The sequence below is a fragment of the Oncorhynchus mykiss genome, chromosome 22 (assembly GCF_057628025.1).
Source record: "Oncorhynchus mykiss isolate SJ-2025 chromosome 22, ASM5762802v1, whole genome shotgun sequence".
NCBI classification, from domain to species: Eukaryota; Metazoa; Chordata; class Actinopteri; order Salmoniformes; family Salmonidae; genus Oncorhynchus; species Oncorhynchus mykiss.
The window spans coordinates 12,258,523-12,402,701 of record NC_143043.1 but is presented as its reverse complement, the minus strand read 5'-3'; the positions used below and the strand labels follow the sequence as shown (position 1 = coordinate 12,402,701).

Below are 144,179 nucleotides of genomic sequence, written 5' to 3'. Positions count from 1 at the left end.
AGTGGTTCACTGTTTCTACCTCCGCCTCGCTCCCTCTCTTCTTTCCCCAGGCTGAAGGAGATAGACATGAGTGAATATGATGCATCGACATACGAGCGTTTCTCTGGAAACGTCAGAAGACAGGTCCAGTCCCTGCGCATCATTCTGGACAGCTTACAGGTAACAACACACAGGATATGTCCCAGAATACTGTTCTCATGTTGGTAATACCAGTCCTCAGTGGGTTAGAACTAGTGCAAACTGTGCGCACCTTGGGTGGGAAATAGGTAGAGAATCAGACTGTATTAACGTTTTTGGTGACATTAAGATAGCCACCATGTGACATGAGCACAGTCACCCCATACTGTATGTGTGAAAATAATAGGAAGGAGTGGGCACTGGCCCTAACGAGCACTCTGATTGGTTGTCCAGCTGAGGGCCCCTGGACAAGGGGTGTGGCCAAATCTCAGGAATGTGATTCTGTCTTTTTATCTTTTCCTGGGAGAGGTGAGTAGCTGTACGTGTGTAATTGTGTTCGTGTGTATGGGTGTGAGAAGAGTGGGATTTTTTTTTTTGGTACTTGACAATGATTACAGAGTATGAGGCCAAGCTCTATGATGCTCCAGGGTTGTGTGTGTGTGTGTGTGTGTGTGTGTGTGTGTGTGTGTGTGTGTGTGTGTGTGTGTGTGTGTGTGTGTGTGTGTGTGTGTGTGTGTGTGTGTGTGTGTGTGTGTGTGTGTGTGTGTGTGTGTGTGTGTGTGTGTGTGTGTGTGTGTGTGTGTATGTATGTAAACGTTTTACTATACTTGTGAGTACCAAAAGTCCTCACAAGAATAGTAAAGCAACAAAAAAAACTGAGGACATTTTTCCAGTCCGCACTTGTAAAAAGGCTATTTTAGGTGTTTGGGTTAGAATTAGGGTTAAGGTTAGGGAAAATCTCATTTTGAGTTGTTGGTCACCAAAAAGTCCTCGCAAGTATATATAGTGCATGCGTGCACTCCACGCCAGGTGGAGCTGGACTGGGCTGGGCTGGACTAGGATGTTGTGGGCTTGGGGTGTGCATAGGCTACATACTGTGTATTATGTGATATCTTATAATGTATCTCTTATCGCTCTCTCTCTGTGTGTGTGTTGTGTGTGTGTGTGTGTGTGGTAGCATTAGCTGATAACATCCTCTACTGTGTCTGCTTGAGCTTGTCAGGTCTGTGTAGAATCTAAAGCACGTGTGTGAACAGTGACCCGTCATGCTGTTACATGTTATGGACCGTTTAGGAAGCTATCTACCCGTATTCAATATCACCTTTTTCTGACTATCATATTTAATCAGTCTTTCTTTGTTTGCGCTGTCAAATGCACAGAGAAATATTTCCATTTGTGGTTCCACGAAAATATTGGAGTAATCTCCTAAACAGTAGTGATGAAACACCCTGAGCCTTCTGATCACTGAGGGTCAGTTTCCCAAACCCAGACTAAGCCTCTTCCTGGACTAAAAACAAGTTGATAGATCCTCCATGCTTTTCAAGAGTAGGCTTAATATGAGTTCAGGATACTGGCCCCTAGATTGTTCTGATTGTTTGGGAATTAATCTAGCCCTATCAGAGTTGATTAGTGGGTGATATGTTGACAGTGTTTCTCTGTCTGTGTCCCCAGGCCAAAGGGAAGGAGCGTCAGTGGTTGAAGAATCAGTCACTGGGAGAGCTGGATGATGCTAAGATCATAGATGGACTGACGGGAGAGAAGGCTATCTACAAACGCAGAGGAGAGCTGGATCCAGAGGTGTGTGTGTGTGTGTGTGTGCGTGCGTGGGTGGGCGTAGTTGGACTCCTGTGGTGTGTGTGATTATTATAATTGCAAATCTATGGTCTCGATCACACACATTCTCGCACACAACTAGCCATTAACCACACACACAATGTTCCCACGCTAAGACATCCCACCCATACGCACGTGCACCCAAACAAACACATACTCACGAAACAAAATGCACATGTTTTAATCTCATTTAGCTCCAAGTGTTGAATATTTTTGGTCGGTCTAGAAAGGACAGCCGTCTATGGTAACATAACGAACACCCACTTAAGAGATATGAAAGAGAAACAAAAGAAAATGTTTCTCCCACTATTAAATCAGTTATTTCTAGGTAATGTAATTGAGCAGTGCCATTTTCCATGGATGTCCACTTGAAGTGATGACCAGTTTTCTGAATGAATGAGTTTCCCCTAGCGTTTATTTGCTGATGTTAAGAAGAATGATTAAGATAATGTGCTTCAGCTTATCTCTGTGAAGTTGTTTTCCAGAATATTGTAGTAGGGATTCTGACTTAAAACATCGTTTTTTGTTTATAATATTATTCTGTTCCAGTTCTATACAGTAGCAATTCCCCTGTAATATTCCATCCTATAGGGAAGTGTGTGTATAATTAAGCAATAAGGCACCCTGGGGGTTTATGGTATATGGCCAATATACCACGGCTAAGGGTAGTTCTTAAGCACGACGCAACACGGAGTGCCTGGATACAGCGCTTAGCCGTGGTATATTGGCCATATACCACAAATCGCAGAGGTGCCTTATTGCTGTTATAAACTGGTTACCAACGTAATTAGAGCAATAAAAATAAAATTTTGTCATAACCGTGGTATACGTTTTGATATACCACGGCTTTTGGCCAATCAGCGTTCAGTCCTCGAACCACCCAGTTTATAATATCTGTTTAACCCTCTGTGTTCTGTTTCGTGTGTTCGTCTGTGTGTGTGTGTGTATAGCTGGGCAGCCCGCAGCAGAAGCCAAAGCGTCTGCGTGTGTTAGCTGACGTGTCAGGGAGCATGTACCGTTTCAACGGGGTGGACGGCAGGCTGGAGAGATCCATGGAAGCTGTGTGTATGGTGATGGAAGCCCTGGAGAGCTACGAACAGAAGATCAAGGTGAGATACACACACACCCACACACATGCAGTAGTTGCCCGTCGGTACAAAACTAGGATCAGCTTTGATAACATCTTCGAGTGGCTATTTTTTTTTTTGTTGAATTTTTACCCCTTTTTCTCCCCAATTTCGTGGTATCCAATTGTTGTAGTAGCTACTATCTTGTCTCATCGCTACAACTCCCGTACGGACTCGGGAGAGACGAAGGTTGAATGTCATGCGTCCTCCGATACACAACCCAACCAGCCGCACTGCTTCTTAACACAGCGCGCATCCAACCCGGAAGCCAGCCGCACCAATGTGTCGGAGGCTACACCGTGCACCTGGCAACCTTGGTTAGCGCGCACTGCGCCCGGCCCGCCACAGGAGTCGCTGGTGCGCGATGAGACAAGGACATCCCTACCGACCAAGCCCTCCCTAACCTGGACGACGCTAGGCCAATTGTGCGTCGCCCCACGGACCTCCCGGTCACGGCCGTTTACGACAGAGCCTGGGCGCGAACCCAGGGACTCTGATGGCACAGCTGGCGCTGCAGTACAGCGCCCTTAACCACTGCGCCACCCGGGAGGCTCGAGTGGCTATTTTGATGACACATTGACAGACAGGATATGTGTTGGTTTGTCCAGATTACAATATCAGTGAAGTATAGTCACCTTTCACAGGGGAGGGAGGGAGGGAGGGATGGTCAAATAGAGGAGAGGAGAGAGGGAAAGGGGGAGGGAAATGGGTAGAGAGAGGGAGGAAGCGATAGTGTCCGTGTCAGACGTGTGTGAGGAGGGGTGGAGTGGCAGACTTCATGGCCCCACAGCGTTCTCCTCTACACCACCTGACCTACTGCTCACATATCAGTGTTACACACGCGTGCGTAACCCGCCTGCATCTGAAAACACACACACACCTGTGCTCTACACTCTGACAGGTGCCACCTGCTCATACACATCTAGGATAAGATGTGCGGATGCGCGTACACAGACACACGCACACACATACTAACACACACACACACACGCCAGCCTGTATGCAAGTTCTAAAAGAGAGGACACTCGATGACTTCAGTGTTGTATTCCAGAGCGTCATAAGGTCATGTTTAGAAGAAGCTAATGCCATGTTTAGTCAACACACATACATACATACACACACACACACACACACACACACACACACATACATACATACATAAACACACACATACACACACAGGGCCATGCACAGACCTTTCAGGGGGCAGGTGCTCAGAAGGGCACCCACTTGACTGCCTCTGTAGAGAAAATTGTAACATTTTTGACCATAGGCCTATTTATTTCTGCAACAACACACTCATCACAAATGTGAAGCAAGCTAGTTACAGTGCCTCCTAAAGACACGATTGACATCAGGAAAAGAGGGTAGGCTGTCAGCTGATTTTTAGTAGCCTAGGGTCTGGGAAAAATGTGGCCTTTGATAAAGGCATTTCATCCAATTCCACGTCATTTTACATGACTGTAGACTTTGACAGAATTTTTTTTTAATACCACACAAATATCAAAATGACAGACTACTTTGACACCGACAAACTGAGAATCTGAGATCAATAAAAATACCTTGTCTTGAACCCATCACTACCCTAGGCCTAGGTATGTGGAGACCCACATACTGTACGAGGAGGAAATGATGCTCAGCTCACTCTCCGGCGATGGTCGATGCGCTCGTGCCAAAGCCTACATCTCGCTCTTGTTTTACTTTTATAAAACAATGTTCGCTCAATAGGCCTATTTAGAAGTTGATCAAATATTTTGGTTGCCTACAGCAACGACAGATTAGAGTATTTCAAATGACAAGTCTACTCATAGTGTAGTAGGCTATTCTGAATTGTTTCATTTCTTTCTGAACAGGCAGCAGTAGTTCTGTAACTTTGACAAATGTATTTACATTCATCAGTGGTGCTGCGGTACCTCTTTGGGGGTGGTGCTGCGGTTCTTTGGGGTGGTGCTGCGGCACCTCTTTGGGGTGGTGCTGCGGTACCTCTTTGTGGGTGGTGCTGCGGTACCTCTTTGGGGGTGGTGCTGCGGCACCTCTTTGGGGTGGTGCTGCGGTACCTCTTTGTGGGTGGTGCTGCGGTACCTCTTTGGGGGTGGTGCTGCGGCACCTCTTTGGGGGTGGTGCTGCGGTTCTTTGGGGTGGTGCTGCGGCACCTCTTTGGGGTGGTGCTGCGGTACCTCTTTGTGGGTGGTGCTGCGGTACCTCTTTGGGGGTGGTGCTGCGGCACCTCTTTGGGGTGGTGCTGCGGTACCTCTTTGTGGGTGGTGCTGCGGTACCTCTTTGGGGGTGGTGCTGCGGCACCTCTTTGGGGGTGGTGCTGCGGCACCTCTTTGGGGTGGTGCTGCGGCACCTCTTTGGGGGTGGTGCTGCGGTACCTCTTTGGGGGTGGTGCTGCGGCACCTCTTTGGGGGTGGTGCTGCGGCACCTCTTTGGGGTGGTGCTGCGGCACCTCTTTGGGGTGGTGCTGCGGTACCTCTTTGGGGGTGGTGCTGCGGCACCTCTTTGGGGGTGGTGCTGCGGCACCTCTTTGGGGTGGTGCTGCGGCACCTCTTTGGGGGTGGTGCTGCGGCACCTCTTTGGGGGTGGTGCTGCGGCACCTCTTTGGGGGTGGTGCTGCGGCACCTCTTTGGGGTGGTGCTGCGGCACCTCTTTGGGGGTGGTGCTGCGGCACCTCTTTGGGGGTGGTGCTGCGGCACCTCTTTGGGGGTGGTGCTGCGGCACCTCTTTGGGGTGGTGCTGCGGCACCTCTTTGGGGTGGTGCTGTGGCACCTCTTTGGGGGTGGTGCTGCGGCACCTCTTTGGGGTGGTGCTGCGGCACCTCTTTGGGGGTGGTGCTGTGGCACCTCTTTGGGGGTGGTGCTGCGGCACCTCTTTGGGGGTGGTGCTGCGGCACCTCTTTGGGGGTGGTGCTGCGGCACCTCTTTGGGGTGGTGCTGTGGCACCTCTTTGGGGTGGTGCTACGGCACCTCTTTGGGGTGGTGCTGCGGCACCTCTTTGGGGGTGGTGCTGCGGCACCTCTTTGGGGTGGTGCTGCGGCACCTCTTTGGGGGTGGTGCTGTGGCACCTCTTTGGGGGTGGTGCTGCGGCACCTCTTTGGGGGTGGTGCTGCGGCACCTCTTTGGGGGTGGTGCTGCGGCACCTCTTTGGGGTGGTGCTGCGGCACCTCTTTGGGGGTGGTGCTGCGGCACCTCTTTGGGGGTGGTGCTGCGGCACCTCTTTGGGGGTGGTGCTGCGGTACCTCTTTGGGGGTGGTGCTGCGGTACCTCTTTGAAAACTCTCAAGTTTTCAGTTTTCTTGTTTGTTTCACAATCAAAAAATATTTTGCATCTTCAAAGCATGTTGTGTAAATCAAATGATACAAACTCCCCATAAATCTATTTTAATTCCAGGTTGTAAGGCAAAATAGGACAAATGCCAAGGGGGTGAATACTTTCACAAGCCACTGTACCTCAGTCGGCAGCCGCACGTGCCCTTATCAGGAGTGATGCCATGTGACACTAGATATGGGGAGTTCCACTGTAGGACACTTTATCTGACCCTGGGTTATGTGACAACTAGTTTATAGAAGAGTATTGATGGCACAAGTCTGTGACCAGGCGGACATACTGGGCTCTGGCAGAGACAGGATACCCTTGACCCTTCATAATGATCCCTAACATCACTGGCTCATCAGGGCCATCCACAGCTATAGCAGTGGACCAACATAGCAGCAGGGGGAATGCTTGTCTTACGAGTCCTTTCTCAACATGAGTTAAAAAGTGAGAAAAATTAGCAAAGAATGTAATAGTAACACGCAAAGAATAACAATAACGAGACTATTATACAAGGAAAGTTGTCAGTTGTCCAACTGAATGTATTCAACTGAAATGTGTCTTCCGTATTTAACCCAACCCCTCTGAATCAGAGAGGTGCGGGGAGTACCAGAACCAAGTCAATGTGAAGGGGTACAATGTAGTTGAAGTAATTGACATAATTGAGGTAATATGTACATGTAGGTTTGGGGTAAAGTGACTAAGCAATCATGATAGAAAATGAACAGAGTACCAGCAGCGTGTGAAGGAGTGTGTGTGTGGCGTCAATGTGTGTGTGTGTGTGTGTGTGTGTGTGTGTGTGTGTGTGTGTGTGTTGGAGTGTCAGTGTAGTATGTGTGAGTGTGTGGGTAGAGTCCAGCGAGTGTGCATTGAGCTGGTGCAAGAGGGTCAATGCAAATAGTCAGGGTGGCCATTTGATTAACTGTTCAGCAGTTTTATGGCTTGGGGGTAGAAGCTGTTCAGGAGCCTTTTGGTCCGCTGTGCGGTAGCAGAGACAACAGTCTTTGACTTGGGTGGCTGGAGTCTTTGACCATTTTTAGGGCCCTACTCTGACACCGGCTGGTATAGTGGTCCTGGATGGTGCTGTACGCACTACCCTCTGTAGAGCCTTGCGGTCAGATGCCAACCAGGTGTCATACCAAGTGGAGATGCAGCCCCACTTGGTATGCTGTCAAATGCTGTCAATGGTGCAGCTGTAGAACTTGCTAATTATAAGTCGTAAGTTATTTTACCTCAGCTTGAGTGATGATGACCTCCTCTCTTCCGTTTTCCTCCCCCTTTCTCTCTTTTCTCCAGTATGACATTGTGGGTCATTCTGGTGATGGTTATGACATAGAGCTGGTCAGAACAGACAAGGTCCCCAAGAACAACAAACAGAGACTGAAGGTCCTCAAGGTATGGACCCAACTCCACTTCACTCAACCTCACATTAGCCTCCTCAACCCCACTGGCTCTACCTCATTCTGCCTCTACCCCAATCAACCTCACACTATCACACTCAACCTCACTCTACCTCACACTACACCACTCTACACCACACTACCCCACTCTGCCTCACACTACCCTACTCAACCTCACACTATCCCACTCAACCTCACACTACCCAAGCTCACTCTACCCCACATTACCCTACTCTGTCTTACACTACCCCACTCAAACTCACACTACCTAAATTAACGTCACTCTACCCTACTCAACCTCACTCTACCCCACTCAACCTCACATTACCCCACTCAACCTCACTCTACCCTACTCAACCTCACTCTACCCTACTCAACCTCACTCTACCCTACTCAACCTCACTCTACCCCACTCAACCTCACACTACCCCACTCAACCTCACTCTACCCTACTCAACCTCACTCTACCCTACTCAACCTCACTCTACCCCACTCAACCTCACACTGCCCCACTCAACCTCACTCTACCCTACTCTATATCTCACTCTACCCCACTCAACCTCACACTGCCCCACTCAACCTCACACTGCCCCACTCAACCTCACACTACCCCACTCAACCTCACACTGCCCCACTCAACCTCACTCTAACCCACTCAACCTCACTCTACCCTACTCTATATCTCACTCTACCCCACTCAACCTCACACTGCCCCACTCAACCTCACTCTACCCAATTCAACCTTACACTACCCCACTCAACCTCACACTACCCCACTCAACCTCACTCTACCCTACTCTATATCTCACTCTACCCCACTCAACCTCACACTGCCCCACTCAACCTCACTCTACCCAATTCAACCTTACACTACCCCACTCAACCTCACACTACCCCACTCAAACTCACACTGCCCCACTCAACCTCACATTATCCCACTCAACCTCACTCTACCCTACTCAACTTCACTCTACCCCACTCAACCTCACATTACCCCACTCAACCTCACTCTACCCTACTCTATGTCTCACTCTACCCCACTCAATCTCATTCTATCTATTTTACCCATTCTACCCTACCCTCTTCTCGTCCTCTCTTCCCCTGTGTGTGTCCTCACCTTTCTCTCTCTGCCCCCTCCAGAACATGCATGCCCACTCTCAGTTTTGTATGAGTGGAGACTACACCCTGGAGAGCACTGAGGCTGGCATCAGGGAGCTGGCACGCGAGGATGCTGACGAGCGCTTCGTGGTGGTGCTGAGCGACGCCAACCTGGAGCGCTACGGCATCACGCCCGAACGCTTTGCCCGTGCCCTGACCTCCGACCCCCAGGTCAACGCCTTTGCCATCTTCATCGGCTCGCTGGGCGACCAGGCCGACAGGTGAGAAGATAGAGGTGGAGGGTAGTGTGCATGTCAAGACGTGATCATTGTTTATCGTAACAGGTGGCTCAAGTAAGTAGGTTCCTACATCAAGCACTTCCTGGAGGAGAGAACAGTATAGTTTGACCAGTACTTTATCCTACCCATACAGTGTGCTGCCTGCTGCTCAGTAGTCCTTTGTAGTGTTTGTTCTCAATGAAATCCCAGTTTAAAGAGATTCTAAATGCAGGACCAAGAAGGATGTGCTCTCTTAAACCTAATTATCCTTCTCTCTCTGTCCCAGACACATACACACGCCCAGTGTTGTCTGGCCTGTGTTATGGCTTGTATGGTTGGCGTTGCGTGTCCTTTGAAGTCTGAATGGTGTAGGCCATATTGTTTGTCGTTCTGTCCCGGCCTCTGGCTGGAGAATGTCAATGAGTGGCTTTAACCTCCGTCTCAGTCTCTCTGTGGTCTCTATAGCTTAGGACCCAGAGCAAGGGGGAGAGAAGACAGAGAGTTATATGTGGCAGTATATTCCTCCCTGTTTCTGTGGCTGTGGTGTCTCTAAGCTGGTCACTGCCATGGCCTAAAAAGCAGTGATCATCATGACACAATGACCGGAATAAAATGGAAAAGAAAGAGAGAAGGGGGGGATTTAGGGACACAGCTAACTATGGGAAGAGAGCGAGAGAGAGAGAGAGCGAAAGAAAGGGGTAAAGTCAGTGAAAGTATCTTACTGACTTTGCCCACCACATCTCCCTCTTCCCAGTTCTGCCTGTCAATGACAGCTATTGTCTCGCGTTCATTCATTGGCTCATGGGAACATCTGGAACATTTGTCCTCGGAAAGCGGGGTCTCTTTCTCAATGGAGTGTCCACATTCAGCTACTGAACACACTGTGGGTTGAATCTTGCCATCTATTTCTGTTCAGACATTTGACAGTAGAAGGTCACTATCGCTCTCTTTCTCTTTCGCTCTTCTCTCTCTCTGGCTTTTTGTCATTTTTCTCCTCTCTCTCTCTCTCTCTCTCTCTCTCTCTCTCTCTCTCTCTGTCTCTCTCTCTCTGTCTCTCTCTCCAGGCTCCAGAGAACGTTGCCGGCTGGGCGGTCCTTCGTTGCCATGGACACCAAGCACATCCCTCAGATCCTGCAACAGATCTTCACCTCCACCATGCTGTCCAGTGCCTGAGAGTGAGACATACACACACAGGCTTTAGCGCCAACTCAGTGACACCACATCATTTCTGGCTTATCAGGACAGTGTGTGAAGTATAATGACAATGGCCTTCAGATGACTGTGTTGTGTGAATGGGCTGTCAGTACTATCCATTAGAATGTCCTACTGACATAAATTTGTATGTTGTTTTTTTATGTACGATTTTATGAATGTCTGATATGTAGGGCGGCACGTAGCCTAGCGGTTAAGAGCGTTGGGCCAGTAACCGAAAGGTCGTCGAACCAACGAAAAATATGCCCATGTGCCCTTGAGCAAGGCACTTAACCCTAATTACTTGTGTAAATTGCTCTGGATGAGAGCGTCTGTTAAATGACTAAAATGTTGAGTTGTGTTTTGCCACAGCTCATAACCCTGCGTTATAACTTTACATTGAAGTGACATTGCTGCTTATTAACATTTCTTAGGCCCCTAGACTAAGGTCAAGACAGTTAGGTCCAGGATGTTGTTTTAGGGTGTGTTGGGCAGATGCTGGTGCCCTGGTACACACAAACACACACACGGTTGTGTTTGTCCAATGTCGGTCGGAAGTGAACTTGAGAAAGCATCTTTGTTTTTGGACTTCCTTTGTCTTGTGCCCTTTGACCTGACACACACACACACACACACACACACACAGAGACACACACGGGGTGTCCAGCACTAACTTGGCTCCTGTAGAATGCCGGGACTGTGAGGGGGGGATTTCCCGTCTGACTGCACACGCTCAGTTAAATGTTGAGCAACACCTTCATCACTGTGTGTGTGTGTGTGGTGGGGGGGGGGGGGTTCCCGTGCTCTATCTAGATCAACAAGCACTGCTCATTCCCTTCCTGACCACCAGACCTTGTGACGCTCACTGCTCTTCTCAGCCCCCCCAGGAATCTGAGCATTCATTACAGGACCCCCACCCTCACAAACACTGGCACACACACACACACACACAGTGATGTGTGTTGCTGGGGAAAGTGTGTGATTAATAGAAGCTCTTGGAGGATGCAGAGAGATTCTATAGAGGGGATGGAGGAACAGGAGGGAGGGAAGGGGGAAAACAACTACTGAGAAAGAGAGAGGTATCATCTGTCATTTCTCCGAAGCTTGCCTCGCCAGTGTTGGGCAGCACAGTGCACACGTGCAAACTCCTTATCTCTTCACTCAGTAGCTTGACCTCTTTCTCTTTCCCTGGCGTGATGGAGGAATATAGTGCCCTGTTTCCACTCTGACTCTGTTGCTCTCTCTCTCGTAGGGTTGGTTGTTGGTGCGTGTGTTCTGCTATCTGTGTGTTGGACGTGTCTAACTAGATTGACTACAGACCTGAAGTGGCATGATTGATCTGTGGCCTGTCTAAACACTTCTGTATATCAGATCTCTTCCATTATGATTCTAGTCATTCCTGACATCGCTGCTGTGTTTGATCCATCTGTTTCATGCTGTTTGTTGATTTGTTTGTCATTGATTATAATGGAATAAAATGGTGTAAATATGTACAAAGTTGGAATAAACTCATAAATGATCAGTCATGTCCTGTGTTTGTTTTTGGCTTTGGTGGGTAATGTGTCATGGTTGAACCCAATTGTGCTAGCGAAGACCATTAGCCCTGTTCTGAGAATCTGAGGGAGTTCCTGGAATGCCTCCACGACAGGTTGTGTGTGTGTGTGTGTGTGTGTGTGTGTGTGTGTGTGTGTGTGTGTGTGCGTGTGCTTCCTTTACAAGCTGTTTGATTGATCCACTGTTTATCACCCTCGCTGTTGGAACAATGACAAATTGACTAGGACACACACACGCTACGATAATAATTCCCCTGGGCCTGCTGTTTTTACCCCTCTCCCAGACTGTAATGGAGAGAGAAGTCGTCTAGACGTGTGGGATGTTCTGTGAGTCAATCGCTGATAGCTGTGTTAGTTTGTGTATGAGATGCCATTCAGACAACTGTTTAGGTTCTGGGCTTCCCCAGAACACACGTCACAGGGCTCCGTGTCTGAGGGTCATCTAGTCCATAGAGATACACTATGTCATTTTCTATTCAGACTCTCAGAGCCATAGACACAACAGTAATCACACTGGAATACAGCCAGTTCCAATGACAGAACAACTAGGATCACTTAACACTCGCAAGTTGTAGTGGAGTTGCTCTTCGATAGTGTGACTATTTGACCTGAATCTGTTCTAGAACTGGAGCAGTTGGTTAGTTACATAGTCTGACCTCTTGTTGTTGTGAGCTTTCTATGCTCCAGGGCTCAAATGACATTAACGAGTACAGTCCCGGAACACACACACACAATGTGACCTGTCTTCTATGGACTATACACTGCTGTGAACGTGCAGTGCCATTGAACATGAATCAGGATTGTTTGGTCGGGGGTTAATTGATTGATCACTGGTTACCATAGAATAGGAGAGCTAGATTGACAGTTAATTGTTTGTTCGCCATAGTGGAAAAATGTCTCACATATTTCCTGATGGTAATGAGGCTCCCGAGTGGCGCAGCTGTCCAAGGCACCGTGTCTCAGTGCAAGAGGCGTCACTACAGTTCCTGGTTTGAATCCAGGCTGTATCACATCCGGCCATGATTGGGGGTCCCATAGGGCGGCCAAGCGTCGTCCGGTTTTGGCCGTCATTGTAAATAAGAATTTGTTCTTAACTGACTTGCCTAGTTAAATAAAAGTTAAACACCCCCAGAAAATGTGTAAACCAGGGGAACAGGAAGCTCGTAATGGAGAGGAAGTGATGATGTCAAACAATAACACATGCCAGGGCACAAGAGGTGCAGGCACGGGATTCTGGGAAACCTTTGTAAAAACACTTCTAATGCAGATACACACACACAACACACACACGCAGAGACCCATAAAGGCTTTCCCTGCAGTTGTGAACACAGACAAGAGACAGGGCAACTTTATTACTGATCATTGCACACACACACACACGCACACACACACACACACACACACACGCACAGGCTGTGTAGACAGGAGGCAGCAGCCCCAGTGTTTTATGGCTGCTCATTAGGCAGTAATTACAGCTCTGCTATAGCTGCCCTCACTAATCACCACAGGTGTTTGCTGCTGGGACCCCACCATGCAGACTGATGGATGGAAGGGGGGGCTATACACACACAACCTGCTGACACCTGGCACTGGCTGATGATCTCACATGTAGGTGGCTTGATGTCTGAAAGACTCATTGAGATGTACAGTATACTTAATTGTGAGAATGCACACGCACTTACACACACACACCAAGCCAGGTATGACACACAACCCACCTGACACCTGCCTCTGACAGGCTCTCTTTGAGATCTTCACCTCACTGTGAAGTCACACACACAGATTGACAGAGAGAGACAGAGACCTTACAGTGCAGTCTGAGGAGAATCTAATGAACCACACTGTTGACAGACAGACTGGCCTAAAGACAGACAGACAGACTATTACTGACAGACTGCTGACAGACTGACCGCCTTAGTAAGCAGATTATCAGATCAGGTTTCAGCACATCCCTCAGATCCCCTAACCTACCAAGCATGTAGCCTACTGATGATATAACCCTATACCACCGATATAACAGGGAGCCAGATGTTACACTGGATGTATAAATCTGAATCTGGTTGGAATTTCCACTCCCCACCAAATATGGTAATGAGAGGAAGCCCAGTAGCCGGCAGTGGGAGAAGATGGAGCGAGTTGGAACTGGGCCGACATTCTGCTGATTTTCTCATCAAAGAAAAGCCCGATCTCAATACAGCTTTCTGTTCCCTAAACTAGAATCTGTTCCAAACATAGTGCACAACGTTTTGTAGACGTGACCATTTGCCAAGGTTTCTAAAAATCGCATTGTTTACAAGGAGTGCAAGGGCGAATTGAGTTATTGCACACGCACATCACAGCGAAGGCATTCACTAGGACGCGGCAATAGGATCTTGCTAGCTCGTACTTGGCTCTGCCCACTTCCTTGCTTGTTCTGCCCACTATGCTTCATTATCTCCTGTTGAAAAAGACACAGATGGACTATCTTTGGGTAGTTATAAATATCTTTGTCTATACTCTACTCAAATCTTTACCCTAACAACCATGTAGCCTACTGATGATGTAGCTCTATAATAAGCAGTCCTTCCTCCCAATAAGGAATCATGTTTTGAATAGTTTAAACGTCCTTCCCTCTCAACAGGACCTGAGTCCACCATGCAGTTATAGGTTCAGCAACGTGATTAACATACAGTATATATCACCCTATTGAAAAGTCATTGTTTGACCTGCTGTGGTTACTCAGTAACCTTGTTGGTTAGCAGACCTGGAACATACAAACCATTAGCGAGGAGTGGAGAAGGCATACACGCAGTGAAACAGGACACATATCAGCACCCCCTATTTGACCTTTGAAGTGCCTCTAGAAGTGTAGCTTATTGTTCCTGTTGCCGTACTGTCGATGACATCATCAAGAGGATGTGGTTTGCCCCTCTGTTTCTGGGGTTCCTCCACCGTGTGAATTAAATAGGGCCGTTGTCCCTGACAACATCAACACAACCTTATATCTCTGTGCAAAACTGTCCAGTTGTCATATACAGTTTCGTAATAACCCAAAGTGACAATCTTAAAGTTGCAGATGGTAATATAGAGAAGTCCCTGACAATATGACAACTGTTATTTTAACAAACAGTGTTACTATGTGTTGATAATACTTTGTCCTTGACAACATCAACATAGCTTGACATCTCTGCATGCTCGCATAGATGAATCTGTCATCACTAAGCGTGCTGTTTTTGTAACACGTAGAAACCTACTCATCACATGGAAAAAATAGTTTCTCTTGATGGAATAGATAAGTCTCTCACTCAGAAACTAAATATGAGAAGATTTCTATATTCAATGGTTTTCGGTCCTGTTGCCTTCACCAAGTACCTAAGTTAATATTTTATCATACAAATGTCATTATGTATGACAATACATCACTTTTTTGGGGACAATATCATACTTTGACCGCCTACTTTTAACCTAACACAGTGGTCTGAAACTCACATTGCCACATCAGCAAGTCACATTATTCTGGCTTGCAAAGTGTTATATAGTTCCAATTGGAATCCAGCCGGAGTTAGGATAGCTAACAATTGGAACTTTTAGTCACCAGCAACTGCAGTTAGAATGACTGACAAGGAAGGGAAGATTGATAAATGAGGCTACTTAAACCATCTAAACTGGAACAACCATGTCAATAACTGGTGAAATAAGTCCAACCACTTACAGATTTAATTACTTTAGAAAAATGTATGTTATTTATCTTTGTGTATCATAAGATCAATTAATCAAGGTGCATGCAGAAACAGATATTAAAACAAGCTATACTAATACGCAACCTGCAACAAAGCATGCTGGGTAATATGATAATGAGGCCCCTCCAATGCCTTATTTACTCTGAGAGAGTTCATGGAAATTAGCTCAACACGGTCGAGTAGCAACACCACCATGCAGTGGTGATTGCACTGTGATTCAAATAACGCTTCATTTATTACTGCAGGTTTCACTTTCAATCCCACTGGTTTTAACCCCAATAAAATCAAAACTCAGATATAAACACTCACAACACTTTTTCCTCAACACAGATTTTAACACCCGCAAATTTGCTGTGTGCTGTAGCAAACTGTCTCAAATTGCGTGAGTATTATGTGTGCCAAACAGGTGCTGTTAAATTAAAATATGATTATATTTCCAACAGCTTTATGGTGGTTATACAAGGTTATTACTATACGAAGCCTACTAATGATAAGAATGTTTGGATATCAGATCGGCGGTAACTCACCAGTGTTCACCAGCATTACGATTTTCCTGAATTGGATCCTTTGTTCGTACCCCCCCAAGGCAATTGAACTTATCCCAGAGGCTGCTCCAAGACTCTCCGGTGGAGAAGAAGTATTTTGAGTGGACTTCTATTCCGACTCAGGGGGCGTGCACACAATCCACCGCTTCCGAGTATATTACTCGCTAATCTTCAGTACCTGGACAATAAAGTAGACAAGCTCAGGGTGAAGATCTCCTTCCAGAGAGACATCGGGGACTGTAACATACTAGGTTTCATGGAAACAGGGCTCTCTCCGGATATACTGTCCCGGCCCATACAGCAGGCTGGGTTCACAGTTCATCGCACAGACAGGAATAAAGAACTCTCCCGGAAGAAGAAAGGCGGTGGTATATGTTTCATGATTAACTACTCATGGTGTGATTGTTATAAAGTACAGGAACTCGACCTAGAGTACCTCACAATCAAATGCCGACCGTATTGCATCCCAAGATAATTCTCTTCGGTTATAGTCACAGCCGTGTATATTCCCCCTCAAGCCAAAATAACAATGGCCCTCTTGATATCTTGAGGCCGCATTTATTGTAACTGGGGATTTTAACAAAGTACATTTTAGGAAAACGCTACCGAAGTTCTATTAACACATTGCCTGTAAAACTCTCAACCATTGTTACTCCCCCTTCCGGGATGGCTACAAGGCCCACCCCAGCCCTCCGTTCGGCAAATCAGATCACGACTCCATTCTGCCCCTCCCTTCCTAAAGGCAGAAACTCAACAGGAAGTATCTGTGCTAAGGTCAATTCAGCGCTAGTCTAACCAATCGGAATCCATGCTTCAAGATTGTTTTGATCACACGGACTGGAATATTTTCTTGGTATCCTCTGAGAATAACATTGACGTATACACGGACACAGTGATTGAGTTTGTCAGGAAGTGTATATTGGGAATGTTGTTCCCATTGTGAACTTCTTATGAACATTGTATTTTTTATGGACAAGTCTTATGAATGCATATATTCTTTCTACAGCTTATACACCCAATATGTTCCCCCTGTTGATGATGCTTATTACTGACTGGGAATATGGTAGACCCGGAACAAACAGTGTAGTTATTCCCTCCGTACGGCAATCAAACAGGCAAAACATCAGTACAGAGACAACGTGGAGTCACAATTCAACGGCTCAGACATGAGGCGTATGTGGCAGAGTCTACGGGAAATCACAGATTACAAAAGGAAAACCAGCCATGTCGCGGACACAGACATCTTGCTCCCGGACAAGCTAAACACAATCTTCGTCCGCTTTGAGGATAACACAGTGCCACCAACACGGCCCGTTCCCAAGGACTGTGGGCTCACGTTCTCCATGGCCGTCGTGAGTAAGCCTCACAAGGCTGCCGGCCCAGACAGCATCCCTAGCCGCGTCCTCAGAGCATGCGCAGACCAGCTGGCTGGAGTGTTTACGTACATATTCAATCTCTCCCTATCCCAGTCTGCTGTCCCCACTTGCTTCAAGATGTCCACCATTGTTCCTGTACCCAAGAAAGCGAAGGTAACTGAACTAAATGACAAGAGCCCCATAGCACTCATTTCTGACATCATGAAGTGCTTTGAGAGGCTAGTTAAGGATCATGTCACCTCCGCCTTACCTGACATCCTAGACCCACTTCAATTTACATACCGCCCCAATAGATCCACAGATGTTGCAATCACCATTGCACTGCACACTGCCCTATCCCATCTGGATAAGAGGAATATCTATGTAAGACAGGTGTTCATTGACTACAGCTCAGCCTTCAACACCATAGTACCCTTCAAGCTTATCATTAAGCTTAAGGCCCTGGGTCTGAACCCCACCCTGTGCAACTAGGTCCTTGACTTCCTGACGGGCCGCCCCCAGGTGGTGAAGGTAGGAAGCAAGAACTTCACTATGTTGATCCTCAACACAGGTGCCCCACAAGGGGGCGCGCTCAACCCCCTCCTGTACTCCCTGTTTACCAATGACTGCGTGGCCATGCACGCCTCCAACTCAATCATCAAGTTTGCAGACGACACAATAGTAGTAGGCCTGATTAGCAACAATGATGAGACAACCTACAAGGAGGAGCTGAGGAACCTGGCGGAGGGGTGCCAGGAAAATAACCTCTCCCTCAAAGGAGCTGATCGTGGACTTCAGGAGACAGTAGAGGAAGCACCCCCCTATCCACATCGACGGGACCGCAGTAGAGAAGGTGAAAAGCTTCAAGTTCCTTGGCATACACATCACTGACAATCTGAAATGGTCCACCCACACAGACAGTGTGGTGAAGAAGGCTCAAAAGCACCTCCTCAACCTCAGGAGGCTGAAGAAATTTGGCTTGGCCCCTAAGACCAAAACTTTTACAGATTCACAATTGAGAGCATCCTGTCACCGCCTGGTATGGCAACTTCACCACCCGCAACCGCAGGGCTCTCCAGAGGGTGGTGCGGTCTGCCGAACGTATCACTGGGAGCACACTGCCAGCCCTCCAGGACACCTACAGTACCCAATGTCACAGGAAGGCCAAAAAGAACAAAGGACATCAACCACCCGAGCCATGGCCTGTTCACCCCGCTATCATCCAGAAGGCGAGGTCAGAACAGGTGCCTCAAAGCTGGGACCAAGAGACTGAAAAACAGCTTCTTCTAAGGCCATCAGACTGTTAAATAGCAATCACTAGCCGGCTACCACCCGGTTACTCAACACTGCACCTTAGAGGCTCCTGCCCTATGTACATAGACATGGAATCACTGGTCACTTTAATAATGGAACACTAGTCACTTTAATCATGTTTTCATACTGCTTTACTCATTTTCATATGTACAGTACAGTTATTCAGACCCCTTCCCTTTTTCTACATTTTGTTACGTTACAGCCTTGTTCTGAAATGGATTCAATAATTTTTTCCCCTCATCAATCTACACACGATACAAAGCGAAAACAGGTTTTTATAAATTTGAGCAAATGTATAACACATAAAAATAGAAATAGCTTATTTACATAAGTATTCAGACCTTTTGCTATGAGACTCAAAATTGAGCTTATGTGCATCCTGCTTCCATTGATCATCCTTGAGATGTTTCTACAACTTGATTGGAGTCCACCTGTGATAAATTAAATTGATTGGACATGATTTGGAAAGCAATCACCTGAGGTCCCACAGTTGACTGTGTATGTCAGAGCAAAAACCAAGCCATGGGGTCGAAGGAATTGTCCGAGCCACAGATCTGGGGAAGGGTACCAAAACATTTCTGAAACATTGAAGGTCCCCAAGAACACAGTGGCCTCCATCATTCTTAAATGGTATAAGTTTGGAACCACCAAGACTCTTCCTAGAGCTGGCTGCCCGGCCAAACTGAGCATTCGGGGGGAGAATCGCCTTGGTCAAGGAAAGGACCAAGAACCTGATGGTCATTCTGACAAAGCTCCAGAGTTCCTCTGTGGAGAAGGGGGAACCTTCCAGAAGGACAACCATCTCTGCAGCACTCCACCAATCAGGCCTTTATGGTAGTGTAGCCAGACGTAAGCCACTCCTCAGTAAAAGGCACATGACAGTCCGCTTGGAGTTTGCCGAAAGACACTAAAGGACTCTCAGACTATGAGAAAAAATATTCTCTGGTCTGATGAAAGTAAGATTGAACTCTTTGGCCTGAATGCCAAGTGTCACGCTGAAGCATGGTGGTGGCAGCATCATGCTGTGGGGATGTTTTTCAGTGGCAGGGACTGGGAGACTAGTCAGGATCGAGGGAAAGATGAACGGAGCAAAGTACAGAGAGATACTTGATGAAAACCTGCTCAAGAGCCCTCAGACTGGGGCGATGGTTCACCTTCTAACAGGACAACGACCCTAAGCACACAGCCAAGACAATGCAGGAGTGCTTTCGTGGACAAGTCTCTAAATGTCCTTGAGTGGCACAGCCAGAGACCAGACTTGAACCCGATTGAACATCTCTGGAGAGATCTGAATATAGCTGTGCAGCAAAGTTCCCCATCCAACCTGACAGAGCTTGAGAGGATCTGCAGAGAAGAATGGGAGAAACTCCCCAAATACAGGTGTGCCAAGCTTGTAGCGTCATACCCAAGAAGACTCGAGGCTGTAATCGCTGCCAAAGGTGCTTCAACAAAGTACTGAGTAAAAGGTCTGAATACTTAATTTATTTGTATTTAAATTATATTTAACTTTTATTTAACTTGTCAAGTCAGTTAAGAAAAAAGTCTTATTTACAATGATGGCCTACCCCGGCCAAACCCGGACGACGCTAGGATTGACTTATGTAAATCTTATATTACATTTTTTATAAATTAGCAAACATTTCTGAAACGTATTTTTGCTTTGTCGTTATGAGGTATTGTGTGTAGACTGACGAGGGGTTAAAACGGTTTAATCCACTTTAGAACAAGGCTGTAACAAAGCAAAAAGTTGGGACAATTCAAGGGTTCTGAATACTTTCCAAATACACTGTATACTGTATTCTACTGTATTTTAGTCAATGCGACATTGCTCGTCCTAATATTTATATATTCCTCAATTCCATTCTTTTAGTTTTAGATGTGTGTGTATTGTTGTGAATGGTTTGACACTGCTGCACTGTTGGAGCTAGGAACACAGGCATTTCGCTACACCCACAATAACATCTTTTGAATATGTGTATGTGACCAATACAATTTGATTTGATAATGACATTATAATGATGATATGAATAATAATTGTACTAATAACAATAAGAAAGAGATCAATAACAAGAAGGTTATGGGAGTGAGAGCTACGTGCATATTATGGCAAACAAGTGCTGTTAGATTGCAATATCCTTTTTCTACCCATTTGGAACAGTGTAAACAACACTCAGTAAATTATAAGTCATAGCAGAGAGGCTGTTTTAACAAGAAACAATTGTAAAGCCATTGTTACAGCATAGCAAAGATTAAAACAGACGAATTTGTGGAATTGCTTTATCCAACATTTTGTGGGTGCATGAGGCTTGGTGCTCACAGAATCAGTATTATTAAACAAACAAACAAACAGGCAACAGAAGAAGGATCTGTCTTTATTCTGTAGATACAGTATATATGGATGATTTATAAAGCAATGCATATTAACTGTTAGGCTATTGATTATAGACCTAGTTGTTCCGGACGACTGTGTGATCTCGCGCTCCATAGACGATGTGAGTAAGACCTATAAACAGGTTCAAATTCACATGGCCGTGGGGCCCGATGGATTACCAGGACGTGCACTCAGAGCATGTGCTGACCAGCTGGCAAGTGTCTTCACTGACATTTTCAACCTCTCACTGACCCAGTCTGTAATACCAACACATTTCAAGCAGGCCACCACAGTCCCTGTGCCCGAGAACGCCAAGGTAACCTGTCTAAATGACTATCTCCACATAGCACTCACATCTGTAGCCATGAAATGCTTTGAAAGGCTGGTCATGACTCACATCAACACCATCATCCCAGACCCCTTGGACCCACTCAAATTTGCATACCGCCCAAAGGGCCTCCCAGGTGGCGCAGTGGTCTAGGGCACTGCGTCGCAGCGCTAGCTGTGCCACCAGAGACTGGGTTCGCGCCCAGGCTCTGTCGCAGCCGGCCGCGACTCGGGGGTCCGTGGGGCCACTCACAATTGGCATAGCGTCGTCCGGGTTAGGGAGGGTTTGGCCGGTAGGGATATCCTTGTCTCAACGCGCACCAGTGACTCCTGTGGCGGGCCGGGCGCAGTGCACGCTAACCAAGGTAGCCAGGTGCACAGTGTTTCCTCCGACACTTTGGTGCGGCTGGCTTCCTGGTTGGAGGCGCGCTGTGTTAAGAACCAGTGCGGCTTGGTTGGGTTGTGTTTCGGAGAACGCATGTCTTTCGACCTTCGTCTCTCCCGAGCCCGTACAGGAGTTGTAGTGATGAGACAAAATAGTAATTACTAACAATTGGATACCACGAAATTGGGGAGTAAAATTTAAAATATAAATATATATATTTTTTTTTAAACTGCCCCAACAGATCCACAGATTACGTAATCTCTATTGCACTCCACACTGCCCTCTCCCACCTTGACAAGAGGAACACATATGTGAGAATGCTGTTCAGTGACTACAGCTCAGCATTAAACACCATAGGGCCCTCCAAGCTCATCACTAAGCTCAGGACCCTGGGACTGAACACCTCCCTCTGCAACTGGATCCTGGACTTCCTGACGGGCCACCCCCAGGTGGTGACTGCATGGTTGCCATGACTCAAACACAATAATTAAGTTTGCTGATGACCCAACGGTGGTAGGACTGATCATCGACGACGATGAGACAGCCTATAGGGAGAAGGTCAGTGACCTGGCAGTGTGGTGCCTCTCTCCCTCAATGTCAGCAAGACAAAGGAGCTGATTGTGGACTACAGGGAATGGAGGGCCTAGCATGCCCCCATCCACATCAACAGGGCTGTAGTGGTGTCCACATCACTAAGGAATTAACATGGCCCACATACACCAACACAGTCGTGAAGATAACACAACAACGCCTCTTCCCCCTCAGGAGTCTGAAAAGATTTGGCATGGGCCCTCAGATACTCAAAAAATTCTACAGCTGCACCATTGAGAGCATCTTGACTGGCTGCATCACCGCTTGGTATGGCAACTGCAAGGTGCTGCAGAGGGTAGTGTGTACGGTCTAGTACATCACTGGGGTCGAGCTCCCTGCCATCCAGGACCTCTGTATCAGGCACTGTCACAGGAAGGCCCTAAAAAAAGACTCCAGGCACCCAAGTCATAGACTGTTGTCCTCTGTTGCTGCACTGCACGCAGTACCAATGGACCAAGTCTGGAACCAACAACTCCCTGAACAGCTTCTACCCCTAAGCCCTGAGACTGATAAACCAAATAGCACCCGGACTGTCTGTATTGACACTCTTTTGCACAAACTCCTTTGACTCATCAGATATGCTGCTGCTACTGCTTATTATCTTTCCTGTTGCCTGATCACTTAACCCCTACCTATATGTACATATCTACCTCACTTACCTGGTACCCCTGCACATCAACTCAGTGCTGCAACCCCATGTAAATAGCAAATTGTTACACATTGTATTTATCCTTGTGTTATTATGTTTCTATTATTTTCAATGTTTCTCTCTGCATTGGGAAGGGCCCGTAGGTAAGCATCACACTGTTAGTCTACACCTGTTGTTTACAAATCGTGTGACAAATAAGATTTGATTTGATTTTGAACATTGCTGTTTCTCTTGCTTGGATAGACAAGTATTTCCGTTACAAAAGAATAGAAGATTTCTATTTTAGTCCTCAACGACATCAAAACCGCATTACATGATAACCCACTTCTCATTTTACCTAGGGCTCGGCATAGCACTCTGGTCAAAGGTAGTGCACTATACAGGGAATAGGGTATCATTTAAGGGTGGATGCTTGTGTGTCTCTGTGTGCCATACTGCAGGTTTATGAATGAAACATCCTTACAGTATGTGTGATTTACGCAACCTTATCGGTGTGTATTGACTTATCATACGCTGAACTTTAGTATAAGAATTAAGCCAACAGTATAAGTGAAGTGCCTGTTGAAGTGTAGCTTATTGTTCCTGTTGTCGTACTGTCGATTACATCAACCAGAGGATGTGGTTTGCCCCCGTGTTTCTGGGGTTCCTCCACTGTGTGGATTAGATAGGATCGTTGTCCTTGACAACATCAAAACAACCTTATATCTCTGTGGACCTATAGCTCTCAGTTGTCAGTTTCGTAATAGCGCAAAGTGACAATCTTAAAGTGGCAGATGATGTAATGGTTCGACAATAGAGAAGTCCCTGACAACATGACAACTGTTATTTTAAACATCAGAACAAACAGTGTTACTATGTGTTGATAATACTTTGTCCTTGACAACATCAACATAGCTTGACATCTCTGCATGCTCGCATAGATGAATCTGTCATCACTAAGCGTGCTGTTTTTGTAACACGTAACTACTCATCACATGGAGAAAAAAAAATCCAATATTAGTTTTGCAACAGGTCTTCACAACAGATCTCTCTGAAATGTGACAATAATTATCCTAGACAACACCATAACATTGTTATTTCTCAGCATGCTTGTATAGTGGTCTTTCTATAAACACGGTACCAGTGAGAATTTGCTATGCTGGACAACTTGTTACAACTTGTACAAACTATGGCATAAGGGGACGACGAGCAGATGAGGTAATCTGTCATTTTGATGAAGACATTAATGAGCGAGCTAGGACTAACTCAATAATAAACAGTTACTAATAAACAGTTATATTGACCTCTTACAGAATTCCACACCCGAATATGGAGTCAGCAGGTGCAGGTGCCCCTGGTATAGGGGTCGAGGAGCACATCCGGGAGCATACAGCGATGCTCCACCATCTCGGCGCCGCCATGGACCGCGTCGTCCAAACCATGGATCGCTGGGAGAGACTGGGAGTTCCTCCACCAGCACAACCGGGGCCTCCACTACTCGCCCCCCCTGCACCCGGTCCCAGTGGGTTTCGTCTCGCTCTTCCCCGGGAGTACGATGGGACGGCTGCACGCTGCCAGGGTTTCCTGTTGCAGCTGGATCTATACCTGACAACCATCCACCAGGCTCCTTCGGGCCGCGAGAGGGTGTCCGCCCTCGTCTCGTGCCTCTCGGGGAAAAGCCCTGGAGTGCGCCAACGGCGTGTGGAGAGAAGTGGTTGCAGCTCTGGACCATTTCAAGGATTCCAGGGTAGAGGGTAGAGGGTAGAGGGTAGAGGGTATAGGGTAGAGGGTAGAGGGTAGAGGGTAGTGGGTAGAGGGTAGTGGGTAGAGGGTAGAGGGTAGAGGGGCAGGTGAATGTCTCTTCCATCTGAGGCAGGGGACAAGGAGCGCCCAGGACTTTCGGACACCTGGCCGCCGGCACGGGATGGAACGACAAAGCTCTGATCGACCACTACTGCTGCAGTTTGCGCAAGGACGTCCGTCGGGAATTGGCCTGCAAGGGGGCCCAGTACGTTTGCAGTGGTCGGCTGAGGCGGACAGGGATTTTGGTCACCTGAGGGCTCTGTTTACCTCGGCTCCCATGCTGGCCCATCCGGATCCCTCTTTGGAGTTCACAGTGGAGGTGGACGCGTCCGAGGCTAGGATTGGAGCCGTGCTCTTTCAGCGCTTGGGTACGCCACCGAAGCTCCGACCCTGTGCCTTCTTCTCAAGGAAGTTCAGCCCGGCGGAGCGAAACTATGACGTGAGGGACCGGGAGCTGTTGGCTGTCATCAAGGCTTTGATGAAGTGGAGACATTGGCTGGAGGGGGCTAAACACCCTTTTCTCATCTGGACTGACCACCGCAATCTGGAGTACATTCAGATCCTTGTTCGGGCGGCGTTCAGCGTTCGGCGGTCGAAGTCACTGGTCTTCTAGCAATCTCCAATCCACCTTTCATTTTCCATTTGTTTTGTCTTGTTTTCCCACACACCTGGTTTACATTCCCTCATTACTTGACGTGTATATAACCCTCTGTTCCCCCCCATGTCTGTGTGTGGAATTGTTTTTTGTAAAGTGCAAATGCACTTTGCCTCATTAAACTGCTTCGGTTATTACCCAGTTCTGCTCTCCTGCGTCTGACTTCCCTGCAGCCAGTTACTCACCTATTACAATTGAGAGGAAGGGGAGAAAGAAGGAGGGGAAAACAGAACGGAAGAACCTGCTAAACAGATGAGTGTTTAACAGCATTTTCCCAACAAAACAACAGGGCCCCCCGAGCGGTAATTTGACCATGATTACTGCAAGTTTAGATAGCTGGCCTATTACCAATCAACAACAAAAAATGTCAGTGACTGACATAACAAGAGAAATACTGATGATGCGCTACCAACTTGCACCTTGTGTATTCTATTATTCTGACTGGTAACAGTAGGTTGAGAACTCAACTGAGTTTTTTTTTTATTGATCCGCGGGCCTATAAAAGGGGGGCTGCTTTCGACCGACAATTGGACATCCCTGCTGTACAGAGTTAAAGACACCCATCTGTTTAGCAGGTTCTTCCGTTCTGTTTTCCCCTCCTCCTTTCTCCCCTTCCTCCCAATTTCTTTCCTCCCTCTCTTTCTCTCTCACACCCCCATGTCCAGCTGGCCTGACCAAACCTCCCTCCCACCCTCCCTCGCTCACAGCCAGCCTTGAGCTCCAGGACAGCCAGCTGTATTCCAGTTGTTCAATCAAGGATAGTGCTGACTGTGCTGTCTAATAGAAATCACTGTTCACCCTTAATGCATTTCTCTGATGTGATAACACAGGACTACTCAGTCCTGTTCAGCCAGAAAGCCACGCAAACATGCTCCTCTGTCGGTCTGTCTGTCTGCATGCTTCCCTGTCTGTCTGTCTGTCTGCATGCTTCTCTGTCTGTCTGTCTGTCTGCATGCTTCCCTGTCTGTCTGTCTGTCTGTCTGCATGCTTCTCTGTCTGTCTGTCTGTCTGTCTGTCTGTCTGTCTGTCTGTCTGTCTGTCTGTCTGTCTGTCTGTCTGTCTGTCTGTCTGTCTGTCTGTCTGTCTGTCTGTAATTCTTTGTCTCCCCCAGGTGTGTGTGCAGCTTCTCAAATGGTTGAACATTGTTAGACAGTAGACAGAAACATATTTCACCCACTATGACATACCAACATCTACCTAAACCCCATAGAACACCTGTGGGATGAGCTGAAGAGGAGAGTGCACAAGCGTGAATCTGAAGGATCTGGCGAGATTATCTATGGAAGAATGGTCTCAGATCCCTTGCCATGTGTTCTCGAACCTCATTACGTACTATAGGAGAAGACTGCTATCTTGGCAAAGGGAAGTTGCACAAAGTATTGAATGAAGGGGTGCCAATAATTGTGGCACACATATATTTGAGAAAAATATATTACTGCATAATTGTAGCGGGTTTACTATGCTGACTATGACTATGGTGTTTGAAGGACATATTGGCACGGTTTGCCGGCCCATAACTTCATCTAGAGCCTAACATCACCCGTGCCAATATATCCTCCAAACACCGGCTTAGCGGGCATTATCACTTAAATTAGCTAAAGTAAAGCCATAGCCAGTTAAATAATATTATCAGTTGTGATTAGAGGAGAGGAAGCCACGTGGCTTCTATAGATCTGATTATAGCCATAGAAACATTTCCAGGGAATGAAGGAAGGAGGAGGAAAGGAAAAACATCTTCCCTTGTTTTTCCAAAACAGGTTCAGTTCAGCTCACTAAGCCTCAAGTCCACTTCCTGGTCACATGTGTGTGAAAGTTCATGACAAGCACACCCTCTAGCACACAAATACACACTCCGCATTTTCCAGTCCCGTGGTGTTTCTCTGGGAGGCAGAGTTTGGAGGAATGTGAACAGTGGGTATGACAAATGGAGATCAAAACACCACCATGCTTCTACCTCTGCTGTGGTTGCTATAGTCCAGATTTTGGACTGAAATTAGGATCTGCACTTATATTTCAAAATATGGCGAGGGCAGCTTTTACTTTTAGTTTTTAGACCAATTTGGACCTTTAGCTTCTTTTAGAAGATCTAGGTATTATGAGAAAATAAGAGCAAACTGTATTATTCTAACACACGACACTGTCAGTGGCCTTAATTCTTTTAGACCTGTAATACAGATCGATAGATCTTCTTAATCTGTCTATTCTGAGGGCTCTCCCGATGCAGCTTTCAGTATTGTGTTGTGTTCAGGTGAGCTATAGATCTCTAACATCAACTCTATAGGATCATTTGCTTTCCATGACAAAAGCTGAGGATCCGTCATGGTCCTGGAACCTGCAGAGACTTGTTTGGGTCCACAGAGGAGGAGGGAGGAAGGATGATGTTTCTGACAGTGACAGGACTTTTCTTTTTTCTCTCTGTGTGTTCATATCACGGAGGAGGAGAGGACAATCTATCAAGTTTTATTTGAGTTGCATTTTACACCAGGGGGAAAACACATAAACAAAATAAGGGGGTAAGAATGTTTAACATGCACATTAGATTGAGCATACTTGATAAAGTGCAAACAACACATAGTAAAAGGGGGATAGTAAAGTGTTCATTAGGCACCAAATGCAAGACAACGGACTGAAACAGTGAGGGACTACCTAGGCTTGTCCAATAAGAAACTTTGAATTTCTCTCTCTGTTGCAAAGCTCTTTATAAAGTTTTCCGCTACATGCCCTAATGACAGTGGTGGGAAAAGTACTCAATTGTCATACTTGAGTAAAAGTTTAGATACCTTAATAGAAAGTAAAAGTGACACATACATATACTTAAGTATCAAAGCAGATGGCACCATTTTCTTGTTTTTAAAATGTATGGACAGCCAGGGGCACACTCCAACACTCAGACATAATTTATAAAGAATGCATTTGTGTTTAGTGAGACTGCCAGATCAGAGGCAGTAGGGATGACCATGTGTTATCTTGATAAGTGCGTGAATTGGATCCTTTTCCTGTCCTGCAAAACATTCCAAATGTAATGAGTACTGTTGGGTTAAAAGGAAGATGTATGGAGTAAAAAGTACATCATTTTCTTTAGGAATGTAGTGAAGTAAAAGTAAACGTTTTCACATTTAGAAATGGTAAAGTAAAGTACAGATACCCCAAAAAACCACTTACCTAGTACTTTAAAGTATTTTTTACTTAATTACTTAATATGACCCAGGGGCAAGGAGATGCTTCAAATCATATTTTCTTCGTGCCCAACAACACGCACACAGAACTCTTGTCGTTGTATGTTTTAATCACAGCAGGTTCACACACCCATGTCTCCTCTCTCCCTCCCTGTATTCATTTTTGTTTGCGAAATCACTTCACTGAACAACCATAAATCTGGTTTTATGGACGTGGTCACGCAGGAAACTACAGCTTCTTGAACAACACAAACACACACACACACACATCAACGACAAAGGACCCTAAACTCTCCCTCCTTTGTCTGAAAGAGAGACACCACTTGGCCTGTTTTCACTGACTGTGTTTGAGCAGCAATTAGACACGGTCATTTACACCCGTACTGCAGCTCTGTCAGGATGAAAGAGATGAAAGAGGCTCCTTGGGATGCTCAGAGGGTTCGGAGGGGGGTGAACTAGTGCCCATTCTCCAAACTTGAACAGACACGTTTTGGCATTGGGACATTAAATGGAGGGAGAACGGAGTGGAATGGAGTTCCATAACCTTGTGTTTTGGCTCAGTATTAGTAGTCATTACATGATGCTGCAAGACACATTGTTGCATGGAGTATTTCTCTTCCACTACTTCCCTGACGCTAACATGGTGGACATCACAATTCTAAAATCTCGGCTCCATATGGCCAAACTCTGCCTATCTTTGGCTCTGGTTATTGCTATTGACAGGTAGCAATTATCAGGGTTGGGCTCGTCTGTGAGCCATAAGGGATATGAATGTGAGCAAAATGGACGAGTGGGACAGGGGGGCAGGGGTGTGATTGGTAGAAGGGTGAGTGAAGGGTTAGGGGTTTATGGGGGAGAGTGTGGATAGGATTGGCAAGGGTTGCATGCTGGTTCTATCTGCCAGCTTCATCAGTCAGTCACAACCCCCCCACCCTAATCTTGTAGTGATTACAGTGAATTAACAGCTTTAGAGACATTAGAGACACACCAGCAGACAGCAGTGCCAGCCATGCCAAAGCAAGACACAGTGTGTGTGTGTGTGTGTGTGTGTGTGTGTGTGTGTGCGTGCGTGCGTGCGTGCGTGCGTGCGTGCTTGGACGTGTTTAACTATACTTCTGGGGACATTTTGTTAGTCCCCACAAGGTCAAATGCTATTTCTAGGGGGTTTAGGGTTAAGGTTAGAATTAGTATTAGGGTTAGGAGCTAGGGTTAGTTTTAGGGTTAGGAGCTAGGGTTAGGATAAGGTTAGGTTTTTGGGTTAGAGTTAGGCTTAAGGTTAGGGTTAGGGTAAGGGTACAGTTTAAGGTTAGGGGTTATGGAAAATTTGAATTGGACTGAATTGTATGTTCCCACAAGGTTAGCTGCGCAAGACTGTGTGTGTGTGTGTGTGTGTGTGTGTGTGTGTGTGTGTGTGTGTGTGTGCACTAAACTGAGACCTTCCTTGCTTCTAGGGTCCAGGAGTTACAGAGACTCCAGTCACGCCTGAACCAGGACTAAATGAAAGGGGCTTGATGCCAAAGTAAACAACGGCCAACACACCTCTTGATCTTGATGCCACAGGGATGGGGGGGAAAGATGTGGGGGAGGGAGGGAGACCCACCTCCCTAACCTAGCCAGGGGGATGGTTGTTGGGGAAGATGGATAGACAGAAGAGGAAAGGGTAAAGAGATCCAATTAGTGAGAGGATCGGGAAGATGGGAGAGAAAGGGATGGTGCATGGAGTTGAAAGGATTGGAGAGAAGGGACCAAGCTGTTGTCCTTTTTATCTTGACATCTGTTAGAACCTCAGAATTAGTAGTGTTAGTAATTAATAGTGCCCTGTGCTTCGAGAAATGTAATTAGTAACCTAAAATATGCTTTTAAATTGACAGGAAATGTCAAACTCGCAAACAGAATTCACTTTAAAGCATGTTCATGTTCACGTATGGTGTTTCCTCCGACACAAAATGTTTTTTTGTGGATGGGTATCATTTGTATGTATACAATGTATAATAGTAGTATTTAAAATGACTAAATCGGGTAATTTTGTGTGCGTTTATAAAAATTTGCATCGGGCTGCTTCTGTGGAGGATTCTTGTAGACGGAAACAGCCTGATGTAGTTGGGCCGATTTTGGCAGTCATTCATTTTGATTCCGGGCTGAGTCCGACACCCGATTCCGGGACGATCCAATCAGTTCCGGCCCCCCAGAAGAGGGCCGCTTCTGGGCCGATTCCTCACCGCTAGCTGGGTAGTGAACAAAAGCTGTTAGCTGAATTAGTCTAGCAAAATTTTTCACATCTCATTCGCATTACACACACATTTATCTGCCCTTGAAGAGATTACACAGCAATTTTACACTCACCAACGCTATTAACTCAATTACTGGGCTACATATTTCCCATTCTGTTGGGGGTTTTAATGTGGGGAACAGTTTGCTTTGACTTGTTTTTCCACATCTCTCTCGCCTTCTTTTTCTCACTCGTTCTCTCTCTTTCTCTCAATCTCTCACACTCTCTCTCACCCACACCCTTGTCATTGTGTGAGTTGTAGACTTGGTTCTTTACCAGAAATGAAAGAGGCTGTCTTGTTCTGCCGTAAGTGGAGTGAGGCTCGGAGCTGAGACTGTGGCGGTAAATACAGAGATAAAAACACATGTGCAGAGGACAGCTTCTCTTTCTGTGGCGGCAGGCCAATGGGCTGCTACGTTTAGATGTAAACCAAGACGCCCTTCATGTCACAGACTCTGGTCACGGATGTAAAAATGCAAAAACATGAGACGCCGACGAACGCTTAAAAGCAGTGGGTGGCCGTGGTGTGTTCGCGATCACCTGCTGGGTGTCGGCGAACGGTGCTGATTCAACATGTATAGTTGTCTCTTTCTGCCTCTCTTTGTCTCAATCTCTATCTCTCCCTCTTTCTCCCAGGTAAGCATCGGCTAAAGGGGCTTATCTCTAGTCTCATTTCTCTGGACTCACATTTGCATCCCTTCTTTCACTGTTATAGAGCTCGGCTCCTGTAACCCATCTAAACAATGCATTAAAACAATGCAACCTCACTCATCCAATCTATTCTAACTCCCATAGCCCAAGTTTGTGGCACTAGTGTTAAGGAGACAGGGCAGCACCAGGCCTATCTCCGAGTCAAGGCACTGAGAAAGCGAATGATGCAGAGAGAGATCGATTGTTGAAAAGGTGGACATCCTCTATACAGCAGGCAGCAGAAGCAACAGATGGAATCCAGACAGACAGTCTTAGCTGACAATAGGAGAGGAGTGGTCACCACAGCATAGACCCATCTGGGATAATGATGTGATGCTTACAGTCTTCATAACTGGCTTTCTCCCAGGCCTGAGAAGTTGGAGATAGATTAAAGCTGTACATACTGTATGAATATAGATAGTGAGGATACACTATTGCCATACATTTGGCTGTGAAACTAGTCTGAAGATTTGGCCCATTCTTAGCCCTGTCCCCCTGTGCTGGCCTGGCCTTTTTGTGTGAGAGGTCATTAATGACACTGGGGCTCAGAGGGGAGGGGGATACAATCACAATGGCAGAACTGAAGGAAGAGGAAAGGCCGAAGTCTCGGTGTCCCATCACTTTAAATCACTGTGCCCAAGCTGAGGGAAGCATTCTGGCCTGAGGGAAGCATTCGATACCAACACACGCGCACGGTACGCTCACCCACACACACATGCAGGCAAACAGGCACGCACAGACTTATCACCGTAATTGAGAGTCAGACATGTGGAGATAATTATTTTCACATCAGTGTCTTACACATCAGAACGGTGAATATGTCCGAATGTCACGTTCGTCGCATGAATCTTTATTATATTAAGAATGAACACTGAACAAACTAACCAAAATAACAAAATGACGCGTGAAGCTATACAAATGAGTGCTGACAAGCAACTACACATAGACAAAAACCCACCAACACAAAAAGGAAAATGGCTACCTAAATATGATCCCCAATCAAAGACAACGATAATCAGCTGCCTCTGATTGGGAACCATATCAGGCCACCATAGACATACAAATACCTAGACAAACAAAAACCCTAGACAATACAGGAGGGTCCGGGTGGGCATCTATCCTCTGTGGCGGCTCCGGTTCTGGATGCAGCCCCCCCTCCTTACGCTGATCCCTCCGCCTTTGTAGAACCGGACCTTGGATCATCGCCCGGAGGCTCTGGACTGCGGATCATCGCCGGAGGCCCCGGACTGGGAACCGTCGCCGGAGACCCCGGGCTGGGGACCGTCGCCGGAAACCCCGGGCTGGGAACCGTCGCCGGAGGCCCCGGACTGGGAACCGTCGCCGGAAACCCCGGGCTGGGAACTGTCGCCCGGAAGCTCTGGACTGGGAACTGTCACCAGGAAGCTCTGGACTGGGAACTGTCGCCGGAAGCTCTGGACTCTGGAGGCGCACTGGAGATCTGATGCGTGGGGCCGGCACTGGTGGTACCGGGCTGAAGACACGCACCTCAGGGCGAGTGCGGGGAGCAGGCACAGGACGTACTGGACTGTGGAGGCGCACTTGGACGCCTGGTGTGTGGGACCGGTACAGGTGGCACCAGGCTGAAGACACGCACCTCAGGGCGAGTGCGGTGAGGAGGCACAGGACGTACTGGACTGTGGAGGCGCACTGGAGATCTGGTGCGTGGTGCCGGCACTGGTGGTACCGGGCTGATGACACGCACCTCAGGGCGAGTGCGGGGAGCAGGCACAGGAGGCAGTCCGATTTTGATTTAATATCTGCTGGTATTTGATGGAGTCCATGAAACCATGTATCCTAACAAGTTGTCCAGGGCCTTTGGATGAAAAACAGCCCCACAACATGAAAGATCCACCCCCATACTTCACAGTGGGGATGAGGTACTTTTCTGCATGGCTATCTTTCTGTCTACGACAAACCCACCTCTGGTGTTTGTTTCCAAAAAGCTCTATTTTGGTCTCATCTGACCATAGAATCCAGTCCCATTGAAAGTTCCAGTAACGTTTGGCAAACTGCAGGCACTTGAGTTTGTTGTTTGATGACAGCAAAGGCTTTTTTTATGGCAACCCTCCCAAACAACTTGTGGTTATGTATGTGGCGTCTGATTGTAGTCTTGGAGACCTTCTGACCCCAAGACCCAACTAACATTTGCAATTCTCCATTTGTCCACTCAAACCATCCTCCTCACTGTGCGTGGGGTCAATATAGACACACGTCCTCTTCCAGGCCGATTGTTAACATCTCCAGTTGCTTTAGACTTCTTAATTATTGCCCTGATAGTGGAAATGGGCATTTTCAACCGTAGAGCTATTTTCTTATAAACATTTTCTGATGTGTGCTGCTCAACAACCTTTTGCCGCACATCATTACTGTATTCTCGGGTCTTTCCCATAGTGATGGAAGACTATGTGAACTTGGCCTGTGTGTGACCTCATATTTATACCCCAGTGAAACAGGAAGTAATGGCTTACCACTTAAGTGTTCCTAATCACTCAGGTGAACTTAAAAACATAAAAATATGAATGGGAATATACTTAAGTAAGATTTTACTCATAAGAATTTCTAGGGGTGCCACATATATTTTTTGGAGAAAAATATTTATTTCATTTTTTCTTCAATTAAATGTTTGATTTTTGTGAATATTTTGAATGAAAGACCAAGAGGATAAACAGCAAAGACATTGTTTTTGCCAAGGGTGCCAATATTAGTGGAGGGCACTGTAGCTGCGTTTGCTAGCTAAGTAAGTGAAAGTGAAAAAAATGCTAATCTCTATCTCCCTATTTCTGTGTGCCAGATGTGTTGTTACCTACCCTTACCACCTGGGGGGCGGCCCGTCAGGAAGTCCAGGATCCAGTTGCAGAGGGAGGTGTTTAGTCCCAGGGTCCTTAGCTTAGTGATGAGCTTTGAGGGCACTATGGTGTTGAACACTGAGCTGAAGTCAATGAATAGCATTCTCATGTAGGTGTTCCTTTTGTCCAGGGAAAGGGCAGTGTGGAGTACAATAGAAATTGCGTCATCTGTGGATCTGTTGGGTTGGACATTCAACATGCTGCAATAGAAATAAGGCCATGCTCATAAAAATGTCATGCTCATACATTTTTATCAAATAATCCTCCCACATCTTAAATGGCACTGAGTACCAAAAGTCCTCACAAGAATAGTAAACCAACTAAAATTCAGAAAAGTGAGGACATTTTGCAGGTTATTAAAAAGGCCATTTTAGGCTTAGGGGATAGGTTAGGATTAGAATGAGGGTTAGGGATCAGTGGGTAAGAGTTGGGTTTAGTTTCAAGGGTTAGGTTTAGAGTTAGAATTAGGGTTAGGGGTTAGTGGGTAAGAATTGGGGTTAGGGTTAGATTTAGGGTTAGAGGTTAAGGAAAATAGGATTTTGAATGAAAATAAATTGTTGGTCCCCAAACATTCCTCACAAGTATAGTAAGACGTGTGTGTGTTTTTTTGTGTGTGTATGTGTGTGTGTGTCCGTGCGTGTGGGAGGTCATGGGAGTCTTGGGATTGTGTGAAATCAGATTGGAGATGTGGGTGGGTTCCCTTCATTGGAGTATTCTCCATCTCTTGCCATGCTGACTAATATCCATTCGTAGACAAATATGAGGTGAATCTTTGGCTAATTGTCCATTTTAGACCAAACATAGCAGTAGTTGTCTGCATCATCATTTCCTCATAGCAGAGTGAGTCATGATAGTCACACAGATGTCTTGTTAGGTCATAGGTCTGTCAAATTGACTTAAAAGAACATGTCTTCATCATAATGAATGGGAAACTTGAGAAACTACACAGCAGGACACGGTAACTGAATAACTGTAGAAAGAACTGCTTTGCATTTGTAGAAATCTTGTTGCAGTTTTTTTTGATCGCATACAAGCACTACTTTGAGCAATGTTGTCGATTTTCAAAACAGTGTTCTCGAGACACAGAACTCTGTGGCCTTTTGCAAAACAGTAAATGCATTTTCAAAATGTAGTTGCCATTTCAAAACATAAATACATTCATCAACACTGTATGATACGTTAATCACAAGAACACGGCTATCTGCAAAAAGATTAACACAAACATACATTTCTCTTGAATCCAAGCAGGCAAAACAGAAAGTTCGATTTAACATTTTTTTTCCCAGTAGATCAATAGATTTTCTTTGCAGTCATAAATCATGGTGATCAAAATTGGAAGTACAACTATCAAAAGGTGCAGAATTATGTGAAATTACTCTCATTTTATGCATTTTTCACCAAACAATTTCCTACAACAAATCAAATATAATTCCTGGTCAATAAGAAAATGGAAAATAAACACATTGTGTGCAGGAATCATTCATCGGTATCATCACACTCCAATTCCATGTATTCATTACAAAGACTGGTCTTATAGGTTAGTAGAGATCACTCTGTCATGTTGATTGAGTTCGAGTAACAGACTGGAAGCTTCAAACGGAGGGTGGTGCTTGGAATCATTGTTCTTCCTTTGTCAACCATGGTTACCTGCAAGGAAACACGTGCCCGTCGTCATTGTGTTGCACAAAAAGGGCTTCACAGGCAAGAATATTGCCAGTAAGATTGCACCGAAATCAACCATTTATCAGATCATCAAGAACTTCAAGGAGAGCAGTTCAATTGTTGTGAAGAAGGCTTCAGGGCGCCCAAGAAAGTCCAGCAAGTGCCAGGACCGTCTCCTAAAGTTGATTCAGCTGCGGGATCGGGGCACCACCAGTACAGAGCTTGCTCAGGAATGGCAGCAGGCAGGTGTGAGTGCATCTGCACGCACAGAGAGGTGAAGACTTTTGGAGGATGCCCTGGTTTCAAGAAGGGCAGCAAAGAAGCCACTTCTCTCCAGGAAAAACATCAGGGACAGACTGATATTCTGCAAAAGGTACAAGGATTGGACTGCTGAGGACAGGGGTAAAGTCATTTCCTCTGATGAATCCCCTTTCCGATTGTTTGGGGCACCCGGAAAAAAGCTTGTCCGGAGAAGACAAGGTGAGCGCTACCATCAGTCCTGTGTCATGCCAACAGTAAAGCATCCTGAGACCCTTCATGTGTGGGGTTACTTCTCAGCCAAGGGCTCACTCACAATTTTACCTAAGAACACAGCCATGAATAAAGAATGGTACCAACACATCCTCCGAGAGCAACTTCTCCCAACCATCCAGGAACAGTTTGGTGACGAACAACGCCTTTTCCAGCATGATGGTGCATCTTGCTATAAGGCAAAAGTGATAACTAAGTGGCTCGGGGAACAAAATATTGATATTTTGGGTCCATAGCCAGGAAACCATGGCCAGACCTTAATCCCATTGTGCACTTGTGGTCAATCCTCAAGAGGCGGGTGGACAAACAAAAACCCACAAAATCTGACAAACTCCAAGCATTGATTATTCAAGAATGGGCTGCCATCAGTCAGGATGTGGCCCAGAAGTTAATTGACAGCATGCCAGGGCGGATTGCAGAGGTCTTGAAAAAGGAAGGGTCAACACTGCAAATATTGACTATTTGCATCAACTTCATGTAATTGTCAATAAAAGCCTTCGACACTTATGAAATGCTTGTAATTATACTTCAGTATTCCATAGTAACAGCTGACAAAATTATCTAAAGACACTGAAGCGGCAAACTTTGTGAAAATTAATAGTTGTGTCATTCTCAAATCTTTTGGCCACGATTGTATACACCTCAATCCACACCAAAGGAAAGCTCTATAATGGAAGGTCACAATGTTGGATATGATGACTTAGAAGTAACCCAACTTCATTCTCTGCATCTCTGCATGCCCAAATGTTGTCAAAAATCATAAAGATTTGCCAGTCTCTGTTGCCTAGATCTTTCCCTATATTGTCCCTGATTGACTACAGATAAAGCTACTATATACAATTTTGAGTAGTATTATGTACTGATTACCGGAAGCATTGAACACATTTGCAACCTTTTCTCTTCTGATGAAAACAACGTGTGTGTGTGTGTATGTGCATATTCATAGTGAAACATCTATGACCAAACTGGCTTTGACAGGTGCATTGAAAACACTTTACCATTGCATGATCATAAGGTGAATGGTTTAGACTTCTCAGTTCAGTCCAAACCAGCTGACGCTTCCCCATGCATCATTGTAGAGAACTGTAAGAGTCCAAATATTGCCATCTGCTCCTCCTACCTATTTCACCACCATCCCCCATTGAATAACCCTCCGAGACCTCTACCCAACTAATACACCTGCTTGCCCAACGTCCACACCCTGCCATCTACCCCACTGCCCCCTTACCTGATCCATGTCCCTCGTCTTTCCCACACTTCCAGCCCAGTGCCCCTGGATGCGGCTGGCATCTCTCTGGGATCTAGAGGCCGGGTCCACTGCCAACTGCCAAGCCCATGCAGCGCCATTCCCAACATGCTAGCAGTGCCAAAAAGACGCCCGGCGCTGCCGGCAGGGTGCATTGTTTTAGAAGCCAAGAGACCATCGGGCCCCGAGGGATCATGTGTTGTGTCAACATGTCTACCCGGACCCAGTTTCTCCCTGGCACAGGACAATGCCAACAGGTGGACTGCGGCTGGGCTGTAGTGGGCTCTGCTTTGCCCTGTGCCAACTGTACTAAAGAAACAAAATGGAGGGTGGGTCTCTGCCAGCTTCCTGCTCCCATGGTTGCATTAACACAGACTGGCAGATATCTGGCTGCTTCAGTCACATGCAGATAGGGATGGCAGTCAGAGGAGAGTCTCCAAACTCTTTAACTCTGGTCTTTCGTGAGTCATTTGAAATGAAAACAAAATTAGCCAAAAGATCCCAGTAGAAAAAGGTGAACTCCTCATCATCGCTAGCTGTAATGTTACTGTGGAGCCGCTGGGGGGAAGTCTGTCTTTTCTCAACGACCTGTGACCCTGACCAATAGGACATCCCTTATAGACACCTCCTAACCCCACCTGCCATTCACCAACCTCAGTCTATAAATAGCCATAGTTTCATAACCACTGGCTTTGCTGAAGGGTTGAGTAATGATCACAAGAGCCCTGGGAATTGGAATGTCTATTTCAGTATGTCTGTCTACGCCCCACAGAGCTGTGTACAGAGCTGCACAGACACCAACAGCAGGTCACTGACTACCACTCATAGAAGTCATAGAGACAGGGACACAGAGGGACACAGTCCTTCAGTGCCAAGGCGTGGCCAGTGACCAGCTGTCACTCAAACTCCCCCCAATATAGCCCTGTTAAAAGGGAGACCAATAAAGCAAGCAGGAGGTAAAAACGAGAAGAGATATTTTAAAACAATATTTCATTTTAATATTCTCTGGTAGGCAATTGATATTAGCTGTATTCAATACATTTTGTTGCATTCCAGTTTTTCAGAGCTAATCCAGATTTTAGTTTGCATTCGTTAGAAATATCAAACATCTCAACTTCAGTCAACGTGTGCCAAACCTTAAACTTATCATACGCTTTTTAATACCAAGGTAATAGAATTTGAAACAATTATTATTTACACATAGATACAAAAATATATTTCACAAAAAAAGTAGTATTGATACATTTACAATGACCATCTCTATACAATTACAAATATACTTATACTGTAAAAAGACATTTCTTAAATACTCTTCCAGCTCAAGTTATGTATAAAGGACGCACAGCCTGTCCCGTGTATGTGAGATGGTGTTTGTCTGTCTAACAGTGTCCCAATACTTTTACAAAGCTTCCTTTCCTTGTCTCCTTCTTAATCTCCTCCCCTAGTCTCTTCTCTTCCATGACTGCTAATAGTTTATAAACTGGGGCTGCGTACGAAATATCACTCTATGCCATATAGTGCAATAGAACATGAGGTTCCATTTCAGATTAGCCCATTCTTACCGTGCAAACCTAGAAAAAACAATCCAGTCCAATCAGCTCAGATCATGAGGGAAATGAGACGATGAGAAGGAAAGGAGACAAGGAGATGACGCTGTCTTATAATATTGGGACACAGACTTTAGATGAAGTTGCTCAGCAAGCCTGACGGTCACTGTGACTCTCCCTGTGCTATGTTCACAGCACTCCTGGTGTGTGTGTGTGTGTGTATGTGTGTGTGTGTGTGTGTGTGTTCTGGGGTGCTGGACAGGGTGTCCCTTCCTCGCGATGGCTACTCTCCAAAAAAGGGTCTCTGCCACTTCTCTTCGGCTCCGTGTCACATGCCTAAGGAGAGACAGACAGACGTTTGATTAGTAATGGACTGTAGACTCCTCTTCGTACCTCAGGACAGATGGATAGACAAATTCACACACACACACACAGTGCTTAGCAATAGCCTCTCTGGCTCCTTGGCAGTCCAACACTATTCTTAGTTTGGAGGTGTGGGGCAGTTTTACTTGGCAGCCATCATTAACACTGTAGACCCTAATAAAAATGCCAGGCTCTGCTTAACCTGAATGACAAATAACTGACTGTCCCTTTACTTTACGTGACTTGCTGTCCCATCGCGTGGTGTGACTGAATGACTAACCGCCCCATTGGTTTGAATGAGGAACATTCAGTACTCTAACCGCCTGGCCTTCTCTGTTAAGAAAAGCATCATAACACTTCCATTGGTAATTCCAATTCCGAAGCTGACATTTACAGTTGATATTCCACCCCAGGTTTTACGCTGGCACATTCCAATGTAACCGCCCTGATGCAAGTTCCAACACCCTGGACTACTGTAGTAAAGGATTGGTCCAAAACAAATAAACTGAGCTATGTTGGTCTGTACCCGCCACATAAACTAGGCTCTCTCTCTGGTTACATTCGTACATAGGCTGCTGTGTGTGTGTGTGTGTGTGTGTGTGTGTGTGTGTGTGTGTGTGTGTGTGTGTGAGTGTGTGTATGTGTGTGAGTGTGTGTATGTGTGTGAGTGTGTGTATGTGTGTGAGTGTGTGTGTGTGTGTGAGTGTGTGTATGTGTGTGAGTGTGTGTGTGTGACAAGACATAATGACATGAGTGACAGCTGAAAGGGATATCTTCCCTTTCCCTCGAGGCCTTACATGGGTCTATCCATACATCCTCATACATCCCCATACCTCAACCCTGTTTAGAGCTGACAGCTAAGAGCTTATTGTTTCAGAAAAACAGCAAGGCGTAACAATCATGTGGTGGTTAGCATATCTAACATAGTTAGCATAGAGAACACACACCCTTGACTGAGTAAATTGTAAAAAAATAAATAATAATCATTTGTTCTAACATTTTGGTTTTGTGGAAACCCGTTTTGTGGAAACCCGTCAGTGTTCAATACTTAACGTAATAAAATCACATCATCACCGCCCATATTGTTATCTTTTTAAGTTGTAAATACTTAACTGTTTTGTGTTTTATGAGCTTGTTGGCATTAAATGGTGTTATGTAGTCTGAACTAGAATGCTTGCAGTTACTTGAACATGAGTATTTGTTGTAGTCAACATTCAAATGTAGGGTCTCTTTTACTTCAATGATTAACCTTCATTCCAATCATATTCAAGGTTAAGTCGTAAGTAGTTCTGATTAGTCATTTTCAGTGATCGTGTCTTAATGTTTAACATTTAGCTTTATGTATCTGACGATTTGTCATTTTAACCCACCTTAGCGAGCATTGTTGAGCACAAGTACTCAGAGCAGTAACTGGATATAGAGCTGTAAGCATTACAGGATGATGCATTCGCCTCTGTCATTAAGACCGGCGCACATGACCTCGTTAATGGTGGGAATGGCTTGTCTCATTATTGAACCTCAATTTGTCCGACGGCTTTGATATCTGTTCATCATGATCAATTACATCTCGTAGCACAAAAAAAACGACTTAATACTATATACTAGAAATATATTTTTCTTTCTTCAAACGTGCCTACAGCATTGTCTACAAGTATCATAAATCCTCTAAAGACAAAGCCGAGTGGCACTATGAAGTATTCATAACTTGCAAAAACGTAGTCATTCTATATCAGCACAACACAGATAAATCATGTTTTTTACGCAAATATCAATGTGTCTGACTATTACTTTATTATTTGAAGTAAAGACGTAAAACATAATAGAATCAAGTAAGAACAACTTACAGTTTTGAATAAATGTTATATTGACTTTAAAATATTAAATCACAATAACTTCTAGAAATGGAATAACTAGATTAGCAGAACATAAATAAATACAGTTATATTTTCTCAATCCCCTAATATTTGTTAACAATTCTCAAAAACATGAAGTGATAACAAATCTTTTTGAGATCTGAGTTTGTACTACTTTTATGATTTGAGTTCTACTGACCATTGGAGATGTTTGAGTTGCCACTACCTAATGTCTCTAATGAGTTAGGCAGTTACTTTTTACAGTGTACTGTGAATGGTGTAAGCTATTAGCGCTTACTTGCTAACGTCTTGTCAAGGTCAGCAATGAAGTCCTCCAGTTCTTTAGTGTCTCCCAGTTTGGCTGTAAACAACATAGAAAGAGGGTCAGATGATAGAATAGAACAGAGTAGAACTGTATTGTCCGCCTGCAATTGTATAACCTCAAATGAACATGCATCCTGCATTATGTGAATCGAACATTACATGGCATTATCTACTACAAATATATACATACCTACTACAATACTAAACAAGAAGAGTGAGTCACTTGAACGCTAATTAGTTAATAGGTGACGCATTGGAATAGCTGAGGATAGCTGAAGTGCTCTAAGCCTAAGGTAATAGGCCTGCCTATTGTAACATTCTCCTAAAACACACATCATGTTTAATCCTGCATCTATCCTTCTGTCTAAACAGGAGTGATACTGAGCTGCATTTTGGCAAATGTCTCCTGTTGTCCAACTGGGACAAGACTTTGCATTCAGTATAGAAAAGTTGTAGGCAGAATGACGTGTGTGTGTAAAGGTGAGAATGCTGACGGTTGTGTGTGTGCACGCTTGCATTTTTGTGTGTGCGAGTGTGTGTGCATGCATTCGTGTGTGTGTCGAGGCTCACCTTTGGGTGATGTGAGAGGTGGGGGGGAGGTGGGAGAGGGGGAAAAGACATTGGGAGAGTTCAGTCTCTCATCACTGAAACTGAAGCTGTTCCTGTTGAGCGACCCAGCGCCTGAGAGAGAGAAAGAGAGGAAGAGAGAGGAGGAGAGAGGAGGAGAGAGCGAGAGAGAAAGGGAGAGATTAAAAGACTGATCACCTTTCTGTATGCCCGAAGCAGCTGTAGGGCCTATTGCCACATCCATATGTTTTGCACACTCACACACACTTGCACACACTTGCACACACACACACACACACACACACACACACACACACACACACACACACACACACACACACACACACACACACACACACACACACACACACACACACACACACACACAAGCAGACTGGGCTCCCTAACTCATAAGTTGACAGAAGTCATCTGGTTAGCGTGAAAGGGTCAGAGCAGGGACATGAGTAGAGGGTGGTGGGAAGTCAATGAGGGCCCCTCAAACAGGGACAAAACAAAATATCACTGTTTAACAGCTGGGCTCTCTCTCTCTCTCTCTCTTTCTCTGGCTCTCTCTATAACTATTGAGATGTAGCCCTAACCCTAACTCAGAGAGGGACATATTTCTCCTGTGTGATAAATAGTGTGTGCTTGATTTAACTCTGCCACGTCTAGTACACACACACACACACACACACACACACACACACACACACACACGTTACCACCCTCACTCCTGCATTCCCCCACAGTGGTAAAACTGGGTAAGTCAGGCTCTATGTGGTCAAAGCGTTGGCTGTGTGATTGCATAAGTGACATAATGAACACTTTGATTCCGCCAGTAGATATTTCAGCCGGCCACAGAACACGACAGATCTGTATCACTGTTTGTTTTTTTCCAGGAAAGGAATGGTGCTGGGAGAAGGAGAGAGTAAGAGAACAGTTGTTTCTCCTCCGTACAGTATAGAAATGGGCAGTACCGTGGAATTCATTTAAATTCTACACAGCTGAGTTTTGTCCGACTATAAAGTATGTTATAAAGTCTGGGTGGGTACTGGAGATGGATGGACGTCCCAAAAACGAGTTGTTTTACTGTGGTCATTTTCAACAGAAATGAATCCACTTCTCTGTGCTGTCTCCAATTCAAAGGTAATGGAACCCCTTTCTCAACTCCTGCTTAGATTGAGGTCTGCTGGTCTGCTACTTAATCCTTGTATTAACACTCTTGACAGGTCTGACTAGGAGTATGAGGCTAACTACTATAGCATAAGCAGCTTAACCTGCAAACCTCAAAATATATTTCTCTCTCTCTCTCTCTTTCTCTCCTCACTCAAGAGTTCCACTGGACCCTGACAGAGTGGCTCTGATGTACAGCACATACCTAGAGTAACCCCTGACCTCCACCTCTCAGCACCACATTCAAGTACGCACACACACACACACACAAAACCTTGATCTAGGTCCAGAGATCTTGGATTTAGATTGAGCTACTGCTGCATATTTGGCACACAAGCCCCCATATTCCAAGCCAGCCATGTCTCTGTGATAGCCTGTACGCGCTTAGATTTCATTGTCATAAGCAGCTATGAAGTCTCCCAGACGTCAAGCTGTGCATTAGCATACGGGGTGTTTGTGTGTGTGTGTGTCTGTGCTATGCCTCGGGCCCTAACCCAAATGTGATAACCTCACACAGTTACACATAGACAGAAATATGCTCCCGCTCCCCAAGTGAACATTGATTTAATTTCCCAACCACGTGTGAGTGGGTTGGGATTTCTGTGGGACGAGGTGAAAGGATAACTTCATGGTGCTCTGTAGTGTGTTCGACAAACTTCACGTCCTCAGGACGAGTTAGGAAGGGTAGTGTCCAGTTTTGCGTGTTTAAGACCGGGGCCTGGCATTCACAGAGAGAGTTCCTATTTCATTTCTCTGTTTTAGTAACAACTAAAAAACGACGTAATAATAGGTCCATTTAACGTTTTTACTTGAGTAATTACAGAATAACTATAGCATAACTACTGTACACAGATTTTGAGAGGAACCTAATGTGAAGGGTTACCAGAACATGTTATCTACAGACGAGTGTAAAAACGTTAGGTCCAGGATTCCTGTGTGGGTCCTGTCCTCTCCATGGTAGTCCATTGACGAGTGACCTGTCTCATGCAGGGGAGAGCTATTGTGTGTAAGGACTGATGGATGGATGCATGGCTGAAAGAGAGCTGCACCCCAGAGTGGGCAACAATAGCAGAACTGTCAGTCTGTGATGTAGGTTAGTGAGAAGGCATTCTGAACATGAGGAGAGGCTGGCAGATACTCTGATCTGGGAAGAGAGAGAGCGAGAGAGCGAGAGAGAGAGAGAGCGAAAGAGCGAGAGTGAGAGAGAAAGAGAGAGAGCGAGACCACTCATTCAGTTGCACTGAGTGAGGATGGTTAGGGTTCAAATCAAATCAAATTTGATTTGATTTGGGGTTAGGGTTAGAGAAAGCATTTCCAAAGACAGAGGCATCCACGAGGCATGGTCTGTTTCAGAAATTGAAGGTTTCCAGTTCCAAGTCAAACATTGATGCTTATCAGGGAGTGTGTGGCTGTAGGGAGTGTGTGTTTGTGTGTCCCCGCCTGCTATAGGTTTTCAGCAGACCTGGAAGAGCACTTGTGGGACACATGACAATGTATAATCTAGCACGAATGGCAATTCTGTCAGGCACTATACGGAGTAAAAGGAATTGTGAGCCTCAAAGTGCAAACAGTAACATATCTAGGCTACTGATAGGTACTGTCACTACTTGAGAATGTGTGTACTGCTACTGTTGCCGCCCTGTAGGCTATGTAATTGTAGCCTCTGTTGGCCTTGTAGCTGCGAGGTCGTTGGTTCAAACCCTGTTGCAGGCATTCCAGCACAATTGCTCGACTGTCTTTCGGGTATTAGGACAACTGTGTGCGTATGTTGGTGTGTGTCTGTGCGTGCAAGGTTCACTTACTTTCTGAGTCGCTGATGCCACTGTCACTGACGCTGGCACTGCTCCGTCTCTTCACGGTCTTCAGGTGCTCGTCATACTGGAAGTGTCTCTTCTCCATCGGGGAAGTGAAATCCTCGATCACCGCGTCGAACTCACACAGCACGTCAGACAGATCATCCTCCTCAAGGAATTGAGCTGAAATAACGGAGGGAATAAGCATGTGTTACTATACTGGCTGGACTGGTATGCCTATCCCACAACCATTCTCAATCAAAATATATTTTTCTTTACTTCATTTCAGTTAATAAAATAAATAGCTCTCTATTAATTTAGCCTATCCCATGCAACCGATGTTTTTGTGTCATTGAAATATGTGCAACACACATGTTACATTGGAACAATGTTACATTGTAACAGCTGGTGAATAAGAATCACACTTGCACGACTTCACATAACCTCACGGCTCCCTTTCTGAAAGGTCCAATAACGCCGTGCCTGGTCAGTGTTCAGTGCATTGTCCAGTGGAAGTCGACAGAACAACAGATGAGATGGTCTAACTTACATTTGCCTTGAGACTTCAACTTTGGAGACTTCATTTTTCGTGTCTTGTGAATCTCAAAAGTATCCAGTATAATGAACTTGTTCGGGACGAAGTAAACTCCGCGGGTATCTCCAATAACAACGTGTTTGCACTCTGCGCGCTCTGTCCGCTACTAGTCCGCTAAAGCAAAGCGCTGTCCCTCTGACAAAGTGTCCGGCGTCTCAAGACTGGTTTTAAAGTCTCCCCGTCCCACAGGCGGGGCGGTGACTCGGAGGAGGCGGGAGAGATAGGGAAAGGGAGAGAGAAATTCTTATTATTTAGTAATTTCTGTGAGTGTAATGTTTACTGTTCATTTTTATTGTTTATTTCACTTTTGTATATTATCTACTTCACTTGCTTTGGCAATATTAACATATGTTTCCCATGTCAATAAAGCACCTTGAATTGAATTGAGAAAACGCACTGTGCATGATTTTACGGTAAAGGCCTATCATTGACCGTTTTCTATTCCTAGGATGATACTCCGCTGGTTGGCGTCATCCCCGGTAGCTATGTGTTTGTAAACAACTTGTGTGTGTCTCTAAGCGGTCAGAGATGTAATGCTTACCGGGCATACACTACGTGTAATTCTTTTACGTTTTATTTATATCCCTGACCCTGATATTTCCGTCTTCTATCACTGGGCAGTTTTTGAACAGAATGTGGTAAAACGTTGTTAACTAATTAAACTAATTAACAATTTATTTAACTATGTATTATTTGAAATGTGGACAATGCCGATCTTCTTCAATAATTGTTAATAGTCTCATTCATAAATTAACAAAATAAGTTTAATCTTGTAGCCTATCATAGCATGAAATGTATTCATAAAATAGACTACTGTCTCTGTGCGATATCCCCTTTCAATATCTTTGTTAGTCTATGTCAGAATGGGCTGGAACTGGAATTACACATAAATCCGGCAACCTAATTGAGTTTCTGGTAGTAGGCTAATTCTAATTTGGAGCGACACCATGTGGTGTGAAGTAGAGTTGCAGCCCCTGGAGCTGGCTGATGTCTGCTGCCCCTCTAATAAAATACAGTACATCAAGAATCTGACCGAATATTCATATCCTATGGTATCTGATGTGAAATACGGTGTGATAAGCAGGATAAACAATATTTCTGATATTCTGTTTTTGTTCTAGGGTAAGATTTCTTGCTCCTCATTTGTACTTAACCAAACTCCAATGATCTTTTTGTGTCATGATGATTTATTTACGGATCTCTAATGCAGTACAAAACACTTTTGTTACATATCAAATCAATACATACGTCATAGCACTCACTGTCAGTACACATTTTCAGATTGCTTATACACCACTGCGTCATAAAAATACGTGTCTTTACTAGGCTATATACTGTATAATTTAGATCACCCTTCATTGTATTGGCTTTTCACTTTGAAGTCTTTGCATGAGTGGCAGCAGCAAATATATCAGGTCTCAGAATGTGAAGATAGGCTCATTTGCTCGGCCACTTGGGCATCATTAGCATTGGAGAGCTGTGACAATGTCTGGGAGCCAGCCGCATTTCTCCTCCTTACACAAACGAAAATACTGAGTAGAATAATTATGGCCACCATGCCCAGTGGACCTGACTTGACATAAAGACCCACTCTGTCGATCCCAGACTCAGGTATCCAGCTGACATCCAGCTTGTTGTCCAGACTGAGGTGGGAGGTGGTGCAGGTGTAGTTGTGTCTCTCTCGCAGCTCCTCTGTGTTGACCTCCAGACTCTTTCTCAGCTGGTAGGTCCCGTCTCCATTGGGCAGCAACTGGCCCCCAGTCATGTCCTGTTCTAATATTGGCTGGCCGTCTCTCAGCAGGGTCAGATTGATGTGGCGGGGGTAAAAACCATACGCCAGACAGCTCACACGGGCTCCTCCAGACATGGCTTTCTGTATGAGCCTGACTCTGGGACGCACTTTACGCATCACAAAGTTCTTCAATCTCTCCAGAAATTTCTTCAATGTTTTTATGCAAATGGGTAGGTAAATGGTCTGATAACGCCATTTTGCATATGTTTGATGCACCTCACTCCATGGCGACAGTAGGTTTCCGGAATTGTATGAATAATGTGTCATGTTGTAATATATTAAATCAGCTAAAATTGCATTGAAAGCATCTGTGGACAGAATAAGGCCTGGTTCACCAGTATCCAACATCTCACAGCCAGCCATTCTCTGCTGAACATCTATATTCCCTGTGGAATTAAAGCGAAACCTCAGGTCTGACAGTCGCCTTTTCATGCTGAGGAACATGTGTCCAAACACATTAGCTGCATCTTGGGCTACGTCAACCTCTGTTTCGTCTGGGGCGTAAGGTCCCTTGTGAATAAACTGCTCCGTGTTGGAGTCAAAGTAGCCAACTTGAATGTCATCCTGCATCAACACAACACTACACTCAGGGAAAGTTGCTTCTCCTGAGATACAAGTTGCGAATGCCAACAGAGAATGAGATCCTGAATGTGAGTGAAGGTGAAAACAAGATCAGTGAATATTTTTTACAATGTCTGAAAAGCTCCTAGAATCAATACTAAATGACATATGACAGAGAATAAAAAGTTCATCTTACCTGCGTTTATGATGGTGTATAATGAAAGAAAAAGCCAAAAGAAACACAGTTTTACCATGGTTCTGAATGTGTTCAATATTTTTCTGTACGCTCATATGCTTCTAGGGCAGCTCTCAAATAATAAGGCACACTTTCACTTTCACTAAGCCTTACAGACTTTCACTTTCTTGGCAAACGCCTAGTATATGCTGTCCTTGGAAAAACCTGCAATAAACTGTTTCTCAAACAGAATTCGGGATTTCAATTATGATAATGTAGGAGAAAAAACATGTTCGGTCTGCCTATTAAAGTATTTTATGTGTGCCAAGCTATTCTTCTGTTAAATTAGGCTCTCATTTGACAAAAACTCTCCTTTGTGGTTTCTTATGTTTTGTATCACGGTTTGATTTGATCCTATTTCCATTTCATGTCAAATGATTTCTGAGAGCTTGCCTAAGGAAATTATGTCACAATCTGGCCTTGTGTCCAGAGGCCAAGCCATGAAAACTAGACAGCTGTGCTATAGTAACTCCCTGTCATCTCCAGGCTGACCAGGGGCGGACTGCCATCTGGCATTTCGGGCAAATGCTAGATGGGCTGGTCCATTTATAGCCTAGTGGGCCTGTCTTACTTGTATTTTTTTTGCAAAATGATAATTATCTGGCTAATAATGTGGGACTGAACAAATAACATTGGCTGGTGTGGGGGACTTGAGAAAAATATGGGCCATTGTGGGGCCTCAAGGAAATCATTTGTCCTGTGTAATAAAAATGCCAGAGCCGATTTCTGGTCCCAGTCCGCTCCTGAGGCTTGTATATAGAATGACGCTGCAATGGATAGCTGCCGTTTTACGGGTTCCTGCTATTTTGTATATTTTTTTGCACTGATCCTAACTTTTTTTGTACATAATGTTCTACTTCAGTGAGTCGGCAGCATAGGATGCACTGCTCACAACAGACCAGGTCCTAATCGCCAAAACCCGTAAAAGGAAAACACGGCGTAAGAGAGGCCGACGTGTGGGCACCCTGACAAAATAACCTTTAGTTAATAAATAATCTGCCTCTACCCTCCACTCTATTGGCGTATGTACAATTACTGGAGAACAATCTGGATGAGCTCTGTTCGAGACTATCCTATCAATGGGACCTGAAGAACTGTAATACGTTTCTCTGAGTCGTGGCTGAACAACGACATGGATAATGTACAGTTGAAGTCGGAAGTTTACATACACTTAGGTTGGAGTCATTAAAACTCGTTTTTCAACCACTCCACAAATTTCTTGTTAACCAACTATAGATTTGACAAGTCAGTTAGGACAACTACTTTGTGCATGACACAAGTCATTTTTCCAACAATTGTTCAGAGACAGATTACTTCACTTATAATTCACTGTATCACAATTCCAGTGGGTCAGAAGTTTACATACACTAAGTTGACTGTGCCTTTAAACAGCTTGGAAAATTCCAGAAAATTATTTAATGGCTTTAGAAGCTTCTTGACATCATTTGAGTCAACTGGAGGTGTACCTGTAGATGTATTTCAAGGCCTACCTTCAAACTCAGTGCCTCTTTGCATGACATCATGGGAAAATCAAAAGAAATCAGCCAAGACCTCAGGAAAAACATTGTAGACCTCCACAAGTCTGGTTCATCCTTGGGAGCAATTTTCAAATGCCTGAAGGTACCACGTTCATCTGTACAAACAATAGTACGCAAGTATAAACACCATGGGAACACGCAGCCTTCATATTATTGACTGTATGTGTGTTTTACTCCATGTGTAACTCTGTGTCGTTGTATGTGTCGAACTGCTTTGCTTTATCTTGGCCAGGTCGCAATTGTAAATGAGAACTTGTTCTCAACTTGCCTATCTGGTTAAATAAAGGTGAAATAAAATAAAATAAAAATATGGCTTAGGAAGGAGACGTGTTCTGTCTCCTAGAGATTAACGTACTTTGGTGCGAAAAGTGCTAATCAATCCCAGAACCACAGCAAAGGACCTTGTGAAGACGCTGGAGGAAACAGATACAAAAGTATCTACATCCACTGTAAAACAAGTCCTTTATCGACATAACCTGAAAGGCCGCTCAGCAAGGAAGAAGCCACTGCTCCAGTGGTGAGATGTTGCTTCATTATATCTACATAATTTTCGTCCTCATGATTCCATCTATTTTGTGAAGTTCACCAGTCCCTCCTGCAGCAAAGCACCCCCACAACATGATGTTGCCACCCCCGTGCTTCACGGTTGGGATGGAGTTCTTCGGCTTGCAAGCCTCCACCTTTGACTGATTGAGATGTTGCTTCATTATATCTACATAATTTTCCTCCTCATGATTCCATCTATTTTGTGAAGTTCACCAGTCCCTCCTGCAGCAAAGCACCCCCACAACATGATGTTGCCACCCCCGTGCTTCACGGTTGGGATGGAGTTCTTCGGCTTGCAAGCCTCCACCTTTGACTGATTGAGATGTTGCTTCATTATATCTACATCATTTTCCTCCTCATGATTCCATCTATTTTGTGAAGTTCACCAGTCCCTCCTGCAGCAAAGCACCCCCACAACATGATGTTGCCACCCCGTGCTTCACGGTTGGGATGGAGTTCTTCGGCTTGCAAGCCTCCACCTTTTTCCTCCAAACATAACGATGGTCATAATGGCCAAACAGTTCTATTTTGTTTCATCAGACCAGAGGACATTTCTCCAAAAAGTAAAATTGTTGCTTCATTATATCTACATAATGGTTGCAAATGGGTCTTCCAAATGGACAATGACCCCAAGGATACTTCCAAAATTGTTGCAAAATGACTTAAGGACAACAATGTCAAGGTATTGGAGTGACCATCACAAAGCGCTGACCTTAATCCTATAGAAAATTTGTGGGCAGAACTGAAAAATGGTGTGCGAGCATGGAGGCCTACAAACCTGACTCGGTTCAGCTCTGTCAGGAGGAATCGGCCAAAATTCACCCAACTTATTGTGGGAAGCTTGTGGAAGGCTACCCGAAACGTTGGACCCAAGTTAAGCAATTTAAAGGCAATGCTAGCAAATACTAATTGAGTGTATGTAAACGTCTGACCCACTGGGATTGTGATTTTAGCACTAGCTGCTAAACAGAAGTGGGTGTGCGTTGAAGTTGGAGACTTTTATCTCCCTCACCAACTTTAAACATCTGCTATCTGAGCAGCTAACCGATCGCTGCAGCTGTACATAGTCTATCGGTAAATAGCCCACCCAATTTACCTACCTCTTCCCCATACTGTTTTTATTTATTTACTTTTCTGCTCTTTTGCACGCCAGTATCTCTACCTGCACATGACCATCTGATCATTTATCACTCCAGTGTTATTAATCTGCTAAATTGTAATTATTCTCCTACCTCCTCATGCCTTTTGCACACAATGTATATAGACTCTTACTGTGTTATTGACTTGTTAATTGTTTACTCCATGTGTAACTCTGTGTTGTTGTCTGTTCACACTGCTATGCTTTATCTTGGCCAGGTCGCAGTTGTAAATGAGAACTTGTTCTCAACTAGCCTACCTGGTTAAATAAAGGTGAAATAAAAAAAATAAAAAAATAAAAAAATAAAAAATCCCAGCCCAGTGGGTGAAAAGGCAGAAAGTAGAGAATTTCAGATGTCTAATTTAGAAGTGACAAAAATCATAGATTTTCTGCATCATTTTTAGACAAAAAGTTTCAGAGTTTTGCAATGTTACAAAGATGGGAAAAGCTGTCCTTGAAATATTCTTGATATTTTTTCGACAAAAGAGAAATCAGGGTCCAGAGTAAAGCCGAGGCCCTTCACAGTTTTATTTGAGACGACTATACAACCGTCAAGATTCATTGTCAGATCCAACAGAAGATCTCTTTGTTTCTTCGGACCTAGAACTAGTATCTCTGTTTTGTCCAAATTTAAAAGTAAAACATTTGCCACCATCCACTTCCTTATGTCTGGAACACGGGCAATTATGGGGCTTCACCCTGTTTCATCGAAATGTACAGCTGTGTATCATCCGAACAGCATTAACGTTAATATTATATTTCCGAATGACATCACCAAGAGGTAAAATATATAGTGAAAACTTTATTCTGACTAATCTCTCATCATTGATTACATTGACTTATTTCAGCAATTTGAGTGTTTTTCTGTCTAATGTTGCTGGGGCATATTATTCTGCTTTAATGTTACACCTGAATCACTACGATAAATATACTGGTTATTCTTGACTGTATTTTTAATAAAGCTGAGATGTGTAGGAATACAGCTGAAATTAGTCATTGACACAGACATTGTGGCGTAGCAGGACAATTTGACTGCGGTGAACCATGGAGTTGTGAGTTCAAATCCCAGGTAAGGACATGTTGAATAATAATTACTGTATTAAAAAACATGCACGATGTAGTCAAATCTTTAAGTTGAAAACACTGTGTGTATCATAACAGATTTTTGTTCGCAGGGTATCATCTGTGAAATCTCATGCTTTAATCAACGTGAAATATCACATGAAGTGTTCCAAAAACACACAGTTTCACATGATTTCACACGTGCAAAACATGTGGAATTTCTGTAAGGAATCACATACTCGGCTGTTCCTGTTAATTATCTATCCTGTTGCCTAGTCACTCTATTCCTAGTTATATGTACAGTACATATCTACTTGAATTACCTCGTACCCCTGCACATTGACTAGGTACTGCTACCCTGTGTATACAGCCAAGTTGTCATTACTCATCACATACTCGGCTGTTCCTGTTAATTATCTATCCTGTTGCCTAGTCACTCTATTCCTAGTTATATGTACAGTACATATCTACTTGAATTACCTCGTACCCCTGCACATTGACTAGGTACTGCTACCCTGTGTATACAGCCAAGTTGTCATTACTCATCACATACTCTGCTGTTCCTGTTAATTATCTATCCTGTTGCCTAGTCACTCTATTCCTAGTTATATGTACAGTACATATCTACTTGAATTACCTCGTACCCCTGCACATTGACTAGGTACTGCTACCCTGTGTATACAGCCAAGTTGTCATTACTCATTATGTATTTATTATTACTGCTACCCTGTGTATACAGCCAAGTTGTCATTACTCATTATGTATTTATTATTACTTTTATTATTATGGATTATTACTTTTCTATTATTTCTCTATTTTCTCTCTCTGCATTGTTGGGAAGGGCCCGTAAGAAAGCATTTCACTGTTAGTCTCCACCTGTTGTTTACGAAGCATGTGACTAATACAATTTGATTTGGACATTTCCAAAGCTCTCTCCTGTCGGGTTCTTTTGCAGACCCAGCTCTCGCTGAGACTTTCACACCTCTGGTGTCTCTTTTAGCAGGCAGGCAAACGGACAAACAGGCCCTGTGTTTGCAGCTGCACTTGGCTGTTGACTCTGGGGTTCCGAGGTGTGACATACACCCCCACAGAGGGGATTATCAGAGGTGCAAAAGGTGACACCTTCACCCCACTGGGCTGGGAGATCTCTCCTGTTCACACGCCTACAATGACAGGGAGTCTCTACCATCCACCTTTTCTCTCTGTCTACTCACTCCCTCAGGGTCGGGGTTAATTCAGAATTTGACCAAATGATAGCATGGTAGAATGTAGTACAGTATTTGGAAAAAGTATGTTTTATTATATAGGATGTACTGTATGTTTTATGCTTCCACAGTTTCATACCACGTGCCACAATCCTAGAATGAGGCACAGTGACTGACAAAATATGAGCAATAATAGATTTTTTATTGACAAAAACTAATTAAATACTCTGAGTACTACTTACATTATTTACATTACATTCATGTTCAATTATGATACAACATACAAAGTATAAAGACGACATAGTAAAATGCATTTTGCTCTATCTGCTAAGCTTTAGGCTACTTTCTTATGTATAAAGCCGTATTATTGTCTGTATCCTATATGAGCTAAGAGCTGAATCCCAATCTGAGAAACGTGCACATAACTCATACTTCCCCCAAATTTCCCTCAAATTTCCCTTTGACATCAATTCATCATTTATGTGATGGTTTGAGTTACTGCACGCACCTGACGTTTGGATGTGCATGAAGATCTTAAAGTAGAAATGTGATTTGTGCATCTTGGATGTGTGTGTGTGTGTCCCTCATTCAAAGTCACAGCCCAGCAGTTCTATCCTGAGCGTGATGGAGGTCTTCCAGCTCTGAGGGATGACTCTGATAAAGCGAGAGAAGATTGGAGGATAAATGTAGTTCTTCACATGGCCATTGTTATCCGTGTTGCCGGGGAAAGTCTGCCGGGAGTGTGGAAGACAGACAGCATGTCAGTATTTTGAACTCTTCATGTAATAGTATTATCAGATGAATACTTATTAGCGATAGCTTGGGTAGAGAAGTAACAGCAGGACTGTAAAATAACCCTCAATACCATTGCTTAATACCATCGCTTAATACCATTGCTTAATACCATCGCATAATACCATCGCTTAATACCATCGCATAATACCATTGCTTAATACCATCGCATAATACCATTGCTTAATACCATCGCTTAATACCATTGCTTAATACCATCGCATAATACCATCGCATAATACCATCGCTTAATACCATCGCTTAATACCATTGCTTAATACCATCGCATAATACCATCGCTTAATACCATCGCATAATACCATCGCTTAATACCATCGCATAATACCATCGCTTAATACCATTGGTTAATACCATTGCATAATACCATCGCATAATACCATCGCTTAATACCATCGCATAATACCATTGGTTAATACCATTGCATAATACCATCGCATAATACCATCGCTTAATACCATCGCATAATACCATCGCATAATACCATCGCTTAATACCATCGCATAATACCATCGCTTAATACCATCGCATAAAACCATCGCTTAATACCATCGCTTAATACCATCGCATAATACCATTGCTTAATACCATCGCTTAATACCATCGCATAATACCATTGCTTAATACCATCGCTTAATACCATTGCTTAATACCATCGCTTAATACCATCGCTTAATACCATTGCTTAATACCATCGCTTAATACCATCGCATAATACCATCGCTTAATACCATAGCTTAATACCATCGCTTAATACCATTGCTTAATACCATCGCTTAATACCATCGCTTAATACCATCGCTTAATACCATTGCTTAATACCATTGCTTAATACCATCGCTTAATACCATCGCATAATACCATCGCATAATACCATCGCTTAATACCATCGCATAATACCATCGCTTAATACCATCGCTTAATACCATCTCTTAATACCATTGCTTAATACCATTGCTTAATACCATCGCTTAATACCATCGCTTAATACCATTGCTTAATACCATTGCATAATACCATTGCTTAATACCATCGCATAATACCATTGCTTAATACCATCGCATAATACCATCGCTTAATACCATCGCTTAATACCATCGCATAATACCATTGCTTAATACCATCGCATAATACCATCGCTTAATACCATCGCATAATACCATCGCTTAATACCATCGCATAATACCATCGCTTAATACCATCGCTTAATACCATCGCATAATACCATTGCTTAATACCATCGCATAACCCTTTTGCCTGACTTTTCCTACCTTCGACATGTTCTCATCATCGTCAGTGTACTTCATCCAGTGTAGTCCATCATCGCTGTACTCCAGAGTGTAACAGATGACGTACATCTCTGTGCCCAGGGACTTGGCCCCCTGCGTTATGATACCTGTGATCTTCTTTACCTGGGCCAGCTCCACCTGCAGCCACTGGTTCATGTTGTTATTCTGGGGAGAGACAGGCGGGACAGAGGGATGACTGACCTGGAATGGTGAGTGTGCCCACATTAGTTTGTACATACAGTGTGTGTGTGGTGTGTGGTGTGGTGTGTGTGTGTGTGTGTGTGTGTGTGTGTGTGTGTGTGTGTGTGTGTGTGTGTGTGCGTGTGTGCGCGCGCACATGTGCCTACATGGATCTGTGTGTGTTATCGTACCTTGGCTTGCCATGCGTTGATGGTGCCCTGTGTGTTGAGTCGTGCCAGTGAGGCTTGCCAGGAACCAGAGTACCAGCTGGAGGCTGTAGAGCTGGCAGTGATACGATGGTCCTCTATCCGCCTGCTCTCCATACCCAGGGGCACTGAGCAACCTGATGGAGGGAATTAGAATACTTTCACTTTATTACACGTTTATTGGGAAATATTTGTGCTCGAACATAGGCTTGGATGCTAACATTACATTAAACAGTAGGAATGCTACCCATCATCATTATCATCATCATTATCATCATCACCATCAACAACAACAACATCCTCATCGCTCACCGTCCAGCTCACAGCCGTAGTACTCCATGCGGACCATGGGCGAGTTGTGGGAGTGGAGAGGGTGAAGTCTGATAAACCGACCAATAAGGGGAGGGAAGAGGGTGTTGACCTTCACCTGATGAGCTTCCTCGTTACCAGTGAACGTCTGGAGAATGGAAGAAAAACATTTGGATTAAAAAATATAGTCATATGTACTGTACCTCTGTATATTTAGCAGTCATAGCATTGAACAAATTCAAAAGTATCTATCAAAAGTATAATTTCAGATAACCAGAAGTATCTCTGATTTTTGACAATGTAAATATAACGCAGTGCATATAACTAGAATAAGAGCAATGTTAGAAAGTAAACACATAATCCCGTCACATGTGTTCCATTGCTCTCCAACAACGCTGTTCTATAGATGTACTCCTCACCATCCTGAACTCGTTGCTGTCTCCCTTGTAGTAGATCCACTTCCTCTTGTCCGTGCTGTAGGATATGGTGTAGTTGACCATGTAGTGGGAGGAGAACATCTGCTTGGCGCCCTGTGTCGCGACCTGACTGATCACCACGGGCCTCTGAAAGTCTACCTACAGGTCAATGGTCACAGTAGGCATCACTACAGGTGTCACCAAATAGGTATCACCACCCAGGCTTAAGTTGAGACACATAAAACCTCACCTATCGAGTTTACAGTGTCAGGAAATACTCAGGACCAAGGCATGACACTCATGTCACCCCACATCAAGCATTTCGCTACACTCGCATTAACATCTGCTAACCATGTGTATGTGACAAATAAAATTTGATTTGATTTGATTTGATCAACAGAGTGTATCCTCACAAAGACGCTGTAATGATATGATTATGCTGCCACCTGTAGGAAACGTTGAGGATTGCAAGCTCACTGCTCACCAGCTACATAATATTGCAGACACCACATGTATTCCCTGGGAGGTGAGGTTATGTACCTGTATCCAGCTGCCTGTCTTGTCTGTACTCCATGCATTGTATTTGCCTTGGTTGTTCAGTCTGGCCAGATGGGGCTCCCAGTAGCCTGCATAAGGAGAATCAAGTTAGTTAGAGGGTGAAACCAGCGGAGGCTGGTGGGAGGAACTATTGGAGGAGGGGCTCATTGTAATGTCTGGAATTGAATAAATGGAACGGAGTCCAACATGTGGTTTCCATATGTTTGATGAGTTTGATACCGTTCCATTTATTCCATTCCAGCCATTACAGTGAGGCCGTCCTCCTATAGCTCCTCCCACCAGCCTCCTCTGGGTAAAACACTGCAACTGTTAAAGTGGCACTCCAGTCTCATTTTCACCTCATGTTGCCCTTTCCTGCAGTCAAATGACCTAGTGACCTCATGGGTGGAATGTTATTAATATATCATTTCATCATTAATAAACATAAAATTAAACCCAGAAAATCTGGTGTTTCTGTGTCAAACGGTTTTGTTACATTTCAGTCTTCTGTGATGTATATCAAGTGTAATATTGAGACGCAAACTCAAAATCTTACACCTTTCAACTCCATATCTAACATGGTACAGGTGTCTTCTTCGTTTTAAGCCCAGAACCATGTGTGTGAGGTGTTCACTTATTTGTTTAAGACTACTAAGTGTGACCCTGATTAGCCCATTTACTAAACAAAAGGCACATCTCAATAGGTGGTCCAGGTATGTCATGGCACAAGTGGGGGATGGGCAATTCCTCTTTTGTGATCTATTGTTCCTCAAGCAAGCAGGGAGGCTGATGACATCATGGATTCAGACCAATTCCTTGAAGTGTCTAAAAAACACTATTTTGCTCAAAACACTTCCAAAAAAAAATCCTTTAGTATTTATACTTGGAATGTTGCTTTTGCAACAGTAAAAGTTAAAACATCACTGAAGGACATCTAACTTGGAAGGCTAGATGTCAGTTGGTAGTATTATTTCTGATTAGGCACCCAACATCTAGAGGGCGGAGGGATACTGAGTGTAAGGATACCTCTTTTGTCGTTCGCTGTGATCTGGTTGTCTTTGACGCTCCCAGAAATCAGACCCAGTGGATGGTAACACTCTGGAAAACACAAATAGATTTTATTATGGGACTGATTCTTTGGGATAATAACTGAGTCTATAATAATATAATAATTGAGTCAATTCACTCAATAAGCATTGACACTAGCAGTAAAAACGACTCTCTGGGAGTTGAGATCGACATCACACCTTTGCTGTTACATGTGGCATTGAGAAATTGGTACCATTAGCATAAGTGCTTTTGAGTGGGTCGTACTATTATCTAGAACCAGGAAGAGGGTCTGCATCCCTCTCTGTTGGGAGAGTCCAACCTCTGACTCAAGCTGCCACAGCCCCGGCTTGGAAGGCAACATCTCCAGAGTTGCAAAGCCCCCTGGGAAACAAAACCAGAGCAGGTTAGTAGTGTTGAGGAAAACTCTTTCCAAGGATCAACTAGGGATAATTATCTAGTTATTAAGAGTTTATTCAAGCAATTGCAGACGAGATCACACTCGGAGAGGAACTCAAAGGATACAGAGTCACACAGTCATTATATACTTCTTCTACACAAAGAGCTGCTTGCCTCTCCGAGGGGGAGGCAAGGTTACACAAGAGATAGCAGGACTTGGCTCCACTTCTTTCAAGCATTGTACAAACAAGAACAGGTTCTAATCAGTTCTCACAGCCTACGCGACTAAGTGAAACAACAGTGTTTTCCCACTCAAATACACACAGTACATATAACACTTTTCAACTCAAGCATTTACATAGCATTAGAACCGTTTTGCCCTAAATGTGACAAAACATGTCATCTATCCATCCAGTTAAGTTCTCACCAGGCAGCAGTGGGTAGACAGCCTGGGTGTGGTCCCTGGTCTGTTTGTGGATGAAGGTCTGGCCGTGGAAGTGGACACTGTGGAGGTCTCTGGGAGATCCCATGTTGAAGAGGTGCCAGCGGACCGTCTGGTTAGTGTACATCCTCAGACCCTTCAGACTGAAGATGATTCCGTTGATGGCTGCTCCCCCCCACATACACACAACCCCCAACAAATTAACGATTAAACAATCTCTGTTTTGTAAATTTGTCTCTGTTGTTCATTACGCATATCATGATTTTACAACCAAAAATCCAAAATCAAGACTTGATCCAGGAGGGACCAGCCATGACCCAGTAGTCAGTTATCCACCATTACCTTTCATTTAGTCAAAATGGTGTTAGATTAGAAGGTGCCTACCGCTGAATTTGAGGTTATCGCTGAAGTCATGGTCCATCACCCTGGCTCGTTTGTTCTTCCTCTCCATTATCTCATGGTTCTTCTCGTAGTACCAGCTCTTGGACTCATCGAAGGTCATGAAGAGGAGCATGAACTCCCTCATGTCCACTGCCTTCGTGCTCAGAGTGCCCTTACGACACACCAGCAATGGCCCAATCAGACCAGAGTTTATATCTTTCTCCTGGATGAGACGAGAGAAAACAAACAATCAAACACTAGATTATTGGAATATCCCTCAACAGATCACAAAGACACAACAGGTTAGTGTAGGAGATGCTTCAGAGGACAAGACATCACACGTCAACACAGAGTTATCACATTAAATACCTCAGAAGCACAAAAGGGACTATACATAGAAAATAGTGATGTTGTATCAGCTACGTTAATTAACTAAACCATCAGAAGGTAAGTGTTTACTCACAGGGTTAACCCCAGAGTAGTAGGCCCAGGTGCGACAGTCTGACTCGTCCCCGGTGGGCCCGACATTGGCGTTGACCTTCCAGAGGTATGTGTATGTGGTGTTGGGCTGGACTTCGTTGTCATACTTGTACCAGTACTTGGACTCGTCCTCGTAGGACAACCCCTCTGTCTGCTTGGTGTAGGAAACCCCATTGGCGTGCAAGGAGTACGGGCGGCTGGCCAGGTTCCTGAAAAATACCTACAGACCAAGGACACACATTTAATTTCCTGAAAAATACCGTAATACCTACAGACCAAGGACACACATTTCATTTCCTGAAAAATACCGTAATACCTACAGACCAGGAACATCAGTTTGATTACATGGTCCATTATTCATGATCATGGGCAAAACGCACCTACAGTAGATTCATGCAAAAGGTAGCCGTCAGGGTTTCCTGTCTTACCATTATGGTCTGTCCAACCTCTGCCTTGATGACTGGCCCCAGGATGCCCAGGTGTTCGTCCATCTCCCCCCGGATGTCTGGCGTGCTGAACGTGCTGTCCAGGTAACCTCGGAACACTACCTTGGTGAATCTTGTGGACCTGTCTGCTTTCTGTGTCTTATCCATCCTCCTGTTGTGGAGAGACAATGGACAAAAGGTTTTATGGAACAAAAAAGAAGGTACGCATAAATCCAGTCAGAAAAAATATCATTTGAGCACATAGAACAATAAACAAGGGACGTTATGTTTTCCCAACACATCCCACACCTCAGCCCCATCCGCTCTTTTGTCCTTACTTCTGTCCATAGCCCCCGTAGTCCCACTGCACCTCCTCCGCAGTAATGAAGTATGTCCTCACGTTATCTCCCGCCATTTTGAGGAAATATTTTGCATTCTCATCCAGAGTTAGGTCATGCATGTCCTCCTTCTCTTTGTATGGGTCAATGTAGTCGACGTACTCATACTCCTCTCTAGCGCTAACCGCTGCCATGTCTAGGACAGCATCCGGGTCATCACTGCCGTCACTCTGGACATAAATCTCATAGTCGCTGAAGTCGGGTCGTGGCACGCCAATCACAATGGCTTTGTTTGAGAAGTCCTCCTCGCTGGAAATGGGTCGGGTCCCTCTGGGGGTTTGACCGGTGATAGGAGGGGGTTTGAAACCCCTGGGGGAGAAACTGCGGCCTCTCGGAGGCTGGGGCTTGTACTCCTTCTTCTTCTTGGTTTTCATGGCATAGCCTTTACGGGGTCTTTGTCTGCGGTGGACGACCTTGATGTTGGGTTTCCGTATTTCCGGAGTTGGGCTTGGTTCCAGCGTATTTGGCAGCTCTGGGAGCTCGTTTCCAATATATTTTATCATGTGATCTGGCATCTCCATTGGGACCATCCCGTGTGTCCCCTCATAGCCCCAGTGCTCCCCCTGCAGGTCAACAGAGATGGTGCGGATGACCTCACTCCTGTTGTTTCTCAGGTAGATTACCACTTCCTCCTTGGAGCTCTCAGAACTCTGGGATAGAATCTCCTCCGAGCTGCTGTCTGGTTGCTGATTGGTTGACAGTGACAGATTGGCCGCAGCAGGATTAGCGTCAGTAGTCTCATTAGAGAATTCTGAGCTTTCTGAGGACAACTCTACAACGGCATCCGGCACAGCGGCGTTCTTTTCACTCTCAGAACTAGTCTCCTCTGATGAATTCCAGTGGTTCAAACCAGAAGTGTTTGCTGTGCCATTTTGTTTGGGCACTATGTCAGAGAATGTTTCAATGTCTGATGGTTGTGTGCCATTTTGTGGCACCACACTGCTGACGTTGCCAGGTGTGGATGTGGCGTCAGAGAAATAGGTACCATTTCCTTGCTCAGTGGTGGTGTTGGTGTCCAATGAACCGTTCACGGTTATGTTACCACTATCCTCAGTTTCAAGGTCAAAGTTGGTCATGTTGTGTTCTTCCACCAAGGTAAAAATGAACTCTGCAACTTCAGCACTCACCACACTCTCTGATTGGTTGGTTATATTCGGAGATGAATTTGAAGCTGTTCCGTTTTCATTGGATGAAGCGGTTGTAGACTCTCTGGCCAGGAGTACAATATCGTTGCCGTCAATCCCCTTGTTCTCTTCTGTGGTGTTGGAAGAGGGGTCGGGAAGAAGCACAGAGTAAGAGAAGACATCGCCTCGTGTAATCCTTCCCTCTAACTCTCCCACTAATGCTTCAACTTTTGAGGTGCTATTCACAGTGGCCCAATCCCCTCTGATCTGCATCACTCTCTCACTCTCAGCCTTTGAGCTATTGTTGAACGGACCTGGTGAAGCTTTGGTTGCTGTAACTTCTGTACTATTGGTACTTACTGAAGTGATGTTGCTGTCGACAAATGATAAACTGTTGTTATGAGCTGTTATGTTCTTTGATTCAGTCTCAGCCATTGAGGAGCTGTTAAGATTTGAGTCTAACTGATCTGTGGTAAAGTTCAGCGCTTCTGTTGCATTCTCAATTATGCTCTTGTTCAACAAAGCCTTTGTCGTAAAGTTGCCCCCGTCAATCGTCTCCCTCTCGGCCAATGACGTGTTTGTAGGTGCATCGTAAGAGGATGAGGTGTGGTTTGCATTCGCGTCTCCGTCGGGATCAGGCACATCAGCGCTATCGTAGTCGTACGGAGAGAGATCCAACATCTCCACGTCCGTCTCATTCGTCTTTTTCTTGATTGACCTAAGGTCCAGAAAATCGGCCCAGCCCGCTGTATAATCATCAACCTCCACCATGTTCTTTTTCTCTTTCACCTCGTCCCTCTTCTCCTTATCTTTAGCCTCGTTAATGTCCATGGGTTTCCAGATGGAGAAGTCAGCGCTGATCTTCGGATCCGTCACTGTCGCCGCCACGGTCTCGTCTTCGTATTCATAGACGTAGTCTCGGAAGCACTCCACGTCTCTGAACTTCACACGCATTCCCTTGGTGGTCTCATGGGAGTTCATGGAAGCCAGCAGCCAAACACCTAACAAAAGAACAGACCATATTTAGTCCTTGAATCCTAACAAAAGGAAACATTTGACATCATCTTAATCCTGTATTGTGCCTGCTGTAGAGTTGACGGCTGGAGACCCAAATGCATTTTCCACCACTAACCTATCTATTGCATCTTGTAGAACTACGGGTTAGAGGTTTGGAAGTTGAGTGTGCGGAGTGTATGGCCAGTTAACCCCGCTGACTCACCAATGTTATCCATGTTCATGGTGATGGTCTCTCCAGTCATGGGGAACAGGCTGAGGAAGTCCTCCGTCTGATCGTTCAAGTCGAAAGTGTGACCGTAGAAGGTTGCAGTCTGAATGTAGTCCTGCTCTCCAACACTGGACACGTGCCACGTCACGATCTCACCATTGCAGAAGCCCAGCAGCTGACCACTCTCGAACACGTAGCCGTTAATCGCTGGGGGAGGAAATGATACCATTTAAGTCAATAAAGGAGGTGGTCAGATTTGAGGAAAATGATTATTCTGAATATGAAGCACAGTTTTTGACAGTGATAGGCAGTTGATTTTTATGAACGTGATTCTTCTATGTGGAGTGCATTCTAGATAGGAGGAAAGATTTAGTATATGATACATTTTCTCAATTTCAATAATCTTCTGCCTGTCCCAGACCATTCCTGTCTCTAACATGTATGAATTGTTTTGATGAAGGGAAGTGATACTCACTATGCATAACGTTTGATTTATAAAACTCTGGGTCTTCTTTCTTGACCTTTGCTGGTTCACTGTACGATACAATGTTGTCATCTAGATACCAGCTCTTATTCTCATCAAAAACAGTAAACATGGCGTGCTGCTCTTTGTCTGATTTCAGCTGCAGAGACAAAGCTTAATTTAACACTGCACATCCAAAATCTGTAAAAGTACATTGTATCAAATTCTGTTCTGGCATTAGTAGAGAGAGGCCAGTTGCAGTACCTATGTAGTAGTAGTAAAATGTTATAGTAGTGCAGTAGTAGTAATGAAGTAGCAGTAGTATAGTACCTGCATGTTCCTTAGAAGTGATGTATTAGTAATTGAGTAGAAGTCGTATCAGTGTAGTACCTGCACATTCCTCTTGTTGAGGGACTGGCTCTTGCAGATGAGCAGAGGTCCAACTAGGCCTGAGGCGATGTCTCGGGGTGTGTTCACTGCACTGTGGTACATACGGGTCAGGCATTGCGAGTCGCCCGCCAAAGGTTCATCCTCTTCGATCACCTGCCACACATAGGTGTGCGTCTCGCCAGGCTGAACCCCATGGGTCTGGTTACCTCCTGCCGGGTAGTTGGCCCCCTCTGCTACTTTGTCGATGGTCAGTCCGTGTGGGTAGATGCTGTACGGCCGTGTGGCCATGTTCTTAAAGACAATCTGTGAATGTGGGGAACAGTTGCTTGAGAAGGCACTGGCAAAAGACAATTGTGGACACAGTTTAGTGTTCATGCATGGAGAAGAAGGTAGAATACACATCTTATCAACTTAAGAATTGGGCACATGAAAAAAGTGGGCATTTGAAAATAGAACATTTGTATCTCACCTTGATGACATCATGGATCTGCGCCCTGATGACAGGGCCAATGATGCCCACCTCCATCTTCCTCTGTTTGTTTTCGGCCCTCTCAGTGAACTTGGCATCTTTGTACTGCGTGTACACTGCCTTCTTATATTTCTGGCCTATACGCTCTGGGCTTCGCTTCAGATACTTGAACTTGAAGTCTCTGAGAGAAACAGGAAGAGAAACGGATGTGATGTCACAGGAAGTCAGGTCACACTGAGATTAGTCAACAGATTAATGGAGAATGTCAAAGTGGCGATCATGTCACAAATACAACGATGGTATTATCTATTACTGTATTAAGCTGAATTGGTTCCCAATTCTAAATTGGCTGAATTTAGTTTAGATCGATAAATAATTGCGGGCTAAAGTAAAGCAAAATGAGTAAGTCAATAAATATCTGTAAAGCTGTTCACCCGTCAATGTATTCTGGCATGTTTGGTGCGTAGTCCCAGACAACCTCCTCAGCTGCGATATAATAGGTCCACTCCTGGCTCTCTCGTTTCTGCTTGATGGTCAGCTTACGTTTGGGAGGGTTAAAGCCCTCGCAGCTCCTCACTTCGACAAAGCCATGCATACCAGCTGCAACAGCAGAGAAGTTAGTTTGTTCAGGAGGGTCATGTTGATTTAACATGTTGGGAATAGAACATTACACATTCAATCAATCAAACTTGATTCAAAGTGCATTTCAAAATGTCAATACACTACAATATATCTGAATAAACCTCAATCTGTTCTGTGGTCCATCACAGTAAATCTCACACCACACATATTCTCAGAACCCATATGCAAATATAATACACAATTAGATTTTTTTTTTGCTATCTAGAACCTAAACTGGTTCTTCGGCTGAACTCTTTAAAATATATATTTTGGGGTTCCAGGTAGAACTATTTTCGGTTCTATGCAAAATCCTTTCCACATGGATCCCAAAAGAGTTCTACCTGGAATCAAAAAGGGTTATTCTATGGGGACAGCCAAATAACTGTTTTGGCACCCTTTTTTCTAAGAGTGTAGCTCGGTTATATGAATGTCATTAAGCCATTGACACGTACCCTCCAGGTGCTTGCTGGTGTGTGAGGAGAGGAGCCAGCGGCCCGTGTTGACGGCGGTCATGTTGGCGCTGGTGGCAGTGCCAGCGATCAGGCCCACCGAGGATACCCGATGGTCAGCCTGCTGCAGGACCTGCCCATTGATATGCACCGAGAACAGCTCAGGCTCTGAACTCATGCCGACCAGGTGCAGGCTGACAGAGGTGTGGGCGCAGACAGTCAGACCTGGGGGGAAGGGAGGGACAGGAGGAGGAGATGGAGAGAAGACAGGGAGGGGGACAGACTTGAGGAAGGAATGAGCCCACTACACGCTCTATACCCATATAATCTGAGAAAGGTGGAAGCAATAGTTCCAAGCAACAACCAGCTGGGATGGAACAACTAAAGCAGACAACCTAAACTACCTAAAGCACAACAACCATTATCTGTAGATATCAGCAGAACTCAAGAGTGATGAGAGAGGATCTGACTGACTGACCTGGCACTGATCCGTTGGTGTATCCATTGATTGTGTGTTTGATGTGGCTTTGAGTGGCAGTTGCACTGTCCATCTTTGGCTTATACCAGCTCTTACTCTCATCCAACACTCCCATGAGGAAGACGTATTCCTGGTGGAACAACACCTGTTCTCCAGACATGTCAAGACTACCTGTAGGGAGGTACAGAGGGTGGTTCAGTTCATTTCTTTCTGGTTACTTACTGACATGGTTGTTTTGGTACTTATGCCACTGTGTCAGGAATAGGCCTCATACATTTCACATTTACATGTACATACCTGCTTTACAGATGAGCAGGGTGCCGATCAGTCCTGAGTTGTAGTCCTTGACAATGTCAAAGTGGGAGAGGTAGGTGTAGGTGAGACAGGAGGGGTCTGCGGCCCGGGGGACAATGTCTGATGTCACCTCCCAGTAGTATGTGTGTTCACCTCCAGGGGGCACCGCATCGTCTTCCTTCTCAAATTGAGACGTGTTGTCAAAGTACAGGGAGCCTAAAGGGAGGGATGTTTGGTTCATAATAATAAAATAAAGCAGAATGAGAAATAACTTAATTGCCATTTAATGATCAGAATCTGTCTTGGTTAAAAGGTGACTTTGTCACCTGGCCTGATTCGCCTATACTCTAAATTTTACCTTTATTTAACTAGGCAAGTCAGTTAAGAACAAATTCTTATTTTCAATGACGGCCTAGGAACAGTGGGTTAACTGCCTGTTCAGGGGCAGAACGACAGCTGTGTTTGGCCTTTTCATTAATATTAACCAGGACAGGACCTTGTCAGCTCAGGGATTTGAACTTGCAACCTTCTGGTTACTAGTCCAATGCTCTAACCACTAGGCTACCCTGCCACCCCAAATAAACATACAATTTACAGTGACCCCAGTTAACATTTAACAAATGGCTAATCTCCAAAATATGCAAACCATCTTCATAAAAAATGGTAGAATCTAGGAAAATCTGGGGAATTTAAGAGGTCTATTCACTGCCATCTTGTTACGATGTTACATAACCTTGCAATGGCACAATTAATTTTGAGTTAAGAATGAATTAAAGAGTAATAACACTACATCCTGTGCATTTACAAAACTCATCTCTCAACCCCCCAAGGCTTTATTAGGGGAAATCATGGATTTCCACAGGTTTTAGGGAGAATCCTTTGGACTTTAGGACTGGCTTGTATGTTAATATGTGTGTCCTGGTTAATATTAATGAAAAGGCCAAACACAGCTGCTTGTGTTGCACAACATGTGTACTTAACTGAATGAATAACATTCAAAATGCCCTAAGTCCCCTTTTCCAACCACATCAATGACTGTCTAGGCCACAGGATGGGTGAATCTGTCTGGGATAGAATACCTCACTGTTTCCACATAGTTACCACAGTCATAATGACAACAATCATGGCTAGACTTGTAAATTGTTGGACATTTCCCGACAGATTTTAATAAATGATATCTGTAGAATTCTGTACGAGAACACTTAGTGGGAATACCTGTCAAAAAAAATCCCAATTTAAAAGTAACCACCAATGAGCTCTGATAGGCCAGTTAATACAGACAACATCATTGGTTTGTACCCACCCTCTGACTGCTTCCCGTAAGCGATCCCGTGGGCATGGAGGCTGTAAGGACAATCCGCCATGTTCTTGAACATGACCACAATGGTCTCTCCCTCTTGACCACGGATGGTGGGCCCAAGGAGCCCTGCAAAACACAACAAAAACACATTGGTTAAGAGGGATGTTCTTGCTGCTAATTTGGTTATTTTTTCTGAACAGTCAAAATCGTGTGTTCATGAAATTGGATGATATTTGGATGAAACCAGATCAAAGTATGATGAGCAAAGTATGAATAATGACTGTTGCTTCTAAACTGATCAAGTTTGACGATGAAGTTACTGGTCCCATCCCCCATGTCAAACACTTGGGTTCATTATTAGGGTGACATTTTAATACAACTATGGTAACATGATATTCTCTTACCTAATTTAAATAAGTAACACTTTGTAACCAACATCAGAGACAGCGTCTTGGCAGAGGGGAGTGGTTTATATAGTTCTATAGCTACTCTACTGGTGTCAAAATTTGACTGTAGGGTGTCAGCAAAATAAAAGTTTACATTATTCATATCTGGCAAAGATACTTATATGTTTCCCTTTTCATCTGTGTCTGGTGTTTGCTAGTTATTGGCTAGCTAGGTCTTCATCTGTGTCTGGTGTTTGCTAGTTACTGGCTAGCTAGGTCTTCATCTGTGTCTGGTGTTAGCTAGTTACTGGCTAGCTAGGTCTTCATCTGTGTCTGGTGTTAGCTAGTTACTGGCTAGCTAGGTCTTCATCTGTGTCTGTTGTTAGCTAGTTACTGGCTAGCTAGGTCTTCATCTGTGTCTGGTGTTAGCTAGTTACTGGCTAGCTAGGTCTTCATCTGTGTCTGGTGTTAGCTAGTTACTGGCTAGCTAGGTCTTCATCTGTGTCTGGTGTTAGCTAGTTACTGGCTAGCTAGGTCTTCATCTGTGTCTGGTGTTAGCTAGTTACTGGCTAGCTAGGTCTTCATCTGTGTCTGGTGTTAGCTAGTTACTGGCTAGCTAGGTCTTCATCTGTGTCTGGTGTTAACTAGTTACTGGCAAGCTAGGTCTTCATCTGTGTCTGGTGTTAGCTAGTTACTGGCTAGCTAGGTCTTCATCTGTGTCTGGTGTTAGCTAGTTACTGGCTAGCTAGGTCTTCAGCCAGCATGGAACAAAAGGGGGGGGGGGGGGGGGGGGGTCATTCAAAACGCTGACGCAGTTGTCAAGTCAACACATCCGTCAGTGCTTCTGTGAACCGCATCACAAGAGAAATGCGAAATGGGAGATGTTTGAGTTGCTTTGTGCATCACCAAATTGACATGATGATTTTACCGCAACACTACTTACTTAATCAAATCAAATCAAATGTATTTTATATAGCCCTTCGTACATCAGCTGATATCTCAAAGTGCTGTACAGAACCCCATCCTAAAACCCCAAACAGCAAGCAATGCAGGTGTAGAAGCACGGTGGCTAGGAAAAACTCCCTAGAAAGGCCAAAACCTAGGAAGAAACCTAGAGAGGAACCAGGCTATGTGGGGTGGCCAGTCCTCTTCTGGCTGTGCCGGGTGGAGATTATAACAGAACATGGCCAAGATGTTCAAATGTTCATAAATGACCAGCATGGTCGAATAATAATAAGGCAGAACAGTTGAAACTGGAGCAGCAGCACGGTCAGGTAGACTGGGGACAGCAAGGAGTCATCATGTCAGGTATTCCTGGGGCATGGTCCTAGGGCTCAGGTCAGTTGAAACTGTTGCTGTTGAAACTGTTGATCCATGTTGCTTGACATAGGTGTCTCATAGAGCTCATGAATATAAGCTCCCTGCCCACTCAGCCAGTCTTTTGAACTTCCTGGTAGTTAGCCATTGAAGAAAAAGTACTATCCAAACCAATATTATTGGTGATATTTTAGTCACTCAAAATTCTGTTTTACTTGGGAATCAGAATGGCTGTGAGGGACCTTTAAAAGCCTACACATTCGTGGTGGTGGACTCAATATCATCCCGTACAATGCAAAGCACTTTGTGACTTAAGGCACTATAGCACACAGCAAATTGGTGTTTATTTTTCAGTATAACATTTCTAGTCTTCATTCAGGAGTTAAATTGACACTGTAAGAGTGACATTAACACTCAGTGTTGGTGTTAATAACCATAGTTATTGTTTTATACTGTGGAGATTAAAACAGTCCCATCAAAACCACACCTATCATTATTATATTTCTCAGCATGCTACTGCAGCTAGTTTTTTTTAGGATTGTTTTTAATATCTGTGCTTTTGCATGTACAGTACCAGTAAAAGGTTTGTACACACTTACTCCTTCAAGGGTTTTTCTTTATTTTTGACTATTTTCTACATAGTAGAATAATAGTGAAGACATCAAAACTATGAAATAACCGATATGGAATCATGTAGTAACCAAAACAATGATTTGTTGTTAAACAAATCAAAATAGATTCTTCAAAGTAGCCAACCTTTGCCTTGATGACAGTTTTGCACACCCTCTGCATTCTAACAGTTCCAACAGTCTTGAAGGAGTTCCCAAATACTGTATGCTGAGCACATGTTGGCTGCTTTTCCATATATTTGAACAAGTCACACCGTTTAAATTAAATGCATTCCAGGTGACTATCTGCTAACGTTTCCGTCCCGGAGCTAGCACCAACTAGCCTGGGGCTAGCCCATGCTAGACCCATCTCCCGGCTCACTCCTGGGCTACAATATCCGACCCCTTCTACTGCCGGTACGGGGCACGGAACCCCACTGATCATCTATGACTGGAATACCGACATAATCTGCCCGGGGATTCCAACAAGCCCCTCAGGTGCGACGCCCACTGAAGGCACATTCTGCTAACCTGCTATGCCTGCTAGCTACCTAGAGCTACTTGGAACCCTACTAACTCCCCGACCGGTCTATCGACGTCACCGCACGAAGAGGCAAAAACAGACTTACCCCCATCGCGACGTCCCCCAAAGGCTAACTTGCTAGCCCCGGTCTACTAACTGCTAGCTTGCCTGCCCCGGTCTGCTAACTGCTGGCCCCTGCTAACTGCTTGCTTGCTAACCCGGTTTGCTAACTGCTAGCTTGTTTAGCCCCGGCATACTAACTGTTAGCGTGTTAGCATCAGCCTGCTAACTGTCTGAATCGCCGTGCATCGATCACCATAGCAGCATCCACTCGTAGCATGCGCTCCATCAGGTATATCTCACTGGTCACCCCCAAAGCCAATTCCTCCTTTGGTCGTCTTTCCTTCCAGTTCTCTGCTGCCAATGACTGGAACAAACTGCAAAAATCTCTGAAGCTGGAGACTCATATCTCCCTCACTGGCTTTAAGCACCAGCTGTCAGAGCAGCTCACAGATCACTGCACCTGTACATAGTCCATCTGTAAACAGCCCATCTATCTATCTATCTACCTCATCCCCTCATCCCCGTATGTATTTATTTATCTTGCTCCTTTGCACCCCAGTATCTCTACTTGCACATTCAACTTCTGCACATCTACCATTCCAGTGTTTAAATTGCTATATTGTAATTACTTCGCCACCATGGCCTATTTATTGCCTTAACTCCCGTATCTTACCTCATTTGCACTCACTGTATATAGACTTTTTGTTTTCTTTTGTTCTACTGTATTATTGACTATGTTTGTTTATTCCATGTGTAACTCTGTGTTGTTGTATGTGTCAAATTGCTATGCTTTATCTTGGCCAGGTCGCAGTTGCAAATGAGAACTTGTTCTCACCTAGCCTACCTGGTTAAATAAAGGTGAAATAAAAATTAAATTAAAATAAAGCTGTTTAGAGACTGCCAAGAGTGTGCAAAGCTGTCATCAAGGCAAAGAGTGGTTACTTTAAAGAATCTCAAATATAAAATATATTTTGATTTTTTTTAACACTTTTTTGGTTACTACATGATTCCATATGTGTTATTTCATAGTTTTGATGTCTTCACTATTATTCTACAATGTCAAAAATAGTCCAAATAAAGAACAACCCTGGAATGGGTAGGTGTGTACAATCCTGAAAGTTGTTCTGAATGCAAGTTGCAGGTGAATAAAAGTTCCGACCATTGGATATCTTAACTCTGGCTGGATTCCTATAGGTATTACGTAACACTTTACAAGCCAGCATAATGTGACTTGCAGGCCTGCTGTGGCGTGTTAACCAGAGGTTTCATAACACCACTGTGTTAGGATAAAACTAGGTAATCAAGTAAGCCAATAAATAAGTGCTTATGATATATGTAATGTATTGTTATAGTTTAATTTTAATGATGACATTTATCCAGGAAATAACTTGGTGAAAACCACAGGCCTTTAGCAGGAAATAATTCTACAACCATGTCTCTGTCATTAACAAGTACAGTCATGGGTGTTAACTCTACAATTTACTCAAAAAGAAAAGGAACCCTGGGAAATATGCAAATGAGACTTTACACCATACAGTGTTAAAACAACAGCCAAAAATGATTTACTGTAAAACTACAGGTGTTCATTTCTTACACTGAAAAAGTGTAACAGAGTCAGCACTTAGCAAAGGGAGTCCATTTTACGCCAAATCAAGTGTTATGCTTTACACTGTAGCTGTTGCGTATTACGCTACAGTAGAGCTAAGCAAACACCAGAATCGAGTTCCTTTGAAAACTTTAAAAGTAAAATGAGGAACACTGCAATAGAGTTAAATCTTTAAAACTTTCTAAATTATTATTTCAATACCAGTTCAGTTCACTGACAATAGTGTACATTTGACACTTTCAGAGTTAAATTCACACCATTGATTTTGCTGTGCAGTTAAAGGTGCTATTACAGAAACTCAGTTCATCATTCAACATGATACATTGTCATTGGGTCAGAAAAGAAGATGGAGTAGAAGGTCCAATGAAAATGTAATGTCCTCTTTATTCCAACCACTCTGAAAGACACACATACAGTACATGTAGACAGGAGTAAATGTATCTTATCATGTTTATTATGTTTATCAGTCATGAGGGAACTTGAGGTGGAGTTGTGACTGTATGGGCAAACAGGAACATTCACTAATGAAAGACAGTCTGTATGTGGGATAGCCCAGACTCATACACATAATTTACCCGACAACGGTGAAAACGCCAAAGCATAAACATAATTTACCTAGCCAGGAAGGATGGGTCTTGGCCTGCTTGAATCCCTTCTCATACTCCCTGTACACCGCTTTCCTATAGGAGGGGCCAGACCTAGACAACAATGGAAAAACACAAACGGTGAATGAACAGAAAAGGACCCAATATAAAACATACAGTGGGTGATATAGAAAGACAAATTCTACACATAATTCAGTAACTTAAATACATAATTATCATGTACATTATTTTATATTCCCCAGTCTAGGTTCACACCATAAAGGTGATAATAATCAAGAACTTGGCTGGAGATTGTAAATGTATTGACTTTACATTAAAACAGAAAACATAATTATTAAAGCCTAACTTTTTCCAATGAGGACAATATTGCCTTCTAAGCAGACTGCACTCGTCACATAATTGATGGAGATACTTGACATACACACAATGATATAAAGAAAGAACAGAACGTTTTCATTTTTGTCCCATGTTCCATTCAATGGGAACACAAGTGAGAGAGCACTGTGCTGCCATGACCTATCCACCTGATCAAACAATTACACGATACACCCTCCAAGAAGACAAGAGCCAAATCAACTCAGTAAATCTGTAATGTAGTCAACAGCATATGGCAAACACTTGAATTAACACTGCTCTTAGCGAGGTCAAAAAGATTCAACTTCACATGCAGGACCCAATACAAAGACAAAAGGTCACAGAAAAAAAGAAATATAGTAAATCTCATATAAAGCTATTAACTCGTTTTTAGTTTTACCTCTGTGGTCCATTAGATGTGTAGTCCCAGTCTATGTTCACAGCAGCAATATAGTAGTATCTCTTTCTGTCTGAGTGCTGTTCTGCTGTAGTGTGGGACAGTAGAACCGAGAAGAGCACCAGGAGAGGCAGGAGACGGTGAGTCCATTCCCAGGAACGAAGCCTCATATCTGGGGTTGGAACTCCAGGTGTGGACAGTCTGTCTGTTCTGGATGACAGGAAACTGTTATCTGACAAGAAGAGTCCACTCTGTGCTTTATCACAGGACACAGACAAAAGCACGCACGCACACACAGACACACACACACACACAGACACACACACACACAGACACACACAGACAGACACACACACACACACACACACACACAGACACACACACACAGAGACACACACACACACACACAGACACACAGACAAACAAACAAGTCCCAGCCAGGGCATTGCGCAGTGTTCCAACATATTTTTTCAATCTTGTTAATTGAAACCACATGATTTACTGTTAGTCACTCCTAGCGAAGCAATTTCCTTCACACATGTTACTACGCACTGGAGATGACACTCTTGTTTTGATATTTATTCAGAACTGTTCCAGACCTCAGACTTTAAGATAATATTTCATTCCTTACTGTGCACCATGGGTGTCCCACAGATGCTTTCCCAAAAAGTTTCCATGATAAGCCTGGACCTGTTCATTCATCACCAGGGACAGATAGTTCAGCAACAGCCCATGCACGACAATGGTTGGAGAAAAAGGGAAGAATGGCAAGTGTAGGGAACCAGGTCAAAATTCAACTAAAAGGCAACTTGCGATTTCTCCTCCGGTTGTCATACCTGTGTTATACCTGAGCCTGTGTTACTACCTGCACAAATCCCTATGCAATGAGTATACAGAACTTACTAAAGTTGAATAATCAGTCATATATTTTTTAACAAAAGGAAAGACAATGGCAAACTTGCACTTATACCTTTGTATAACTCTTTTTGTTTCTTGCTAGAGTGGACCTACTAAACAGCACAGTGTTAACAAGGGATTGCATAATCACAGACATTAGTCTGAATTTTAATTCAGTATACCAATCATAGTATGCAATTAAGCTGCAATACATACCTTCTTGGGTGACCAAACAAAATTCACATAAATGTAGTTATAGATTTGTCATTATCGTTGAAAGCAAGTACTAAAAGCGGTAGATCTGTTCTATGTGCGCTATTTCTATCCCTCCCGTTTTTAAACTTCGGTTTTGCGTATTTAACTTTTGTTTTTGTACACCAGCGTTAAACAACTGAAAATACAATATTTTTGGTTACGGAAAATATATTTCACATCGGTTTGGATTATACAATGATTCTCTACACTATACTTGCTTGTTTTGTCACATAAACTAAAAATAGGTGAACTATTAAAATTTTAGCAGCCAGGACATGGCGAGTGATTTCTGAATCGCGCATCTTCTAAACACGTTAAAACATGACGTCGCCAATCCCCGTTTCATACCCATTGCGCTTGCGCGCGTCCAAGGCTACCAGGAAGCAAACCCGTGGCAGTTTGACTGTCTACAATGTGTAGACAGAAAGCTGTAGAAAATGTACGATTTCTAGTAGCTAAGTACAAACTTGCTTTTGGTTGAATTTTAACAGCAGGATTTCGTAGCCTACTCTTCATAGAGAAACGTTAGGTTTTGTGGACATTTTCGAGGGAGTGACACAGTGGCAGTGCTCGACAGTGCTGTATGCGTTGTTTAGATTCTTGAGACACCACCAAGCAATCAAGCAGCTGGAGGAAGCTAACTAACTAACTAACGTATCTAGTTAAACTGTCACCACAATAGAAATTATGTGAATCAAAATACAGCTTGATAAATGTATGACTTGTATGTATGACTAGGCTAGCTAACTATCCCTTTTAGTTTGTGATAGGCGTTTGATGACTTGCCCATGCACCTGCATTAGCTAGAATAGTACTGCCTGCATTTAACATGTTGTCCTAAAGTACAGTAAGCCTATTGCCATTACATATTGCCATTGCATTTGGCTATATGCAAACATGCCATGCATACATTAGTCTTCATATACAACTTGTCCTATAACAGGGTGTTTTAATGAAAATGTAGCATGACCTCTATTCATAATTTAAAATAGCCACAATGTGACCTTTTGTTCATTTGTTTGTTTTGGTAAACATGACTTTAGCAACCATTTCAGCTAATGTAATAATAACTGCAGTTGAACTGTGTAACTATACTCTGGAAGAAAACCCTCTGTGTGTGTCTCTTGTGTTTGGCCCTGTCTGGCTCTCACATGCTTCTAATCAGCTTGACAAACAGGAAGATTCCGCGAAGAGGTGATAACCGTGGCTACTTTAAGGACAAAACTAGTTACTGTATATAGCCTAGGTCATGTCCTGTGGCTTTTAGAGAGGAGCAGAATAGTTTGACCTGTTTGGGATGTTGTGTTAGTAGAGGGAGAGTGGAAGTGGAAGGAGTTAAATGTGGCTACTATCTGGGCCTAATTGTACTGTTGTAGTCAACTGTATGTAGAGTGATGTGAAACTAGCAGGGTTCGAGTAGGGTGGATTAGGCTGTGAACAGTTTCTCTCAGAACTGGGGTGTGTGCTGCGGACACTGAAGGCTTAGCTTACTGTTGTTGTCTTTGATTTCTCTGTTCTTACTGTTTTTTTCCCTTCTTATTTTCCCTCCTCTGAGTGCTCTGCCTACATGTCGGCTCTTGGCCTGCATTCATATACCAGCTCACAGTGGTTTTGTTGTGTGTGTTTCAGTGAGCCAGGAGCCCTGCGTGTGTGTGAGCCCACACCATGGCGTGCTGCCGGCTGTGCTCCAGACTGTGTCCCAGGCTGTGCTCCCGCTCCTCCGCATACACTCTGGCCCTGGGCTTGGGCTTCGTCACCCTGGGCACCTCTCGCATCCTGCTGCTCAAGTTCTCTGCCAACACACGTTAGTACTACATTATCATTCATGGACTTCAGTTTGAATCGATGGTCTTATGTAACTGTTTTTTTCTCTTCTTTGACCTATAGAGAACAAGTATGACTTCCTCCCTGCGTCTGTCAACCTGCTGGCAGAGGGGCTCAAGCTGCTCTTCTGTCTTGGCATGTCTCTGAGAGTCATGGTCAGAGGTAAGAGATGGGCACTGAGGGAGAGGGTGCCATCTTGTCCAATGTCATAATTCAGAATGTTTAGAGTTGTTGTTGTTGAGCAAGAATGTACCTGAGAGAAGGGAGATTAAAGTGTATGTATTCCAGAGGGTCGTTCATGTCGAGAGCTGGGCTGCTCCTCGGGCTCTGCCTTCCTGAGTTTCATGAAGTGGTCCGTCCCCGCCTTCCTTTACTTTCTGGATAACCTCATCATCTTCTACGTCATGACCTACCTACAGCCTGTGAGTTTAATAATAACACACTGCAGTGTTTTAAATGCTAATGTTAAAGCCTCGGTTGTCTCTGATTCCTTTCCCCCACAGGCCATGGCAGTGTTGTTCTCCAATGTTGTTATCCTGACCACAGCTATCCTGTTCAGAGTTGTGCTGAAGTAAGTCACAGTTTTGTTCTGGACATAGTGTTCTGTACTGGACCTATATGTTTGTTTACATAGCTGATAGTGGCACTCGAGGTAAAAGTTTCCCCCTAACTACCGATCTAGGATCAGCTTACCCTGACACAACCCTAACCAATGCATCTGTTTTTAGCTCAATATCAAATCATTTCTGGGTAACAATTAAGTACCTTACTGTGATTGTTTTCTATTAAAATGGTCAAAAAGAAACAAAAATAGCTTCTTAGCAAGGAGCAATTTAACTAGGACTGTCTGGGAGTGGTGAGGGGAAACCTAGCTGTTATTGGCAGAGAGGTTTGGTACTCTTTGTTATTGGTCTATTAACTAATTTACCACCTGGTGATGTCACTAGACAGTTCAAAACTACATCCCACCACAACTGGCTGAAATTTCAGGCGCTTTTCAAACAGATCTTAGTGGCGCTACCGAGTGGTGCAGCGGTCTAAGGCACTGCATCTCAGCGCTAAAGGCATCACTACAGACCCTGTTTCGATTCCAGGCTGTATCACAACTAGCCGTTATTGGGAGTCCCATAGGGCGGCGCACAATTGGCCCAGTGTCGTCCGGGTTAAGGTTTGGACGGGGTAGGCCGTCATTGTTAATAAGAATTTGTTTTTAACTGACTTGACTAGTTCATTTAAAAAATTACACTTAAAGGGCATTATCGTCATTTTCACAGTATTACAGGAAAATCATGTTTTTGACTGCACTGGTCCTTTTTAAAGCTGGAATCTGTACTTTGTGAAACTGACACCACCGTTTGCGATATTAAAACAACAAAAGTTATTTCAAACAACATTTATTTTTTATTTTTTTACCACAATACTGTTAACAATGCTGGTTAACGTGCTCAACATCTGCTCTGACGACGAGCTCATGTCTGAAGGAGACGACACCTGCGAGGGTAAAAAAAAAAAACACGCCCTGTTAAGAACTCTTTTTATTTTTTAAAATATGTTTTTATATATATTGACTTTCAATGTCAATTCACCTCTCTTCCGTTTCATTAACAAAAACAATAACAGCTTTAACCATTATTGAGGAAAAATCATAAACTGATTTAGGGTCAGCCTATGTCGAAGGGCTCATCTCTGACCGCTGCTATTCCCCTCCTCTCCCCTAGGAGACACCTGTCCTGGGTGCAGTGGGCCTCCCTGGTCATCCTCTTCCTGTCCATTGTCTCCTTGACGACGGGGTCGGGAGGCAGCCAACGGGCCATAGCGATGCCGGGCCTCCACCCCAGCCCCCTCTCCCCACCCACCAACAGCTGCCTGCTCTACACACAGCTAGAGGAGCAACGAAGGAACGACAGGTTGTCAGAGCGATGGATGGGAGGGAAGGAGGAAGGGAGGCAGTCAATGTGGAATTCAGCACTCCTCTGTACAGTGTCTGTATTAGGACATCTTCACACATCCTGCATGACACCACAAGTCTCCTTTCCCTGTCAATAAGTCAGTCTAAGTAAGTGTTCCTGCTGTCTCCCCTCCCTCCCTCCCTCCCTCCCTCCCTCCCAGTAACTCCAGCACATGGAGCTCAGTGCTGCCGGGACAGGCTGAGGCGTGGCGGGGGAGGCTGATGGGGACCCTGCGGTCTCTGGGCATGGGTCACATCCTCCTGGTGCTCCAGTGTTTTATCTCCTCCATGGCCAACATCTACAATGAGAAGATCCTCAAAGAGGGAGACCAGCTCCAAGAGAGCATCTTCATCCAGAACAGCAAACTGTAAGAACTCATGTGAATGTTGGCACACATACACTCATGCATGAATGCAGACATATGACTCACACGCACATATTCACACAGCTTTCAAACATCCCAATAACCACCGAACTACACACAAACACCCACACCCCATCTGTCTAAAAATCTATGTATGTGGTTGCAGGTACATGTTTGGCATGCTGTTCAACGGTCTGACTCTGGGTCTAGGGGGCGAGGCGAGGGGTCTAACCGTCCGTTGTGGCCTCCTTTACGGTCACAACGTCTACTCACTGGGACTGGTGCTGGTCACTGGTAGGACACACGTACACACTGGAGCTACTGTTGTTGAATTAACCCCATACAATGTAAAGGACTGGTTCATTCATTAGCATGAATAGGTACAGCAGGGGTGTCAAAGTCAAATGGACGGAGGGCCAAATAAAAAAATCAGCTACAAGACGAGGGCCGGACTGTTCGAATGTTCATTGAAAATTTTTTAAATGACGCATATAGTCTAGTGAACCTAATTGAACCTACTGAAAACCTAACAAATATATTACAATATGATCAGATAAATAAAGCAATATTTTCTTATGGCTCTGTCAGTAATCTTTAATTTTCAACAGACACAAAAGACAAATTTCCTTTATATAAATATCCCCATAACATGAACATTAAATGAAAGAAACCGGTATTCAAGGCACCATCAGTAGACTATATTTTCTATTTTAGCAAAAGTGGGCTAAATTTACTTCAAAGAAAAAACAATAATAGCAATTTTCTATCATCCACTCAACTGAAATATTTTTAAAATATAATTGGATTGAAATACAAAAAAATAAAGTGCAAAAATCTATTAATCAAAAACAACACTTTGTTTAAGGAGAAGTAACATGCAGTGAAAACAAATATTAAATTTTAACTTTTAAACTTGAACTGAGTAAAAACTCTAAATATGTGATTGCACAGTAATGTTCACTTGTTTGAGGTTGAGGGTGATACTTGGTGGTGTCCCATCTTTTCCACAAGTTCATCAATGTTCGGGGTAAGGCTCTGAGCTGAAGAAATCCTCAGAATTGAGTGGAGGTGTTCAGCAGTAAGTCGACTTCTGTGTGATGTTTTGTTCAGGTTCATCAAAGAAAACAGTTGTTCACACAGGTATGTGCTGCCAAACATAGACAACGTTTGAGCAGCCTGGATGCGCAGCTGGGGCATTGTGCCGGGGAGGAAACGGGCAAACTCCGCAGCACCCACTGCCGCATATTTTTCCCTCAGTGCATCATTGCATTGGAGGTCAATCAACTCCATTTGGAGGTTTGGTGGTGAGCTTTCCACGTCAACAGCAAATGGGTTACCGAGCAGTTCCAACCTGCTTTTTTGTGCTTCAAAGTCAGCAAATCGGCGTCGAAAGTCAGTGGTAAGCATACCTATTTTATCAGCCAACTGTGTGCTCGGGAACGCACTGGTAGAGAGCTTCTCTTTCATGGTCTGGCAGCTGGGAAAGTGGCTCAAATTTTCTTTCCGCATCTGCGTCTCCCACAGAGTCAGTTTGGTTTTAAATGCCTTCACTGTACTGTACATATCAGAGATGACACGATCCCGACCCTGCAGCTGCAAGTTTATTGCATTCAGATGACTCGTAATGTCACACAGAAAAGCCATTTCACACAGAAACATTTCGTCTCGGAGTTGTGTTGTGTCTTTCCCTTTGCTGTCCAAGAATAGACAAATCTCCTCACGAAGCTCGAAACATCTTTGAAGCACCTTTCCCTGGCTTAGCCATCGCACCTCTGTGTGATAAGGCAAATCACCATGCTCCGTTTCTAACTCCGTCAGAAATGCCTTGAACTGGCGGTGATTCAAACCTTTGGCTCTGATAAAGTTAACTGTGCGCGTGATGATGCTCATTACATGCTCCATTTTCAAGGCTTTACCGCACAACGCTTCCTGGTGTATGATACAATGATAAGCTGTCAGCTCACCTGTCGCGTTTTCCTCTTGCATCTTTTCCCGTATCTTCGCCACCAGTCCGCTCCTGTGTCCACACATCGCAGGTGCTCCGTCGGTTGTCAAACCCACGAGTTTTTCCCAAGGCAGCTCCATCTCATTTACACATCTTGACACCTCTTCATACAAATCATGCCCCGTAGTTGTGCCATGCATAGGACGTAAAGCCAAAAACTCCTCTGTCACGCTTAGGCTGGAGTCCACTCCGCGGATGAAAATTGACAACTGGGCAATGTCAGAAATGTCGGTGCTCTCATCCACAGCCAAGGAATATGCAATAAAATCTTTTCCCTTTTTCACAAGCTGCTCTTTTAGATTGATGGACAACTGGTCTACTCTCTCGGCAATGGTGTTTCTGCTCAGACTCACATTTAAAAAGAGTTGCCTTTTTTCTGGGCAAACTTCGTCACAAACTTTAATCATGCAGTTTTTGATGAAATCCCCCTCCGTAAATGGCCGGGCTGATTTAGCGATCTCTTCTGCCAAAATAAAACTGGCCTTGACAGCAGCCTGGCCTTGTGATTTGGCTTTTTTGAACAGAGCCTGTCGAGATTTGAGGCCTCGTTTTAATTCCTCTGCCTTTTGTAGCCTTTGTTCCATGTCCATATTCTTGTTTTTGTCCGCGTGTTTCGTTTCATAATGTCGTCTCAGATTATACTCTTTCAGTACCGCCACACTTTCTCCACACAGAAGACACACAGGTTTTCCAGCTACCTTCGTGAACATATACTCCGACTCCCACCTTGTTTGAAACCCCCGGTTCTCAGTATCCACCTTCCGTTTTGCCATTTTTGATGGGTATCTGAAAGTTAATTTTACTGTGATGCTGACGACTGCTGTGCCAATAAATATTGAAATGAAGCAGCCTACTGCTCGGTGCGTCACCTTTGCATTGTGGGAAATGTAGTATTGGTGCGTGTAAAAGATCTGCGGGCTGCCGGCTTGCTGCGGGCCGGTTCTAATAATAAATCAAGATCATCCCAGGGGCCGTAAAAAACCTTCTTGCGGGCCGGATGTGGCCCGCGGGCCTTGACTCTGACATATGTGAGGTACAGTATGTACTGTGCATATGGTATATGCATTATTATTGATTCACTATTCATTACTAATATATTGATCCGTTATTCCTGACAGCTAGGGTCTGTCTGTGGCATTCATCCTAAGGCAGAATTTATTAGGAATGCATTATTATCAATATAAACATTATTATTAATACATTACGAAATGTATCAGTAGCTTCCCTGGGCCTGTCAGTGGCGTTCATCCTGAGGTTGATTATTGGCGGACTGCATTAGCATCGAATAGTCCCCGCGATATGCAACTGTTCAGGGAAGTCAGGAACCAATACACGCAGTCAGTCAGGAAAGCAAATTTGCAGCTTCTCCTCTCCCCAAATCCAGATGTTCTGAAAGAGCTGCAAAACCTGGACCCGTACAAATCAGCTGGTCTTGACAATCTGGACCCTCTATTTCTGAAACTATCCGCCGCCATTGTCGCAACCCCTATTACCAGCCTGTTCAACCTCTCTTTCATATCGTCTGAGATCCCCAAGGATTGGAAAGCTGCCGCAGTCATCCCCCTCTTCAAAGGGGGAGACACCCTGGACCCAAACTGTTACAGACCTATATCCATCCTGCCCTGCCTATCTAAGGTCTTCGAAAGCCTAGTCAACAAACAGATCACTGACCATCTCGAATCCCACCGTACCTTCTCCGCTGTGCAATCTGGTTTCCAAGCCGGTCACGGGTGCACCTCAGCCACGCTCAAGGTACTAAACGATATCATAACCACCATCGATAAAAGACAGTACTGTGCAGCCGTCTTCATCGACCTGGCCAAGGCTTTCGACTTTGTCAATCACCATATTCTTATCGGCAGACTCAGTAGCCTCGGTTTTTCTAATGACTGCCTTGCCTGGTTCACCAACTACTTTGCAGACCGAGTTCAGTGTGTCAAGTCGGAGGGCATGTTGTCCGGTCCTCTGGCAGTCTTTTATGGGGGTGCCACAGGGTTCAATTCTCGGGCAGACTCTTTTCTCTGCATATATCAATGATGTTGCTCTTGCTGCGGGCGATTCGCTGATCCACCTCTACGCAGACGACACCATTCTGTATACTTCTGGCCCTTCCTTGGACACTGCTATCTAACCTCCAAACAAGCTTCAATGCCATACAACACTCCTTCCGTGGCCTCCAACTGCTCTTAAACGCTAGTAAAACCAAATGCATGCTTTTCAACCGTTCGCTGCCTGCACCCGCACGCCTGACTAGCATCACCACCCTGGATGGTTCCGAGCTTAGAATATGTGGACATCTATAAGTACTTCGGTGTCTGGCTAGACTGTAAACTCTCCTTCCAGACTCATATCAAACATCTCCAATCTAAAATCAAATCTAGAGTTGGCTTTTTATTCCACAACAAAGCCTCCTTCACTCACGCCGCCAAACTTACCCTAGTAAAACTGACTATCCTACCGATCCTCGACTTCGGCGACGTCATCTACAAAATAGCTTCCAATACTCTACTCAGCAAACTGGATGCAGTTTATCACAGTGCCATCCGTTTTGTTACTAAAGCACCTTATACCACCCACCACTGCGACCTGTATGCTCTAGTCGGCTGGTCCTCGCTACATATTCGTCGCCAGACCCACTGGCTCCAGGTAATCTACAAGTCCATGCTAGGTAAAGCTCCGCCTTATCTCAGTTCATTGGTCACGATGGCAACACCCACCCGTAGCACGCGCTCCAGCAGGTGCATCTCACTGATCATCCCTAAAGCCAACACCTCATTTGGCCGCCTTTCCTTCCAGTTCTCTGCTGCCTGTGACTGGAACGAATTGCAAAAATCGCTGAAATTGGAGACTTTTATCTCCCTCACCAACTTTAAACATCTGCTATCTGAGCAGCTAACTGATCGCTGCAGCTGTACATAGTCCATCGGTATATAGCCCTCCCAATTTATCTACCTCATCCCTCATCCCCATACAGTTTTTATTTATTTACTTTTCTGCTCTTTTGCACACCAGTATCTCTACCTGCACATGACCATCTGATCATTTATCACTACAGTGTTAATCTGCTAAATTGTAATTATTCTCCTACCTCCTCATACATTTTGCACACAATGTATATAGACTATTTTTTTTTTTCCTTTTTTTCTACTGTGTTATTGGTTTATTGTTTACTCCATGTGTAACTCTGTGTTGTTGTCTGTTCACACTGCTATGCTTTATCTTGGCCAGGTCGCAGTTGTAAATGAGAACTTGTTCTCAACTAGCCTACCTGGTTAAATAAAGGTGAAAATTATCAATGCATTATTATTGATCCATCATTATCAGTATGTACATTATTAATATATCAAATGTTTTATCCCAAGCTGCCCTGGGCCTGTCGGTGGCGTTCATCCTGAAGTTCAGAGACAACATGTTCCACGTGCTGACAGGCCAGATCACTACAGTCCTGGTCACGGCCCTGTCCCTCTTCCTCTTTGACTTCCACCCCTCGCTGGACTTCTTCCTGCAGGCGCCAGTGGTGCTGCTCGCCATCTTTGTCTACAACGCCAGCCGGCCCAAAGACCCTGAGTACGCCCTGCAGCGCGAGAAGCTGCGCGTCATTAACGGAGAGGTGCTGCAGAGGTCGCGAGGGGTGAGGACCCCTTTTTTTCCCTTCATCAATCTACACACACTACCCCAAAATGACAAAGCAAAAACAGGTTTTTAGACATATTTGCAAATGTATTAAAAACACTGATATGGTATTTACATAAGAATTCAGACCATATAATCAGTACTTTGTTGAAGCACCTTTGACAGCAATTACAGCCTCAAGGCTGAATTTGGGGAGTTTCTCCCATTCTTCTCTGCAGATCCTCTCAATCTCTGTCAGGTTGGATGGGGAGCGTCGCTGCACAGCTATTTTCAGATCTCTCCAGAGATATTTGATCGGGTTCAAGTCCGTGCTCTGGCTGGGCCACTCAAGGACGTTCAGAGACTTGTCCCGAAGCCACTCCTGCGTTGTCTTGGCTGTGTGCTTAGGGTCATTGTCCTGTTGGAAGGTGAACCTTCACCCCAGTCTGAGGTCCTGAGCACTCTGGATCACATTTTCATCAAGGTTCTCTCTGTACTTTGCTCCATTCATCTTTCCCTCGATCTTGACTAGTCTCTCAGTCCCTGCCGCTGAAAAACATCCCCACAGTATGATGCTGCCACCACCATGATTCACCATAGGGATGGTGCCAGGTTTTCTCCAGATGTGACACTTGGCATTCAGTTCAATCTTGGTTTCATCAGACCAGATAATCTTGTTTCTCATGGCTAAAGAGTCCTTTAGGTGCCTTTTGGCAAACTCCAAGCTGGCTGTCATGTGTCTTTTACTGAGGATTCGCTTCCGTCTGGCCACTCTACCATAAAGGCCTGATTGGTGGAGTGCTGCAGAGAGGGTTGTCCTTCTGTAAGGTTCTCCCATCTCCACAGAGGAACTCTGGAGCTCTGTCAGAATGACCATCGGGTTCTCGGTCACCTCCCTGACCAAGGCTCCTCTCCCCTGATTACTCAGTTTGACCGGGCGGCCAGCTCTAGGAAGAGTCTTGGTGGTTCCAAACTTCCATTAAAGAATGATGGAGGCCACTGTGTTCTTGGGGACCTTCAATGCTGCAGACATTTTTTTGGTACCCTTCCCCAGATCTGTGCCTCGACACAATCCTGTCTCAAAGCTCTACGGACAATTCCTTCGACCTCATGGCTTGGTTTTTGCCTCTGACATGCACTCTCAACTGTAGGACTTTATATAGACAGGTGTGTGCCTTTCCAAATCATGTCCAATCAATTGAATTTACCACAAGTGGACTCCAAGTTGTAGAAACATCTCAAGGATGATCAATGGAAACGGGATGCACCTGAGCTCAATCTTGAGGGTCTAAATACTTATGTGAATAAGGAATTTAAAAAAAACTGTTTTTACTTTGTCATTACGGGGTTTTGTGTGTGGATTGATGAGGATTTTAAAAAAAAATCAATTTCAGAATAAGCCTGTAACCTATCAAAATGTGGAAAAAGTCAAGGGGTCTGAATACTTTCCTAATGCACTCATTCAAGGGTTTGTCTTTATTTTGACTATTGTCTTCACTATTTCTATAATGTAGAAATCAAAACTATGAAATATCACATATGGATCATGTAGTAAACAAAGTGTTAAATCAATCAACATTCTTCAAATAGGCACACTTGGCATTCTCTCAACCAGCTTCACCTGGAATGCTTTTCCAACAGTCTTGGAGTTCCCACATATGCTGAGCACTTGTTGGCTGCTTTTCCTTCACTCTGCAGTCTGACTCATCCCAAACCATCTCAATTTCGTTGAGGTCAGGGGATTGTGGAGGCCAGATCATCTGATACAGCACTCCATCACTCTTCTTCTTGGTAAAACAGCCTTTACACAGCCTGGCGGTGTGTTGGGTCATTGTCCTGTTGAAAAACAAATTATAGTCCCACAAAGCACAAATAAGATGGGATGGCGTATCGCTGCAGTAGCCATGCTGATTAAGTGTGCCTTGAATTCTGAATAAATAAATAAATCACTGACAGTGTCACCAGCAAAGCACCCCCATACCATCCATCACACCACCTCCTCCATGCTTTATGGTGGGAAATATACATGCGGAGATAATCCGTTCACCCACACCGCGTCTCACAAAGACATGGCTTTTGGACAAATTTCCACCAGTCTAACGTTTATTGCTCGCGTTTCTTGGCCCAGGCAAGTCTCTTCTTCTTATTGGTGTCCTTTTAGTAGTGGTGTCCTTGCAGCAATTCGACCATGAAGGCCTGATTCACACAGTCTCCTCTGAACAGTTAATGTTGAGATGTGTCTAATACTTGAGCTCTGTGAAACATTTATTTGGGCTGCAATTTCTGAGGCTGGTAACTCTAATGAACTGCAGCAGAGGTAACTCTGGGTCTTCCTTTCCTTTCCAGTATATAGCTTGATGGTTTTTAAAACTGCACTTGAAGAAACTTTCAAAGTTCTTGAAATGTTCCGTAATGACTGACCTTCACGTCTAAAAATAATGATGGACTGTCGTTTCTCTTTGATTATTTGAGTTGTTCTTGCCATAGTATGGACTTGATATTTTACCAAATAGGGCTGTCTTCTGTATACCTTGTCACAACACAACTGATTGACTCAAATGCATTAAGAAGGAAAGAAATTCCACAAATTAACTTTTAACAAGGCACACCTGTTATTTGAAATGCATTCCAGGTGACTACCTCATGAAGCTGGTTGAGAGAATGCCAAGAGTGTGCAAAGCTGTCATCAAGGCAAAGGGTGGCTACTTTGAAGAATCTCAAATATATTTGTATTTCTTTAACACTTTTTTGCTTACTACATGATTCCATATGGGTTAATTCATAGTTTTGATGTCTTCACTATTGTTCTACAATGTAGAAAATAGTAAAAATAAAGAAAAACCCATGAATGGGTAGGTGTTCTACAACTTTTGACCGGTAGTGTGTAGACAGACAGACAGAACCCACTCTCACACATATACAGTGTGACACAGGCAAACACACATGCACACTGAGGGCAACCATGATTCTCATTTGTGTGTAATAATGATTTAGACTGTGGGGAATCCAATGTGATTCTGTGTAATGAACAGAGTTTAGATTCCCACCACAGCCTTAGCCCTGGGTAACTGCATTACAGTAGGTACATAGATGTATTAAATTAGGTTGGTTAGAGTATGATGATAAGTAGGAGGTTGTCTGTCTATGGAGGCTCTGTGTGGAAGTTGCCTGTAGACATAAATCTAGGATCAGCAAACCTTCCTCAAATCCTTAGTGTGGAAATGGCTATTAGGTAAACGCAGTCAGAAATGTGAAAAGATAGTGGCATTACATAGACTGTGTTGTGAGAATCCCCCATAAGAGGGGAAGCACACCAGAGCAACGGACGGTTAGGGTACTTAAAAACAGTGTGTGGCCGTCCTATCGCCTCTGACTGCAGAACACTGCCTCTGGCCGTTAATTTCCTGTCGATTCTATTAAGGATGGGCACAGTTAATCGAATATCAGGATATCTGAACATATGTTAGCATTCGATTACTTGAGTGAGTGTTTATTTACATTATTTATTTATTGTAGCCCTTTTTTGACATTGAAAAGGCTTTGTTATAAATTAGATTATCCTTGTTACCTACAAGGATATACCATGACATTTTAAATACTTAATAAAATAAACTTTTGAATATTGTTTTTATAACTGTGCGTTGCCACTTTTCGCCACTTGAAATAGCAATTACTGGCGAGCCCCTAAGAGTTTCCAGAAGACCTGACACAGATCAATGCAAAACACTCACCAGAACCTTTTTGTAAGACAAATCAGTTCTATCGTCTCTTTTACTGTTGCTTTGAACCCAAAACTACGGAGAAAAACCGCCTTCTGTTGTTTTACCTCTGCATTTGCTTCATTCTAATTGATCAAGAGAGTCATTATAATTATCTGGATATTCCCCAAAATATCCTGATATTATTCGAATAGTGAAATAATATAAAATGCCCTTCCCTAGATTCTACATGGTTTTTAATCGCCGTTGTTCATCAACACCCAGCAGGTAAATGCTGGGTGTCGAAAGACGTTCATCTTTCTGGTGTTATTCCTCTCTAATCTCCACCATGCTTCCTTTGTGTTTGTGTAGGATGGGGAGGAGCTGGAGAGGCTGACCAAGCCAAACACAGACAGTGAATCAGAGGAGGAGTCTGTCTAGCCTCCCATTATGACTTCACAATGGCTCAACCCTGTGATGTCATCAGTGTGCCTGACTCTGTGACATCACAATGGACAAACTGTCAGTCCTGAATTATGACTTTGCTATAACCTGGCCTGTGACATCATCAGCCTGTGACATCAGAATGGACATGCTATGTATTATGACATCAGAGCGGCTTGGCCTGTGGTTTTGTTGGCCTACTGTGATTGTCATAATTTATTGTACATCATAGATGCGGTAAAGAGGTCAATGGAACTCGACACAAACATGGAAATGCCATGGAAACGCATGGGGGAAAAGATCCTGAGTCTCTTCATTTCCCCCCAGCAAAATTATCCTACATTTAGGCTATTGTGTATTCCACACTACGGTATGTTGAGTATAATGCGTGTATGGATGTCAATCCCAATACATGTTCATGTCAACACCAATCAACTGCATTGCAGGTAAAAACGACTTTGACTACCATGACCGATTTCTATATGCTAGCTATGCTACCAGCTAATACGAACAGGAGTTAGCATTTAGCAGTCACTTCTTCTAAGCCTGAAAATAAACAACTTTTAAATGTTATTCTGCAAAAACTGGCAAATATATCAAAATCCAATTTTAGTAGCCACATTGTGGGCTTTGTTCACAAATATTCACTTTGTTAGATCAGACTTGTTGAATGTGCGCCAATCCGGCATCCTTCTTTCCCCCAAGGTCTGCGTTCCATTGACCTCTTTACCGCATCTATTCAGAAATGTGCTTGTTTGTGTATGAAATATGATATACAAATAATATTGTAATGGAAGAAATGCTAAATATACAATTTTGTATACGTTGTTGTATTTAAAATAATGCAATTGCTGTTATTGACACAGTGGCAAGGATTACAGCTGTCAGATGTTGAGAAGTTGATATCTGCCAGTATGATCTTATTATGTCTCTGTTTTTATTATACATTTGTTTGCATTATGTTGGTGGCTATTAAGAAATCTACTCAAGGCTGTTGGATGTTTGGGAGGTAAGTTTGTTTTTCTAATGGCCAACTACTCAGTTTGTCTTAACGTTATTAAGTACTCACAAAGACCATACAGTACTAGCACACGGACCATGTGATTTCTTCTGGTCTCAGTCCATGTTATGTTCAGAAAACCCAATCTGACGGTAAAACATGTAAGATTGTGTTTCACATTACTCACTGATTAAGAATTGGCTTCTCTAGTGGTTTACATGTGTTCAACGGTGTTACTCCTCTCCTGTCCATGCTTATTGTGCCATATAATTTACACTTCTATCATGTATTCAAAAAAGCTTATTGTGAAGTTATGTTATGCATAACATAAAATTGTTATGCTGTATGCATTTAAGGCAATTTACACCTGGTTCTTTATATTACTATTCATGACAGTGCATAATTACAATTTCTCAAACAGTCAACAGATTATCAAATGAACATTAAAAACTACTGCCAAAAATACCATATTTTGTCTAGTTCACTGACTGTATTTTTTCCATTCTGTTGATCTGTTGTAATGTTCGAATTGAACCAACAGGGGGTGGTGTAGTATAATAAATGGTTACTGTGCGTAAAGAACCTCTGACAAGACAATAATACAAATTACTGAGATGTGTATTAACTCCGAGAAATTGTTGATAGTAAACAAAGTTTTATTTGTCATAAAGCACCACAGAGTATAAATAAGAACAATGTGTAGCAACAGGAAACTTTACAAACGAGTTGAAAATTCATCTTAGAAACAGACAGTTATAGCTCTGATTTTGATAGCCTCAAATAAAACCGCCTCAAATAATAAATCCAATAAATACAAAAGTTTTGACTTATCTTTACGCTTGTATCTACAATAAGGTCCAGACTGTGAAAGTGAAAATTAACATTTCGTCAGGAATGGAATTGAAGTAGACTGATGGAAAATGTGAAATGTTGAAAAGTTTTCATTTGTAATTCTTAATACACAAGAACAAGACTGATATAAAGAAAGATTGAGATTGATGACATCGCTATCCAATCCTTTATTTCCTTCTAGTACAAAACCAAGAAGTACAGAGCTAACCCCTTACTCTTTAACCCTGTGCATAAACTTCCTGAAAACACAATCCACTAATAAGGAGGCGAGACAAAGTTTATACCCCTGCCCCTCACATACACACATGCCCAATTTTAATTCAATCCCTTTCCCATAGCCCTAGATACTTACTGCTAACTTGTAGATCTGATTCAAGCAACATGGTGACAATCCCATCTAGACTACCAGAGGGCTTGCTTACACCTATCTGATCCATTCAAATCTACAAAGGGCCATCAAAAAGCATCTATGAGATTAGGCAACATACTCCTTAGTAACCATATCATTGCTGATAGACTATTGACTATTGACACCCTCTCAACGACCCCTTTAGTAACCGTATCCCTGGTGATAAGCGTCCTGGTAACCGTCGTAGCCATTGTGATGGTATCCATAGCCCCCGTACTCGTCTTCGGGGCAGCGCATGCCCAGTGACTGCTGGATGGCCATCTCCTGCCTGCGGAGCTGCATGGAGTCCACCAGGTCGTAGATGTTGGCCATGGACCACATGGGGCTCGGGTACCACGACTTGACGTTGCCATCCTTTCCCACCAGCAGCATGGAGAAGTATTCTGGGCTGATCTGGAAGTAGTTGCGGATGTCTTTGACCAAGGCGGCCGAGAGGCCCTCACGTTCCACCGTGGCGCTGCCTGAAAGGGGGAGAGAGAGATGGAGAGAGTCCGTCAATAGGCTTTGGTGTGTTTGTTATCTTTGACTTAAAAGAGGCATTCTCGCTCCATGGCCAAGCTGCCTCTCTAGAGCTAGAAAGGATTAGCTTGTGTTAATACTGCTATGGAAGAATTTAATTTCATATTATCCATTTAATGTGAAAGTGTTTGTGGATTCATTTCGTTGTCTTTTGAAGGTTCCGCTAAATTCAGCGCCTCTGCTCCAGCCCAGTCATCTTCCCCTGCAAAACTACCCCTTCACTCAAGGAAAGCATTGACGGGTATTCCGGGTCCGTTTGGCTAAAAGAGACCTTTATTTAGCTCGCAAACAGCTCTTTGTTCAGTAGTGCTTAAAAATACCAAATCCATTATGTAAAGCCTAGAATGTTGCCTGCAATTATGTCACACATCATGATATGCAAGTACAATTTTTACCTGACCATTTTATTAGATGACCTGCAAAAAAAAAAAAATGTTTTGAATGCAGTAAGGAATTACAATCTTCAGAGAATGTTTTTATAACGTATCTGCAGATAATCGTTATCGGGAGCTCAAAACCCAGTAGTAACAGTATGTAAATAAGGGAGCCAATTGAATGGCTCTCACAGATGCGAGTCGGTTCCCGACGTTCACCAAAACGATCAGTTCAAAAAGAGCTGTTTGTTCGCGAACGACCCATCACTAAAGGAAAAGTCCACAAGAAAACTATTTGGCAGGCTAGAGAAATTAAAGGGAGGGTTTACATATCTCCTCCCTAACACTCCGGCCACAGGAGCTGTCTGCGTGCTTGTGCAGCAGTCAGGTGTGTATGGATGGAGGGCCGTGTGTGTGGTGTAGGCAGCAGCATCAGCAAGTTTTTGGGGGTTGGGTCCCCTACCACAGAGGAGACATCAAACAGGTAGCATGGGGAGAATACAGGAGACGCAGCTGGGCGATAGGGACTTGGACTGGGGGAGACAGCAGGAGTTAGGGCTGAGGCTGGCCTACTTGCCTGCTGTGTCAATAAAACAACATCCGAAATTCAACATTGTGGCTGTATGAACTGAAGATTAAACTAAACATAACACATACAGCCCCATTGACCTTCCACTTGTCTTGTTTTGTTTGGTTTAATCTTCATACAGCCATTTCCCATATGCAGTTTGATACAGTTGATGTCGGAAGTTTACATACACTTAGGTTGGAGTCATTCAAACTCCTTTTTCAACCACTCCACAAATTTCTTGTTAACAAAATATAGTTTTGGCAAGTCGGTTAGGACATCTACTTTGTGCATGACAAGTAATTTTTCCAATAATTGTTTAAAGACAGATTATTTCACAACTCACTGTATCACAATTCCAGTGGGTCAGAAGTTTACATACACTAAATTGACTGTGCCTTTAAACAGTTTGGAAAATTCCAGAAAATTATGTCATGGCTTTAGAAGCTTCTTGACATCATTTGAGTCAATTGGAGGTGTACCTGTAGATGTATTTCAAGGCCTACCTTTAAACTCAGTGCCTCTTTGCTTGACATCATGGGAAAATCAAAAGAAATCAGCCAAGACCTCAGAAAAAAAATTGTAGACCTCCACAAGTCTGGTTCATCCTTGGGAGCAATTTCCAAATGCCTGAAGGTACCACATTCATCTGTACAAACAATAGTACGCAAGTATAAACACCATGGGACCACGCAGCCGTCATACCGCTCAGGAAGGAGACGCGTTCTGTCCCCTAGAGATTAACGTACTTTGGTGCGAAAAGTGCAAAGGACCTTATGAAGATGCTGGAGGAAACAGGTACAAAAGTATCTACAGTGGGGGAAAAAAGTATTTAGTCAGCCACCAATTGTGCAAGTTCTCCCATGTAAAAAGATGAGAGAGGCCTGTAATTTTCATCATAGGTACACTTCAACTATGACAGACAAAATGAGAAAAAAATCCAGAAAATCACATTGTAGGATTTTTAATGAATTGATTTGCAAATTATGGTGGAAAATAAGTATTTGGTCAATAACTAAAGTTTATCTCAATACTTTGTTATATACCCTTTATTGGTAATGATAGAGGTAAAACGTTTTCTGTAAGTCTTCACAATGTTTTCACACACTGTTGCTGGCATTTTGGCCCATTCCTCCATGCAGATCTCCTCTAGAGCAGTGATCTTTTCGGGCTGTTGCTGGGCAACACGGACTTTCAACTCCCTCCAAAGATTTTCTATGGGGTTGAGATCTGGAGACTGGCTAGGCCACTCCAGGACCTTGAAATGCTTCTTACGAAGCCACTCCTTTATTGCCCGGGCGGTGTGTTTGGGATCATTGTCATGCTGAAAGACCAAGCTACGTTTTATCTTCAATTTCACTCAAAATCTCACGATACATGGCCCCATTCATTCTTTCCTTTACACGGATCAGTCGTCCTGGTCTTTTTGCAGAAAAACAGCCCCAAAGCATGATGTTTCCACCCCCATGCTTCACAGTAGGTATGGTGTTCTTTGGATGCAACTCTGCATTTTTTGTCCTCCAAACACGACGAGTTGAGTTTTAACCAAAAAGTTCTATTTTGGTTTCATCTGACCATATGACATTCTCCCAATCTTCTTCTGGATCATCCAAATGCTCTCTAGCAAACTTCAGACGGGCCTGGACATATACTGGCTTAAGCAGGGGGACACGTCTGGCACTGCAGGATTTGAGTCCCTGGCGGCGTAGTGTGTTACTGATGGTAGGCTTTGTTACTGATGGTAGGCTTTGGTCCCAGATCTTTGCAGGTCATTCACTGTGGTTCTGGGATTTTTGCTCACCGTTCTTGTGATAATTTTGACCCCACGGGGTGAGATCTTGCGTGGAGCCCCAGATCGAGGGAGATTATCAGTGGTCTTGTATGTCTTCCATTTCCTAATAATTGCTCCCACAGTTGATTTCTTCAAACCAAGCTGCTTACCTATTGCAGATTCAGTCTTCCCAGCCTGGTGCAGGTCTACAATTTTGTTTCTGGTGTCCTTTGACAGCTCTTTGGTCTTGGCAATAGTGGAGTTTGGAGTGTGACTGTTTGAGGTTGTGGACAGGTGTCTTTTATACTGATAACAAGTTCAAACAGGTGCCATTAATACAGGTAACGAGTGGAGGACAGAGGAGCCTCTTAAAGAAGAAGTTACAGGTCTGTGAGAGCCAGAAATCTTGCTTGTTTGTAGGTGACCAAATACTTATTTTCCACCATAATTTGCAAATAAATTCATTAAAAATCCTACAATGTGATTTTCTGGATTTTTTCTCCTAATTTTGTCTGTCATAGTTGTACCTATGATGAAAATTACAGGCCTCTCTCATCTTTTTAAGTGGGAGAACTTGCACAATTGGTGGCTGACTAAATACTTTTTTGCCCCACTGTATATCCACAGTAAAACAAGTCCTAAATCGACATAACCTAAAAGGCCGCTCAGCAAGGAAGAATCCACTGCTCCAAAACTGCCGTAAAAAAGCCAGACTACGGTTTGCAACTGCACATGGGGACAAAGATAGTACTTTTTGGAGAAATGTCCTCTGGTCTGATGAAACAAAAATAGAACTGTTTGGCCATAATGACCATCGTTATGTTTGGAGGAAATAGGGGGAGGCTTGCAAGCCAAAGTACATCATCCCAACCGTGAAGCACGGGGGTGGCAGCTTAAGGATAACAAAGTCAAGGTATTGGAGTGGCCATCACAAAGCCCTGACCTTAATCCTATAGAAAATTGAAAAAGCGTGTGCAAGCAAGGAGGCCTACAAACCTGACTCAGTTACACCAGCTCTGTCAGGAGGAATCGGCCAAAATTCACCCAACTTATTGTGGGAAGCTTGTGGAAGGCTACCTAAAACGTTTGACCCAAGTTAAACTATTTAAAGGCACAGGCAATTCTACCAAATACTAATTGAGTGTATGTAAACTTCTGACCCACTGGGAATGTGATGAAAGAAATAAAAGCTGAAATAAATAATTCTCTCTACTATTATTCTGACATTTCACATTCTTAAAATAAAGTGGTGACCCTAACTGACCTAAGACAGGAAATTGTTACTGGGATTAAATGTCAGGAATTGTGAAAAACTGAGTTTAAATGTATTTGGCTAAGGTGTATGTAAACTTCCGACTTCAACTGTACATATAGGTGGTGTGGAGACAACAGGGTTCTTACCGTTGATTGGATAGAGCTCTAGGACTCCTCCCTGGTCCACTGCCTCCATGCCAACCAGCTTCAGGATGGAGATGTGTCTCAGGCCTGGGTCACCATGGAAACCACCACCACATAGATGAAAAAACAGCAGAGAGGACATAATAGCGCATTAGAACAACAAAATACTATTTGCATTGCCCACCCCTTCTTTTTCGCCTCTGCTACTCTCAGTTATTATCTATGCATAGTCACTTGAATAACTCTACCTACATGTACATATTACCTCGACTAACCGGTGCCCCCTCACAATGACTCTGTACCGTTACCCCTGTATATAGTCTCGCTATTGCTATTTTACTGCTGCTCTTTAATTACTTGTTCCTTTAAAAAAAAAATCTTATTCGTATTTTTAAACTGCATTGTTGGTTAGGGGCTTGTAAGTGAGCATTTTACTTTAAGGTCTACTACACCTGTTGTATTCGGCACATGTGCCTAGTACAATTTGATTTGATTAGTTTAGAAAAATGTATGTTATTTATCTTTGTGTAGTCTAAGATTAATCAACCAATCAATATACATGCAAAAACACAGATATTGAAATAAACAATTCTGAAAATCAATCTGCAATAGAGCATGCTGGGAAATATGATAATGGTGTGCATGGTTTTGAGTGTTTCACTCTACACAGAGTATTGACACACTCACAATCAACTCTGGTTATTAACACCAATACTGAAGTTCTCGTGCACCACTGATTGTTCGTTTTTTTAAATCGCTTTGGTGCTATTTTCATGTGGTGATTTTTCAAAACTCTTAGTACAAAACTCCAAACTGGTAACACAGCCAGTCTTACATTCAAAACCTTTCACTGTGCATTCATTTTGTTTGCAGGCATGTTTCACCACACACCGGAAATATAATGAGTACATTGGTTGAATCACCAAAACACAACATAATGACATCTTCTCAATGTAGTTATTTGACCAACCAGTTAACCCAGTAGCAACACATTTAAGACCCATGTTTCAAAATGTCCCTTTGAATGTAGTATGCTAAAGAACATTCAATTACAGTACATTACACTGTTTTCACATTAGGCAATACACTTGCACTACCCATAATATTTGACTCAACATCAAATGTCCATAATTTCCATCTTATGTGTGATGAAAGGTGTGATCATTGAATACATCTTTCAAAATGTAATCAAATGAAAGAAACAATGTTTAGCCAGTATAAACTAATACTTGCTAAACATTGTTTCTTTCATTTGATTACATTTTGAAATCAAGCCTGTCTTGAACATTTGGCCATAGGTTGTTATCGAAATCCCAGTAAATATCATTGTTGGTTAAGGGCTTGTAAGTAAGCCCTTACAGACCCTTATAAGAATTTCACGGTAAGGTCTACACTTGTTGTATTCGGCGCATGTGACAAATAAAGTTAGATTTGATTTGTTCATGCATCCCGGAAAAACGTTTTTGCATGGTCATTCCTAGCCTGACATACAGTACCAGTCAAAAGTTTGGACACACTGTTACGCCCGCGTGGTAAGCGTTCATCTTTCTTTATTTTGATGAACACCAAAAAAATAAAAAATAGATATACAAACGTAAAGTTCTGCAGGCTATACAGCAACTAACAAAATCATCATCCCACAACTGAAGGTGGGAAAAAGGACTGCCTAAGTATGATCCCCAATCAGAGACAACGATAAACAGCTGCCTCTGATTGGGAACCACACTAGGCCAACAAAGAAATAGAAACATAGATTTGCCCACCCAAGTCACACCCTGACCTATCCAAATAGAGAATAAAAAAGGCTGTCTAAGGTCAGGGCGTGACACACACCTACTCATTCAAGGGTTTTTCTTTATTTTTTATATTTTCTACATTGTAGAATAATAGTGAAGACATCAAAACTATGAAATAACACATAACCCCCCCCACCTAAAATCCTATCTGACTGTATGGCCTTTCTCTTGCTCTTTTTGTTAGTATTATCTTTTACCAGATCTAATGTGTTATATTCTCCCTCATCAATTGTGTGGGTGCGTGTCTCTGTCCCTGAATGCGTATGCACATGTCTGCGAGAAACAATTATAATGGTCCTCCTCAATCTCAGTGACTGCCAACACTTTTATTATGACTACTAAAGTATATGTGTTTACCTATCAATCTAAAATGAAACAAATGGATAGAGAGCCTAATGTTCTTCTATATGAGATCAGGTCTGAGTGGAGGTTGTTGTAAATCTAATATGATTTACACAAACGTTGAACCACAGGGAGCACTGTGTGTGTGTGTGTGTGTGTGTGTGTGTGTGTGTGTGTGTGTGTGTGTGTGTGTGTGTGTGTGTGTGTGTGTGTGTGTGTGTGTATGTGTGTGTGTGTGTGTAACAACCCCTAGGCACTAGACTAGTCACTTCCTGTAGATGGGATAAATATTGTTTAAGGAATATGATAATAACTCAACAATTCCTTCTTATACTCACCCAGGTTGCAGGCTTGGCTGGTCAGTGCATAGAGTTGCTGCTGATAGGCCCATTCCTCATCGTTGGGGGCGGAGATTACAAACAGGCGACGCCTCCAACGGAACCTGAGAACCCAAAGACGGAACTAGGATGAAAGATGTAGGAAGATTATACAGTCATGTCATCAACCAAGTCACTTTCTGTCCAAACTCCAGACCCTTTGGCTCACTGTCATCAGACTGGAATTTAGTCTCTATTGCAACAAACCACAGTCAATAGTCAATCAATCCAAGACAATGTGTTAACGTAGAGTACTAGAAATACAGGCTTGCGCATGCTGTCCACCATCAGAGCCAAGTTTAGCTCATAAAGAACTGTTGAATTTGTGGTGCAGGTGATTTAGTGTGAATATTCATGTTGACTACAAATTCTGACCACAGCCTCCTCAACAAGACCCCTGCCTGGCTTGAGACAATGTTCTCACTGGCTATGAGCTAATGACTGTTTAAAATTCCAGACGCTGCCACAGCCATCAGCAAGAGTAACGTGCACACACACTACCTGGAGAGGAAGTTCTCCAGTGATCTGGGTTTGTCCTCCTTCTTGCAGACAACTCCGTCTCTCTTCTGCTGTTCCATCTCTCTGATGCGAGAGGAGAAGGTGTCGATGTAATCAAACACAGCCTTCATGGCGATCGGGACCTCGTAGGATTGCTGTTAGAGGGACAAACACACATCATCAAAACAAAAAGTGTTGTGAGTGTTATATCGGATTCTAGTGGGGTTAACACCAGTGGGATTGAAATCGACACCGCCTGCAGTGAATAAATGGGATTGAAATTGACACCACCTGTGGTTAATAAATGAAGTGTTAACCAGTGTTGTCACTCGACTGTTGAGTTCATTTCCGTTAATTCTCTCAGAGTGAAAGAGACATGGGACATTATATCTCCCAGCATGCTTTTTTGCAGGTTGCTTTTTAGAATAGTTTTAATGTCTATGTTTCTGCATGCACAATGATTGATTCATTGATCTTATACTACACAAAGATAAATAACATAAATGTTTCTAAGCAAATCCAATCTGTAAGTGGTTGGATTTATTTAACCCATTATTGAGATGGTTTAGGTAGTCTCATTGATCAACCTTTCCTACCATGGCAGTAATTTTAACTGCTGGTTGCGGGGGATTAAAAGTTCAAATTCTTCAATAGTCTATGGCTGGATTTGAATAGGAATTATGTAACACTTTGGAAGCCAGCATAATATGACTTGTTGATATGGCCAGCAAACCAGGAGTTTCAGACAACTGTGTTAGAGTGAAACTTGAATGTTGAAGTATGGTATAGTCAAAAAAGTCATTTATTGTGATAAATAATTACATTTTGATGATAAAATATACATTTAGGCGAATGCAACAATCATGTCTCTGTCACTAGCAAACACATTCATGGGTGGTACAGGTACCTCTAAAATGAACTTGAGTGGCACCCTTGAAAATAAATATGCAAATAAGGCTTTACACCCTACAGTGTTAAAAGAACAACAAAAAATTGTTACGGTAACACCACAGGTGTTAATGCCCTAACACTGAGGAAGTGTAACAGCATCTGCCCTAATAAAGTGTTAATTTAAGTCCAAATTTGCAACACCCATGGTGTTAGGGACCCAACACTCTTGGGGTGTTAGTTCATCAACACTTCGAAAAGTGTTAGTCATATACACACTAAGAAAGTGTTGCATTTAACACTGTGGGCATTAAAATTCTGATCTCAAATTTGCTCAGTTCAGAATGTGATATTCCCCAATGCAGCATTACACACTCACAGAAGCACAGGCACACACACTTTCTAATGGATCAGGTGAGGGTCTGCTGCCATGGATACAGTCTCCCTCATTGTTTTTCTCATTCCCTGTCACTCCTCTCTCTCTCTCTCTCTCTCTCTCTCTCTCTCTCTCTCTCTCCCTCCCTCCCTCCATGTGCCCTGTAATGTTAATAGAATTTCCTGTCTGTACTGACAGCATTAGAGGGTTGCTTGCACACTGGCGTCTTTGTTTAATCCGTCTGAAAACAGCCTGGTGGTTTACACACACACACACACACACACACACACACACACACACACACACACACACACACACACACACACACACACACACAAACACAGCTGTTGGGAGAACGTCATGTCTGAATTAAACCAGTGTTTAATCACGGCAGGATGTTTACAGTATGGCGAAGGCAGGTCAGGCAACATGAGTCTATGTCTAATTGGCCAAACAGAGAGGTTAGGTGTTTGTGCTCCATTTAGCTCACTTGGCAAAATGGTTGGGTTGAGTTGTAGACTTTAGTTCTAAACGGAATGGTCCAAAAAGTGCGGACTCCGACAATCCGGTGTGCCAGATTGCAAAATAATGCACGCCTAGTAAGACAGAGAAAAAAAGAGAGAGAGAGAAAGAGAGAGAGAGACAAAACCCACCTTGGCTCTCATGTCAGTGTCAGTGAGAACCATGTAGAAGTCGTTAAATGTCATATAAAACTCCTTCCTGAGCTCTGTGATCAGATCCTGGTTCACAAGGTCCTCCTGACGAAGACCCGTCATAGGCTTGTCGTTCTCTGGGAGGGGAAGAGAAAGAGAAGGGAAAGAAGAGAGCGAGAGAAAATTGAGAAACAGACAACCAATTAAAATGTTGTTTAGTACAATTTAACAGACTCCTGTCCAGAGCAACTTACAATAATGAGTGCATTTTCAGATAAGGAAGCTAAAACAACTGCATAGTACAACCAGAGTCATGGGGAAACAGGGATTGGACATCCCACTTCCTACCAGAGACTGAATGGGTTGACACATGACTGACGACCAGAAGGCGTGTTTCTCTCATAATATTTAGGAGAGGTGTAGTCGTGGCCTTATTAGTTGTTATTGGTTACACCTATCCCTGTCTCTTCAGTTCTGCAAACATAGAGGTAGGGTAAGGAGGGGACTACTGGGGGAATCGACGGTTGATTTTGGGCGAGCGTCTGTTTGAGGTAAAATAGATCTACCACCCAAAAGGAGGGCAATGGTGTGTTTACTCTAGGCTTACTGCTTCCTCTGAGGACACACACACACACACACACACACACACACACACACACACACACACACACACACACACACACACACACACACACACACTGAGGCCATCTCTATTACCAAACATTGGCAATAATCTGTATCAAACAGAGTGAGAGGGAGATGGCTGAGGAGGAAGAAGCCAATCTAGATCGTTTGTCTTATTTTTATTTCCTTTAACTCTTTGGAATGTCTCACTCCCTTTCAACATGGATAGTCCTTAAAAAAAAAAAAACATTCAATCATAATTTTCTCCTGATTCCCGAATGCTTGTTGAGGCAGACCGGATTGCATCTCAGACTGCATTCCAGATCTCGCTCTGTTTTCCTTTGTTTTGATTGGAATCCCACCCCAAAGACCACAGCTGTCTTCAACATGAGGGTAATGACAGAGGCCATTTGTTGACTTACTGTATGTTTTGACTGGAAACCCATCAGTCTCCACAACAAGGATTTTTTTATAAAACCCAATGTTTCCTGATGTGATTGAGAGGATAAGGACTCCACATGTCTGCTGTGTACTATAAAGAGAACTGGTCACCTTTTGAAAGCATACAGCAATATACATGAAGATGCTTTCAATCCACAACCATCCTCCTTTCTACAGAAAACAACCTTGGAAGCCTGTGGGAACAACCTTGTACCTTGGGTACAACCTTGTACCTTGGAAGTTGTGGGAACGTATGTGGGAACGTATGTTTTTGGTTTTCCATTGGTACTGAGAATGAAGCCATAAGTTTCCTGACTTTTTAGGATGCAAGGAGGTTCTGAGAACGTTTCACTATGGTTCCCTGAAAGTTTTCTTGAGAAGTTTTCTTAACATTCTGATGACGAAAATGATTAGTTATTTGAAGGTAATTAAATAACGTTCTGAGAACATGTTTCCATAAGACTTTTAATAACACTGCTAGCTTAATTTGCGTTAACTGTTCTGAACTCCAAGCACAGCTAGGACACATGGAAATTAATTAACTTAGGCATTAATCATGCATACCCATTTATTTTTTATTGTATCAAAGCCTCAGTGAGATACAAACCTACAATCGTCTGTTCTCTATTCATGGAAATAGTCCACTGCGCCACCAGGATGGAGCTAGCATGCCATGTTTCTTTTAACTGATACAAAGCTGTTCATTTTTGTCTATTCAAACGGAAACAATTTCAAAGGAAACAAGCACTCATTAAGATCAGGTGTGGCCAATAAGTGGGTGCGGCAAACACACCTGGAAACACTTAACAAGATACACCGAGGATAGAGAGAGTTTTGTTGACACTTAGAACGGAATGTACAGGTATATGTTTTTAAATAACATTCTTAGAATGTTCTTAGAAAGTTACTAATGTTTTTTATGGAAAGTTTTCTTTAAATAGAACCACGAGGAAACCTGCAGAAAAAGTTATGCTGAAGTACTGAAATTCACATAGAAGCACGTTGTTTCTTAACCTTCTTTAAACAATTTGAAAACATTCATTTAAATAGAACCATGAGGAAACCTTATGCTGAAGTACTGAAATTCCCACCTAAGATACATGGTTCTCAGAACGTTATGTGCAATCTGGGTATCCTGCACCATTCCCAGAACATTGTGCGAAGGTTGTCTGCAAAATAACTATCGGATAACCCATAACCCCACTCCAAGAAACAAATGGTTCTTGAACATTATGTGCTAGCTGGGACTGTAGCTACGGCTTACACAGCCCACAGCCCTTAATCACAGCACCCTGTACGTACGTACGTACGTACGTACGTACACACACACACACACACACACACACACACACACACACACAAATGTCTGCATTACACTCAAAGGTAAGGATGATGTCATCCAACACAGGGAACCTTTTTCCAGCATACAGCTGTGAAAGGACCATTTACACACGGACACACACACACCCACACGAACACACACACACACGCTCACCCGCACGAACACACATTAACCCTTGGAGCGATGCTCGGAACATAAGACTAACCACCGTCCGGTTCATAACATGGGTGTGTGTGACATCACCTCAAATCACTTTCTGGCATTCCGTCTGTGGAACATGTCGCTGTGTAGAATCAGAGAGAATAATAAAGTTTTATACAGTAGGGCTGTGTCCTGACATTAACACATCCTAACTATAGGCTGGAGGCAAGATTCAAATCTCCATAAAACTACAAATATTGTCGCTTGCCAAGCCCAATTTACAACGCAAATCTCATAAGACGCATTTGTAATCTTGAGCCATCTGAATCAGTAGCTTTGAAGAAAGTCAACAAAAAGGAGACTCTAATTCATCTTGAAGATAAGCCATGTAAGCTAACCCAAGACACATGAGTGTGTGTGTGTGTGTGTGTGTGTGTGTGTGTGTGTGTGTGTGTGTGTGTGTGTGTGTGTGTGTGTGTGTGTGTGTGAGAGAGAGAGGTGACCTAACTCTCTAGCTTACACATTAGCTGCAGAGGAAGCAGACTTCCCCCTTTTCACCAATGATAAACTAGGAAGGTATTCAGCCGGGATCGCCCCACACCACACATACACACTGGCGGACTTACCATTAGGCAGAAGAGGCAATTGCCTCAGGTCTCACATTATCAAGGGGCCTCATGACCTGGGCATAAAAAATAAAAATAAATATATATATACACATATTACAATAGTTTCTCTGCTTGAGGCCCCCCTCATGCTCCGCTCGAGGCATAATACATAAATAATAATAAAATTCCCCTTCAAAAGCTGTCTGTTTAAGCTAGAGATATGCATGGATCTTAATCCACTGCAAACGCCGATGTCTGACTTCCGCATCGGTGGTGGAAGGTGGCAAAGCTACAGAGGTGTTTCTCTGTAGCTTTTTCTCATGAAAACGGCTGTAGTGATCAAACGGTTTAGCCAATAAATTATTATGCCCCCTCTATGGAAAGGTGAGACTCTCACAAACACAAAGCCCCCCCCCTCCGATCCGTGTGGTCACATGCGCGAAGCACTCATGGCGAAGCAGTGAAAGCCTTTGTGCACCATTAACTTTCATGTCTGGGACTCAGGAGGCTTTGTCATTGTGTCTCACCAAAATGTCATTGCAATGGTAGTGTCATCCTGTTCACAGTGTTATTGTTCGAGCCTCTCTTATTGTTTGCTGCAGACTCACTCCAGACACCTGCTAGCCTTCTGTTCTATCAGAGGAGTTTAGGATAGCAGGGGTAAAATCAGGACAGGGCAGTAACAGCAATACAGGACACCTACTGTAACTTAAGGGCTCAATTCAATCCGTATCGCCGAAGTTCAGCGCTATAGCGCGTTTGAAATCTAAAGGCAATGTTCCCACGTTCGCGGAGACTGCATTTACAGCTGAATCAGAAATGACCTTTCAATTTCAAGTGTACTATAGCTGATGCGGACTGTTCTGTCCTGTACAGGCTACGTGTCGTAACAATAATAAAACATTACATTTATATAGAGTTTTCAAGGACCCAAAGTCACTTAAACTTTTCCTTTCCTGCAATAGTGTGTTAGTAGAGATGTGTACATACCCAGCTGGTAGTGATCTATCTTCATTGTAGAGTTGACAGAGCCAAAGATGGTGATGATGGAGACTTTCCTGATGGCCATCTCACACACCGTCTCCAGGTACTCATCCCTCTGTTGCACATACATCGTGCTCTCCTCACTGGGGGCTGTTATGATCTGGAGACACACACACAGAAAGAGACTGGGTTAGACTGTGTTACACACACTCACACACACACTGCGGTGGCGATTGTGTTTATAATAGACAGCGGGGGAGGGAGAGGATGGGGGACTGATTTTACTACCCTGCCCTCGGCAACACTCCGGTGATAAGAATCCAGACAGGCTGCAAAACACTGGTTCTTACCACAAGTCGTCTCCTGTTCTCAAAGTAGTCCAGGAAGGATGCCAGGGAACCCTTAGGAGGCGGAGGCTTCTTGGTGGGTTTGTGGTACGCCTCTTTCTCGTGATTCTTCAACGCCTTCTTTCCGTTCTTCTTCCCGTTGTTTTTTCCCTCCTTCCCCACCTTCGCTCCTCTCCTCTCTGCCTTGTCCCTCTTGGTGGCCTTTTCTGGTTTGCTGTTCTTTTTCTTCTTCTTCTCAGTATTGTCGTGTTTTCCCTTGCCCCTCTTGGTTGGGCTGACCTCTGTGTTGACCTCTGTCTCTGGGTTGCTGGAGGTGGGCCGGCTTGATTCATAATTCTCCTCATACTCATTATTCAACACCTGGAGAGGAGAGAGGAGAAGAGGAGAGGAGGGAAGAGAAAAGGAGAGGGGAGGGAAGAGAAAAGGAGAGGATAGGAGAGAAGAGGACTTTATTGATCTCCAAAATCAAGCCTGGTGCAACAAAAGCAACAGAGAACAACATACAGCAACATTCTGTCTCAACATCAATGTAATAAGTGAAATGTAATGAGTAAACTTTTTGGGGGAGGCAGGGTAGCCTAGTGGTTAGAGCGTTGGCCTAGTAACCAAAAGGTTGCAAGTTCAAATCCCCGAGCTGACAAATCTGTCGCTCTACCCCTGAACAGGCAGTTAACCCACTGTTCATAAGCCATCATTGAAAATAATAATTTGTTCTTAACTGACTTGCCTAGTTAAATAAAGGTAAAATAAAAAAAACGGCATACCTTCCCATGCTTCCTTTTGGTGGGTATCACTCCGGCCGGCTTACGGCTGTCCTTCCCCTCCTTGTCTGTTCGGTTGTCCCCAGACGTGGTGGTCTTGGGTGGGTACCTCGCCCTGTCTCTCCCCTTGTCTCTGCGGTTATAGGGCTCAGGCGTGGTCCTAGGGGCAGGCAGCCAATGAGGGGTGGTTTGGGCTTTTGTGGGTCTCTGGGTTCTGGTGGTAGTGGTGGTGGTCTGTCGTGTGGTCACAGGACGTTTAGTTGTGGTTGTTGTGGGCTTTGGTGTGGTTGTTGCTTTCGTTGTTGTCATGGTGGCTTTTGTCGTGGTCGTCGTGGGTCTTGTTGTTATCGAAGTTGTCATTGGCCTCGTTGTCGTTGACCTCGTGGCAATGGTGGTGGTTGTTGTGGGTCTCCTCATTGGCTTCCTCGCAGGCGGCTTCCTCTCTGGGGTCGGGTCTACCTGTCCACCTGTTTCAACTTCCATCCCTGAGTCTCCACCCCTCCCACCCACTTGGCCCTCTACTCCCGCCCCTTTACACTTCTGGACGAATCCCTCCTGTCGGATCTTCTCCAGCTTCCTCATTGGTGCCTGGTCGATGACCTCGTACATGGCCTCCAGCCTGACTGGATAGGGGTACCTCTCCTCCACTTGCAGTGTTTTCCTCAGGAGCACCATACCGAACTTACCTGGACAGGACAGGGTGACAGGTTTAATTTACTGAGTAAAGTAGACTAGCTAATATGGCTTTGGCCACAAGCAACATGCCGAAACAGCACGCTGTAAGCATCCCAAACTTACCTGTAAAGACTCAGATTTATGTTATTGCCCTCACAAATTTATTTTCACTGCTTGTCAGCATAAAACATGCAGTAAACATACAAATAGCCAACTTCACACCAAGTACCCCCATAACCCCCACTCCTAACACCAAGCAGGTGTTGACAGATCTGAATAGCAGGTTCAATCTAGCCCCCCACAGAGATTCTCTCAGATCTGCTAACACTGAAGGAGTAGGGCTAGGGGATGTTTCCAGGTGGGCCAAGCCTACCTTTCTCCAGTTTGAGGAAGGTCATGAGGCGGGGGATAAGCACTTTGTCCAAAGGTTCCTCCATCACCTTCCCCTCGCTGGTGATCCGCCTCACCTTCCCACCCATCTCCCCCTCCTGGTGGAATATCACGATCTGCTGCACGTGCCTCTCTGCCAGCTCGCAGTACACGTCTGGCTTCAGCAGTGTCATCATCAGCCGGTAGTAACCATCTGAGTCATGTGGAGCAGAAATCACCAGGACTCGGTTTTTCCCTGCAAAGCTTGCCAGGAGGTTAGGCGAGCCTGCGCTGCTTGGCATTCGAGTCTGTCTGGCCCTCGCCCCGGGAGTGCCTTCATCCTGAAGCATGCCAGACTGGAGGGGAGCCATCTTCCCAGCTACCCTCCTCCCTGCTGCCCTTGCCAGCGCTCCACCTCTCCTGCCCTGTCCAGACCCAGTCCTGGGCTGAAGAACAGAGACCTGGTCCGCCTGCATGTCCTCGTCGAGCCTGGCGCTGATCCCGGAGGGCACGGAGGGGGAGCCGGGTCCTGGGCGGGTTCCTCCCACGCCGACAGTGCGCTCTCTGCCGGCTGCGCCGAGCTGCAGACGCCCGGTATTGAGCTTGGTGCGTTGGCGCAAAGGAAACCGTCTGAGGTGGGCCTGTTTGTCGGCGTGTCCTGCCCACGCTAGCAGACACAGCAGGGACAGACCCAGGACAAACTCTCCCCGCATTATTGTAAACTGTTAGTTACAATAAACAACAAGAAAGAGAGAAGAATATCCAATAGTGGACATGGGACCTGTGTGCGTCTTTAGAGCATTTATGTTCAATAAATAAGAAATAAAGTCCAGCGCAGTAAAAAAAAAAAACAGAGTGCAAGAGAGAGGCCAACACTTTATTATTGTGTTTTAAAGCATGCCTTTACTTTTTGCAGTGGAACACCAGCCAAACCCCACTTCACCAGCCTGCGATCAACCTGAGAGAAGCGTGAAAACGCAGACAGGAAAACTCACCAGAGAGGTTCTAAAATATCCAAACCAGGCACCAATTGACGGAGTCAGCAATTCCTGAAAAACATTCGTGGTATTTAGAAACCGTTAATCCAAACTTCCAATTTCAGTTCTCAAAATAACCACACAAATTAGGAAAATACGCAGACTTTGCCAATTCTGGAAAAAAATGTCATACCATTTATAAACTCCGAGTGTACGCGACATTTTAACATCCACAAGTAAACAGATATACAGCACGGTCTCGAAAACAAATCCGTGTTATTTTATTCTCGGACCTGACCATTATTTAAAAATATAGCTTTTCCAACTATCAAAGTAATCCAACTTAAAAGCAATGCGTTTTACGCATAGCAAACCTAGTCCGATTTCAAGAGGAAAACCTGCACAGAGTGGCTCTTCTGTATGGGAAATGCGTCTCCCTCTTCTTTCTCCCGACTCCCCAACTTAAACTACAGAAGCTAGTAATGTCGACACCTTTAAGCCTGCCCTGCCTCAGACTCTCCTCGCTGGCGCAGTGGCGCTATACCAGCCTGGTCTCATAGACTAGACGTAACATAGTAAATGTAAATCTAGGAGACAAACATTTGTGTAACATCAAGACAAATCAAATCAAATTGTATTAGTCACATGCGCCAGATACAACAGTTGTAGATCTTACAGTGAAATGCTTACTTATGAGCCCATAACCAACAATGCAGTAAAAAAAAAACAAGAAAAGAATAAGAGATGAAAGTAACAAGTAATTTAGAGCAGAAAGTAAAATAACAATAGGGAGACTATATACAGGGGGGTACTGATACAGAGTCAATGTGCGGGGGCACTGCTTAGTTGAGGTAGTATGTACATAGAGTTGTATATAGAGTTATTAAAGTGACTATGCATAGATGACAACAGAGAGTAGCAGTGGTGTAAAGAGGGGGAGGGGGGGTATTGCAAATTGTCTGGGTAGCCATTTGACTAGATGTTCAGGAGCTTATTCTTATTGGAGCTGGAGCTGTTTAGAATGTTTATAGGTGTATGTAGCCAAAATGTATCTATGATCGTACGCTATCCATTTATGTTTTTTGTATGCTATTTTAATATGAGAATTAACCAATGATATCAGGTCACACCCGGCCATGATTACAGACACCTGTGTGTCTTTTTACACTATATAAATGAGTCATCCCGCAGTGTTTGTCATTATACCCTGATGAAGATAGCTTGTCTGTCAAGATAGCTTACTTTTGCATCTGAGCTCCTAGAGTGTGCGGCTCCTTTATTTTTTTAGAAGCCTCTTGGACCTAAACTTGGCGCTCCGGTACCGCTTGCCGTGCGGTAGCAGAGAGAACAGTATATGACTAGGGTGGCTGGAGTTTTTGACAATTTTTAGGGCCTTCCTCTGACACCGCAGTATAGAGGTCCTGGATGGCAGGAAGCTTAGCCCCAGTGGTGTATTGGGCTGTATGCACTACCCTCTGTAGTGCCTTGCGGTCAGAGGCCGAGCATTTGCCATACCAAGCAGTGATGCAACCGGTCAGGATGCTCTCAAAGGTGCAGCTGTAGAACCTTTTGAGGATCTGAGGACCCATGACAAATCTTTTCAGTCTCCTGAGGGGGAATAGGCTTTGTCGTGCCCTCTACATGACTGTGCTCGGACCATGTTAGGTTGTTGGTGATGTGGACACCAAGGAACTTGAAGCTCTCAAACTGCTCCACTGCAGCCCCGTCGATGAGAATGGGGATATGCTCGATCCTCTTTTTCCTGTAATCCACAATCATCTTCTTTGTCTTGAACACGTTGAGGGATAGGTTGTTGTTCTGGCACCCCATGGCCAGGTCTCTGAGCTCCTCCCTATAGGCTGTCTTGTCGTTGTCTGTGATCAGGCCTATCACTGTTGTGTCATCTGCAAATTTGATGATGGTGTTGGAGTCGTGCCTGACCGTGAAGTCATGAGTGAACAGGGAGTACAGGAGGTGACTGAGCATGCACCCCTAAGGGGCCCCTGTGTTGAGGATCAGTGTGGTGGATGTGTTGTTACCTACCCTTACCACCTGGGGGCGATCCGTCAGGAAGTCAAGGATCCAGTTGCAGAGGGAAGTGTTTAGTCCCACGGTCCTTAGCTTATTGATGAGCTTTGAGGGAACTATGGTTTTGAACGCTGAGCTGTAGTCAATGAATAGCATTCTCACATAGGTGCTCCCTTTGTCCAGATGAGAAATGGCAGTAGGGCTTGCAATAGAGAACGCATCATCTGTGGATCTGTTGGGGCGGTATGCAAATTGGAGTTGGTCTAGGGTTGGTTGGTTTTGATGGTTTTGATGTGAGCTATGACCATCCTTTCAAAGCACTTCATGGCTACAGACGTGAGTGCTGCGGGTCGGTAGTCATTTAGGCAGGGTACCTTAGTGTTCTTGGGCACAGGCACTATGGTGGTCTGCTTAAAACATGTTGGTATTACAGACACGGACAGGGAGAGGTTGAAAATGTCAGTGACGACACTTGCCAGTTGGTCAGCGCATGCTCGCAGTACACTTCCTGGTAATCCGTCTGGCCCTGCGGCCTTGTGAATGCTGACCTGTTTAAAGATCTTACTCACGGCTGCGGAGAGCGTGATCACACAGTCTTCCGGAACAGCTGGTGCTCTCATGCATGTTTCAGTGTTATTTTCCTCCAAGCAAGCCTAGAAGTAGCTTAGCTCGTCTGGTAGGCTCGTGTCACTGGCAGCTCTCAGCTGTGCTTCCCTTTGTAGTTTGTAATGGTTTGCAAGCCCTGCCACATCCGACGAGCGTCAGAGCTGGTGTAGAACGATTCGAAGTTAGTCCTGTATTGGTGCTTTGCCTATTTGATGGTTCGTCGGAGGGCATAGCTTGATTTCTTATAAACTTCCGGGTTAGAGTCCCACTCCTTGAAAGCGGCAGCTCAAACCTTTAGCTCAGTGCAGATGCTGCCTGTAATCCATGGCTTCTGGTTGCGGTTTGTACTTGCGATTACATATACGAAACGTAACATATCATACTAATTGGAGTGTTCCGGATATACTGTATATCTATATATTTATATATAGCTATATATTTACTATAATACATCTACCCATGAGTCCAGGTTGGCTATACAGGACCAGCCCCTGGACACCTGGTTGCCAGTAGCAGTCTAAATTCCATTCACTGGAAATGTTGCAGTCTTTCTTTTAGTCTTTTAGGAAATCCGTAGTGAAAAAACGACTTTTATAAAACACAAAATGATACACAAAATGCAATTTCTAATTTATGAATTAAGTTTGCATTTACTGCTAAATTTAATTCAATTTAAAGTTTGGGACTTTACCACAACTGGCAACCCCGCTGGAGAAAGCTCTCTGGGAAGATAACTGACCATAGAGAAACAATTTATTTGTTTTGGTATGATTTTATTTTTTCCAAACAATATTAACATATACAGACAAAAGACAACAGACAACAGACAGACCAACACAAACATCAACAACATCACCCCTGCCCAGACCCACATGCTCCCATCTCCTCCATCTCCTGCACCTGCAAGACTCTGTTCCACATGACCACTCATCCCTTCTCTGTCTCCCACACCTTTTCAATATTCAAATAATAATACATTTGATTCTTCCACTGTCACAACAGTGGAGGATCACTTGATTTCCATAGCAAATCTCAGAGTCAAGTTCCTCCCATAAACTCTAACAAGGAACAGCTTGTATTTCCCTCCCCTTGCCCTATCCATTCCCTTTGAAATGTTCCAAAATAGCCGGTGCTTTCCCCTTGCAGGACTTGTTCCAAATGGTAGCATAATAAATAAGCGACGCAATTAAAGTTGGATGGACTTGGGTCATCTAAGAACTGAAAGCTGTGGTAAGTTTAGACTCTGAGACTTTGGCAGTTCATCTTTTCTCGTCTAAACGGTATACATTATTGCACCGAGTCAAGTTGTATCGTTATGATAAAGTATCATTACAGTGCATTATAACCTCTTTATATGATTCTCATTTACTCCACAGTCGTTTTTCCAAACGCTCAGCTCATTGAACAACCGGATTTGTAGCCACGCTTAGCCTTACTTCTCATGAATCCCTTAGATATGCATTTTGACTATAGCCAGCTATACTTCCATAACCTGTTCCATCAGACAGTATAAAAGAGCAACAGAGCAACAAAGAACACAATTATTGACCTCAGTACAAACACATAGGCACATGTTCACTATCATTATTTATCCTGATAATAGTAATAGGACTTTATCGGTTTAAGAATTCTGATGCTCATTGTCGTGACAAAGGGGGAAGCAGCTGGGAATGATGAACATTAGTCTCCTGTCTTTTCCACTGATGCTCAACTAATTAAAACTCTCCCAGTGAACCGTCTGATATGGGCCAAACATACAGTATACCTCAATATGACCACTCTGAACCTCAATACACAAACACACACACATGCACGCATGCACACACACACAGATGGATGGGCATCGTGAAAATATAGAGCACTTTATCATTGAGTCCTTGGTTCTCAAGCAAGGTTACTTATGATGTGATAATGTAGTTTGGTGAACCATCTATACTATGGATAGCACACTGAACCACCAAACTCCATCCTTACTCTTAAACCTCAGATGTACATTCTATACCCCAATGTGTTGCCAGTCCAGTATAAGTAAACATAAAACACACATTCCTTAAGGGTTGGAAAGGAGAGGGGACCTGATCTTGTGGTCCACATCAAACACACCTTTACATCCACTGAGCCAAGACCATCTTAAACTGAGGTATGTAGGGCAAACACACACACACATAAACACACATAAACACACACACACACACACACACACATAAACACACACACACACACACACACAACCCCCCCCCCCCCATGCTCTGCTGACCAGTGTAAACGTTTTATAGAGGATATGAATGGAGACTATCAGTATCCTGACAAAGAGTTTTATTCACCAGCACTAAATCTAAAAAAGAACTGGGGATGTCAGCACACACACACACACACACACACACACAAGCATGCACACGCATGCACACGCACACACACATGAAAGACCCTGAGTAAAACATGAGAAGCGCAGATGGTGGTGTGTGTGATTTATGTGTGGTGTCAGTAGTAGGATACAGTTTGATTCTAACACAGGATTTGTAGAAGAGAGAAGCCAACCAAAATACTGTCTTCATCCACCTTCATTATCTCAACCAAAACATACACAGATGTAAAGAGCACACTGAGATGTAAGGGAATAGCAGGAAAGGAAGCTTTTCAGGGTGGTGTTCATTTGGGCACACCGTAGCAAAATGTTTCAAAATGGAAAATGAAAACTAACATTTCTTATATGTCACGACTTCCGCCGAAGTCGGTTCCTCTCCTTGTTCGGGCTGCGGTCGACGTCACCGGTCTTCTAGCCATCGCCACTCCACCTTTCATTTTCCATTTGTTTTCCCGCACAGCTGGTTTACATCCCCTCATCACTCTACGTGTATATTAACCTCTGTTTCCCCCATGTCTGTGTGTGTAATTACGTTTGTTGTGTGACGCGCCAGGCTGTTTTTTGTCCGGGTATTGTTTTGAACCCGTGGTATTGTTTTGTTGTACATGATTTTGTGTGACCAGTGCGCTATTCACTTTTGCCTTTGGCTGGAGTGTTGTGATGCTGTTGCGTCTGACTGATTTGCTTCTGCCAATTAAAATGTGCCCTGTTCACTTATCTCTGCTCTCCTGCACCTGACTCTAGTTGACCAGTTGCGCACACAGTCTGACATTATAAGAGCAGTTCAGATGGTATCTTCTTGTTTCACTCCATTTCCAAGGACTTTACCTAGAGAACCTGACCCAGAAGCAATGAAAAGATAATCATGCCATGTCCCTGGCTTCCCAACAAGATCTCACGGTTTGACAGATTTGACTTCAGATTCCGATGTTTGTCCACGTTTCTTCAAAAGTCACATTTCGTAGTTGGACACCCTGGGTTGCTCCTCCTGCTGGACCATGGGTGGCATTATTCCAAATGGTTAAGTTAAAGACATGCTCCGGAACTTTGGCGACTAGTATGTACACTGAACAAAAATATAAACACAACATGTAAAGTCCTGGTCCCGTGTTTCATGAGCTGAAATAAAAGATCTCAGAAATGTTCTGTACACGCAAAAAACGTATTTCTCTCAATTTCTTTGCACAAATTTGTTTACATCCCTGTTAGTGGGAATTTCTCTTTTGCTAAATAATCCATCCACCTAACAGGTGTGGCATATCAAGAAGCTGATTAAACAACATGATCATTACACAGGTGCCCCTTGTACTGGGGACAATAAAAGGCACTCTAAAATGTGAGTTTTGTCATACAACCCAATGTCACAGATGTCTCAAATTGGCATGCTGTCTGCTGGAATGTCCACCAGAGCTGTTGCCAGAGAATTTAATTAATTGAATTTCTCTACCATAAGCTGCCTCCAACTTAGTTTTAGGGAATTTGGCAGTACGTCCAACCGGCCTCACAACCGCAGACCACGTGTAACCACTCATCTGCGTGCTTGTCGTCCTCACCAGGGTCTTGACCTGACAGCAGTTTGGTGTTGTAACTGACTTCAGTGGGCAAATGCTCACCTTTGATGGCCACTAGTATGTGGGAGAAGTCTGCTCTTCACAGATGAATCACGGTTTCAACTGTACCGGGCAGATGGCAGTAGTCATTTAGGCAGGTTACCTTAGTAACTCGTGTGGGTGAGTGGGTGAGTGGTTTGCTGATGTCAACGTTGTGAACAGAGTGCCCCATGGTGGCAGTGGTGTTATGGCATGGGCAGGCATAAGCTACGGACAACGAGCACAATTGCATTTTATCAATGGCAATTTGAATGCACAAAGATCCCATGATGAGAACCTGAGGCCCATTGTCATATCATTCGTCCGCCTCCATCACTTCATGTTTCAGCATGATAATGCACATGTTGCAAGGATCTGTACACAATTCCTGGAAGATGAAAATGTCCCAGTTCTTCCATGGCCTGCATACTCACCAGACATGTCACCAATCGAGCATGTTTGGGATGCTCTGGATTGACGTGTATGACACTGTGTTCCAGTTCTGTCCAATATCCAGAAACTTCGCACAACCATTGAAGATGAGTGGGACGACATTACATAGGCCTCAATCTAAAGGCTGATCAACTCTATGCGAAGGAAATGTGTCGCACTGCATGAGGCAAATGGTGGTCACACCAGATATTGACTGGTTTTCTGATCCATGACCCTACCTTTTTTTTAAAAGTTATCTGTGACCAACAGATGCACATAAATCTATAGATTAGTGCCTAATTATTTTATTTCAAATGACTGATTAAACATCTGCTAGCAAGATGCACACACAGCAATGATGTACATTTAGAACCACTCGCTAAAAAGTATACAAAAGTACCAGAGAATCTCTTTAAAGGTTTGGGATAGGGTTAAAAACAACAACTCTGTAGTTAAGTTTTAGCATTAAATCTAAACGGTTAAGTTAAGGATTAAGGTTTGGGATAGGGCTAAAACTAAAAAACTAAAACGAGTGCCTATCACTGAGCTTGAACACTCAACCCTCGGAGATGGAGCTTGCGTCCACAACACCCTAGCAAAACCCAAGCCTTCTTGATGGTAATTGCGCTACCCCGTTGCCTCTAGTGGCCAGTTTTGAAGGTATCTCCCAATGTCCTGGGTACCTGGATGGACGCCGGAGTTCGATGTGGATCTTGTCTTTCAGCTCACTAGGGGTCAGAGTTCATCTGGGGTCAAGCTGAGGTAACACCTTTATTTTTCCTGACTTGGACTAATGCTGACTGGCCTTTTCCAAGCTTGGTCAGCCTGTGTGCATGTGTGAGTGTGTGTGTGCACTAGTCTGCACTAGTAACCAATGCACTACTAGTCTGGAATCAGTCCCTAAACCTCTGCTCAAGCCCTTGATCCATCTGTTTCCAGCCCTATGTTTGTGTACATATTCGCGTGTGCATGTGTGTATGCGCATGCATGTACTGTGTATGTGCTTGTATTCCTCTGTAATAAAGACTGGATGGGAATTCAAGTACATACACTGCTCAAAAAAATAAAGGGAACACTTAAACAACACAATGTAACTCCAAGTCCATCACACTTCTGTGAAATCAAACTGTCCACTTAGGAAGCAACACTGATTGACAATAAATTTCACATGCTGTTGTGCAAATGGAATAGACAACAGGTGGAAATTATAGGCAATTAGCAAGACACCCCCAATAAAGGAGTGGTTCTGCAGGTGATAACCACAGACCACTTCTCAGTTCCTATGCTTCCTGGCTGATGTTTTGGTCGCTTTTGAATGCTGGCGGTGCTTTCACTCTAGTGGTAGCATGAGACGGAGTCTACAACCCGCACAAGTGGCTCAGGTAGTGCAGCTCATCCAGGATGGCACATCAATGCGAGCTGTGGCAAGAAGGTTTGCTGTGTCTGTCAGCGTAGTGTCCAGAGCATGGAGGCGCTACCAGGAGACAGGCCAGTACATCAGGAGACCGTAGGAGGGGAACAACCCAGCAGCAGGACCGCTACCTCCGCCTTTGTGCAAGGAGGAGCAGGAGGAGCACTGCCAGAGCCCTGCAAAATGACCTCCAGCAGGCCACAAATGTGCATGTGTCTGCTCAAACGGTCAGAAACAGACTCCATGAGGGTGGTATGAGGGCCCGACGTCCACAGGTGGGGGTTGTGCTTACAGCCCAACACCGTGCATGACGTTTGGCATTTGCCAGAGAACACCAAGATTCGCCACTGGCGCCCTGTGCTCTTCACAGATGAAAGCAGGTTCACACTGAGCACATGTGACAGACGTGACAGTCTGGAGACGCCGTGGAGAACGTTCTGCTGCCTGCAACATCCTCCAGCATGACCGGTTTGGCGGTGGGTCAGTCATGGTGTGCTGTGGCATTTCTTTGGGGGGCCACACAGCCCTCCATGTGCTCGCCAGAGGTAGCCTGACTGCCATTAGGTACCGAGATGAGATCCTCAGACCCCTTGTGAGACCATATGCTGGTGCCGTTGGCCCTGGGCTCCTCCTAATGCAAGACAATGCTAGACCTCATGTGGCTGGAGTGTGTCAGCAGTTCCTGCAAGAGGAAGGCATTGATGCTATGGACTGGTCCGCCCGTTCCCCAGACCTGAATCCAATTGAGCACATCTGGGACATCATATCTCGCTCCATCCACCAACGCCACGTTGCCCCACAGACTGTCCAGGAGTTGGCAGATGCTTTAGTCCAGGTCTGGGAGGAGATCCCTCAGGAGACCATCCGCCACCTCATCAGGAGCATGCCCAGACGTTGTAGGGAGGTCATACAGGCACGTGGAGGCCACACACACTACTGAGCCTCATTTTGACTTGTTTTAAGGACATTACATCAAAGTTGGATCAGCCTGTAGTGTGGTTTTCCACTTTAATTTTGAGTGTGCCTCCAAATCCAGACCTCCATGGGTTGATACATTTGATTTCCATTGATCATTTTTGTGTGATTTTGTTGTCAGCACATTCAACTATGTAAAGAAAAAAGTATTTAATAAGAATATAATAATATAATATTTTATTCATTCACATCTAGGATGTGTTATTTTAGTGTTCCCTTTAATTTTTTGAGCAGAGTAGTTCAGTTGGAGTCGATATAAGCTGATTCAAGGTGTGTTTGCAGTCTTTTTTAGTGGGCTGAAAACCCAGCGATTCTCGACTACATGCTGGTTGTAATTACAGAGTAAGGCATGGGGAGTTCTCCTGATGGTCTCCGTATGTTTGATTCTAAAGAGGAGGAAGGAAACTGGCCTTTGGATTTTCAACAGGTCAGCACAGCAACATGAAAGCTTTAATATGGGTTGTCCCGTAATTGTATCAAACATACGGCCTTCTGGCCTGTGTCAAGGTTGACTTGCTATCCACAGACTCACTTTCTGAAATGGAATTGAGTGTACTATATAGAGAATAGGATGTAATTTTGGAAGCAGCCAGCGACATGTTGACTTTTTTAGTGTCCAATCAGCTTGAGTTATCCACAGTGATCTGCACTAACACATCAACAACAGTAATTCGGTTTTGTTGACCCAGCATGTCTCTTTCATATACATTATGAACTTTCATTTCACTCTTTAATCACTGACCTCTCCTGCTGTCCAACCTGACCCCTGGCACATCAGTAAGAGGGGACTACTTTCAGTATAAAACACACAAATGCAGCTTTTTCCAGCTCACGGGGCTATAACAGTGAGTAGTACAGATGGGTATTTACCCTGTAAAATTATCAGTCCGTTTATAGTGCCAGTCTGCCTGCTGTTAAATGTGTGTGTGTGTGTGTTATCCAGATTTTACTGCTGTCTGCATCCAAAGATACTTTACTGCATCATCCACCTACAATGGGGCATTGTGCGATTGACTGGGTTTGAAACAGGGCCGCATGCGTACCTCATGACAGTGTTAGGCCGGGGAGCTAAAGCCCAGGCATTAGCTTGGGGTGCTAACACAAGTCTTCGGGTCTCAGGCAAGATTACCCCCCACCCAAAAAAGAAAAAAGAATACAAATGAAGAAAAAAAATGTATACATTTATATATATTATTTATAAACTAAAGAAATAAAATAAATGTATGCATTTCTAAATAAATACCCCCTGGTCTTTTCTATATGTCATCCTTTTGTAGATCTCAGCATTAAACATTCTGGTTTATATTAGAAATCTGCACAGTTTGATCAATTTAGACATCTGTGGAATTTCCAAAGATCAAGGGGGAAACTCACATTATCCCCCACTTTCTCTCTCTCTCTCTCTCTCTCTCTCTCTCATTATTTTTTCTTTGTATCTCCATATCTTTCTCTCCATATCTTCCCTCTTCTCTCGCTCTCCATATATTTCTCTTCATCTCTTCCCCCCCTCTCACTTTCTACATTGTTCATCTGAGTAATCTTGCCCTATTTTTCTAACTCAATCTGTGTGTTACACTTTTTCCACTTCTGCAGATGACCTCATGTGGGAACACAGAGCAGCTGTGTGTGTGTGTGTGTGTGTGTGTGTGTGTGTGTGTGTGTGTGTGTGTGTGTGTGTGTGTGTGTGTGTGTGTGTGTGTGTGTGTGTGTGTATACAGTGCATTCGGAAAGTATTCAGGCACCTTTAATTTCTCCACATCTTGTTATGTTACAGCCTTATTCTAAAATTGATTAAATTGTTTTTTCCCCCTCATCAATCTAAACTTTACAATGTAAGGTAACACCAAGTAATTTAGTCTCAACAGCCACACCATTCATTACCAAATTCAGCTGAGGTCTAGAATTTAGGGAATAATTTGTAGCAAATACAATGCTCCTAGTTTTATAGATGTTCAGGACCTGTTTATTACTGGCCACCCATTCCCAAACAGACTGCAACTCTTTGTTAATGGTTTCAGTGACTTCATTAGCTGTAGTTACTGATGCATACTGTATGTGTGTGTGTTTGCTAAGTGTCTGTAAGGGTTCTGTGCCCAGTTTCCTGATAATGATTCAACTTAGGCCTACGAGTGTTTTAACATACATCTTTCCAACAACGGCTGAAGACACAGAAAGAACGTTTGCTAGGTGCGTCGTTGGAGAATGTTTCAATACTGTTAGGATTGAAAGAAAGGCACATTGTAAAACATTTCCTGTAAAATGTACAGTAACTTACTGGCAGCAATTTGCCAGTTAGTTACTGTAATTTATCTTACGGGTACAGCTACTGTAATCCATTTTATGGTATTGTTACCAAAAATGTTACCGTAATCTAATTTACAGTATATTCCTAATGTAATTCTTGTTTTGTAATTACACGTTTGAAAGTCACCTGTGAATTACCATGTTGACAACTCTACCATCAAATCCACATGTAATACCAGGGTTGATAAATAGGCTAGGATCTGGTAACAACAATTGTAACAAGGCACACAACAGTCATTTTCAATGAGCTTATATCTATGTTATGACCTGGCTCAAAGGCTATACCAAATCAAGTGTAATGTAAGGACAATGCTGTTACATAGGATCTACTTGTAATTATCATGTACCTCCCCAGGAGCAAGCGACTGAATGTAAAGTAAAACCCAGTAAGGTATAACCATTATAATGACTATGTAGTTATAGTGTAACAACCTTTGTAGTTACAATGTAACAACTTTTGGCATACAATAGGCGAACCAGGAGAAATTAGGAGACAGGAGAACATTAGGTATAACCCATTTAGTTACTGTCGTGGAAATTATCACCAGTCAATCTTAAATGAATTGTTCTTTATTATCAGCAAGCTGGTACCAACAAACTTAATGCACAATAGCACACATCGGTCGGGAGCTCCGCCGGGGCAGTCCCGTTAGTTCTCTTATATACTGCTTACACAGGTAAGTTATATTTGCATGATTTACATGATTAATTATTAATCATTAATTCATCATTAATGTTTGGTTCATGCATATGACTGACCAATACCTCACGAGGCTTCCTCTCTCCAAGCTGAGACCTTGACCCGCAGCACTCACGTCCGGTGCCATGAAGTGCTTTGAAAGGGTGGTAATGGCTCACATTAACACCATTATCCCAGAAATCCCAGAAGCACTCAGATTTGCATGCCACCCAAACAGATCCACAGCTGACGCAATCTCTATTGCACTCTACACTGCCCTTTCACACCCGGACAAAAGGAACACCAACACCAAGACAAAGGAAGACAAAGGAGATGACAAAGGAGATGATTGTGGACTACAGTCATAGACTGTTCTCTCTGCTACCGCATGGCAAGTCTAAGACCAAACGGCTTCTCAACAGCTTTTACCCCCAAACCATAAGAGTTCTGAACAGGTAATCAAATGGTTACCGGACTATTGTGTGTCCCGCCACTCCCCAAACCCCCTTCTACGCTGCTGCTACTCTCTGTTTATCATCTATGCATAGTCACTTTACCTATAAATTCATGTACATATTACCTCAATTCGCCCAACTAACCGGTGCCTGTATATAGCCTCGCTACTGTTATCTTTCACTGTCTTTTTACTGTTGTTTTTATTTCTTTACTTATCTATTGTTCACCTAATACCTATTTTTTACTTGAAAATTGCACTGTTGGTTAGGGCCTGTAAGTAAGCATTTCACTGTTAGGTCTACACCTGTTGTATTCGGCGCACGTGACAAATAAACTTAGATTTGAATTGATTTGAAACTGAGATACTCCCCTTCAATTTTCAAATAAATGTTCTGGGTGTACTGCCAAATTGCTTATACGTATAGTGAGGATTCCTCCCAAGCACGATCAATCAGTCACTTGCATGAAACCAGTCTAATTAGTTATTAGAAATTATTCTTACAATTATCATTATTTTGTTAGGATCCCCATTAGCGGATGCCAATGGCAACAGCTAGTCTTACTGGGGTCCGACACATAACGAAAAATACATTACAGACAAAAGACTTTACAATTTACATACATTTAAAAAATGAACATGTCGTGTGTGTGTGAGCATCTGTCACTACTTCTGACGAAGTCGGATCCTGTCCTTGCTCGGGCGGCGTTCGGCGGTCGACGTCACTGGCTTTCTAGCCATTGCCGCTCCATTTTCTCATTGTTCCATTTGTTTTGTCTTGTTCCCTGCACACCTGGTTTACATTCCCTAATCACACTGCATGTATTTATTCCTCTGTTCCTCCCCCCATGTCTTTGTGTGAAATTGTTTTGTTACGTGTTTAGTGTGACGTGCCAGACTGGTTTTCCCCCCCGGGTATTGTATTTTGACCCGTTGTATGTATTTGTCATACATTTGTATATTTGTGAGTGTTTTCGTGCCTATTGACATACCTGTGGCTGGAGGATTTTTGACGCAATTGCGTCTGTCTTTTGTGCTTTTGCCAAATAAAAGTGTGCCTGATCACAACTCACTGCTCTCCTGCACCTGACTTCCTACCAGTAGCGCACAACCTTGACAGCATCTATCAGTTACACATGCATGTCATTACAAACACACAACAAGTAGGTCACATGGGGGAGAGGCGTTGTGCTGTGAGGTGTTGCTTTATTTGTTTTTAACCAGGTTGGTTTTCATTTGCGCTATGTAAGATGGAAGGGAGTTCTATGCACTCATGGCTCTGTATAATACTGTACGTTTTCTTGAATACAAGAAGTGGCGCAGTCAGTCTTTCCTCAACTCTTAGCCAAGAGAGACTGGCATGCATAGTATTACTATTAGCCCTCTGATTACAATGAAGAGCAGGACGTGCCGCTCTGTTCTGGGCCAGCTGCAGCTTAACTATGTCTTTCTTTGCAGCACTTGACCATATGTGTTACGGCTCTCGTCGGACGGCATGGACCAAAACGCAGCATGGTAAGTGTTCATGATTCTTTATCACTCAAAAACACTCGAACAAAATAGCAAAGTGAAGACCAACAGTTCTGTAAGACAAATAAACTATACAGAAAACAACTACCCACAAAACACAGGTGGGAAATAGGCTACCTAAGTATGATTCCCAATCAGAGACAACGATAGACAGCTGCCTTTGATTGGGAACCACACTCGGCCAAAAACAAAGAAATAGAAAACATAGAAATAAAGAAACTAGAATGCCCACCCTAGTCACACCTAACCAAAATAGAGAATAAAAGCCTCTCAATGGCCAGGGCGTGACAATATGACTGGCAGTGGTGTAAAGTACTTAAGTAAATGAAGTCGTTGTTTGAGGTATATGTACTTTTACTATTTATATTCCTTAAGAAAATATTGTACTTTTAACATCATTCCTTGACACCCAACAGTACTCGTTACATTTGGAATGTTTTGCAGGACAGGAAAATGGTCCAATTCACGCACTTATCAAGATAACACATGGTCGTCCCTACTGCCTCTGATCTAGCAGACTCACTAAACACACATGCATAGATTGTAAATGATGTCTGAAAGTTGGAGTGTGCTTCTGGCTGTCCGTACATTTTAAAAACAAGAAAATGTTACCGCCTGGTTTGCTTAATATAAGGAATTTGAAATGATTTATACTTTTACTTTAACTTTTGATACTTAAGTATATTTTAAACCAAATACTTTTAGACTTTTATTCAATTAGAATTTTACTGGGTGACTTTTACTTGAGTAATTGTCTATTAAGGGATCTTTACTTTTACTCATGTATGACAATTGGGTACTTTTTCCACCACTGATGACTGGACAATAATCAGGATAAGATCAAACTAGAGCCTGCAGGACTTGCTTTGTGGAGTGTGGTGTCAAAATAGCAGATTATCTCTATATTACGGACAGACCTCTCCCCATCTGTACAACCATTGAATCTACAGTTTACAATCTAAGGTAACACCAAGTAATTTAGTCTCCTCAATTTGTTCAACAGCCACACCATTCATTACCAGATTCAGCTGAGGTCTAGACCTTAGGGAATGATCTGTAAAAAATACAATGCTCTTAGTTTTATAGATGTTCAGGACCTGTTTATTACTGGCCACCCATTACAAAATAGACTGCAACTCTTTGTTAAGGGTTTCAGTGACTTTATTAGCTGTGGTTGCTGATGCGTACAGTAAATTCCAAAAGTATTCAGACCCCTTCACTTTTCCCACATTTTGTTACGTTACAGCCTTATTCTAAAATTGATTAAATAGTTTTTCCCCCTCATCAATCTACACACACAATACGCCATAATGACAAAGCAAAAACTTGTAATTTTATTTTTAGCAAATGTATTAAAAATAAAAAACAAAAATATATAATTTACCTAAGACCCTTTATTCAGTACTTTGTTGAAGCACCTTTTGTAGTGATTACAGCCTTGGCACACCTGTATTTGGGGAGTTCCTCCCATTCTTCTCTGCAGATCCTCTCAATCTATGTCAGGTTGGATGAGGCGTGTCGCTACACAACTATTTTCAGGTCTCTCCAGAGATGTTCGATCGGATTCAAGTCCGGGTTCTGGCTGGGTCACTCAAGGATATTGAGAGACTTGTCCCAAAGACACTCCTACATTGTTTTGACTGTGTGCTTAGGATCATTGTCCTGTTGGAAGGTGAATCTTTGCCCCAGTCTGAGGTCCTGAGCGCTCTGGTTTCATCAAGGATCTCTCTGTACTTCAGGTGATTAGCGGTGCCTGGTTTCCTCCAAACATGACACTTGGCATACAGGTCAAAGAGTTCAATCTTGGTTTTATCAGACCAAACTGGAAACCATGCTGGTACAGGACTGGAAACCATGGGTTGGTGCTGGGTCTGGTGTTGGGACTGGGGACCGGGAACCAGGAACTGAGAACCAGGGACACTGGGGCTGCTGCAGGTGCTGGGTTGGGATCTGGGTCTGTAGAGGGAAGGAAAGACAACCTGAGGAGCAAGCAGACGGGCATGTGCACACACACATGCCCGTATACATACCTGATCCCCAGCACCATTCAGAAGGCTCAATGTACATAGTTTGAAAGATTATTCAAATTATTCAAGCTATGCACATTACACAGACATCCATCTAACTCATTTGAAAATGTTTTCTCAATGACCCCTGTATAGTTTGCGGAAATGTGATCCTCAGCATCTGTAGGGGAGGAATACACACACACACCACTATCTTTGTGGGGACCAAAATCCTATTTTCCCTAACCCTTAACTTAACATTAACCCTAACCCTAACTGTAACCCTAACCTTAAACCTAACCCCTTAGCCTAAAATATACTTTTTTCTTGTGGGGAACGGCAAAATGTCAATGTTCCTAGTTTTACAATCATTTTGAGGACTTCGGTCCCTACAAGGATAGTAAAACCAAAAACACACATACAAATACACGCACTGTTGAATAACAGAGGAATAACTTAGTTAAGTACCGTGTCATCTGAATGACCTCCCCTGGCCACTGTAATACAGCTGGAGGAAAACAGAAAAAACTAATGTTATAATCTGTCTCTCAAAACAAAGTGTGTGTGTGTGTGTGTGTGTGTGTGTGTGTAAAGTACTTACACGAATGTTATGATAGAATAGATAGCCTAGAATAGAAAATAATAAATACATTGTCCACACAATGTTGGAATCCAATTTATTCCATTGAAATTGGCCCTTAGGCTTACAGTCAATCAAACGCTTCCCCAAATGGTGATATTCATTCTAGGCATTCCGTTTCTATGCCCAGGAGAATAGTTATGTTGCTGCACAGATCGAATAATGAGTAGCAAACTTCAGATCACTGGAATTATTAACCTTGGGTTGTAGTCACACACACAAACACCTCTGAAACTACTATCAGCAGATGTGTTAGGCAGATGATCAACAAATCAAATCAAAGTTAATATGTCACGTACGCTGAATACAACAGTGAAATGCTTACTTACAGGCCCTAACTAGCAGTGCAATTATTAAGCAAAAAATAGGTATTAGGTGAACAATAGATAAGTAAAGAAATAAAAACAACAGTAAAAAGACAGGCTATATACAGTAGCGAAGCTATAACAGTAGCGAGGCTACATACAGACACCGGTTAGTCAGGCTGATTGAGGTAGTATGTACATGAATGTATAGTTAAAGTGACTATGCATATATGATAAACAGAGAGTAGCAGCAGCAGAAAAGAGGGGTTGGGGGGGGGGCAATGCAAATAGTCTGGGTAGCCATTGATTTACCTGTTCAGGAGTCTACGGCTTGGGGGTAAAAGCTGTTGAGAAGCTTTTTGGTCCTAGACTTGGCACTCTGGTACCACTTGCCATGCGGTAGTAGAGAGAACATTCTATGACTGGGGTGCCTGGGGTCTTTGACAATTTCTAGGGCCTTCCTCTGACACCGCCTGGTATAGAGGTCCTGGATGGCAGGCAGCTTAGCCCCAGTGATGTATTGGGCCGTATGCACTACCCTCTGTAGTGCCTTGCGGTCGGAGGCTGAGCATTTGCGTACCAGGCAGTGATGCAACCAGTCAGGAAGCTCTTGATGTTGCAGCTGTAGAACCTTTTGAGGATCTGAGGACCCATGCCAAATCGTTTTAGTTTCCTGAGGGGGAATAGGCTTTGTCGTGTCCTCTTCAAGACCATCCTAGTGTGTCTGGACCATTCTAGTTTGTTGGTGATGTGGACACCAAGGAACTTGAAGCTCTCAGGGCGAGTGTGGGAAGCAGGCACAGGATACACTGGTCCGTAGAGACGCATTGGAGATTTGGGACGTAGAGCTGGCTCAATGCGTCCTGGCTGGATGCCCATTCTAGCCCGGCAAATGCGAGGAGCTGGAATAGAGCGCACCGGGCTATGAATGCGAACTGGAGATACTGTGCGCATCTCTGCATAACACGGTGCCTGACCAGTCACACGCTCCCCACAGTAAGCACGAGGAGTTGGCTCAGGTCTCCAACCTGACTCAGCCAATCTCCTCGTGTGTCCCCCCCCCCCCAAAAAAAAAATCATGGGGCTGCCTTTCGGGCTTCCGTGCTAGCCGTGTCCCCTCATATCATCGCCGTTCCTCCTGTACTTCTCCTCGTAGTATGGCCGTTCCGCTTTCGCTGCCTCTATCTCCTCTTTAGAAAGGCGATACTCCCCCGGCTGCGTCCAGGGTCCTGCTCCATCCAGTATTTCTTCCCATGTCCATACTGACTGCTCCTCCTGAACACGCTGCTTGGTCCTTTCAGGGTGGGTTCTTCTGTCACGGTCGTTGTAATGGAGGAAACCAAGGTGCAGCGTGATATGAGTACACACTACTTTAATAAAGAAAGAACACTGAACAAACTAACAAAAACAACAAAGCAAACTGTGAAGCTAATATGAGTAGTGCAGACAGGCAACTAAACATAGAACATGAACCCACAAATACCCTATGGAAAAATGGCTACCTAAATATGGTCCCCAATCGGAGACAACGATAGACAGCTGCCTCTGATTGGGAACCAATTCAGGCCACCATAGACCTACCTATACCTAGACTTACAAAACCACTAGATAAACAAAAAAACATAGACAATACAAAAACTAACATACCCACCCTAGTCACACCCTGACCTGACCAAAATAATAAAGAAAACAAAGATAACTAAGGTCAAGGCGTGACAGAATATGTGTTGTTATTAGGCCTACTGTTAGAAGCTAAAAGCTAGCAGTTTCTTACTGGCAATAATCTCTCTCTCTCTCTCAATGATGTATGATTTCACTGTAAAAACATTTCCATTTATTCATAAACGCCATCTGATTTCCACCACAAAGCATGACTGAGTAGTACCCAATTCTCTCTCTCCCTCTGCCCATGCCGCTGGACCAAAAGCTGAGAGGAAGTTTCAAAAGTAGCCTAATTTTGAGAGAGGAATCTTAACCAACCCCAATCAATGTCGCAGTCTGTGTCCAATATTCAGTGATTATTTTATTCAATCCATACGGTCGCTCTCTAGCTACAACCCCCCCTCTTTTATTCTCCCTTTCTTTCTCCCCACTCCTCCCTTCTCTCAACACACATGCAAATATCTGTAAGGTCCCTCAGCCGAGCAGTGAATTTCAAACAGATTTAACCACAAAGATCAGGGAGGTTTTCCAATGCCTCGCAAAAAAGGACGCCTATAGGCAGATGGATAACAATTAAAAAAGCAGACACTGAATATCCCTTTGAGCATGGTGAAGTTATTAACCAGTCATTACAAAGATACAGGTGTCCTTCCTAACTCTTTTGCGGGAGAGGAAGGACACCGCTCAGGGATTACACCATGAGGTCAATGTTGACTTTAAAACAGTTACAGAGTTTAATGGCTGTGATAAGAGAACTGAAGATGGATCAACAACATTGTAGTTACTCCACAATACTAACCTAATTGACAGAGTGAAAAGAAAGAAGCCTGTACAGAATAAAAATATTCCATAACATGCATCCTATTTTTAACATTGGCACTAAAGTTATACTGCAAAAAATGTGTCAAAGCAATTCACCTTTTGTCTTGAATACAAAGTGTTATGTTTGGGGCAAATTCAATACAACACATTACTGAGTACCACTCTCCATATTTTCAAGCATAGTGGTGGCTTCATCATATTATGGGTATGCTTGTAATCGTTAAGGATCGTAATCGTTTGCTCCTGAGTTGCGTAGCGGTCTAAGGCACTGCATCTCAGCGCTAGAGGCGTCACTACAGTCCCTGGTTTGATTCCAGGCTGTTTCACAAATGGCTGTGATTGGGAGTCCCACAGGGCGGCGCACAATTGGACCAGCGTCGTATGGACTAGGGTTTGGCCGGCGTAGGCCGTCATTGAAAATAAGAATTTGTTCTTAACTGACTTGCCAAGTTAAATGAAGGTAACATTAAAAAAAAAACATTTGTTTAAAGGACTGGGGAGTTTTCAGGATAAAAAAGAAATGGGATGGAGCTAAGCACAGGCAAAATCCTAGAGGAAAACCTGGTTCAGTCTGCTTTCCACCAGACACCGAGGGATGAATTCACCTTTTGTTTTCACCAATTGTTTTGACTTCAATCTACTGTATGGCAAAACCTGAAAATGTTTGTCTACCAATGATCAACAACCAATTTGACAGAACTTGAAGAATTTGGAAATAATAATAGGCAAATGTTGCACAATACAGGTGTGAAAAGCTCTTAGAGATTTACCCAGAAAGACTCACAGCTGTAATCACTGCCCAAGGTCTACAACATATTGACTCTGCGGTGTGAATATCTATGTAAATGAGATATTTCTGTTTTTAATTTTCAATAAATATGCAAACATTTCTAAAAACTTGTTTTCACTCTGTCATTATGGGGTATTGTGTGTAGATTGGTGAGAAAAATCAATTTTGAATTCAGTCTGTAACACAACAAAATGTGGAATAATAAGTCTGTATGAATATTTTCTGAAGGCACCGTGCCCGGTTCTAACATACATCCTTTGGCCTGATCTTATCCACATTCTGATTGAGCCCACATTGTCAGACAGGTCTAGACCATTAAAAGACGCATTGTGATCAGATCTTCTTGACCAACTCTGGAGGTATTCGGGCACGCATTGTGTCAGGATATCGTAGAAGTGTAGACGGATCTGGACAGTGAAGCCATAGCCTTCGAAAATTCATAGGTCATAGGTCATAGGTACGAGGCAGAGCCGAGTACCGTAGATCCGTACAGCCATGCTAAAAAAAAGAGTTGTTTTGCACAACCTTGAGTGTACAATTGCTTTTCTACAATGGGTTACCAATTAAATAAAAATGTTATTTTGATAACTGTATTCATAAGCTACTATTTCATCTGTCCAATGGTTGCTAGCCAAGCCAGCTGACCGTTCATTTGATTGGTTGCCAGAGACGCGACCCTTTTGTGAAGTATTCTTGTTCTATATCTAATGGACGCAACCCAATAACTGGTCCGTTGCCTGGCAACGCTCTTATCTCATGCTTGCTAGATAGCCAACTACGGCTAACACAGTCACGTTAAACCGTGCAACTAGAACAACAGCAAAGTAGCTGCATTTCATCAAGGGGAGATAATGTCTAGATGCTTTTTACAGTGGAAATCAAATGAATGAATTCGCTAGCTGGGCTGATAGGACAGTGGATGCTCAGGGATTTATCCGATGGAACAGAAAACAAAATGCAAATTTTTGCATCATAGGCTTACCCGTGCTAAACAGATTTTTTTAGAATGGCTTAGAGAGCGTATCAATCAATCACAATGCTTGTTTTGACCCACCCATTGTAGAATTCAGAGGTGGACCTGGGAGAAGCAAAGGAGGACTTGGTTCTTTGAGACAGATATCATGTCATTAGAGTGAATGGCCTACAGCGAGAGTGAATTTTCAGCTGTGGTAGATCTGTACTCACTGGTCAGATGTAAAGACCACCTTGAAAGACAACTAATATTGAAATAGGACATTTGAAGAGTTCCAAAACCATGACAGTATTTAAAACTTGCATACGTGTGTGTGCGCACACGGGTGCCTGTGTGTTTACGTACCTATGGACTACAGTGTTTAAACAGGACATTCCACAGCCAGGCATAAGGATAACATTCCCTGCATGCACAGCTATTGGGGGACTGACCACGGACACCCCAATACCCACCAACCTACAGGCCACTTTCACAGTAACACACACACAAGCATGTTGCCAAATGCAGTGAGAGGTTGTTTACAGAGACCATATGGAATAGTAAGATAGACATTTTTAGCAGTCGTTGGCCACTTGTGCACTTGACCACTTAGGCTATTACTTTTCCATGACAATGGTCAGTGTGTGTAGTTATGAAAGAACTTGATCGGTGTAAGTACAATGGTGATGCTCCACTTACCCTTCCAATAAGAGTTAGAGATCTTCTGCTTTATTGCTTATCCCTCTCCAATTCATTTCAGTCTGGAAACATTGAAGGGCTTGTGCACAAATGGGCAGACAAATGGAGGACCTGGTAGCTGGCCTCTGCCTGTCTGTTGCTAGTTCATGTTTCATAGTTCACCTCTGTCTTCTTGACAGGTCATCGCCGGGGGTGTATGCATGCCCTTACAAAAAAAAAACATGCAAAACAGAAAATTGGATATTGTAACGGGTGTCGTCTGGGGAAGGAGAGGAGGACCAAAGAGCAAGGTGGTAAGTGTTCATAATTTTAATTAAAGAAAGCACTGAACACTGAATCAATACAAAAATAATTAAATGAATGAAACGAAACAGTCCCGTCTGGTGACATACACACGTAACACAAAGACAGAAAATAAACACCCACAAAACACAGGTGGAAAAAGGCTACATAAGTATGATTCTCAATCAGGGGCAACATTTGACAGCTGCCTCTGATTGAGAACCATACTAGGCCGAACTCAAAAACCAACATAGAAAAACAAACAGACTGTCCACCCCAACTCACGCCCTGACCATACTAAAACAAAGACAAAAACAAAGGAACTAAGGTCACAACGTGACAGATATGGAGCTTCACAGGCTGTGCCCGGTGCACATAAGAATAACTGGACTGATAAACATTGTCAACATTCTATAAATATTTATTACACTATAAACAGATGGGTTGAAAGAGGTTAAAATATAGACCATGCTAAAATGTTATTAAAACAACAAAAACCTTTCCTGCAGAGCATATAGCATGTTGACCTCTTCCAAGTATTTTTTGGCCAATGTTCAAACAGACCACCATTCAAGACACAAAAAGAAAAATTCAAAACAAAGACAAACTATATTTATTAAAATGGTGCCAGAAGAAATGGCAGCATTTTTACGGGCGCCTAACCAATTGTGCTATTATCAAATCAAATCAAATGTATTTATATAACCCTTCTTACATCAGCTGATATCTCAAAGTGCTGTACAGAAACCCAGCCTAAAACCCCAAACAGCAAGCAATGCAGGTGTAGAAGCACGGTGGCTAGGAAAAACTCCCTAGAAAGGCCAAAACCTAGGAAGAAACCTAGAGAGGAACCAGGCTATGAGGGGTGGCCAGTCCTCTTCTGGCTGTGCCGGGTAGAGATTATAACAGAACATGGCCAAGATGTTCAAATGTTCATAAATGACCAGCATGGTATAATAATAATAATAATCACAGTAGTTGTCGAGGGTGCAACAAGTCAGCACCTCAGGAGTAAATGTCAGTTGGCTTTTCATAGCCAATCATTGAGAGTATCTCTACCGCTCCTGCTGTCTCTAGAGAGTTGAAAATAGCAGGTCTGGGACAAGTAGCACGTCCGGTGAACAGGTCGCCTAAGACAACGCTACAGGGAGACAGGATTGACAGCTGATCGTCCTTGCAGTGGCAGACCACGTGTAACAACACCTGCACATGATCGGTACATCACACCTGCGGGACAGGTACAGTATGGCAACAACAACTGCCCCAGTTACACCAGTATCCCTCCATCAGTGCTCAGACTGTCTGCAATAGGCTGAGAGAGGATGGACTGGGGGCTTGTAGGCCTGTTGTAAGGCAGGTCCTCACCAGACATCACCGGCAACAACGTCGCCTATGGGCACAAACCCACTGCCGCTGGACCAGACAGGACTGACAAAATGTGTTCTTCACTGACGAGCCGTGATTTTGTCTCAGTATGGGTGATGGTCAGATTTGCGTTTATCGTCAAAGGAATTACACGTTTTGTTACATTTACATGCCTAAAATGGATTTAAATTGATTTGAAAATGTGAGAATGTGTTTGCTATTGGAATAGCAACAAACAATTTTCTACAAAGAGAGGACTTTGAATTGAGCACTCAATATTCTGAGATTGGGCCTCCCAAATGGCTCAGTGGTCTAAGGCTTTTTGCTGTGCCACTAGAGATTCTGGGTTCGAGTCCAGGCTCTGTTGCCGGCCGTGACCGGGAGAACCATGTGCGGTGCACAATTGGCCCAGCGTCGTCCAGGTTAGGAGAAGGTTTGGCCGGCTGGGATGTCCTTGTCCCATCATGCACTTGCACTTGCAACTCCTATGGCGGGCTGGGCACCGTGCATGCTGACACAGGTGCATGGTGTTTCCTCCGACACATTGGTGCGGCTGGCTTCCGGATTAAGTGGGCATTGTGTCAAGAAGCCGTGTGGCTTGGCTGGGTTGTGTTTTGGAGGAGGCACGGCTCTTGACATTCGGAAAACCACATGTCTGACTTGTGAAAATGTAAAGTTTTTTACAAATGACATTCTTCAAGTGATTTGTTCGCATGTAAAAAAATCTATGTGAAACTTCACACGTGTCCAAAAACCAAGTCTGACTCGTGAATCTTTTTTTCACGTGATTTGTAAACCACATGTTGTTTCTAACAAGCTTTTTCACACATGATTTTTGCACGTTTCTTTTCATGTGTTTTTTGTAAGGGTGTTTATGTGTGTGCCAGAGAAACAATAACAGCAGCCATTTTCAGAGTGCCTATTTATTCTCAGTAACATTTCCTTGGCGGGGCCTGGGTACACAAACTAAAAACACAGTAAAAGTAAACATTTTTAGGGTGTGTGTAAAGGATGTGAAAATATAAAGTCTCACCCTCTCTACAGAACTGTATGTTGACCAAGCGTATGTTGGCTACTTGTTAAAATGCTCATATATTTGCTTGTAGCTTCCTGTGTTTTCTTTCCACCATAGCCGCAACGTTCAAAAGGAATGTCAAATATAGAATAAATATAGATTATTTACATTACATAGAAACGACCACATTAAACATTTCAGAGGAAGGGAGTTGCTGACACTCTCTTCCTGTCTGGTGTGAACTGAGGACTCATCAGACAGTGACAGGTTTACTTTGAAGGGGATCAAACACACACATACACACGGACGCACGCTTGCACCACACACACACTCTTCCCAGAGCCTTAAAACAATCCCGGCGAAGGATTACAGTTTGACTTTGAGGATTAAGTATGATCTGTTTGCCCAGGCCAGTCCAGAGCCCCACACAGAAAAACAATCAATGGTGTACCTTTAGCTCTGAAAGTGTCAAATGTACACTATTTTTAGTGAACATATGAGTCACACTGTACGGGTGTTAAAATAACACTTCTGAAGGTGTTCAAGATTTTACTATGTTGCAGTGTTCCCCGTTTTACACTTAAGAATGAGAATATCGTGCTATTCACCCACTATTTGTTGGGTGTGGAGATCAAAGGAATTAAAGTGTGGCAGAAGTGTGTCTACAGATACGCCATATTCTGACCTTGATTTAATTCCCTCATCATTCCACCACCTTTAAGCGTGATGAAATTATGAATAAGGTCGAGCAACCTGTGGGTTCCAAGTGGAACAACATCTACTTTCTTTTTTTCTGATAGAAATAACACCATTCTCCATGCACTGTAATTTACAAAGCTAACATGGAATTATTTTAAGATGGTCATACCAAGGATCATTTAGCTGTTTGATTTGGAGTATTAGGACCCCTTAAGGTATCAAAAAAATGTATTTTTTAAATTATTTGATGACAATTTGAATTTGTCGTTATTGCTGTTAGTCCATAGAAATCATTGAATAACAGCTTCACACATGGATAAACAGATCGTCAACTGTCACGGCCGTCCTCCTCTTCATCTGAAGAGGAGAGGCGAAAAGGATCTGAGGACCAATACGCGGCGTGGTAAGTGTCCATGGTCAATCTTTAATAAAGAAAGTAGTGAACACTGAAAACTATACAAAACCAGTAAACAAAATAACAACCGTGAAGCTAATCATATGGACTGTGCTGAAACAAGCCATCAACATAGACAATCACCCACAAACAAACAGTGCAACCCAGGCTACCTAAGTATGATTCTCAATCAGAGACAACTAATGACACCTGCCTCTGATTGAGAACCATACTAGGCCGAAAACATAGAAATGCCCCAAAACATAGAAAAACAAACATAGACTGCCCACCCAACTCACGCCCTGACCATACTAAATAAATACAAAACAACGGAAATAAAGGTCAGAACGTGACAGTACCCCCCCCCCAAAGGTGCGGACTCCGGCCGCAAAACCTTGACCTATAGGGGAGGGTCTGGGTGGATGTCTGTCCGCGGTGGCGGCTCTGGCGCGGGACGCAGACCCCACCTCATCATTGTCTTAGTCCGCCTTATTGTCCGCCTCCGTGGCTTCCTCACCATGGCCACCCTACTTAATGACCCCACTGGACAGAGGGGCTGCTCGGGACAGAGGGGCTGCTCGGGACAGAGGGGCTGCTCGGGACAGAGGGGCTGCTCGGGACAGAGGGGCTGCTCGGGACAGAGGGGCTGCTCGGGACAGAGGGGCTGAGGCGCCGGACAGGCAGGAGACTCCGGCAGCGGCGCCGGACAGGCGGGAGACTCCGGCAGCGGCGCCGGACAGGCGGGAGACTCCGGCAGCGGCGCCGGACAGGCGGGAGACTCCGGCAGCGGCGCCGGACAGGCGGGAGACTCCGGCAGCGGCGCCGGACAGGCGGGAGACTCCGGCAGCGGCTCCGGACAGACAGGACCACCTGCAGGGAGGAGACAGAGAGACAGCCTGGTGCGTGGGGCTGCCACAGGAACCACCAGGCTGGGGAGCCCTTCAGGAGGCTTGGGGTTAGGAGGAGGCACCTGAAGGACCGGGCTGTGGGGGAGCACTGGAGCTCTGGTGCGCAACCTTGGCACCACCTCCCCAGGCTGGATAACCACTCTAGCCCGGACCCTCCAGAGTGCAGGCACAGGTTGAACCGGGCTGTGGGTAAGCACGGGAGATCTAGTGCTTACTACACGCACCTCTCCCTTAGGCTCCACTCCCACATTCGCCCGGCACGAGCGGAGCGCAGGCAGAGGACGCACTGCACCCTCCCAGCGCCCCGGAGACACAGCACGCAGAGCCGGCGCAGGATACCCTGGACCAAAACTGCGTACCGGCGACCAGACCCGCTGAGCAGGCACCATACGCCCTGGCTCGATGCCCGCACTCGCATGACACTCTCGGGGGGCTGTCCTATAGCGCACCGGGCTATGGACACGTACTGGCGACACCGTGCGCTTAACCGCATAACACGGTGCCTGCCCAGTATCACGCTGCTTATAATAAGCACGAGGAGTGAGCGCAGGTCTGCTACCTGGCTTAGCTCCACCCCTCGTGTGCCCCCCCCCAAAAAAATTTTTGGGGCTGTCTCTCGTACCTGTCGCACTGCCCTGCTGCCTTCGCCAACCTCATTCTCCTGTAACCTTCCTTGCACTGCTCCATCGAATCCCAGGCGGGCTCCGGCACTCTCCCTGGGTCGATGGCCCATCTGTCTACCTCCTCCCAAGTTGTGTAGTCCTGTGAAGCCGGCCGCTGTTGTTGTTGCTGCTGCTGCATCTGCCGTCGCTGTTTTTTACCACGCCGCTTGGTCCTTGGTTGGTGGGTGATTCTGTCACGGCCGTCCTCCTCTTCATCTGAAGAGGAGAGGCGAAAAGGATCTGAGGACCAATACGCGGCGTGGTAAGTGTCCATGGTCAATCTTTAATAAAGAAAGTAGTGAACACTATACAAAACCAGTAAATAAAATAACAACCGTGACGCTAATGTGAGCTGCGCTGAAACAAGCCATCAACATAGACAATCACCCACAAACAAACAGTGCAACCCAGGCTACCTAAGTATGATTCTCAATCAGAGACAACTAATGACACCTGCCTCTGATTGAGAACCATACTAGGCCGAAAACATAGAAATGCCCCAAAACATGGAAAAACAAACATAGACTGCCCACCCAACTCACGCCCTGACCATACTAAATAAATACAAAACAACGGAAATAAAGGTCAGAACGTGACATCAACAACAAAACATCTAAAGGACGTTTGTTCTGAAGTGTCTTGCCTATATCTGAGCGATATCAGAAAGATCAGGAAACATGTATTTAACTCCTTATTTTAGGCACTTAACTATCTCCATGTACACTGCGTATACAAAACATCAAGGACATCTGCTCTTTCCATGACAGACTGACCAGGTGAATCCTGGTGAAAGCAATCCTCCCTTATTGATGTCCCTTGTTAATGTTAAATCCACTTCAATCAGTGTAGATGAGAGGTTAAAGAAGGATTTTTAAGCCTTGAGAAAATTGAGACTTGGATTGTGAATGTGTGTCATTCAGAGAGTGAATAGGCAAGACAAAAAATGTAAATCTCTTTTAACGGGGTATGATAGTAGGTGCCAGGCGCACTGGTTTGTGTCTAGAACTGCAACACTGCTGGGTTTTTCACACTCAACAGTTTCCCATGTGTATCATGAATGGTCCACCAACCAAAGGTCCACCACTCAACTGTGGGAAGCATTGGAGTCAACATGGGCCAGCAGTCCTTTTATCTACCAATCGGTGCTGAAAATGAGATTAATATGTTTGTGCATGACATCAGCAGCCCGCAGGGGTCCAAAATAACATAACTTGTGTATTTTAACGGAAATAAACACATCCATTTAAAAATGAATTTAGTATATGTCAGTCTAGCAAACCAGGCAACTAAAAGCAACTTTCTAAACAATGTTTTGGTTCGTTTCTAGCTTGTTAGCTAGCTAGCTAATGTTAAGTTAGCTGGCTAGCCAGTTTAAATAATGATCATATCATAGCTGACAACATCTTCATTATAGCTAATTTGTATTCATTATTACAGGAAAATAAACTAACAACACAATCATTATTTACAAGTTAATGGCAAGATAATTAAAGAAAATAGCTGACGGTTGTGAGTGTGATGAAAATAAAATCAGGGCATTCTACCAGAGAATTCTAGAACTTGGACACTGTCTTGTTGGCCTAACGTTATATCCTAATTTGACTTTGACTTTGCAGGACATTACCGTCTCTGGTAAACACACACTATATCAAATAAAATCTAAGTTTATTTGTCACATACACAGGATACAGAAGGTGTAAATGTTACAGTGAAATGGTTACTTATATAGTGGAGACTTTTGTTTCGACATGTAGCTAGCTAGCTAAACAATGAACCATAATCCCAACTCATAACGTTACTACCCTGCATGAATCTGCAGGAAGCTAAAGCTAACCAACTAGGTTTAATGTTAGCTAGCTAGCTAACACTAGGCTATAACTAGCAATGCAAATGGCTTTCTGAGATATAAATAATATTACACTACAGATCATACACATAATGTTAGACACGTTTAACTTGCAATGAAAATGTATAAGATCTGAAAATGTAGCTAGCTAGACTCGCTTACCCATATACATGGAGGAACGCTTCTTCCTCTCTGTCACGGATGCCACGGTTGCCGTGGAAGATGTAATCCGGAGACAGGTGTTCTCTTATTGACTCCCACCGCATATTTGCAATCAAACGCCAGAATGTTCTAAATCTCCTTAGCTATCATTCTCTGCTTCCACCAGGTATTCCACTGATTTCCAAACACTTTTGCAGTTATTTGTGATATATAAAAAAAAAAGCTGCGTTAGAAATGATTACCTAAACATAATGAGCAGCTCATGTTATAGACAGAAGCATGCTACATGGCAGACCTATCCGAACTCATCCCTCGGCATATCCGGCCAATCCAATCAGGGCTAGCGTGAAGGCTCCTGGCTTTTTCTGTGGCTAGAGCAACTAGGCTCGTAATTTAACAATTATATTCGTATTTACAGATGGAGTTCACATGTTCCAGAAGGCATTTCTGCCAAAAAATGCATAAAAAAAGGTTTATGTTCAAATGCCTCTCCTGTGCATTTGAACATGTGACATGCGACATATGCCTAGTTTCCTGAAACTACTCACATTTAGAGGTATGGCTTTAGATAAATGTACTGAAAGCCATATTGAATGAAAATGCCATAAGAAAATCTGTTTGCCATCAAGTGAGTGTTTCTTGGTAGTTTTAAACAACTCTACATTGCAACATTAGTATACACCACACACACATGGTTATGGGCTTAAAAAATAAGACCTGTACCATGTCAGATATAGAGTTGAAATGTATTACATTTTGAGTTTACATCCCAGAATTACACTTTATTTACGTACATCACAGATGACTGAAATATAACAAAACCGTTTGACATAGAAACACTGGCTTTTCTGCATAATAAAAAAAGTGTATTAATTATGAAATTATGAAAAATATTATTAACATTACAGCCATGAGGCCATGGAGGGTGATTTGGTCCTTTGACTGCAGGAAATGGCTACATGTATTCAAAACGTGTAAGGGAACCAAGTCTGTAAAACCCATTACTCACCTGCATAAGGTAAGTCTGAATACCCACTACTGAGACGCTTTTAGGAAAGGTGTGCATAGGGAAGGTGTAAATGTCTGTCTGAATCGGGCCCATGGTGAATAGGTCACTCCACTCATACAGACTGATGTCTGTGAAAAGTGAATGGGGCCCTAATACCATCTTAATGAGAGGAGAGAAGGAAGAGAAAACACACAAATGTATGCAAGTCACCAATGTTCACACACAAACAGGCAGACATTGCACCCAGGAGAAGATGGCAGATTGTGTTTTTTTGTTTGTTTATGTGCATTGTATGTAACTAATGTTTTTTACTTATTTTGTACATAATGTTGCCCCTACCGTCTCTTATGACCGAAAATTAATTCTAGACATCAGGACTGTGATTACTCACCACGGACTAGCAGAATCCTTTTTTTCCTTTCACGACTCTGACGAGCCCGATACGAAGGATACACTGCTTCCATGGGAACAGGCTTCAGTGATCTGAGTGAAGAGGAGGCAGAGAAAGAGGGGCCGAAGATCGTGCTGCCTTCTGAGAATTCATAGGCGATCCCTCCATCCTGCTAGCATATGTGCAATCTTTGGACAATAAAATTGACGCGTTACACGGAAGATTAAACTACCAACGAAACATTAAAAACTGTAACATCTGATGCTTCATGGAGTCGTGGCTGAACGACAACAACATCAACAGACATTTTGCTGGTTATACGATGCACCGGCAGGATAGAACAGCGGCGTCTTGTAAGACAAGGGGCGGTGGTCTATGTATTTTTGTAAACAACAGCTGGTGCACGATATTGAGCTATTGCTCGCCTGAGTGTCTCATGATAAGCTGTAGACCACACTACCTACCGAGAGAGTTTTCATCTGTATTCGTTGTAGCTGTTATTGAGCTATTGCTCGCCTGAGTGTCTCATGATAAGCTGTAGACCACACTACCTACCGAGAGAGTTTTCATCGGTATTCTTTGTAGCTGTTTATACATACCACCACAGTCAGAGATAGCATTGAATGGGGCGGCAGGTAGCCTAGTGGTTAGAGGGTTGGGCCAGCAACTGAAAGGTTGCTAGATCGAATACCCAAGCTGACAAAGTAAAAATCTGTTTTTCTGCCCCTGAACAAGGCAGTTAACCCATTGTTCCTAGGACTTCATTGTCAATAAGAATTTGTTCTTAACTGACTTGCCTAGTTAAAAACCTCTTGCGGATCAGTGGGACGCTAGCGTCTCATCTTGACAACTTCCGGTGAAATTGCAGAGCGCGAAATTCAAATGACAGAAATAGTCATATTTAACATTCATGAAAATACAAATGTCATACATCAATTAAAAGCTTCACTTCTTGTTAATCCAGCCACTGTGTCAGATTTCGAAAAGGCTTTATGGCGAAAGCACACCATGCAATTATCTGAGGACAGTGCCCAGAACACAAAAGCATTAAAAACATTTTCCACCCTGGCAGATGCCAGGAAAGTACGAAATAGTGAAAAAACAAATCCCTTACCTTTGAAGATCTTCTTCTGTTGGCACTCCAAAAGCTCCCAGCTACATCACAAATGGTCGTTTTTTGATAAAGTCCATCTTTATGTCCCCCAAAACTCAGTTTAGGTAAAGCGCGCCATTCAATAATCCACCGGTTTCCCTCCTTCAAAATGCATACAAGATGAATCCCAAATGTTACCAATACACTTCAAACAATGTTTATAATTTAACCTTTCTGATCTCCCCATCCCGGATCCGGGATCGTGAATACAGACTCAAGCTCATTACCATAACGCAACGTTAACTATTCATGAAAATCGCAAATTAAATTAAATAAATATGCCATCTCTCAAGCTTAGCCTTTTGTAAACAACACTGTCATCTCAGATTTTCAAAATGTGCTTCTCAACCATAGGAAAACAATCATTTGTGTAAAAGTAGCTAGCTAGCGTAGCATTTAGCATTAGCATTAGCGTTAGCATCCAGCACGCAACATTTCAACAAAAACATAAAAGCCTTCAAATAAAATAATTTACCTTTGAAGAACTTCTGATGTTTTCAATGAGGAGACTCTCAGTTAGATAGCAGATGCTCAGTTCTTCCAAAAAGATTCTTTGTGTATTAGAAATAGCTCCGTTTTGTACATCACATTTGGCTACCAAAAAAACCTGAAAATTCAGTCCTCAAAACGCGAACTTTTTTCCAAATTAACTCCATAATATCGACTGAAAACATGGCAAACGTTGTTTAGAATCAATCCTCAAGGTGTTTTTCACATATCTCTTCGATGATATATCGTTCGTGGAAGCATGGTTTCTCCTCTCAATCAAATGGAAAAATACTTGCACATGGCTTTGCGCACCAGTTTCGGCGCAGGACACCAGGCGGACACTTGGAAAATGTAGTCTCTTATGGTCAATCTTCCAATGATATGCCTACAAATACGTCACAATGCTGCCGACATCTTGGGGAAACGGCAGAAGGTCTAAGCTTATTCCTGTCGCATTCACAGCCATATAAGGAGACATTAGAAAACAGAGCTTCAGAAATTCTGCTCATTTCCTGTTTGACGTATCATCTTGGTTTTGCCTGTAGAATGAGTTCTGGGGCACTTACAGACAAAATCTTTGCAGATTCTGAAACTTCAGAGTGTTTTCTTTCCAAAACTGTCAAGAATATAAACAGTCGAGCATCTTTTCGTGACAAAATATTGCGCTTAAAACGGGAACGTTTTTTATCCAAAAATGAAATAGCGCCCCTAGAGATGCAACTGGTTAACCTCAGGTACCCTAATACGTAAATAAACGATCAAATTTAAGACGGAGAATCCACAAGAATTCACTAGAACCTATAAAAAACACTACAGCCAAAATGGGAGCCACTTAGAAAAACTACAAATTCTAGCTAATTTTTCCAAAAACAAGCCTGAAACTATTTCTAAAGACTATTGGCATCTAATGGAAGCCATAGGAACTGCAATCTGGGAGGTTTTCCCTTCATTAAAGATGAAAGCCAAAGGAATCAATGGTGGGCTGAATTTCTTTTTCTTCTGGATGGTGTGTCCTCGGGTTTTCGGTTGCCATATCAGTTCTGTTATACACACAGACATTCTTTTAACAGTTTTAGTGTTTTCTATCCAAATCTACCAATTATATGCATATCCTAGGTTCTGGGCCTGAGTAACAGGCAGTTTACTTAAGGCACGCTTGTCATCCAGACATCAAAATACTGCCCCCTAGCCCAAAGAGGTTTTACATAAAGGTAAAATAAATCAAGGTAAAATAATTCTGCCATAAGAAAATGCTCACCCAGAGGCGGCACTCCTAATAGCCGGGGACTTTAATGCAAGGAAACTTAAATCAGTTTTACCAAATTCCTATCAGCATGTTAAATGTGCAACCAGAGGACAAATAACTCTGGGCCACCTATACTCCACACACAGAGACGCATACAAAGCTCTCCCTCGCCCTCCATTTGGCATATCTGACCATAATATCCTCCTGATTCCTGCTTGCAAGCAAAACTTAACCTTTTGTAACTAGGGGGCAGTATTTTCATTTTTGGATAAAAAACATTCCCGTTTTAAACGGGATATTTTGTCACGACAAGACGCTCGACTATGCATATAATTGACAGCTTTGGATAGAAAACACTCTAACTGTCATGTATTGTCATGTTGTGTCTTGTTCCTGTCCTTTCCCTTCACCCTGTCTCCCTCTGCTGGTCGTTATTAGGTTACCTTTTCTCCCCCTCTTTCCCCCAGCTGTTCCTTGTCTCCTCCTAACTACCTCGTCACCCCTTTTCCCACCTGTTCCCTTTTTCCCTCTGATTAGTCCTCTATATCTCTCTCTGTTTTTGTTTCTGTCTTTGTCGGATTCTTGTTTGTGTTATTCATGCCTGAACCAGACTATCGTCATGTTTGCTGCAACCTTGTCCTGTCCTGTCGGAATCTGCCGGTCCATCTGAGCCTACGTTTGTTTTGTTATTAAAGAAGCTCTGTTTACGTTAATTCGCTTTTGGGTCCTCATTCACGCACCTTAACAGAAGAATCCGACCAAGAATGGACCCAGCGACTTCGGATCCTCTCCACTCAGCCGTCGAGATCCAGGGAGCGATGCTAGGCAGACACGAGCAGGAATTGTCTGCTGCTCGACATGCCGTTGAGACCCTGGCCACCCAAGTCTCCAACCTCACAGAACAGGTTCACCATCTCCGCCTCGATCCACCGGCCACTTCCAGGGCTTTCGAATCTCCGGAGCCCAGAATCAATAACCCGCCGTGTTACTCTGGGGAGCCCACTGAATGCCGCTCGTTCCTCACCCAGTGTGATATTGTGTTTTCTCTCCAGCCCAACACTTACTCCAGGAGCACTGCTCGTGTCGCCTACGTCATATCTCTCCTTACTGGACGGGCTCGTAAGTGGGGCACGGCAATCTGGGAGGCAAGGGCTGAGTGTACTAACCAGTATCAGGACTTTAAGGAGGAGATGATACGGGTTTTTGATCGATCTGTTTTTGGGGAGGAGGCTTCCAGGGTCCTGTCTTCCCTATGTCAAGGTAATCGATCCATAACAGACTACTCTATTGAGTTTCGCACTCTTGCTGCCTCCAGTGGCTGGAACGAGCCGGCTTTGCTCGCTCGTTTTCTGGAGGGTCTCCGCGCAGAGGTAAAGGATGAGATTCTCTCCCGGGAGGTTCCTTCCAGCGTGGATTCCTTGATTGAACTCGCTATTCGCATTGAGCGACGGGTTGATCTTCGTCACCGAGCTCGTGGAAAGGAGCTCGCGTTCTCCGTTGCCCCCCTCTCCGCATCACTACCATCTTCCTCTGCCGGCTCGGGTGCTGAGCCTATGCAGCTGGGAGGTATCCGCATCTCGACTAAGGAGAGGGAACGGAGAATCACCAACCGCCTCTGTCTCTATTGCGGTTCTGCTGGTCATTTTGTCACTTCATGTCCAGTAAAAGCCAGAGCTCATCAGTAAGCGGAGGGCTACTGGTGAGCGCTACTACTCCTGTCTCTCCTTCAAGATCCTGCACTACCTTGTCGGTCCATCTACGCTGGACCGGTTCGTCAGCTTCCTGCAGTGCCTTAATAGACTCTGGGGCGGAGGGCTGTTTTATGGACGAGACCTGGGCTCGGGAACATGACATTCCTCTCAGACAGTTAAGGGAGTCCACGGCCTTGTTCGCCCTGGATGGTAGTCCTCTCCCCAGGATTCAGCGTGAGACGCTACCTTTAACCCTCACTGTTTCTGGTAATCATAGCGAAACCATTTCTTTTTTAATTTTTCGTTCACCTTTT

The 144,179-nt window shown here is 43.9% G+C and overlaps 6 protein-coding genes and 1 long non-coding RNA gene across 12 annotated transcripts in view; 2 read left to right on the top strand and 5 right to left on the bottom strand.

The window, feature by feature from the left end:
* Positions 1-11,718, top strand: part of vwa8 (von Willebrand factor A domain containing 8) — a 92,018-nt gene extending 80,300 nt beyond the window's left edge. Inside the window, exons 40-45 of the mRNA XM_036958712.2 lie at positions 51-159; positions 1,630-1,755; positions 2,742-2,900; positions 7,526-7,624; positions 8,770-9,008; positions 10,070-11,718. Coding sequence (XP_036814607.2) covers positions 51-159; positions 1,630-1,755; positions 2,742-2,900; positions 7,526-7,624; positions 8,770-9,008; positions 10,070-10,178 — 841 coding nt within the window. The 3' untranslated portion in view covers positions 10,179-11,718. The remainder of the gene's footprint in view (positions 1-50; positions 160-1,629; positions 1,756-2,741; positions 2,901-7,525; positions 7,625-8,769; positions 9,009-10,069) is intronic.
* A 27,140-nt stretch (positions 11,719-38,858) lies between these two features.
* Positions 38,859-48,534, bottom strand: rgcc (regulator of cell cycle). The gene is made up of 5 exons (XM_021578887.3): positions 46,054-48,534; positions 45,513-45,686; positions 42,541-42,651; positions 41,945-42,007; positions 38,859-39,766 (listed from the first exon to the last, which is right to left on the bottom strand). Exons 1-5 carry the CDS (start codon positions 46,085-46,087, stop codon positions 39,759-39,761), a joined length of 390 nt encoding a protein of 129 aa, XP_021434562.1. The 5' UTR covers positions 46,088-48,534; the 3' UTR covers positions 38,859-39,758.
* LOC110501369 (major histocompatibility complex class I-related gene protein) lies at positions 47,268-48,795 on the bottom strand. The gene is made up of 2 exons (XM_021578886.3): positions 48,648-48,795; positions 47,268-48,534 (listed from the first exon to the last, which is right to left on the bottom strand). Exons 1-2 carry the CDS (start codon positions 48,703-48,705, stop codon positions 47,510-47,512), a joined length of 1,083 nt encoding a protein of 360 aa, XP_021434561.3. The 5' UTR covers positions 48,706-48,795; the 3' UTR covers positions 47,268-47,509.
* Positions 48,796-54,356: 5,561 nt separating this feature from the next.
* Positions 54,357-74,856, bottom strand: f5 (coagulation factor V). The gene is made up of 24 exons (XM_036958701.2): positions 74,170-74,856; positions 73,426-73,508; positions 68,311-68,433; positions 67,011-67,223; positions 66,714-66,884; positions 66,239-66,460; positions 65,600-65,765; positions 65,166-65,346; positions 64,697-64,999; positions 64,319-64,466; positions 63,838-64,050; positions 61,435-63,619; positions 61,100-61,268; positions 60,655-60,891; positions 60,195-60,414; positions 59,796-59,975; positions 59,237-59,353; positions 58,949-59,020; positions 57,926-58,011; positions 57,389-57,544; positions 56,973-57,117; positions 56,646-56,797; positions 56,257-56,439; positions 54,357-54,906 (listed from the first exon to the last, which is right to left on the bottom strand). Exons 1-24 carry the CDS (start codon positions 74,628-74,630, stop codon positions 54,760-54,762), a joined length of 6,333 nt encoding a protein of 2,110 aa, XP_036814596.2. The 5' UTR covers positions 74,631-74,856; the 3' UTR covers positions 54,357-54,759.
* Positions 74,857-75,657: 801 nt separating this feature from the next.
* Positions 75,658-90,677, top strand: slc35a5 (solute carrier family 35 member A5). Of its 4 annotated transcripts, none has more exons than XM_036958711.2 (10): positions 75,658-75,757; positions 76,948-77,122; positions 77,206-77,304; positions 77,431-77,564; positions 77,646-77,713; positions 78,861-79,049; positions 79,252-79,458; positions 79,622-79,749; positions 84,823-85,091; positions 89,143-90,677. In XM_036958711.2, exons 2-10 carry the CDS (start codon positions 76,984-76,986, stop codon positions 89,209-89,211), a joined length of 1,302 nt encoding a protein of 433 aa, XP_036814606.1. In that variant the 5' UTR covers positions 75,658-75,757; positions 76,948-76,983; the 3' UTR covers positions 89,212-90,677. The 4 variants fall into 4 exon arrangements, with proteins under 4 accessions (XP_036814606.1, XP_036814605.1, XP_090071612.1 ...); XM_036958710.2 differs by having other exon boundaries at positions 78,861-79,124; XM_090215486.1 differs by lacking the exons at positions 84,823-85,091; positions 89,143-90,677 and adding an exon at positions 82,494-84,748 and having other exon boundaries at positions 79,622-79,835.
* Positions 90,678-90,852: 175 nt separating this feature from the next.
* ccdc80 (coiled-coil domain containing 80) lies at positions 90,853-108,810 on the bottom strand. 3 transcript variants are annotated; one of them, XR_016490528.1, is made up of 12 exons: positions 108,498-108,788; positions 108,323-108,376; positions 107,332-108,049; positions 106,287-106,969; positions 105,526-105,882; positions 105,182-105,335; positions 104,210-104,265; positions 101,036-101,172; positions 99,122-99,273; positions 98,582-98,685; positions 96,109-96,192; positions 90,853-91,936 (listed from the first exon to the last, which is right to left on the bottom strand). XR_016490528.1 is itself a non-coding variant. In XM_036958702.2 (11 exons), the coding sequence occupies exons 1-11, from the start codon at positions 108,498-108,500 to the stop codon at positions 91,617-91,619; spliced, it is 2,766 nt and encodes a 921-aa protein (XP_036814597.2). In that variant the 5' UTR covers positions 108,501-108,788; the 3' UTR covers positions 90,853-91,616. The 3 variants fall into 3 exon arrangements, 2 of the variants coding, with proteins under 2 accessions (XP_036814597.2, XP_090071610.1); XM_036958702.2 differs by lacking the exon at positions 104,210-104,265; XM_090215484.1 differs by lacking the exons at positions 104,210-104,265; positions 107,332-108,049 and having other exon boundaries at positions 108,498-108,810.
* Positions 108,811-123,816: 15,006 nt separating this feature from the next.
* On the bottom strand, positions 123,817-138,218 carry LOC149972803 (uncharacterized). The gene is made up of 3 exons (XR_016490527.1): positions 137,887-138,218; positions 130,554-130,758; positions 123,817-124,633 (listed from the first exon to the last, which is right to left on the bottom strand). It is a non-coding gene; the product is annotated as an uncharacterized LOC149972803 (long non-coding RNA).
* Between the last annotated feature and the right edge of the window lie 5,961 nt (positions 138,219-144,179).

Excerpts from the sequence above, each read along its gene's own strand:
- rgcc (XM_021578887.3), bottom strand. The coding sequence starts at position 46,087 with ATGAAGTCTCCAAAGTTGAAGTCTCAAGGCAAAT. Across the intron at positions 45,687-46,053 it reads GTTGAAGTCTCAAGGCAAAT|CTCAATTCCTTGAGGAGGAT; the intron begins GTAAGTTAGACC and ends CCGTTATTTCAG. Across the intron at positions 42,652-45,512 it reads TGGCATCAGCGACTCAGAAA|GCGCTGGGTCGCTCAACAGG; the intron begins GTAAGTGAACCT and ends TCTCTCTCTCAG.
- LOC110501369 (XM_021578886.3), bottom strand. The coding sequence starts at position 48,705 with ATGGTAAAACTGTGTTTCTTTTGGCTTTTTCTTTCATTATACACCATC. Across the intron at positions 48,535-48,647 it reads ATACACCATCATAAACGCAG|GATCTCATTCTCTGTTGGCA; the intron begins GTAAGATGAACT and ends ACTCACATTCAG.
- f5 (XM_036958701.2), bottom strand. The coding sequence starts at position 74,630 with ATGTTGGAACACTGCGCAATGCCCTGGCTGGGACTTGTTTGTTTGTCT. Across the intron at positions 66,885-67,010 it reads CCTGCTCATCTGTAAAGCAG|GTAGTCTTGACATGTCTGGA; the intron begins GTATGTACATGT and ends ACCTCCCTACAG. Across the intron at positions 59,976-60,194 it reads CGATAACCTCAAATTCAGCG|CCATCAACGGAATCATCTTC; the intron begins GTAGGCACCTTC and ends GGGGGGGAGCAG.
- slc35a5 (XM_036958710.2), top strand. The coding sequence starts at position 76,984 with ATGGCGTGCTGCCGGCTGTGCTCCAGACTGTGTCCCAGGCTGTGCTCC. Across the intron at positions 77,714-78,860 it reads CTGTTCAGAGTTGTGCTGAA|GAGACACCTGTCCTGGGTGC; the intron begins GTAAGTCACAGT and ends CCTCTCCCCTAG. Across the intron at positions 85,092-89,142 it reads TGCTGCAGAGGTCGCGAGGG|GATGGGGAGGAGCTGGAGAG; the intron begins GTGAGGACCCCT and ends GTGTTTGTGTAG.
- ccdc80 (XM_036958702.2), bottom strand. Across the intron at positions 99,274-101,035 it reads ACACTGACATGAGAGCCAAG|CAATCCTACGAGGTCCCGAT; the intron begins GTGGGTTTTGTC and ends TCCCTCTAACAG. Across the intron at positions 91,937-96,108 it reads AGAGCTCTATCCAATCAACG|GCAGCGCCACGGTGGAACGT; the intron begins GTAAGAACCCTG and ends TCCCCCTTTCAG.